Genomic DNA, 144179 nt, shown 5'->3' with positions numbered 1-144179 from the left:
ATCAATTTCATGTCTCCCACTTGGTATTTATGTGATCTTAGTGCAGACAGCATTAATAATGCCTATGAGACAGTTGTGAGAAGTTCATGAGAGGAGTGATACACAAAGATACTCCGAAACTAATCAAGACACCTGCCTGGAGTCAGCCCCCTGGACACAGGCCTCAGATGTGGCCGGGCACCAGGGTATGTGGTGGTCCCAACCAGCCAGTTAGACATGTGGCCTGCAGTCGTCATGATCTGCTCTAAAACGTGTGGCCAGGGGTGACCCATTTTCCTTTGGACTGGAATGGATTGGTGGAATGGGGCTGAGTCCTGATGTTCTGGTTAAAATAACAGGAAGGTTTGGATTTGTAAGCCTCTCTGCTTACTTTGGCTGGCCCAGCGACTGTTTCTACATCTGTCCTCAGGTCAGAGTAAGCAAAACACGTGGATGTGGATAATGTTAATGGTGGTTCTTGCACATCAGCACTTCAGGAACTCACATTCAGCCCTGCAGAGCTGTAGGGCTAAGCACACATGTGGGGACGGGCAGCCTGCCTGAGCAGACCAGAGAATGGAAACGGCTGAGGAAAGAAAGGCCAGTTTGGAATGGCTCCTGCTCTCCCTCATCCACCTGCTACGGTGCCCTCGGTCACTCGACCAGTCAAGTATCCTCTCTCCACACCAACTCTTCTGTCGCATGCTACCCTCCCTGCCACCCCTTTCCTCTGTTCCCCCTGGAGTCCTCATTTCTCAGCAAACCCCTCTCTCACGAGGCCACTGCTTTACCACCAGTGATCTCTTCCTGCCCTTCAGAGACCTAGCTCTTTGCTGAGGTGACCGCTTCTACAGCCCTCGACTCTACATACCACAGGGCAGGACTGGAGGCTCCAAACAGCCCCCACCACTCCCACCCCTCCAGTCCTCTTCAAGGATGTCATCAACCAACTTGTGAGCACAGCCCTATAAATACCGATGCTAAGGTGTCTTAGTTTGCCAGGGCTGCTATGACAAAAATCACCCAATGGGTTAGCTTAAACAACAGGAATTTATTGTTTCATGGTTTTGGAGGCTAGAAATCCAACATCAAGTACTGGCAGGGCTTGCTTTCCCCCAGAGCCAATAGTGTCCTGGCAATCCTCTGTCACAAGGCAAGCTCTGTCCCCTTGTCTCTGCTTCTCTGGTTTCCACTCACTTCTGGCTCCTGTGGACTGACTGCATCCAAATTTTCCCTGCTTATAAGAACTCCAGTTGTACGATTTAAGGCCCACCCTGATTCAATTTGGCTTCATCTAAATAGGGGCCTATTCACAAATGAGCCCACACCTTAGCTGATAATAATAGCTTCAAAGGCTGTGTTTACAAATGGGTCCACATCTGCAAGAATGTGGATTAAGACTTGAGCATGTCTTGTGAGGGCACGATTCAATCCCCAACACCAGGGCTCTTCATTTGCTTTCTTGTCATACCACAAATTCCCCTCATATCCACTCCCATGATTCCAATTTTCCTTATGATTCAGTGACTCCCAAATCTATACTTAGAACCCGGAGGTCTCTCTTCCTTTCCAGACCCATCTTTTCAATGTCTCTTGGCCATCACCACCTGGCTATTGTACAGTCACCTCACTCTCGCTGTGTTCAACCTTGACTCATGATCATTCTCTCCCCTCTCCCTTCTACCCAAGCATGCTCATCTTGTACTCCCAAATACAGCAAACAAACCACTAGTGATCTGGCCACCCAGGGCTGACCCCACCTTTTCCTCACTCCTACGTCTGGTCAAGGACCAAGTGCTGTCAATTCTGCCTCAGAAACAAGTCTCATAATGCCTTCTCCATTGCAGCTCCACTGGTCCTACCTTCAGGACCAGTCATCTACTGTCTGATATATATTACAATTGACCCCTAACGTGCTCTCTGGCTGCTTGACGCTGGTCTAACATCCATTCAAATGGTGGCTCCAGAGTTACACCTTTAAAACACAGCACTGATAACACCACTCCTCTTCCTTAAAGCATGCTTGCAGGAACAAGCTCAAATTCCTTAGTGAAACCCTTGATCATCCAACCCCTGAACAAAAGGAATGGACTCTGGAGCCAGAATATCAGGGATCAAATCCTAGCTCCACTCACTTAGTAACTGAGGGAACTTGAGGTCATGTAAGTCTGTGCCTCAGTTTCCTCAACTGTAAAGGTAAATAGTAATTGTACATGAGACATGTTATCTGTAATTATTAGCTTTTCAGTCTCATCTCTCACCATTCCTCCACAAGCAGCATGCGCTCTTTTGAGTTTTATGAAAATTACTGAATGTTCCCTGAAAGCACCAAGTTCTGTGTTCCAGTTTGCTAAAATTGCCTTTATGCAAAATACCAGAAATGGACTGGCTTTTATAAAGGGGATGTATTAGGTGTTATAGTTTGCTAATGTCGCATTTTTGCAAAACACCAGAAATGGATCAGCTTTTATAAAGGGGGTTTATTTGGTTATAAAGTTACAGTCTTAAGGCCATAAAGTGTCCAAGGTAAGTCATCAACAATCAGGTACCTTCACTGGAGGATGGCCAATGGTGTCCAAAAAATCTCTGTTAGCTCAGAAGGCACATGGCTGGCATCTGCTCCAGAGTTCTGGTTTCAAAATGGCTTTCTCCCAGGATGTTCCTCTCTAGGCTTCAGTTCCTCAAAAATGTCACTCTTAGTTGTTCTTGGGGCGTTTTTCCTCTCTTGGCTTCTCTGGAGCAAAAGTCTGCTTTCAACAGCCACCTTCAAACTGTCTCTCATATGCAGCTCCCCTCTCAGCTCCTGTGCATTCTTCAAAGTGTCTCTTGGCTGTAGCAAGCTTGCTCCTTCTGTCTGAGCTTATATAGTGCTCCTGTAAACTAATCAAGGCCCATGCTGAATGGGTAGGGCCATACCTCCATGGAAATTATCCAGAGTTACCACCTACAGTTGGGTGGGTTGCATCTCCATGGAAACACTCAATCAAAACTTACAATCTAATCAGCACTAATACGTCTGCCCACACAAGATTGCATCAAAGATAATGGCATTCGGGAAGACATTATACATCCAAACTGGCACATTAGACTATAAAGTTACAGTTCTAAGGCCATAGAAGTGTCCAGACTAAGACATCAACAAGATGATACCTTCACTGAAAAACAGTCAATGGTGTCTGGAACACCTCTGTCAGCTGGGAAGACACGTGGCCGGTGTCTGCTGGTCCTTTGCTCCCAGGTTGCATTTCAAAATGGCTTTCTCCAAAATGTCTCTGGCCTTCTGTCTCTCTTAGCTTCTCTCAGCTCTCTGCTTGGTTCTTCTGGGGCATTTCTCTCCAAGTATCTGGGAGTCCTCTCTTAGCTTCTCTGGAGCAAACTCTGGCCTTCATCTCCTAGGTTAGCATCTCTAAACATCTTTCTGTCTGCCTCTCCAAGCATCAGCAGTTGTGTTGGCTCTTGAGCTCTCTTAAATACTCCAGTGAACTAATCAAGACCCACCCTGAATGAGCAGGGCCACACCTCCATGGAAATAATCTAATCAAAAGATCTAGCCCACACTTGGGTGAGTCACATCTCCATGGAAACACTCAATCAAAAGTTTCCACCCTAATAAAAAGACTAATAAGTCTGCCCCCACAAGACTGCATTAAAGAACATGGCTTTTCTGGGGCATATAATACATCCAAACTGACACACTCTGTCATGACTCACATTTAAGTACGTGCTAGTGCCTCTATCTGGAATGCCTTCCCTTTTCTGAGCAATCTGGAGAATTCTTAAACTTAAATATCACCTGCTCTATGAAACTTTCCCTGATTTCACCCTCCTCCATGGTCATACATCTCTTGTTACATATCTCTATTGTAGCGCTAACCATAACATCTTATTCATTGGTCTCTACCTAACCCCACTCCATCTACCTGACAAGGAAGGACTGTGATTTATTCATCTTCATTTCTCCAGCACTTAGCACAAAGCCATGTCCATGGTAGATGCTACTGAACACATGAATGACTTAAAAATGAGGAAACTGGTCCTCAAAAAGATGAATTATTGAGACCATTCCTTTTGATGCTTCTCCAGGCTTCCACATAATAGCAATACCACAGCTAGAAAGGATGAAGGAGCACAAAAATACACTGAATTATATAACTTGAACCCAGATCAATGAACCCAAGATCTTCCGACTGCAACCACTGAAATTCACCCAGAGTTTCTAATTCAAGATGTCAACTACTGATCATCACTCTCTTGCAAGGCCCATTAAAATGACAATCAAATATGAATAAGCCATCACAATAGAGTGGGAGTAGCTATCAGTGGACAATAGATTCCAATAAATTTCTGAAAGACAGAATACAACACACAAGGAGTTGGCAAAGGATGAAACAAGGTGGAAGATGCTGTAATTTAGAAAACTCAAGGAGGGGGCTGCAGCCAAAGAGGGAGATCTCTGTCCTGAAAAGTCCCTGAGAGGCTTCCAACACAGAAGTGCCAGGTATTAGAGTGTGGGAGTAAGAAGAAGGATGGAAAACAAGGAGATTAAATGAAAACCTGCATATAAAGCAATTGTCCCTCAACTCACCTCCCTGTTTCCACCACATGCAGTACTCTTATCCTGGTATTCTCTGAAAAACCATCTCTGCTCCAAAGAAGCCTAGCAGAAGATTCTTCCCTTTTAAAAATGGCCAAACTGGAAATAACTAAGGCAGCTAATGTGGGGCATTTAGAGTCTCCTTGATAAAGTGCAACATCCTATCCATTCTCTTTAAAGCAAAGCCTGTTAGATGATAGTCTGCCCCTTCATGTAGACCTCTCAATCACCTTTTTGTATGGTTTCATTGTTAAACATAACAAAACAACTAAAAACTTGTTAGACTTTTAAGGGAAGTATTTTAGTTTCCTAGGCTGCTTAAAGCACATACTACAAAGTGTTTCAGCTTGACAATGGAAATTTATTAGCTTACAGTTTTAAGGCTGAGAAAATGTCCAAATCAAGACATCATCAGGGCAATGCTTTCTTCCCAAAGACCAGCTGCCGGTGATCCTTAGCTCCTCTACCACATGACAAGGCACACGGTAGCATCTACTGGGCTCTTCCCTTGGTTTCAGCTTCTTACTTCCATGGCTTTCTCCTCTTTGTCTTAATTTACATTCTCTTATAAAGGACTCCAGTTGTAGGCTCAACACTTATCATGATTGAGGTGGGTCACACCTTAACTGAAGTAACCTCATCAAAAGGACCTACTTGCAATGAATTCACACCCACAGGGAGGGATTAACTTTAAGAACATGTTTTTCTGGTGTACATTCAGCTCCAAACCACCATAGAAAGCCTACAATGTGAAAGAAAAATACCAATGCAAACAATAAGAAATGAGTTCATTCAGAGACAGGAAGAAAAAGTCTCCATAAAACATGATTTACACTACAGACATCTCAAAAGACTTAGGAATTGGTCATATCAAGTACCCTGGAAGTGGGAGTAAAGGAGAGGAAAATATTGGAGGTTGACCAAGTGACCATCAACTGATGAATGCATAAACAATGTGGTGTATACATACTATGGAATATTATTCAACCGTAAAAAGGAATGAAGTGCTGATGCATGTGACAACAAAGATGAGCCTTGACGACGCCACGTTGAGTAAAATAGGCCAGGTACAAGAAGAAAATACTGTATTATCTCACTGATATGAAAGAATTAGAATATTCAAATTCATAGAGATAGAAAGTAGATTAGAGGCTACCAGGGCCTGGGGGAAGGGAGGATAAGCAAAGAGTTTCTGTTTGGGGTGATGAAAAGTTTTTGTAATGGAAGGTGATGATGGTTACATAATATTGCTAATGTAATTAATGCCACTGAATTGTACACTTAAAAATTGTTAAATTGGCCATTTTTATGTAATGTATATATATGTCATCACAATAAAAAAATTGTTTAAAGATAAGAGGTTGACAAATTAAGAATCAATTAAACCCTCAGATGCCCTTTCCATGGCATGTAACTGGGCAGCTGCCAATGGTGTGTTTTTTTCCTGAAAGTACTGTAAACTGTAAACACAGAATACTGATCTAACCAAGATATTAACAACACTATACTGGAAGGATGGGGGATGGAAAGTGTTTTAGTTTCCTGGCTGCTAAAACAAATCCCCATACCATGGGTTGGCCTAAATCACCCACACACACACACACAGAGTTTCAGAGGCTTGAAACGCTTGCTTCCTCCCTCGAGTCTGTCACCTTCTCGCTGGCTGGCAATCTTTGGGGTTCTTTGACTCTTCCTTCACATGGCAACACACATGGCGGCTTCTTCTCCTTTCTCTTCCACGTTCTGTGCTTCCTGTGGCTTCTCTCTGTCTGACTTTCACTCTGCTTATCAAGGACTCCAATAATCCCAGATTAAAGCCCAATATGATTCAATGGGACCACACCTTAAGTGAAGTAGCATCTTGAAGAGCTCTTATTTACAATGCATCCACACCCACCAGAATACAGACAAAAACCAAGAACGTGTCCAACCTGGGGTACACAATTCAATACACCACAGGAAGTGTGCACACAGTATGTTGGGAGGGGGGCAAGTGACATGAAAGTTAAAGCCTCATTTTTTCTTACTTGAAAATCAATAGTGAAGGCCTAAAACTGAATAATCAAGAAGTAGCATTGTAAGCATATTACTTAGAGGTATGGAGGAAAATATCACACTAATTGAAAGTTGTTGCCTCTGAGAAATAAGAAAGTGGCAGGGGGTGGTGGCCAAGAGACTGCTTTTAATTGCAGATATTTATTACCTCCTCACTTTTTATGACAGTTTTAATATAATTTTCATACCATAAAGTTCATTTAAATTGTACATTTTCATCCTCCCAAAAAGAAACTTTCTACTGCTGTTTTAATAATGAGCCTTGTCGAACTATTTCATTCTTTAAACTATTATCAAATAAAACTATATTTAAAAAGGAAAGAAATAAATAATAAGGAGGTTCTCTCTAGGAAGCAGAAGTTGGGGTGGGTGGCAGTAGCATGAGAGATGGTAGCTTTTCATTGTCAATTTTCTGTGAACTTTTTGCTTTTTATTTTTAATCATGTACATGCATTGTACATGAACCTAAAGAAATGTGAAAGATTAAATTGGAGACAATGTTCGTTTAGCCCTTTGGAACTTTAAAGCACCCTGCAGATTTGAGGAACTACTATTATTTCAGCATCACAGCAGACCTGGCCAAGAAGGGACAGTACAAAGCGAACAGTTTGCAGGCTGTGCTGTATCAGTGTGACACCTGCTGGAGGTGTGGCTGCCAATGGGAAGATAGAGCTGTCCCCTCAACAAAAGCAGTTTTAGGAAATCACTCAGGACACAGGGGCTGGTCAGTCTTGGGTGGCCAAGGACAAGAATGTGACCCTCAAAACACTAGTGCAAGCGCATCCACGATCAGAGAGCAAGAACAGGGCATGGGGGGCAGGGAGGTGAGTGTCAGAGACACAGGAGGAAGGAGAAACGTGGCATCCGTCATCTTGGCCAGAATCTTCTCTCCCCAACAGCAGTTTTCACTCATCTTGGAACTAGGTCCTTTTTAAAGTTTTGCATTTTCCTTCACTTTTCAGAAAAGTGACCCTAAATTGGCCTGACTTTTTAAAATGCCAAGGCACAGCTCTCGCCACATACGCACAGCACTCACCTCTGCCTCCAGCTCTGTTTGTCTTCTGGCTGCCAAGAGAAGTGGCCCTTACTCTGCCAGCAAATTGTCTCTGGGAAGAGGCGAATGGAAAATGTGAGGAAATTTCCTTCCAAAATCCCAAAGAATCTTCTTCTCAGTATAGCTGGTGAGAATTAGCTACGTGCGGAGCCACACTGGAAAAAAAAAAGAAAAAGAAAAATGGTTACAATTCCTCAGAACTTAATGGCATCCAAATGTACAACAAGATCCCTCTTCATGGTCCCCAAAGATGTTGTCACGTGTGGAGAGGGCTTCCCCAGTGGACTGAAGGGAATCTCATGGACGAGGACCCCTGTGGGTGAACCTGTGGAGAGATGGGACTAGCCACGCTGGAACCTGTGAGGGTTGTGAAGAGTGGGGGAGAGGGGGAGAACATGTCCTCAGCCTCCAAACCCTAACCAAGCCTGCTCGGTCTTGACCATCTCTGAATTTCTTTTAACCAGGCAATTGAGTGAGAGTAGTGTTACGAGAACGGGACATAGGACAGGTAAGTTTTGATAGGCAGAAAGGGAAAACAGACAGTAGGAAACCTTAGTAGGAGGGCATCCCTGGTAAGGAGATACGGGTCTTGGCTTTGGGCAATACTAAGTGGAGAAAATAGCAAGAAGGGAAATGAAACATAACTGATATGATGCAATAAATAAGTGGTAGGAAAGCCAAGAGATTAAATAAAACAGTGCAATGATTTGTCACTTCTTTTTCCTCTGATCTATTTCATTTCATTCATTGATGCCCATTTTTATCTTAAAGTAATTATGTTACCTGGAGATAAGAAAATTTATATGCAATGCATGACTGCAATTGAAGTATTAGAGACAACTGTCAAACCATTCTTTGAACAAAATGATGCCAAGGTGAGCTTTTTCTTCTGAATGAAGCTTTGAAATATGAATTTCTCTTTTTTGGCCTCTTTATGAAGAGGAATCAATCACATCTCGGTTGAAGTCCTGGCTCTGCCACTCATTGGCTGTGCAACCTTAGGAAAACCACTCCACCTCTCTGAGCTTCAATTTCTCCATCTGACTCATAGTAGTAGTAATAAGAACTAACATTTTACTGCTGCCCACTTGCTCTGTGCTAATATTCTAAGCCCTCTTTCTATACATCAGCTCAATCTTCAGAACAAATTTTTCATGTATATACTATCATTATAATTTTTCAGATGAGAAAATAGAAACACAGAAGCTTAGGGTGACACAGTAAGTAGATGAGCTGGGATTTGAACCCAACCAACACCTTTACCTTAATCCTGCATGAGCACAGTTAACTTCATGGGATTGTCATAAGGACGAAGTGAGATCATCCATGTGAAATATTAGCTCTGAGAAGAACTCTACAAATTTGGCTGGCATCATTTATTATGATTGCTCTGTGAACAGAATAATACATTCAATACTCATCACAAAGTCTTCAGTTTTGGGATCATTATCTTCATTTTCTAGATAAGGAAACTACAGCTCAAAACGAGTATTTGGACTGGGATGTCAAATCCAGTTCTGTCTTGCTCTAAAATCCATACTAAACCACCCCTATTTTGTAGTCATTATTCTCCAACTAGCTCTATTGCAGAAAAGAATTCCAATTAGTCTGTTGGAAAAATTCCAGCCATGCACTAGATCAGGATAATTCTTTCAGAGAATTAAGATGAGAGACAGGTCAGGGTGGCTCCGCTCCTAAGATGAAATGAGTCTGGCAGGCCTGAAGTTACTCAGGTCTCCACAGGCCCAAGTCGTAGTTTTCATGGATTAGAATAGAGCCAAGTCTGGTTAGGATTCTTCTAGATGATGGAAACTGAAACCAATTGTGCCACTAAAAATAAATCGCTGGAATTTAGTCAGAGATAAATCCCTCCATTCAACAGGACTTGAGAGTTCTCAACAGACCCAAAGGGAACAAACAATAAAGGAAAAGATTAATAAAATTGACTCAATTCAAATTTTAAAAATTATGTTAAGCAGAGGAAACTATAATAAAGCGAAAAGACTAAACCGAGCCAGAGCGCTGCATTTGCGCCAAGTATAACCAACAAAGAGCTGGTATCCGGAAAACATTTTTAAAATTACAAGTCAATAAAAATTCAAGATAAACTACCCAGCAGAGAAAGCAGGCCCATCTCTAAGGCTGCGGCCAAAACTGTAAGACAACGGGAAGGTTTACCTTTCACATTCTGTTATCCAGCAAATGTTGCGAGTGCACCTACTTTTCAGAAGGAACACACTGAAAGCCTCCCACAGTGTTTGTCCCTGAGCTGCAAGCTTCTTGGAGTCATCTGAGTTCCTGACCCCACTCCCCCCATATTGTTATTTAATTTTTTTTTAATTTTTGTTTATTTTTAATTGTGAAGTATCTTAAACATGGAAAAATACAAATAATACTATAACATACACCCTTGCCCATGCTAGGCTTAACAAATGTTAACGTTATTTGTAATTTTTTGCAGATATGTTTGGTAATATATCAACACAGATAGAGCTAAAACCTCACACTCTGACCCCATGCCCTCCTCTTCTCTCCTGCTATCCTAAATCTGGTATTTATCATTCCCAGACATACTTTAGGATCTATAAACATCATAAAATATTAAATTGCATTTTTAATTTATGCAAAACACACGTTTTCAAACTTTTCTACCATACACAAAGAAATACATTTTACATTTTAACCCAGTTCACACATGTACACACACACACTTATGTATATGTATATGTAGGTACATATATACACACATATATGTAATCTGAAACAAAAAATTCATGAAATCTTACTATTTGAAGCACATTCTGATGTTTTCTTTCTATTCTAGTTTTATTTTACAATGCTGGCAGTGACCCAATAAATTTATTTTACAACCTACAGATGGATCATAACCAACAGTCTGGAAAAAGTAGTAAATGATATCTCATTGTAAAATCATTGTAAAGCTTATTTTTTCGCTCCTAATGTTTTGAGAGTTATCCAGTGTGACACCTGAAGATTTAATCCATTTCTCGTAACTTATGCATGTTATTTGATAGTTTATTCTCTTCTTTGTGGGCAGTTTGATTCCACATTTCCACTATTCCAAAGGATTCTGTGATGGATGATCTTCCTTGCACATAAATACAAAAGTTTCTCTAGAATACAGACCTGGAGAGAAAATTGCTTGAGTCAGGGCTGACCTCTTCAACAGTATTAGATATTGTTAAATTTTTCTAAAAATTGGTGTGTGAATTTACATTGCGCTGTTAAAAGAGTTCCTATTTCCCCACATCCTAACCACCATTTGGTGCAATCAAACTTCAAATGTTTGTGAATCTGATGGTATAAAATGGTTTCTTGTTTTATTTTGACTTCCCCTCATTACTAATGAAGCTAAGCTTCTTTTATGTGGTCATTGCCTATTTAATCTTCTTTTCTATGAATTGTCAGATCATAGCTTGTTCCCATTTTTCTATTGCATTGCCTGTATCCTAATTATTAATTTTCAAGAGTTTTTATATATTGCACACTCTAATACTTTATAAGCTACATATGTTGTAAATATTTTCTCCTAATGTGTAGCTTGTCTTTTAACTTTGTTTTTGGTGTTTTTTGTTGAATATGTTTTTCATTTTCCTGTAGTCAAATTTATCAAAATTTCCTCTTTATCGTTTTGCCTATTTTGTTTTCATTGAAAGCGCTTTCCCTACTCTGACATTATATCTTTCTGTATTTTCTTCCAACATTTTGAAGTTTTACGTTCTTCACTTAGATTTTAATCCAGCTGGAATTGTGTGTGTGTGAGTCTCTGTGTGTGTACACAGTAAGGTAGGGATCCTATTACACCTTTTTTCATAGATTTCTTTGTCTCAGATCAATTTACTAATAGCTCATCTTTCTCTATTTCTTGGTAAATGTTACCTCTGTCATAAACCAAATTCCACATATACATAAGTCTGTTTCTAGGCTCTCTATTCTGTTCCATTGGTAGGTTTCTCTATCCCCATACTAACATAACATTGTTTAAATTACTAAGCCTTATATTATTTTTTGAAATATTGGTAGGGCAGATCTCTCATCATCATCATTATTTTTAGTATTTTTTATATTTTTGGCCCTTTCCTTTTTCATATGAATTTTTGGATCCATTTTGTCAAGTTCTGTAAAAAACACTTTCTTGGGAATTATTATTGAAAATGAATTATCTTTAATTTAATTTGGACAAAAATGGACATCTTTTATGATATCAAGTCATTCTATTCATGAACATATTATTTTGTCTCTAATTATTCAGGTCTTGATTTATGTCTTTTGATAAATTGCTTTGATTTTTTCTGTAAATGTCTTGCACTCTTTAATTATATTTATTTCTGGGTGGTTCATAATTTTTGTTGTTGCTGTTGTTATTGTAAATAGCATTTTCCCAGTTTGTTACTAATGATTTTGTATACTGATCTTGTTTCTGGCAACCTTGCTAAACTCTCTTGTTATTTCTAATATTTTGTCCGTCTATTCCCATTTGGCCATTATTTATTCTCAAATAATAACAGCTTTCTTTTTCCTCCTTTCCAATCTTTTTCTTCCTTTTCTACAAACACAACAATCCCAACTAGCAAGAGGGTGTACTCCACTGTCTCTGCAGCAGGAGCTGGGTGGAGGGCAGGCAGGTGAAAGAGGTAAAGCCAACAATGATTCATTATATCGATGATGGTTGATCCTCAGGCATGTCTAGTACCCAAGAAGTTCTCCAACATTGCAATTAAATTTACACACTTCTAAAAAATTTTTTAAATTCCTTTTTCCCTCTCATGACTCCACCCAGATCCCCTACTCAATTCTTAATTGATTTCCCACTGTATGGTCTTATGAGGCTGTTTAATCAAGAAATCCTACTGGTCCAGAATTTCCAGTTCCTTCCATTATCATGTCATTATGATAGAAAGATTATTTTGGTGCCCTAGCCAACCTAATTTGATGTCTGCCTTGTCTTTTAGTAGGGTGTAAGGCATCCTAAGCTTCAGTGGGCAGAAAATATGAGGGACAAGATGTGGGCCTCACATTTTCTTTTCCTAAGGCCTGGCTTTGGGGACTTTTTGTACTTTGAGGAGGCTTCGGGGGTAAGGAGAATTGTTACAATTCTTTTGTTAAATCTGTTTCTTTCTAAAATACTATCTGAATATGAACACAAGCATGTTTTATTGTCAGTTTTACGCTCATTCTTTTTTATAATGTATTATTCTTTCATTACAGTTTCTATTTTTTCTTTTTACCACTTTAATCATTTAAACATCCTTATTTTTTATGGTCTCTTTCAGATTATTTTTCTATGATCTCAAGTTTGGGGCTGCTGACTCTCCTGCTTGTTGCGTCTCTAACCCTATTGATCACAAATCTTTCTATCAGTTGTGATGGTTAGGTTCATGAATCAACTTGGCCAGGTGATGGTGCCCATTTGTTTGGTCAAGCAAGCACTAGCCTAACCGTTACTGCAAGGACATGTCATGGCTGGTTAATAAACCAGAAGGCTGGTTTATTAAATCATCAGCCAATTGATTGCATCTGTGTCTTTTTACATCAATGATCAACTAAGGGAGTGTCCTCCACAATGAGAGAATCTAATTGGTTGGAGACTTTTAAGAGAGAAGAGAAAACTTTCACTTCGTCTTCAGCCAGCCAGCCTCTTGGGGAGTTCATCAGACCTTCATCAGAGTTGCCAGCTCAAAGCCTGCCCTGCGGAATTTGGACTCATGCATCCCCACAGTTGTGTGAGACACTTTTATAAAATCTCATATGTACATGTATCTCCTATTGATTCTGTTTCCCTAGAGAACCCTGACTAACATACAGGTATATCGTAATTTTTTATGAAGAGCTTATCTTCCATCGACCTTGACTTTTAACAGAAATCTCTTATGACCTAGGGTGTGGGAGTATCCCTCCAGAATGATTTTCCATCTGCTTCTGGATGTGTCCTAGCAGTAACAACAACCAGGACCACTCTTTATGTGACCTTCTTAATTCAGGATGTCCAAAACTCACGGACAGTATAAATTCAGTCTCCAAAACCTCTTGAAGTATATAGCCTTGGCATGTTCACATTCTCACAAAAGACTTTTATTTTTCCACCCAGAGTCAAAGCACAGGCAATTTCCTTGGCATCTCCCTGATTCAATGGGTGGAATTTTTTTCCTAGTCCTCCCCAGGAGCCCTGCATTCTCCCCAGCTTTTTACTATCTTGTTTAGGCCCCTGCATGGCACTGGTCCAAGGCCTCAATTCTCATCTCAGCGTGGGCCCAACCCCAACAGACACCCCCACACCCCAGGCTCGCTGCGGCGCCCACTGGCTGCTTTTAGCTCTGTTTTTCCATTCCCTCTTCAGTTCCAGCAACAGGACTAAATTGCTTTCGTTTTATCTGGCATTTCAGTGTGTTTGTGGAGGAGGGGTTCCACATTAGTCTGCTCTTTTAGAACCAACCAAGCTGAAGATCTCTGATAGCTAGTATCAGATGCCTGTGGGGTCTAGGGCAAACGCTGCCCATAGACAGCATCTCCAAGAACTTGGCCAGAATCTTTCTGGGAAAAAGGGACTGAGCTTGTCTGAAATTTGTCAGCCAATTTTTGCTCACCAACCACCTTTCTGTCCTTGTGCTGGAATGGAACCGGAATGCTGCTTGTCTGCCAATTTCGGGGGATGAGATCATCTTTGCAAGATCCTTGAGGAGCCATTTCATCAGGGCTCTTTTACAAAAGAAATGCATGTGGCATGTGAGACTTGCAGAAACTCAGCAAGGGATCCTCTCCTTGAGAAACAGACAGGATGGGGTTTTGCTATTGTGTTGTGGCTGCTATTGACGCTTTGGAGAGGAGGCTTCCCGGGTTTCTGTTTCTGTTTTTTAAGGAAAAATGGGGGAGCTTGGCCCTTTATGGAGGAAACACATACATTCATCAGCCAGCAGGCTGAAATGTCACGGCTGAAAACTCTGACAATATTTGAAAATGTCTCTTTCAAACAGGATCCGTCTGGGGAGTCAAGAGGGAAGTCAGCAAATATCTAAGGAAAAAGAGCGTCATAGAGGGCAGAGCCCAGGTCTTTGAAGTCCAGGAGAGAGGCAAACACCATAAAAAACATTCCAAGTGATGGCTTTCTTCTACATAGACAGCCCAAGGGGCAGCACGCTTGTGTAACCAGGCTTGAAAATAATAAGCCCAAGCCCAGTGTGTAGAAAACTCCTTAGTAGACTTCCTCACCTTTGACTTCAAAGTATATGGTGCAGAGTGAGGACTCAAGAAAGACCCTCCAACTAACTCCAAATCCCAAGCTTTTTCCAATCCTCACCACTGCGCCTTCGGAAGGGTGAGACGGAGCGTCTCTGGACCAGGTCTGCATCCTCAGGCTTTCTCTGCCTTTGGGTACAGCAGGCATTGGTAATAAATGTGCCCAGGTTTTATTTCTGCCACCTCAGCCTCTGAACTCACTTCTCCCACCAGTCGTATCTGTCTACTGGGGTCACAAAGAAACTCAGAACCATGCAGAAACTCACTTCTTTGCTCGTGGAGAGTTCTGCCTCATGGTGAAGCATCTTGGGGGAGTCATTAGCAAATTCCTTATTGCCCCTTCAGGAGCTTTCCGCATAGCAAAAAATAACCGAAGGAATTTTCCTGAAACAATTTCATTCATGTCAGTCCAAAGCCTAATGTACGTAACACATTGTGGATGCTAATCTCATGAATATACTCTTCTAAAAGTTGCTTGGATACTTGCTTTTAATGAGAAATGAGAGATAGTGTTTTGTTGTCCCTTTCTTTTCATTGGGTTAAAATATGGGTAAATAACGCTAGTTTATCTTCCAAAGGCTGCTAATTGAGTTGGTTCAAGCAAAATAAGACAATTCAACTTTGTGGTTTGTAGAACTCAGAACAATCAAATATAATTCTTAATTGGCTCTTTTGGCCTTGTGCAACCACAACTTCAACCTGCTCACTGGTTTTTGTCAAAATATTCACACAAGCAAACAAACAAAAAAAGTTGCTTGGATACCATCCACAATTTCAGCTGAAGGATGGGTCTATCTGCCCATATTTGTACAATATCCCCTCAACTAACAAACGTGGCCCAGGAGAGAAACCATCCATAGGATGGGCTGAGCCAACCAGGCTCTCTCGCTCCAAAGAGAGGAACATTGGATAAGATGGAGTTAGGACTGGATCTGTAATTCCAGGCCCGGCCAGAGTTGTGCCGTGGTGCCCTGAACCAAATGCATGATGCAGACAGATGCCCAGAGGCCTGATCAGGGGGGCTGCACCCTCGGCCCAAGGTCAGCTGCACCCTGCATGCAAACCACGTGAGGACTCCTGGGCTTCACCCTGCACCCAGGTACCGTGTTGGGTCAAAGGAAGGAGAAGAAATCTCAGAAGACAAGCAGTTACCCCACAAAGGCAAGAGGCTGCACAATTACAACCCACTTTGTGTGGAAGGCCTCAGCAGAAGTGTGCACAAGGGGAGAGCTTTCGGACAAAGCACCAAGGGTGGCCTCCTGGAGGGAGGGATTGGGAGCCATGCAACACAGGCAAGGCCTCCTGGCTCCCACCTTGCCTTTCATTTCCCGAGATGTTTCTGATTTCCTTCCTCATAACAGCCTTAGCTAGACTTCTCACCCCACCCCTAAGAAGTTTCTGTGACCTGCCTCTTCTGTCCTTGAGAAGATCAAAGCACCCAAGGGGAGATCTGTGAATGGTCCTCAGTCCTCTGCAATCTCCGTTTCATCACCCAGCCCTTCCTTCCTTCTCATCTGTCACCAAGGAAACATGCCTTCTCCTTCTCTAAGCTGGCTGGGTCTTTCATCTTGGACCTCTGGGATCACTCCACCCATCACCCACTCCCTCTTGTGCATGTTCAATCTCTCCCACTGTGACGGCGCCTTCCTCCCTGCCTGTAAACATTCCAGGGTCTCTGTTCCAATTTGCTAATGCTGCCCTTATGCAAAATTCCAGAAATGGATTGGCTTTTATAAAGGGGGTTTATTTGGTTACAAAGTTACAGTCTTAAGACCATAGTGTCCAAGATAAGGCATTGACAACAGGTTACCTTCACTGGAGGATGGCCATTGGCGTCCGGAAAGTCTCTGTTAGCTGGGAAGGCACGTGGCTGGCATCTGCTTGCTCCCAGGTTGCATTTCAAAATGGCGTTCTCCCAGGACGTTCCTCTCTAGGCTGCAGCAGCAAGCTCCTTCTGTCTGAGCTCTTATATAGAGCTCTAGTAAGCTAATCAAGGCCCACGCTGAATGGGCGAGGCCACACCTCCATGGAAACATTCATTCGGAGGTCACACCTTAATTAAAGGTGTCACTCACAGTTGGGTGGCTCACATCTCCATAGAAACAACCTAATCCAAAGGTTCCAACCTAATCAACACTAATATGTCTGCCCCCACAAGACTGCATCAAAGAACATGGTGTTTTGAGGGACATAATACATCCAAACTGGCACAGTCTCCTATCCTAACTTCCCTTCCTCAACCCCAGTCTGGCTACAGCCCCCCTTCCCTCATTCTCATATTCTCATAGCCAAACTTTTTGAAGGAGTAGTCCACACTTTCTCACAGGTCATTCATCCCTCAACTCAATATACCCATCATATTTTGGAAATTTCTCTATGGAAACAAGGAAAGCTCTCCATTGCAAAATCCAGTGTTCTGTTTCCCGGCCTCCTCTTATAACATTGAGCATTGCTGACCATTCCCTCTCTGCCAATCATGGTCCAAACCCAATACAAGCTGGGTCATTGAGAGGAGTTTAATAAAGGGACTATTTACAGGGATGGGGATTGGTTTGGGAAAAGCAGCAAGGAATGGTGCTGTATATTTGGGGCCAGTAAAAGAGACAGGAACCACCAGAGCCAGAGGGAGGGCTCTGTGGAGAAGGTCACCCTGGGGAGCTGTGGGCTTCTGTGGAGGGTGAAAGCCAGGAAAATGCACATCCCAACTCACCCCTCCTCCCTCCCTCCCACCTCCTGCGGGTGCTCCCCATCGGCCTGATCCAACCAGAATCCTGAAGGCAAGAGAGCCCATTGCCACCATCACTACATGTTCTCCCTCCAGGGCACAGAGCTCAGGGAGGAGAGCGGGGAGTGGAGGACATGGGGGCAAAGGGAGCACTCACTGCTCCTCCAGACCAGTCTCTCTTCTTACTTGCCTCTTTAGTTTGCTGGGCCACTGCTGCAAATACTGCACAATGGGTCGGCTTAAATAGCAGGAATTTATTGGCTCACAGTTTTGAGGCTAGAAGTCCAAAATCAAGACATTGGCAAGACTTGCTTTCTCTCCAAAATGGGTAGTGCTCTGGTGCTGGCTGCTGGCAATCCTTGGGGTCCCTTGGATTGGATCTCTGCCTCCCAACACAGAGCCAGGTCCTCTCTGCGCTTCTGCGACTTCCGGGTTCTCTATAAGGCCTCCAGTGAGCAGATGAAAGTGACGTCTTCAGAAAGGTCTCCTTACAAAGGGTTGAGCCCCACAGGGACACAGATTGAGGTTGAGAACGCTTGTGCTTGTCATCTGAGGCTCTCACCAGGCCTGGTCAGTCCCTTCACTGGTCTCCTTCCACCAGCATCTTAAATGTCATGTCCTAGACACTCTTCTCTTTTCTCTTCACACACATGCGCGCACACATACACACAGATGCTCCTCTAGCTTTTCATTTCCCCCAAGGCTCCCACTGCAGCCTCCCAGGTGCTGATGACCAGGTCTGCAGCTTGACCTCTGGCCTCTCCTAGAGCTGTCTCCCCACTGGCCATTGCCATGTTTTCCCACAGGATAAATGTGTGTACCCCAAGCTCAACGCATCCCAAACAGCACTCATTCCCTTCCCAGCCCCCAGACCCTCGCCTGTGTTCCCAGTCTCTAGAGCAGCAGTCGCCTGGGACTTCCTCATGTCCTTTACAGTCTCCCTCTTTTCAAGTGGCCCCGAACCTGCAGGATGGACATTCCAAGGGCTTGTGAGAAATGCAGAGTCTCGGGCCCTGCCCAGACCTCCCCAATCAGAATCTGCATTTTCACAAGACCCCCAGGTGGTCCCTTTACATGGTAAAATTTAGAAGTGATAGATTATAGCATATTTCAATAACCATTCCTCCTTTCTGTTTAACATTGTAAGCATTAACATGCACCAAACTTAGAGGCTTAATATTAAAACAGAAAGAAGTGAACTCTGCAGCAAACCAGAATCCTATAGAATTCTCCACTCCCCATTCACTCCTTGGATTTGTCCTAGAGGAAGTTGCCTTGTGGAGGACAGAGAACGGTGTGCTTGTAGATTTCTTATTGTTCTAAAAAAGTACCTATTAGCACCCTCTGTCCTTCTTGTCTATATCCATGCAGGACCTGAAAGGCACCTAGATTATTCTATCTGTGTAAAAAAAAGAAAGAGAGCGAGAGGGTGAGACAATTTGGGATATTCAAATAAGCAGCCTATCTGTCAAAAAGTGTCCACATTGATGTTTGCCACCAACACCACCCAGTTCAATCTTGTCAGGATCTTAGCTCTCAGAGCCTCAGTTCCCTCATCTATAAAAAAGGGAGATAATACTAACTCCTTTGTAATTCTTATGTAAGCATTAAATGAGGCAAAATATGTTAATTAGGCCTTCCAAAATCAACAGCCCTCAAATATTCAAAGATTGAGGAAAAGGGATTTTTTTTAACATGTCTGAGCTTCAGTTTGCACAAATGTAAAATGTAAAATGAAGGAAATACCAAATTCAGTAGACGTTGGTTCCTCCACTCCTCTCCACCATACCCTCCCACAGCCCCACAGCACACACACACACACACACACACACTCACACACATGCACACAAACACATGCACATCATACATGCCCACATGTGTACACAAACATGCACGCATGTGCACACATGCACACACAAAAACAGTCAGCAGGAGCTATAGCCGCTCTCCCTGGGTGTCTCCTGGCCGGCCTCCTGCTCTCTATTGCCTCTCACCTGGATGACTGCAGAGCCATCTACCTGGCCTGTCCACCTGATCCCAGCCCCCTCCAGCCCTCCTGCCATGGCAGTCAGAGTGAGCCTTCGAAAATACAAGTCTGATTGTTCCAATCCTGCTTGAAACCCTCAGATTCTCACCTGCGCTCCTTCAGGGGCTCCCGCCTGCCCTTACCATGGGGCTGTTAGCCTCCTCTGCAACGGCCAAACTCAAGCTGCACCCCGGAGACCACTGTGCAGTTTCATTCCTCTGGCCTCCGTACTCACCACGCCTCCTCTAACAAAAACCCTCCTCTCCAAGGAACTCATTCCTCCTCGTCTGTCAGGTCTCAGCTGCAGCATCACCTCCTCCAGCTTTCCTTGGCGCCTCCACCCACAGTGGACCCTTGTCCTCTGCAGCCTCCGACATCACACTCGTCACAACGTCCGTCTCCCGCACACTGTGACGGCACCTGCAGGGCGGGACTTGCCATTTTGACTTTGCACATTCAGTGTCTCTGGCCCCAAATCCTGGAGCACAGTGGGGGCTCAGGAAGCGCTGCTTACAGGAGAACTCGGGGAATGCTGCTCCCTCACCCCCCACAGAACCAACCGCATCACAGGAACCACAAGCTCTGCTAGCAACATCACACGCCCTCCTGTTCCCGGTGCATATACCAAGGCACGGGGACATTTCATGCCCTATTCTCTGACCACGGAGCTGCAGAGCTGAGCGGCAAATCCACAATGCAATTCCTGCAAGACACCAATCCTCTGTCCTCGGAATACACCCCCACACACACACCATGACCTGAGCCCCCCTTGCCCGGAACTCAGCTGTGCCTGCAGAGGGAAGCTCCTGAGCAAGGCCCAAGCTCCTTCTTGCTGTCCGCACACACACTTGCCTTCTACTTTCTTTAAAGCAGAAAAACAACTGCCCTCTCCAACAGTCAGGAATGTTGGGGGAGGGGGCTACCTGCCCAGAAATGAAGATCCAGAGTCCCTTCCCAGTCTGGGAGACTTCTCCAGTCTCTGCATCACATGCTGCCAGCACCCCCAGGGCAGCCCAGGGGGCCTGGGGCCAGGAGAGCTCCCAGAGCACATGTGCCCCATAGGGGGCAAGTCTGAACAGGATTTCCCGGAAAGTGCCAGCATCTCAGTGAACTGAGAGTGACGTCTGTCCACACCATTCCTGCCTGCAGGAAGAGGGAAAGCCCTCCATACACATCAGCCTCCTCCATGGCAGGTTCCATAGACGCAGATGCCGTAGGCACCAACATCAAACATACATTTATTGAGGGAAAGCCTGCCATGGATCAGGCACTGTGCAAGGGACTTGGGGGGTTAACAGCTGGTGAGAATCAAAATATAAGACCTGACTGGGCCTCTGCCCTCAAATATCTACGAGCTCTACCTTGGATTGGGTAGCAAGGTGGTTCCGAAGGAACTAGACAACAGTTCTTTCCCGGGTAAGCTTACAGCTTATTGGAGGCAGGGCGTGAAATCCACACACAGAAAATAAAGACGCACACGAGGCAGGCTGTGCCCAGGGGTTAAACTGGGTGGCACCGACATTACCTGCACTACAACGTCAGAAGAGAAAGGGAGAGCTCTGTATGGGCAGGAAGAGCCCGGAAGGCTCCCAAAGGGCCCTGGAAGGATGACAGCCTTTCAGACAAATAGCACCAGCAGAGGTTAGCTTTGTTACCGTGTGTCTGTGGGAAAGACAGACTATCCCCACCGACATGGACTTCTGCGCATTCCACTGGTTATGGCTTATTTTGACTGATGATTCACTTTGAAATCAGCCCTGCCAGGGCTCCATGTGGCTTAGAAGCCTGGATGAGTTAAGTCATCTTCCCTGCCCAGTGGTGTAAACAAACCATGGAGCAAGGCCAAACCACAGTGAGCTAGTCAGATGGAGGAAAGGAAAGGCAAGCCTGGAGAACCTCCACTCTTTCCTTCTTAAAAGTCAAAGGGGAACCCATCCACAGCTTCACCCTCTGATCTTAAAAGCACTGAAGTAGTCACCAGTGGAAAACATAGTTACAGGAAATGGAGGGACATCAGCTCAGATCTGCCAGCCAAGTTTTCTGTCTCCTAACCTTTGACAGATTAACTGGTTGATCCAAGTTTGTTATACAATGAAGCAGCCTGAGCCTCGGCTTCCTCATCTGTTAAGAACAAAAACAAAACGAAACTCTGTGGTTATTCTAAAAGCTGTGGCAGGCAGCTTCTACCACGGCCCCCAAGGATCCTGCTGCCTGACGTTCAGGCCTTAGACCTGGTGACGTGCTTCTAATTAAAAGAAGACAGTAACAGCAATGGGACGTCACTTCCCAAGATTAGGCTATAAAAGTGACTTCCGTCTGGCTGCGCCCTCTCGCCCTGGCTCTTCTCACCTGGTCACTCTGATGACGCCAGCTGCCATGTTCTGAGATGTCCCCCAGGGAGGCCCACCTGGCAAGGAGCTGAGGGTGTCCTCTGGCCAACAGCCCGCAAGGAACTGAATCCTGCCAACAGCCACTGGGCAAGTTGGGAAGCGGATGCCACCCAGCTGAGCCCAAAGATGACCCCAGCCCAGCTGACACCTTGAACACTATGTGTGAGAAACTCTGAGCCAGAGGCCCCATTTGAGCCATGCCCAGATTCCTGACCCCCCTGCAGTAGTAAATATTGTGGCCTTAAGCCACTTGGTTTGGGGGTAATTTGTTACACAGCACTAGATAACAAATACACTCTCTAAACAGGCTTTCAGGTATTGGAGGTGATGCTCACCCTAATACAACCAGAAATGCCCCCTGCATCTAAATCTCCTCCCCCATCCTCACTATTAATTAGCATGTCTCCAGTGAGTTTAGTCCAAGGTTTTCAGATTGTCTACTTAATAATTACTTGAATTTTTTGTGTGTAGAAGTGTTGGGTGAAGGACACTTTTTACATTGTGCCAAACTCTTTTTCGTACATAGGCAGAAATGACCGGTCGCTTTGGAGTGAATCTCTCTTTTCAGTGGAGTCAGTGGACCTCCTGTTTGCAAATGGGCAGAGGGTGGGCACCCATGGTCCCAGGCTGGGGCAACACTCAACATTTTTAACAACAGGTTTGGGCCTGAGAACTGCCTAGACAGATGCTGGCTGATCCATCACACCCCAGGTAAGCTCCTGGTCTGGAGGAGGGGGCTGTCAGAAGTCTAGGAGGCTTGACAAGAGGCTTTCCTCTCAACTGACATCCTGTTCTGGTTTGCTAATGCTCGCCCTTCTGCAAAACACTAGAAATGGATTGGCTTTTATAAAGGGGGTTTGTTTGATTACTGTGCCAGTTTGAATGTATCATGTCCCCCAAAACACCATTATCTTTGATGTAATCTTGTGTGGGCAGATGTATCAGTGTTGATTAGATTGTAATTCTTTGAGTGTTTCCATGGAGATGCACCCCACCCAACTGTGGGTGATGACTCTGATTGGATAATTTCCATGGAGGTGTTGGCCCACCCATTCAGAGTGGGTCTAAATTAAATCACTGGAGCCATATAAATGAGCTGGCAAACAGCAGGAACTCAGTGCAGCTGAGAGTGACATTTTGAAGAGGAGCTACAGCCAAGAGGGACACTTTGAAGACTGTACAGAAGCTGAGAGAGTAGCTGCAGATGAGAGACAGTTTGAAGATGGCTGTTGGAAGCAGACTCTTGCTCAGGAGAAGCTAAGAGAGGACAAACATCCTAAGAGCAACTAAGAGTGGCATTTTTGAGAAGCTGAAGCCTAGGGAGGACCATCCTGAGAGAAAGCCGTTTTGAAACCAGAACTCCGGAGCAGATGCGAGCCACATGCCTTCCCAGCTAACAGAGGTTTTCTGGACGCCATCAGCCATCCTCTAGTGAAGGTAGTCGATTGTTGATGCCCTACCTTGGACACTTTATGGCCTTAAGACTTAAGGCGGAAGGCCCACCCTTGACCTCTGGGGCAAACTCACCCTTTCCGTGCATGTGGGCCACTCCAGTCTCCCAGCCCAAGGCCTCTTGACTCCAGACCTCAACCTCCATGGCTCTGCCTTTGAAGAAATTTTTCCTTCGACTTGTTCCTTGTCTTTCTCCACCAGACCTGACCAGCGACGGCTATGTCTATAAAGATCTCGCAAAAATTCTATTGGCTTCGCCTGAAGCACACAGGAGTCAAAGCCGTCAGACAATAGAATTTTCCACAAATCCTTTCTTAACTCCTTCTTCTATCTTGGCTTGTACTGAAATGGTGGCTGGGTTCCATGTTTGGTTACATCCTCACATTGGGCTGTAGTTTCTGGGGTTTCACCCCCTGGAAGCCCAGTTTTTCAGGCCATCAATTTCTGGTTTCTTTGAAACCAAGAGTTCATTTCTCAGCTTATCTCTGTCCTCCCCCATTTTACTATAAGCTGCAAGTAAAAGCCAGGCTACTTCTTCAATATTTTGCTTGGAGATCTCATCAGCTAAATATTCCAGGTCACTGCTTTCAAATTCTGCCTTCCATCCAACAACAGGACTCAATTTTGCCAACAAGGATCACCTTCCTTCCAGTTTGCAACAACACATTCATCATTTCTGCTCAAGGCCTCATCAGAAGTACCTTTAGAGTCCATATTGCCACAAACAGTCTCTTCAAAGCAGTTTAGGCCTTCTCTATCAACCTCCTCACAATTCTTCCAGAATCTTCCCCTTATCCTTTTAAAAAGCCATTCCACCATGTTTGGTATTTGCAAACTCAGCAGCACCAGCACCCCACTTCTCTGGTACCAAAATCTGTTCTAGTTTGCTAATGCTGCTGGAATGCAAAGTACCAGAAATGGATCGGCTTTTATAAAGGGGGTTTATTTATAGATAAAATAAAGGGGGTTTATTCTCAATGCTTCAGAAGAGTTTTGCCACCCCATGCCCCAAAGAGTGTGGAGCACATTCCCAGGGAATTAGGGAGAGCCCGGCTGCCACCCCACTGTTCTGAAGGGGTTGAGCATGTGCCCCAGAGATGGAAGGGAATCCGGGTGCTGCCCCAATGTTTGAGGAGGGTGGGGCCGAGAAGGTGGTCTCCCCAATGTGTGGGTATGTTGGAGCACTCACCCCAGTGAGGCCCTTAGGAAGGGTTAGACTCCCTCTCAAGCCCCAAGGATGCAACATCGTTCTGTAAATGACTCTCAGACTTTGAAATCTAATGGAGTTTGCCCTGCAAGTTTTAGGAACTGTTTTGGTCCTGTGAACCCTGTTTTCCTTTCAGTTTCTCCTTATGGCAATGGGAATGTTTATCCTATGAATGTCCCTCCTTTGTATATTGGAAGCACATAACTTGTTCTAAGTTTACAGTTCCACAGTCAGAGGGGAATTTTGCTTTTGGACAGACCACACCTGTAACTGATTTAATGGGATCTTGTACTTAACTATTGTTACTGAAATGATTTAAGTTTTTGTGATATTGTGATGGGATGAATGTATTTTGGGGTCCAGGAGGTGGAATGTGCCGGTTTGGATGGGTTATGTCCATCTTGGGGCATTTTGTCTTCTCTTAGCTGCAGCTCCTCTTCAAAATGTCACTCTCAGTTGCTCTCCAAAATGTTACTCACAGCAGCACTGCATTCCTTCTGTTTGTCAGCTCATTTATATGGCACCAGTGATAATTCAGACCCACCCTAAATGGGTGGGGTAACACCCCCATGGAAATTATCCAATCAAAGTCATCACCCACAGTTGGGTGGGTCATACCTCCATGGAAACATCCAATCAAAAGGTCACACACTAATCAAAAAGATTAATTAATCTGCCCCAAAAGATTGCATCAAAGATAATGGTGTTTGGGGGGCCATAATACATCCAAACTGGCACAGATCCCTTGACAGGCAGCCTGGAAAAGGGTGGAGACGTGCAAAAGAAGATCCCGACCCCTGGTCCCAAGCTTGGCGACATGGACAGGAGGCCTCCTCCAAAGATCAAAGCAGGAAAGGGCACCAAGACTCCAAAGAGGAACTCATCACGAGAGAAGAAGGGGGAGTTGTTGGGGTTTTTGTTCTTGTTTGTTTTTTGTTTTGGAGGAGGAGGGGGTGATCTGGGCTCAAAGTAGAGGCCAAGGGTTGTGGAGGAGGTGGGTTCCCATGGGCCTGTGGCTGCGTCTAGGATCTGTCCAGACCCTCCCATTGCGGTGTGGCGTGAAGCTTTGCAGGACAGTGACTAACCCTGCAAATGTGACCACAGAGAGCTCAAACTTAGAGCCCACTATGGGACTCCATGAGCTCAGCTTTAAGCATATAGTGTTGGGAGTGAGATATCCAAATTAAGATGCCCAGTAGGTACTTGAATAAATGAGTCTTAAAATCAGGAGAGAACTCAAACCGAAGTTGCAGATTGTTGAATCGTCAAAAATTAAAGTCATGCATGGCACACACTACTGCTTTACCACCCAGTGTTTATCTTCTCCTCTTTTCTTTTTTAACACTCACAGCTTTGTTCAGGTCTGCATTGTGCCCAGCTAAAATACTCCTTCCCATGTCACCACTGTAGCTAGGGGTGGCTGTGGGGCTGGCTCTAAAATGAGAGTGGAAGATGCTGGAGGGGTACTCCTGAGATAGCTTTTATTAAATAGAACAGACTCAGTCAGCATCTGCCTTTTTGCCTTTTGCCCTTTGCCCTTCCCCTTCTTTCTGCCTGGAAGGTAGATATGATGCCTGAAGATGTAGCAGCCATTTTGCACCATGGGGAAAAGAGCCACATGCTAAGGGTGGCAAATACACCTATAGAAAGAACTCACCCATCCTGGGGCTGGCTGCTTGTCCCCAGCTTCCTGTTACACGAGAAAAAAATTAACCTCTTACTTGTTTTGGCCACTCTTTTTCAGGTTCTTGTTACATGCAGCTAAACACAATCTTAACTGATTTACAGAAGTGGATCTGCTCAGGGCAAATGGGTAGAGTGGAAGGAGAGTGGAATAAAAGATACTACTCTGGGAAATATTGAGAGATCATTGAAGGCAGCAGAGCAGTCATTCAATACTTAGTGACTCAGGAGAGTGTAGAAAACATGAGATTTATCATGTGAAAAAAGGAAGGAAAGAGAGCATTCAAGGGGAGAGAGCCATCCAGTAAGGATGACATCAGTAATCCAGTAAGACATCCAGTAAGGATGACATCAGAGACATCAGATGACATCAGAGACATCCAGTAAGGGAAGCACTGGGAGGCATTCATGGACGCCATCAAAAATAGGCTGTTGGTCCCAGACTGGTGTTGGGGGAGAACTGTACTGACATGAAGCAAAGAGAAAGAGGCATAAGGAAGTGGGAAGAGAGTGGGAAGAAGGGGGATGAGATGGGGTGCTAACAAGGAGAATGCAGCAAGTGGAGTCAAAGGAGATGTTTTTTAAGATGAGAAATACTTGAAATGCTGAATGGCAGGAACCAGGAGAGACACAGAGACTGACAGTTTAGAACAGAGGGCATACTGTCTCCTTTCTGTCAGTAATAGAATCCCATAGCTTTGAACTTGAGATTTGGTCATCAAGCTATGCAGACTGTTTCCCAGCATCCTACATAGTTAGGTTTGGCCATATGACTTCTTCTGAGCCAATGAAATGTCAACAGAAGTTAGGAGGGCAATTTCTGGGTAATTTCCTTATGAACTCTTGCTGCGGAGAACCTCTCCCCTTTCCCACTGGCTGGGAAATTGCAGGAGCTGCTTTAGACCCAGAGAGGGATGTTACCTCAGTGGCCTAGGTTCCCGGCTAACCTGTAGAGTGGAGCCCTCTACTGCCCACCTACCTTTGTACCAGGATATGAGAGCGTAGAAACTCTTCTATCTTATTTAAGCCACCATAGTAGGGGTTCTTTGTCATAGCAGCCTAGCCTACCTCATACAGATGGAAGTCAGAACAGTAGTGCCTAAAACTACAGTCTATGATTAAATAAAGTATGTAAGAAACAGTGAATTTTGTTTATAAGTTTAAATGTATTCAGTTTCAAGGTTGCCTTTTGAGATTGCATTTTTTCCTGAGTTTTAAATTAAAAGGCTCTTTCTTTTAAGCAGATCAATGGTTGTATGAGGCCCAGGTTGGGGAGAAGGGGTTGACTGCAAAAGGATGGGAGGAAATTTTTAAGGATGAGGGATCCATTCTACATCTGGAGTTTGGAGGTTGTTGTGCAGTTGTGTACAATTACCAAAATTCCTTAAACCTAAAACGGATGAATTGTATTAGATGTAAATAATACCTCAATAAAAAAAAAATTAAAGTGTTCTTTCCTTCATAAAAATAATGACACCAAAGAATGGTTGTCATTTTCAAGACCTATTTTGCATATAATATGATATAACCTTATGTGAATCCCCACATTTCCCAAAACTTTCAGGGCTGAGAAACTGACAAGTCAGAGAGTCATTGTATTAGTTATCTATGGCAATGTCGTAAATTACTCCAAAACTTAGCGGCTTACCAAAACAAACATGTATCATTTCACAGGTTCTGTGAGCCGGGAATCTGGGTCCAACTCAGCTGGGTCCTCTGGCTCGGTCTCCCACGAGGCTGCAGTCATGGTGTCTGCTGGGCTGCAGTCTCATCCGAAGGCTCAACGGAGGGAAGATTCAGGGCCAAGCTCGCTGACATGGTTGTTGGCAGGATTCGGTTCCTCGTGGCTGTTAGCGGGAGGCACCCTCCATTCCTCATCATTGGGCCTCTCCACAGGCCAGCTCAGGACGAGGCAGCTGGCTTCCCTCAGAACGAGCAAGTGAGAGATCAAGCAGGGCAGGCCAGAACCTTCTTAGAGGCTGCCTCCCACCCACCAGTCCAGAATACAACAGACAGGGCCAGGCTGGGCAGGGCGGTGAGTGTGACAAGAGGAAAGGAGGACAGGCTGGGCTCCACCACTCTTACTGTGTTGGTATGCTGAGGGGAAACTGAGGGAGTAGGGGGACTTCTGCCTTCTATTTTTCTCCTCAAAGTAGGTCAGCTGCCAAATATGAGGGGCAGGTGATGGGGTTTGAGGGAATGGAGAGCTTTAAAACCACTTGTGTGAAGAACAGCAGACAGACATGAATAAAGAAACTCACATAAAGGGATATTCTAGCTGGGGCCAGAGCCTGGAGAATTCTTCAAGTCTGAATAAACTACGCTTCAAAGCTCCCAGCAATTTCCATTCATAAAAAAAAGTTGATACTTAAGGCTACCCCAACGTCAGGCTTGCCTTTTTCTGGGAAAACTATCTTGAGTGAAGCAAATGTGCACGTTATCCCTGAGGGGAGCTGGGTTATCCCACAGGGGAACAAGGAAGCCTGGATGCTGGGTTCCGGGCAGACATGAGCTCCACCTGAGCAGAAATGGAGGCAAGGAACTGTGTGGACGCTCAACATCCCACACGCATGGGTCACCCCCAGTGTGCTGACAGCACACTGCTGCTCTGGGAGGGCAAGTGTGGCTCCCGCAGGGCCAGAGGGCAGGGCTGACCCCGGGCTGGGGCTGCTGTCCCTCTCCTGAATTTGATGAACAACCCCACTGTCAAATGTCCTCAGCAAAGGCAGATCCTGGTACAGGAAACAGGAGAGAGGATCCGAGTCATGGGTTGTGGTAAAAAGGCATTTCCTCTTCTGTCTGGAGCCTGGGGACAAAGTAAAGTCTGTCCCAGTGAGGAATTCAAGTCTCTACCTTCTCTCCCATTTGGGGGCCTGAGTACAGGGAGGGTAGGTTGAGTCCTCTCTTTGAGGGAGAGAGATGCCAGTCAGAACTCGGCAGAGATGCCCCCATGCTCCCTGAGGATGGCCTCTGGCCTACCCTTTTGGGTGGAATCACAGAAAGGAGAGCAGGATCCCTTTTCTAGGGCCAGCAGCAGCCATGTGCTGACAGGATGCCAGAGCCCAGAACCACACCTGGAGTGTTGAGCAAGGCTGAGAGAGTTGAAGAATAAGGGCAGGGGCCTGCATGGGCAGTGGGCAGGTAAAGTTGATTGAAATGTGGGTTTTTAACACGTGACTGCTGAGGGTCACACATATTGGCCAAACAATCGCAAGCCAGTCCACCATTTGGAGGGTCCAGGTAAGGCTGAGACCTTATCAACCCCCATGTACCTGCAGTTCGGGGTGTCTGGCACTGTCCCCTCTCCTGTCCCAGGTCCTTGCAGATCAGCTCCCAGGCCCAGACCTCAGAGAAGCTGCTGCCTCCAAGCCCCTCCCTACAAGCCAATGCTAAAGATTAGCCACGGCTCGGGAAGCAAGAACCAGACATTAAGGAGGACCTAGAGTTCCAAAGCTACCTCGGCACAAAGGGATTCAGAATTGTTTTGAATAACCAGATCTAAATTCCAAATCTTGGAAAATTCCCCTTACCTTGGCTCTGGCTTAAGACCCTCATCTTAGTTGCAGCCTGAGACAAAGACGCCCTCCTCAGACCCCAGTCCAGGATCCACAGACGTTGGGGACAGAAACATTCTTTTCTTGTCCCTAATGTGCCATGGCCTGGGAAATATCCCAGCCTCGCTGACCCCAGCTGTATTTCTGTGCCAAAAAGGGGTAGGAGCCAAAACGAAAAAAAAAGGGGCGGGAGAGAACAAATTTTAAGGAGAAAGATATTTACAGCCAGGCTAACTTTCTTGCTTTTAACACCTGAGCTATCAGGCCTTGGAAAGTCACAATTTGCAATCAAATGCTAGATACTCAGCCTTCTGTTGGGGGCTGCAGTCACATTAGCTTCCGAAGATCTCTTCTCCTAACAGTCTCCAGGGGAATTTTAAATGGTGGGCACAGAATGGGCCTTATCTACCAAAAAATAGGAATGACAGAAGGCAGGAACCTTTGCATAACAGTAGGAGGGTGTTTTGCATGTAAATTCAGCGTGTAATTTAACCCACCCACCAAGGGTAGTAATTCATCAACCAGGAACCCTGCTTCCCAGCTGCTGCTTGAGCTGCTGCACACAAGAAACCACGACTCTGGGCCCAATTCTCCCAGAAAACAGCCATTTCCTAGAAGTCAGTTAAGGAGGCAAAATTAGGAGCCTGAAAGACGGGAAAGGAAGCAGAGCTGAGGCCGGGTGCGGGACGTGCGTTTCATCCTGCCCTCCACCCTGGGTGAGAGGCGGGTGGTCCCCATCCGGCAGGTGAACGCTTTTCCCTGTGTGAGCAGTATGCCTGGCCATTTTCTGAGCAAATAGGGGGGACGAGGCTGGTCCAAAGAAACGCTGTGCTTGCCCTGTCCTTGTGACCTTACAGCTTTTGTCCTTGTTTTCGCCGCCCCCTTTGTCTCTAACTGCCCCCTTGTGGTCGCCGCGCACCACTGCGCAGCTTCTGTCCCTCGGTCCCACCTTTCCGGCTGATCTCGCCCTCGCCCGCGGATGCGAGAGACCGAAAGATGTTGCAATGCTGAAGATCCTCCACCTCTCACCCCTCCTTCCCCGGGCACATCCGGCCGCCTGCAGCATGCTCCGCAAGCTGCTTGGCCGCGTGGGTCTGGGGTCCCAGGCACAGGTCGAGGGTGGGGCCGGGGAGCAGGAGCTGCGGGGAGCCCACTGCCCACGCCGGGGTGTGCCCCTCGCCTCCCGCCCAGGATGGAAGCTCCAGGATGGCTGGTGGCCCCGGAGCCTGGAAAAATGCCCGAAACCCGGGGACTGCTCACTGAATATCTGTGGAAGGAGGAGGGCGGGGATGAGAGCAGGGAGCAGGCCTCTGCCGCAGGACCCGGCGGGGTCCCCAGGGGTGCAGCCCTGGGCTGCGGGCGGAAGATGCCCCCTGGTGTTCATGCGGTTCGGCACTGGGTGGATTCTGGGCACATCACACCCCTAGCCTCCCAGGGCAAGGCCACGCCCCATCACTCCAGGCGTGGTGCGCCGGGCAGAGAAAGAAAGAAAAATAAAGGAGAGAAGCTACATCTCACTTCTCGCCCTCGCCTGGCTCTTGCTGCGACTCCCGCGGGATCTTGCGGGTCGGGAGAGGGACAGCCTGGGGAGGCACTGCCCCCTTGCGGCCGCCACCCACCACAGCAACTGCCGAAACAAACCTGCGGGCCCTTAGGTTTTTCTGCAATGGGTTTTTAGTCTGTAACAAGTTCGCTGCTCTGTCCATTTACGTGCGTACAGGATGGCCACTGTAACAGCGCAAAATAGTATCTTTCCGGTTGAGCCTCACCTGCAGAATTGTGGGCAGCGTAGACCCTCACAAGTTTCACCCTGTCAGCTCAGCAAGTACCGTGGGAACGCAGTCTGGGCTACTCTTTGACATGCAACCTTTTCTCCTTTTCTCTTACTGAAGTGACCCCTTCTGTGCCCAGAACTCTCAGTTCCAAACTATAACATGGCCTGGTCAGAGGCCCTCACCTAATGGACAGAGTATTGCAACTCTACAGCTCCACCATCCTCACAGCTGCCCTTCCTCTCCCACACCCGGCAACTGTCTTTAGAAAAAGCTGGTGCTTGTCAACAGACTTCCTCTTCCTTAGGGCGAGTCCCTTCCCACCAGCCTCCTCATACCCTCATGCAAATCGCCCCTTCTCAGAATTACTCCCCAAGGTTCTCAACTTAGACTCTCAACCTAAAATCCCTGCTCTATTTACAAGGTGTTTTGTTGTTTGTTTTTAACATTTTGACCAACCAGTTCTCTCCTATATTACTATTGACAGAGAAAGTGTTAATTGAGTAAAAAGGAAGAAAGTAGAGAGCGAGGACATCCGGATGCCAGCCCCAGTGGTCACCAACCAGCTCTGTGTCCCTGGAGGTCTCTGTGTGCCTCTGTGGTCACCTGTTAACATGGCAAGTGGTGAGCACAGAAGCCTGGAAGGGTGAGACCTGTCCTGTGACGTCCATGGAGGAAGGAGCTTGAAAAGGAGCCAGTGGAGCAAAGGACATGCGAGTGGAAATCATGACGTGTGGTCCCAGCCCCACCAGCTCCATGCACTGGGCCCTGAGACACCTCAAGGATCTGCAGCTTCGGGGTGCGCCAGGCAAGAGCCCATGGAGCCAGGCATGGGCCTGAGGAGAGGGTGCACGGGTGATATCCAGCCCAGTCCTGGTAGGGGGCATATGAATGGATTTGTTCCCAAACACATGGGACTTTCAGAAATGTCTGTCATTCGGGGCAGTGGAGGAGGAGGGCCCTGAGATCCTGCAGTTGTGAGGGACACTGAAGTTGGGGTAATGAAACTAACGTGGCCTCATACAGACTTAGAGAGTGGTCGGCTCCTGGGGATACCCAGGGGACATAATCAGGGTCTGTCTGGGACCACCAGGGTCCCGTGCCACGGACATGTACAACACGCACTTTTAAAAAAATTGTCGTAATGTATGTATAACATAGAAGTTACCATTTCCCATTTAGCCATTTTTAAGTGTACAATTCAGTGGCATTAATTACTTTTACAATGGTATGCAACTATCCCCACCATCCATTACTAAAACTTCTCTATCACCCAAAATAGAAACTCTATCCATTAAGCAATAACTTCCCACTCTCCCTCCCTGGAGCCGCTGGTAACCTCTAATATGCTTTGCATCTCTAGGAATTTGCTTATTCTAGATATTTCATGTAAGTGGAATCATACCACATTTGTCCTTTCGTGCATCACACACTTTTGGTACCCTTGGAATAGAACCAGATTATTCATTAGGGACCCCATGGGAGTGGTGCTTGTGGTTGGACATGGACCCTCAGTGCTCCCTGCAGGTTCTAGAGCCCCGAGAGGGCAGTGGTGAAGAAACCCTCGTGGGCTGCTCTGAGCCTCAGCACTGATCTAGCAAGTGTGGCCAGAGTTCATGGGGGAGGGGGAGGGGGAAGGACAGGGAGTAGGGAGAAAACTGCGAACAGCTTTGGCCAATCTTGCTGAGATTCCTGGTGACTTGTGTTCCTGGGGAAGGAATGCCTGGAAAGTGCTCTTTAAGTTCCTTACCTCAGGCCCTGAATTTCTAAACGACTGAGTCTTCCTAAAAACTAGGGGACAGACAATGTCGGATGTGTCAGGATCTGGGACCCTCTGGAGCCATGGGCGCGTGCAGTGGATGGGCAGGATGGTGGAGTGTCTGCTTCCCTTTGACCTCCTGGGCTGGGTTGGGGCCCTTATGGTTAGGAAATATACGAATGTAAATATAAGAGCATTAATATGAGAGGACATAAATATAAAAGGAAGTCTGTCAGACTCTGGGTACAAAGCACAGCTGCTTTGGAGGCCCAGGTGCACACTGGGGCACTGAATAGGCGAGGAGGCCATTTGCCTGACCTCCGGGCAGAACCCAGCAAGCTTGGCTCCCATCATCCCACCCACCATTAACACTTTGTGAGCCTTTAGTGACCGCAACACCCCCATTCCTGCCATGCTGACTTCTTGGCTTCTCCATTATTCCCCAAGCTGGGATGGTCCACCCCAAGGATGGCCTTCTGCTTCCGAGCTGCTGAAGGCCAGGGCTCCTTCCCGTCCACACCTGAGTTCCATGGGAGCTCCGGTTGCTTTAACCTGTCCAGTCCCGCCGTCTTCCTCCATCCGCCCCGACGCCCACCCAGAGACCCCAATAAGTCCCCATAAGCCACCTATAGGCCAACAAGGTGCTGCAAGTGCACCTGCTGGGTCCTCACTGCCTTTACCCAACCCACCTGATGGATGACTTCATCTCTTACAGGAAAGGCTTAAACCAGTGCTCATGAAACTCAGACACCTCTGGGATCTAATCAAGGAACCCAAAGAACAGTGGAACTGGGCATGAGCACTGAAGCACCTGGTTCTTTTTTTTTTCTTCACTACTCCATGGCAAACAGCAGCGCAGTCACCATCAAATAGTAACTAAGACCCAGCAGTCACTCCACAACTCCAGCTGACTCCTGTCATGCAGGAATGCGGGTCCAATATTTCCAGGGTTTCATATTTTAAAGAATTCAGAAATCTGGATTTTTCTTTAGACCAGATATTTATTTGGATCTATGTTGGCAACTAATCCAATTTTTTTTTTATTAACACAGTGAATATCAATAGTGTTCAGGCCAAAGAAAACACACCTGCATGCCACATCCAGCCCAATTTGCAACCTCTGGTCTAGAGATTAACAAGTAACTAGACCCCTCTCCCCCATCACCTCCCAGGCCCTGCCTCTGATGTGAAGATGCAGGGAGATTGTGGTAGTCCCCTGATTTCCATCTTTAAATTTGGAAAAAAATTTGCTAAACAAACAATACCATAAATGGAGGTGAGGGATCATTGAGACAAAACTTTGGGCACACTAAAAGTTAAGTCGATTTTTGTGGGCTGGCCTGGGAACCTAGTTGCCAATTATACTATGGTTTGTGAGGGGAAATAAGCTTTTAATTTCAAACAACTCACTTACCAAAAACTTTGGGAAGAAAGCTAAAAATTGAGGGGGGTAGTCTCTATGCAATTGAATTAATGCTTCTACCCACTTGTATATCTCATGACTACTGTTAAATTTGAGATAGGACATCCACGTAAGATCTGATGCAGAAACTTCATGTTTCTCAGAGACTCCAGTGTAAAAATTAAAAGCAGGAAAGAAGAGGCTAAACCTACTTATAATTGTGCCTTAGAGTCTCCCCCTGAGTACCTCTTTGTTGCTCAGATGTGGCCCTCTCTCTCTAGCTAAGCCAACTCCACAGGTAAACTCACTGCCCTGCCCCCTACGTGGGACCTGACTCCCAGGGGTGTAAATCTCCCTGGCAATGCAGGATGTGACTCCCGGGGATGAATCTGGACCCGGCATCATGGGATTCAGAACATCTTCTTGACCAAAAAGGGGATGTGAAATGAAATGAAATAAAGTTTCAGTGGCTGAGAGATTCCAAATGGAGTCGAGAGGTCACTCTGGCGGACACTCATGCACTATATAGAAAACCCTTTTTAGATTTTAATGCATTGGCATAGCAGAAGTAAATACCTAAAACTATCAAACTGCAACCCAGTAGCCTTGACTCTTGAAGGATGATTATATAGCAATGTAGCTTACAAGAGATGATAGTGTGATTGTGAAAGCCTTGTGGGTCACACTCCCTTTATCCAGTGTATGGATGGATGAGTAGAAAAATGGGGACAAAATGAAAAGTAGGGTGGGAAGGGGCTGTTTTGGGTGTTCTTTTTTACTTTTATTTTTTATTCTTATTTTCATTTTTTCTGGTACAAAGAAAATGTTCAAAAAATAGATTGGGGTGATGAATGCATAACTATATGATGGTACTGTGAACTACTGATTGTACACTTTGGATGACTGTATGGTATGTGAATATATCTCAATAAAATTGAATTAAAAAACTAAAAAAAAAATTAAAAGCAGGACTCAAATAAGTAAGGGAAAACAGTTAAGTCATCAAGGTCTCTTTCTTTTTGTGGTAGTTTTGGCAGCTCAGTCTGAAATCTGACCATTTAGTAGCCACCCTATACCTCCCATTTCACAAATGAGAAGACAGGCTTTCAGAATCAATGGGACTTATCCTTTTCATATAATTTGAATTTTTATAAATATATTATTTTAAATATCTGTAAAACTAGTGAAGATATTTTCATTTTGAAAAAAATAATAACTTTTTGGAGCAGGGCAGAGCTTGGCCTGGAGTTGATGCCTCACTTTTATGATTTATATTCACAAATTATTCATTAATAGAACTAGTGACACCTCTTACCTAAACTCCTTGGCCACAAAGGCAACCCTGATTATGAACACAATCCTAAAATCCACTTTGAGAAGATTTACTTTACAGTGGCTTTTCTGGAAATGAAAGGAAAGGAAAGGTAGAAAAGTGAAAAATGTTTCATCCACTAAAATACAAGCTCCTTAGGAACAGTGATTTTGGGGGGGGGTCTGTTTTATTTACCACTGTATCCTCAGACCCTGGAATAGTGTCTGGCACATAATAGGCATTCAAATATATTTGTTGGAAAAATAAAGAATATCCTGGTCTCTTGATGTAAAGTACCATTATCACATAATTGTAAATCCAAATGCCTTCATTTATCAAGGGTTTTAATTGGAAGCTTTCGGTTAAAATAGTTAATCTCAAAACAAGAAGGAAAAAAAACACATTAATTTTCTGGCTGTGTTTCTCTCATTTTGGACTTTAGCTATCCACCATGGCATGTTATTTGGCTGTTTTGTCACACACATCGATAGCACAGACAAATTTCATCTTTGTTATATTCACCCACTTCCCTCCTTCTAAGTATTCTATAGTAAAATTAATACTCTGAAATTTACCCTGTGTGGTGCTCGGTACCACACAAGGTACCAGGGTGGTCATTCGTGGTGTCAGCCACACACTAAGAGAATATGAAGGAGAAGAGTGGATTACAGCATTTTCTGGAAACTGGGGGCTGCTTCCTGGAATAGCCTTCACTGCAAGAGTTCAGAGGTCTGGGCGGGGCCCAGAGGTGCAAGGCTGCCCTGCAGCAGAGACCAGGCCAGGGTGAGAATCAGAGACAAACAGAAGGCTCCATCTCGGTGCTCGTAGGCTGAGCCCATCGTCCACCGTGAAACAGTGTTTCCAGGCTCCTGTCAGGAAAAGGAAGGGGGATGCCGAAGGCTCTTTTTTCTGTGGGAATTACACGGGACCCTTAATCACCTCAAGGAAGGTGTTTAAGACCCACCTACCGACAGGAGGCAAACCCCACAGCTCACCAACTCAGGTAGGGTAAGCAGGCCCCTTCTGTCCAAGGAGAAGGAAGAGAAAGCTTCAGGAGGGTGAGAGGAATTCAGCCAGATGGGAAGTTCCCCAGACTCTCTGGGATCCCAGAGCTCCAAGGGGGCTAGAGGTGAGACTTCGCACCCACCATTGCTCCTGGCTGCTGCCGTGCCCCCTGCCAGGAATGGAGAACCAGCCTCCACCCAGGCAACACTCTCCTGGTGGGCAGCAGCCTGCCTCCCTTCTCCAGATCCCGCCCAAGCAGGCCCAACACACGCCACGCCACTAGGCCTGGGGTCTGATTCTAGCGTTTCATCCAAGGGTTGTTGGCTTTGGCTGGTTCTAAGGTGCCTATGAGTCACTTCTCACCATCATTTGACTTCGTAGTACCCATCGCTAACAAGGCTAGGGTTGCCCTCTTCCATGAGTTAGCCTTTAGGAATGAAAAGAGACCTGTACAGTAGAGGCTTGGATGATCACCCAGATGCCATTTCAGATGCAGCTGTGCCTTTCCAGTCATGAGAGCCAATAAATCCCCTTTTGTGCTTCAGTTCAATAGAGCAGGGTTTTTGGTCACTTACGACCATGAAAGACCTCTTACAACCCAGGAGCTTGTTAAGACTTCACGAGTGACTGGATATGGGCTGGCGGGAGGGCCACGTCTCGGGCAAGGGCAACGTGAAGCCGACTGGGAGGGCCGCAGTGCTGAGAGAGGCAGAGCCCCGGTTTTGTGCGGCAGGAGAAGGGAATTAAAAGCAGCAGTCTGAACTTCGGAAACTCGGCCCAGGCTGGACCAACACAATTTGGATCTGTGAAAAGCTCGCTTTACGTTTCGCCCTGTGGATTAATCGCGCTCAAATCTTTAGTCACGGAAGCCCCTCTTACCCTGCAGGTCAAGACATCAGTACTTAACACTTAATTTTTAAGTATTTCGGTGCCTGAAAACAACCACACGCAATCATAAAATCCTACCCGATTCTGAATGGCATGAATTAGCTACATACAAAGAGACAGAAGAGGCCCCTGTGGTTTGAGGATTATCAAATATGAAATATGTTTGTCAGGAAAAACCCTTTGTTTATATAAACAGTGGAAGCGTCGCCATGGTGACAGTGCTGAGTTTCTCAGCAGCTCATAAAGGCCTCACAGCCAAATCACCGCCTCCTTTCTCACTGCTTGCCTACATTTTTTAAAAAACATCTCCAGTCAAAATTCCATGACCTGCCTGCTGGGTTTCCAAGCTCAGAAAATATCATTTAAAAAGGGCTGGGGAACCAGTTGAAACCACTGCCAAAGTTTCTGAGTGAAAGCTCATTTCTCACACACACACTTTCACACAAAGACCTAGTCTGTTGGCCAAACTACAGTGTGCTTTTCTTTTTTTGTGTAACCCAAGTTTCCCTGGGCCTCGCAAGCCTGCAGGACCAATGAACATTAACATATGACCCACAGTAACACATGTCCCCTTTGAGCATTTTGGGGGGTGCACTTAGAGGAGCCCCTGAATAAACCCGCCCCCGGGGGCAGTGCTGCCACCGCCTCTGCATCCTCTGCACACGCCACTCGGGCACCGCTGGCCTGTGTCTCAGGCCCTGGAGAGGTGTGCGGGGAAGGCGGGGAGAACCCCTCACTTCCCTTTGTGGGCCACTCCATAAAGACATCCCGAACCGAGCTGCTTGTGCCCACTGTACTCAGACGCCCCTGCTCTCCAAAGAACCCGGCCGCATCTCCTAGGGGCCAGGCCAGAAGGTGAATCCAAGTGACAGCCCCTGGCTAGTCTCAGGCTCACCCTCCCCTCCGCGGGGAAGCAGGTCAGCTGCATGGGGGCCTCAGGAGGCTGCTCAGGCCTGCACTCAAGGAGGCTTCTGGGGGGCCCAGCCCCCCAGTTCAGACATGTCCAGACTTGTCTGATCCCACTTATACCCCAGGGAGGATTCCCGATTCGACCAACAAGTGACAGCTGAGGGGACGATCTGGAGTCTCGTCAGCACTGTCACAGGCAGGGGGCCTCGGCACTGGGGGAAAGGATTGCTCCACTCCAAGAGAAAAGAAAATTGACATCAGATTATTTTCCTACAGCTTTTCCCAAGTCTTAATATTTGCCATATTGTGTTACACTTTCCAATTGTCAAAAAGACCGGAGCATTAATAATCAATGAAAAAAGTGAAATGAACTGAGACAGAGAACTTGATGATTGTCAAGTGGATAAAGTATGAGGTTTATGGCTGAGAATCAAGCTGGCATTTACCTGAGATGCTGTCTTGGAGATATCAGTGGAAAAGTCTGACATTTAATCAAATCTGCAGAGATACAGCACTGTTGTAATAAATCAAGTTTAAGTTATTAAGTTCGGTCAGATTTTGAGTTTCTCTTTTTTCTTACTTGGCTTTCTATAGTTTTGCCTATTGTTTTAGAGACCCCAGAGGGCAGTTCTTGATTTAATAAAGACTTTTCTCTCAATTGTCTACTTCCCAATTTCCTAGGCACATTTCTGACAAGTTTTACTTTCCATGTGCATATGTGGGACAGCATTAAAGGCCCTTTTATAGACATCCTCTCAGGTAGTGAGTGTGTAAGAGCTCTCAGGCCCCAATTCTTTATCTATTTTTCAGTGCTGGCTGAGGCTTCAAGTCTCATTGTCCAACTCAAGCCAGGGTAGGTGGGATCTCAAAATGACTTTTAGAGAGGGGCAAATGGCTTACCTGGTGTTTCAATCCAAGCCCCAGTTCAAGAAAACAATGTCTCTAGTTAGTGCCAACACCAACTGAGAGGCAGGGAGAGATGCTAAACAACTTGCACATAAACCAGGCCTTTTACATCCTAACTTTCTTCAAAGTATTGTTAAGTGCAAGGTACTTTTGCTCTTATTACTTTACTCAGTTTGGAGCTACAGGAACTCACAGTGCTCTCTCCCTAACAAAGTTTCAAACTGTAGACTTGAGTAGGTCGGTTGTGTATCTATAAAGTGTTAACTGGTTAGTGAACATCTTAATGGACCTTTCCCCTCTAGGAAGACAGAGCCGTGGCTCCCACACACTCTTGCCTGAGGTTTCACAATGGATCCCATGAAGCTTTGAGGTCTAAAGACAGTGTTTCTTAAAATGTAGACCTCTGCCCACCCACACCCAGAACATCTTTGGTGATTGTTAAAACTGCAATTCCTGGGCCCCAACCCCACCAACCCGAATCATCATCTCTGCTGTTAACTGGGAAGCTGCACTTTTCAATCAATTCCTAAGGCACTTTAAAATTTGAGAGCTACTGCCCTAAGACCCAAAAGGAACTCTGCTGGGAGACAACGATGACCACTGTTTCAACTTGGTTAAGTTGGGTTTCAAATATGGGTCCGGGTGGAGGGCAAGTGTGACACAATGGGAAAGCATGGCCACAACGCATGAGAAAAGAGTTTGTTACTCACAGGTCCCAGAGAGGAGGGAGAGCCACGAGAGGGCAACGGGAAGCACAGTCTGCTTGGGATGGGGGTGCCTTTACTGTGGTCCTGGGGTGGAGCTTAGTAGATATCCCATGGGAGTCAAGAAGGGATTAGTTTAAAGCAAATTGGAGCGAAAAGGGAAAGGCACTGGAGGTCTAAGGGCATTGGGGATGATGAGCTTATCATTTGGGGCCAGCTGTGGGTTCTGGGTGAGGTGTGGGGGGGTGTCTGGGGGGTGTAGGCAGTGACACAAATGTGGGTTTGAACTCTGGGGAGTTTTGGACCCAGGGATGGAAAATTGTTTATGAACTAGGTCGGAGTTGAAGCAAGTGGCTTAACCAAAGTCAGATGGATGCCAAGTCAGCACACACAAAAAATGTGATATTATGACCACCATGACACCAAACAGGTCTTTTAGGTGTAACCCTGTGTGCAAGCGGCAAACAAGCCACTCACTTTTTCTCCCACTCCCGGCATCCAAGCATCCTTCTAAAACATGAACCCCAGCTAAGCTCCAGCCCAACTCGGGCCTACAGCAAGAATGCTTGTCAAGCACCGCAGCATCAGCCAAAGCCCCAGCAGTCTCCCAGGGCCTCAGCCCCTGCAATGGGGCAGGGTAAAGGGGCCTCCCACAGTTGGAAGTCGTGAGTGCTCCAGAAGGAGCCTAGGATGGGCTAAGAAGAGAACACTCTCCACCACTGATTCTGGCCTCTCGCCTCTGGACCCAACCTGAGGCCAGATGCTGCCTTCCTGCAGCCTTCTCATCAGGCTGGTCCTGACCATGCTAGGGAAAGACCAAGGCCACAGGGCAGGGATGGAAGCAAGAGGAAGCTGAAGTGAGAAAGGGGAAGATTTTATTCCTTTCTTCGAAGTTCTCTATATTTTCACTGCCTGCTCTCAATACCTGACCCTAATTTGATTTTATAGAAATCTGCTCTAGTTGCCAGGCTGCTGTGATGAGTACACATCACACACACAGTGGGTTGGCTTAAACAACAAGTATTAATGTCTGTTGGTTTCAGAGGCTAGAAGTCCAAAATCAAGACGTGGTGAGGCCATGTTTTCTCCCAGAGGCCTGTGTGTTCCAGTGCTGGCTTGCCTCAATCCTGAGGCTCCTTGGCTCCTGTCACATGGCCATCTCTCTCTCCTTGTGTCTGCTCTTCCCATTTCTACTGACATCTGCTTTTGGCTTCTCCAGCTTTATCTGAATTCCCTCTCTTAGCAAGGCCTCCAGTGGTGGGGATGAACGCCTGCTCTCATTCAGTTTGGCCATCCCTAAATAGGATTTTAGTAGATACTATTCACAAATGATTCCACGTCTTAACTGATAATACTAATTCAAAGGTCCTATTTACAGTGGATTCCCACCCATGGGAACAAGGACCAAGAACCTGTCTTTGTAGGGATACCTAATTCAACCTACCACAACACCTGAGTTTCTTTTGGTTTCATCTCCAAGCTTTTGTTTTGGGTTTTCTCTTTCACACACACACACTAAAATTATTTTCACAGAGCTTTATCAAGGGAGAAAAAAAATCAGACTTTTACTGTTCCCTCTGCTAACATCTGTGCCCACTTCTCTCTGCTGGGCACCTGGGCATAGCATCTTTCCTCTTCCTTCTGTGCCTAACATCCAGAACGCCACCCAAACTCACGGCCATCTCTCTAGGAGAGCCCCTCGGGGGGACGCAGGAGGGGACTCTACAGCCACCACGGCGTCTGACTCTTTGACCCAGGGGTCCAGCCCACCTGGACTCATCCAGTATCTGGGCGCTGCTCAGCGTCTCCACCTCAACCAGGCCACCCTCATCTCTCACCTGGACGGCTGTCCTGGCCAGCTCGCCGGTCTCACTGCTTCCATCTTGTTCCCCTACGGTCTATTCTCGACACGGGAGAGTGATTAGATCCTGTCGCTCCACCGCTCAAGGTTTCCCAAGTCCCTGCAATGGCCTCCAGGGCTCCGCTCAGTCTGTACCTCCCGCCCTCCTCACCCCTCTCCCCATCTGGCTCCCACCCCACCCTCCTTGCTCTTCCTCGAACATCCCATCCCGGGATGTTTGCATTTCCTATTCCCGCTGCCTGAAGCTCTCGTTGCCCCAGATAGCCACTGGGCTCAGCACCCTCCTCCTTCAAGTCTCCTCAGCGAGGCCTTTCTCAGACCACTGTATCTAAGGTAGCACCACCTCCCACCCGGTCCTCCCTGCCTCCCTTCCCCGTGCATTATTCTTGATGACTCGTGTCCCGGACTGACCTACCAAATACATTTCTTGTGGCCGCTTCATCTGTCTCCTCCCACAAAAATGCAAATTCCGTGGAGGCAGGGATTTTTGTCTGTTTGGTCACCTCTGACTCCCCAGTATCTGCACTTAGTAGACCCTCAGTAAACATCTATCTTAGAAGCATCACAATGTTACCATCATGTAGGCAATGAGAAGGCATAAAATTAAAGATTTTTAAGCAGGGCAATGACATAATTTCATTTACCTTTAAGAAAGATCGCTATGGATCCAATGAACAGGCTTGGCTGGATTATTGGGGGGTGGGGGGTGGGGGAGCCTTCAAGGGAGTTAGAAGAAAACCAAGCTGAAAAGTTAAAAACGTGGAGACTTGGGTTCAAATCCCAGCTCCACCCTTTATCAGCTCATCTTGGGCAAGTCATCTGATCATTTTCAGCCTTGGTTTCCCCATTTACAGAATGGAGATGTATTAATTTCTTGTTGCTGCTGTAACTAAGTTACCACAAATTTATTGGCTTAAAATAACATAAATGGGGACCTTATGCGTGCAGATGGCGTCACCTGGGGCTTGAGTGCTAGCTGCAGGAGGGTATCAGAGGACTGGTGAGAGAAAATGGCCAAGAACCAACTAAGAGGGCAGAAGTCTAAGAAAGTATTTCACATAGCCAGCCAAAAAAACTTTAAGACTAAAAATAAAGCAAAACCAGTTACCATGAATCTTAAGAAGATAAACATTGTGAATGATGAAAAAGTTAATAGAGTAAATAAAGCTTTTATAGATATACAAAAGGAACTTGCACACTTCTCAAAAGGCCTTTCCCTGGAAACTCTGCAGAAACAGCTAATTCCTTAGCAGCACGATGAAAACAAATAAGTTAATGTTAATGAGGCTACAAGATTAATGACTCAGTTGTAATATAGTGGTGATGCATCAAATTCCAAAAAAAGATCAATACAAAAAAAATTACATATATGTATTATCTTACAGTTCTGAATGTCAAGAGTCTAAATGGGTCTCACCGGGCTAAGATTAGCAAGTCCGGGTTCCTTTCTGGATAGTCTAGGAACAAATCCATTTCCTTGCCTGTTCCAGCTTTGGAGGCTGCCTGCATTCCTGTTTTTTGGTGGCTGGTCAAGTCCTTCTCGTGACACCATCTCTCTGGTCCGGACTGTTGGCAGGGTCACAGAGCCAAGAGTCTCTTGCCTACACCCTTGCGACAGTTATAGCATCATGAATGGTTTTCCATGGCATTTTACTTTTTGGGAAGTCTCCTGCAGTTGGGAAAACCACTCTCAAACTCCTAACAACCTGGACTAAAAGGGACATGGGCTTATCTATTTCTCTATCCTGTTGGTTGTACTGTTCAATGCAAGCGAAAATGCATTGTAGCAATACATCCCATAGTAACCTGGGCAGAGGATAAAGTATATTTGAAAAGCCCTGTCTTAGTTTGCTAATGCTGCAGAATGCAAAACACCAGAGATGGACAGGCTTTTATAAAACGGGGGTTTATTTCGCTACACAGTTACAGTCTTAAGGCCACAGAGCATCCAAGGTAACACATCAGCAATCGGGCACCTTCACCGGAGGATGGCCAATGGCGTCCAGAAAACCTCTGTTAGCTGGGAAGGCAGCTGGCGTCTGCTCCAAAGCTCCGGCCTCAAATCGGCTTTCTCCCAGGACGTTCCTTTCTAGCAAGCTTGCTTCTCTTCAAAACATCACTCCCAGCTGCACTCTCTTTTCTCTCTTTGAGTCAGCTCATTTATATAGCTCCACCAATCAAGGCCCACCGCGAATGGGTGGGGCCACACCTCCATGGGAACATCTCATCAAAATTATCTCCCACAGCTGGGTGGGGCACACTCCAAGCAAATCTAACCAGCACCAAAACTTCTGCCCCACACAAGACTACAAAGATAATGGCATTTGGGGGACACAATACACTCAAACCGGCACAAGCCCCCTTGAGGGAATGGGGGAAAATGTGGAAATATTAAATTTACCCACCTGGGGAATTCCTTATATTCTTGCAAGCATTGGAGATTACCAATTTAGAAGGCCAAGCCCCTGAACTTGGGGCTAACCCTATGAAGCTTGGGAGAGGCTAAGCTGCCTAAGAGTCACCCCCAGAGAACCTCTTTTGATGCTCAGATGTGGCCTCTCTCTCTAAGCCAACTTGGCAGGTGGGCTCGCTGCCCTCCCCACTACATGGGACATGACTCCCAGGGGTGTGAACCTCCCTGGCAATGAGGGACGTAACTCCCAGGGATGAGCATCACTGGATTGAGAAAGGCTTCTGGACCAAAAGGGGCAAGGGAAATGAAACAAAGTAAAGTTTCAGGGGCTGAGAGATTTCAAATGGAGTCAAGAGGTCATTCTGGAGGTTACTCTTATGCACTATATAGATATCCCTTTTTAGTTTTTAGTTTATTAGAATAGCTAAAAGAAATACATTGAAACTGTTCCAGTTTGCTAATGCTGCTGTTTTGCAAAACACCAGAAATGGATTGGCTTCTCAAAGGGGGTTTATTTGGTTACAAAGTTACAGTCTTAAGGCCATAAAGTGTCCAAGGTAAGGTACCAACAAAAGGGTACCTTCATAGAAGAATGGCCAATGGTGTCTGCAGCACCTCTGTTGTCTGGGAAGGCACATGGCTGGCATCTTTTTCCTTTGCTCCCAGGTTGCATTTCAAAATGGCTTTCTCCCAGGACGTTTCTCTCTAGCTGTCTGGGGGTATTCTCTTAGTTTCTCCCAAGCAAACACTGGAGTAGCAAAAGTCTACTTTCAATGGCTGTCTTTAAAATATCTCTCTTGGCTGCAGCTAACATCAGGGTCCAAGCATGCCTAAACATCAGCGTAAGCAAGCTAGCGTCTGGGTCTGTGCCAGAGTTTTTACAGGACTCCAATGATTAAACCTAGACCCATGCTGGATGGGCGGAGCCACACCTCCATGGAAATAGTTCAATCAGAGTTATCACCTACAGTTGGGTGGTTCACATCTCCATGGAAACAACTTAATCCAAAGATTCCAACCTAATCAACACTAATACATCTGCCCACACAAGACTGCAACAAAGAACATGGCATTTTGGGGGACATAAAACATCCAAACTGGCACACTGTTGAACTGCAACCCAGTAGCCTTGTTTCTTGAAGACGATTGTATAACTGTATAGCTCGTATAACTGTATAGCTTACATGACGTGACTGTGTGACTGTAGAAAACTTTGCAGCTCACACTCCCTTTATCCAGTGTATGGAGAGATGAGTATAAAAATGGGGACAAAAAGTAAATGAATAATAGGGGGGGTTGGGTTGTTTTGGGTGTTCTTTATTACTTGAATTTTTATTCTTTTTTTTATTCTTTTTTGGAGTAATGAAAATGTTCAAAAAATTGTGACAAATGCACGACTATATGATGATATTGTGAATGATTGTACACTTTGGATGATTGTATGGCATGTGACTGTATATCGATAAAATTGCAAGTTAAAAAAAGAAAGAAAATACACTGTGGCCGAGGGTCAGCAGTTAACCCTCCCAGACCGTGCTACTCGGTCCTAGACATCTGAGTCGGCAACACCCTCTCATTGCACTGACACCAGCCAAGCCACAGGACTCACCCCTGGCTTCTGCCCATATCTATCTTTTGACTTCTGTATTTCACTCTCTGAAAAAGACTTCAACAGTTTGGTTTTCAGCGGCGCCCTCGGTAGTTCTGCATTGAGTGAAAATAGGTCTACTCTGGAGCCCGTGCACAGCCCAGACTGGGTGGAGCTCCCTTCACAGGGCCCCCCGACTCTCCTCTGGAGTCCTCTATGCCCCCGGAGACACCGTGGGGGGCTGTGGGCGTGCAGGTGGCCAGGAGCCAGGGTAGTTTCCCTACTCTTCCTGGCACCCAGCTCCCTCATCTCCACCCTTATCCATGCACCAATTCATCCGGTTAACAGGGAGGCTGCTTACATCCCATGGGTCCCCCCGTGGCCAGGAAAATAATATGATCATCTCAATAGATGCAGAAAAAGCACATGCAGCAGCCACATAGGATTTAATAAACAAACAGAAAAGCAAAAATCTCTTAGCAAACCAGGAATAGGAAAAAAACAAAACAAAACAAAACTCCCTTAACCCAATAAGGAGTATCTACAAAAGTAGATACCTGAAAATATCAAACTCCAAGCCAGTATCCTTGACTCTTGAAGATGATTGTATAGCAATGTAGCTTACTTGGTGTGACAGTGTGATTGTGAAAGCCTTGTGGATCACACTCCCTTTATCCAGTGTATGGATAGATGAGTAGAAAAATGGGGACAAAAATGAAATGAAAAATAGGGTGAAATGGGGGAGATGATTTGGGTGTTTTTTTTTTTACTTTTATTTTTCACTTTTATTCTTTCTGGTGTAAGGAAAATGTTCAAAAATAGATTGGGGTGATGAATGCATAACTGTATGATGGTACTGTGAACAGTTGATTGTATGGGATGTGAACCTATCTCAATAAAACTGAATTTAATTAAAAAAAAAAACCTACAGCAAATAAAATAGTTAATGGATTAACACTGGAAGCATTCTCTGAGGCATCAGGAACAATACAAGGAAGTTAGCCATTCCCATTCCCATTCAAATGGAACTGATGTCCCAGCCAGCATCATAAGACAACTAAAGAAAATGTGTAAGGATCAGAAGGGAAGACAAAGCTGTTAATATTCACAGATAATATGATTGTGTACACACAAAAATCCATTAGAATAAATGAGTTTAGCAAACTTGCAACAAACAAAAATCAACATAAGAAATTTATATTTTCTATACCAGCAAAAATATTTTCTACATCAGCTAGGAGATGTATTTTTTAAAAAGATACCATTTATAAAAGCAATAAAAAAATTATCAAATACTTAGAAATAAATCTAACCAAAGATGTGTAAGACCTCTGTATTAGTTTCCTATGGTTGCTATAATATTAGCATAAACTAGGTGGCATAAAACAACAGATATTTACTCTCTCATAGTTCGGGAGGCCAGAAATCCAATGTCAATACCACTGAGCTGAAATTAAGGAATCTGCGGGGCCGCACTCCATATTGTAGCTCCAGGATCTGTTCCCAGTCTCTCCCAGCATCTGTTTGCTGCCGGCCTGCCTTGGCTTGTGACCACATTAATCTCTGCCTCCATGGTCACACTCATAGCATGACTTTTAAAACATGAATGGAAGGGAAGAGGATCTAAGATGGCAGCGTAGAGAGGAGTAGAAGCCAAGTAGTCCCCCTGGAACAACTGAAAAACAGAAACAACTAGTAAATAAGCTGGAATAACTGCGGGGGGAAGACGTGACCGTCCACTCATCATACACCAACCTGAATTGGGAGGAATGCCCGAGATCACAGCATAAAATCTGTAAGTAAAAACTGTGGATCCAGACCTCCAGAAGATGGTGGTTAGGAGAGACAGGGCAAAAAAAACACAATCTGTGAAAAATACTAGGTAAAAGCCAGAAAGTGACCCAGAACACCAGTTCCAGCGATGCACAAGCCGGACAAGGTCTGCTAAATCCACAGGGCCCATGCACTTGGTGAAACCGGGAGTCTGCATTCTGAAACGAGTGAGTAAGTCTGCTGAATATCTGGCAGGCACGTGTGCAGTGTGGGGAAACTGTGGGTTGGTGTTTGGTGTCAGACTAGTTCTTTCTAAAAACCCAAAAGCGGCTGTGGATACAGCAGCAAGAACCACACAGGGAAGTGCGGCAGAAAGGGTGTCTCCACAACCTGTGAGTATGCCTCGATATCTGGCGTGGACGATAGCCTTTCACGCACCTGCTGCTAATTGTCTCAGAGCGAGGCAGACAGAGGGTAGCCAAAAGGGGGAGAAAACCACACCCCTTGCAGCCATCTTCCCGGCAGGCTGGGAACGCTCCTGCCCAGCACCAGTGCCACAGCCCAGAGCTGTGCCAAAAAAACCCAGCGCGACGGGAAGTATTTCCAGCAATGCGCACACACACTACAATATCTGGTGTGGACAATAGCCTTTCGTGCACCCGCAGCTAATTGTCCCAGAGCTAGGAAGGCAGAGTGGTGCAAAAACAGAGAAATTAACATGCCCCATTCAGCCATCCTTTCAGCAGGCTGGGAACACCCCTACATGGCCCGGCAGCCCAGAACTTCCCTTGAGGGTTAGTGCGCACTTGTGACGTAGCAAAGCCTTCCCTCAGCAGGGGCCCTAGAAGAGCACGACTTGGAAGAGGGACCCACTTGGAAATCCCAGGGACCATAAGCCAATACCAAGGACTTGTGGGTCAGTGGCAGAGACAATCTGTGGCAAGACTGAACTGAAGTTTAGACTCTTGGAACAGCCTTAAATCTCCAGGAACACTGGAAGATTTGATTGTTAAAGCCGCCCTCACTCCCTAACCACTCAGACACACACACCACATTCAGGGCAGACACCGTCAACTACATACGCAAAACTGGTGCACCAATTGGACCCCACAAGAATCAGACCCCCACATACCACAAAGACAAAGCTGGGGAGAACTGGCTTGAGGGGAATAGGTGGCTCACAGGCACCACCTACTGGTTAGTTAAAGAAAGTTAACACCACCAAGCTGTAGATCTGACAAATTAGAGAGAAGTCTTTGAATTAGCATACATATCCTGAAAGAACCCTATCAAATTAAGCAAATGCCAAGAGGCCAAAAACAACAGAAAATTTTAAAGCATATGAAAAAACCAGACGATATGGATAACCCAAACCCAAACCCAAATCAAAAGATCAGAGCAGATGCTGTACTTGGAACAATTAATTAAAGAACTAAAGACAAACAGCAAGACCATGGCACAGGATATAAAGGACATGAAGAAGAGCATGGCACAGGATATAAAAGACATGAAGAAGAGCCTAGAAGAGCATAAAGAAATTTCAAGAGTAAATAAAAAAGAGATGATCTTACGGAAATAAAAGAAACTGTCGACCAATTTTAAAAGATTCTGGATACTCATAGTACAAGACTAGAGGAAGCTAAACAATGAATCAGTGACCTGGAGTATGACCAAATGGAAAATTAAAGAACAAAAGAAAGAAAGAGGAAAAAAATTGAAAAAATCAAAATGGACCTCAGGGATATGACAGATAAAACAAAACATCCAAATATAAGACTCATTGGTGTCCCAGAAAGGGAAGAAAAGGGTAAAGGTCTAGAAAGAGTTTTCAAAGAAATTGTTGGGGAAAATTTCCCAAACCTTGTACACAACATAAATACACAAAGCATAAATACCCAGAGAACTCCAAATAGAATAAATGCAGATAAACCCACTCCAAGACATATTCTGATCATACTGTCAAATACTGAAGAGAAGGAGCAAGTTCTGAAAGCAGCAAGAGAAAAGCAATTCACCACATACAAAGGAAAAAACATAAGACAAAGTAGTGACTACTCAGCAGCCACCATGGAGGCGAGAAGGCAGTGGCACAACATATTTAAAATTCTGAGAGAGAGAAAAACTGCCAACCAAGAATTCTTTATCCAGCAAAACTCTCCTTCGAATTTCAGGGACAGCTTAATTTTTTACAGACAAACAAATGCTGAGAGATTTTGCTAATAAAAGACCTGCCCTACTTGAGATACTAAAGGGAGCCCTACCGACAGAGAAACAAAGAAAGGAGAGAGAGATATGGAGAAAGGTTCCATAATATTAGATGAAGATGCATTTTTTAAGCCATATAGTGACCACTGAATATAAGTTTGGCTTTATTATCATCATAGTCATCATAAGACACAACCCAATATTAAATTATTTTTAATTCCATATTTCAGAGAGGAATAAACAGACATTGCAGAATGGTGACATTATGAAGGAAAAAAACATACTTGGTATCACATCCTATTCCATGCTACCATTTCTTTCACTCTATTTCTAATGGATAACTCAGGTTTATGGCATGACATTCTTTCTGAAACACTAGAAGTCAGAAGATGAAGATACTTGCCTCACTTTTCTGACTTGCTGATTGTAAATCCGGTCACCTCACTTAACTTGTAAGATGACTCTTAGTTTCCTAACTGATAAAACAGAAATTAGACTAAGAATAATTAAAAACTATTAAATTTAAGTCTGAAAATATAGCCTTCTTTTGAAAATCCAAAGGAATACTCTTATACTTTTTGAGATAATTGAAAAATGTGTATTCTCAATTATGTTTTATTGGTTGGTGTAGATTAGATGCCATTGTCTGGAGATAGGCATGGGATATATAGAACAAAGGCATATAGGGAGCAGTGTTGGTGAAAATGTCTATTTATATATGGAGAGACATCTGTTATTGTAGTCATTGAACCACTAAATTTAAGTGGCAATTATTAACTTCTATTTCATACACTGAAACAAAAGAACATTAATTGTGGATCCAAGATTTGCTATTTATTGCATAGTTAATGGAAAATACTGAACCATTTTAGCTTCTGAGTTCAGATAGAGGGTTTGGCAAAAAAAAAAAAAATCTACTCTCTGATTCCTAAGCTTGTATAGTTTACAGTGAGAATTCCTATAAATTAAACAAAATTATCACAATGCATTTAGTTCCTTGGTTCAGATAAAATTAATTTGAATAGCAAGGGTTATGTGTAGGCATGTTTGTAAATATACAAAGGAGGAAGAAGTTGAAGTATTGATCTCTATTCAGATTTATTCTGCAACCTATGTATGGTGAGAATAGTGCAACAATATCCTCATCTGTAAAATTTATAATACGGCCACGATTTTGTGATATCAAATAAGATGACTATAAATATCTGAAAATTAAATACTATTCTGAAACTTTAAAAAAATAATAGAGGGGCATATTGGGAAAAAATATACCTATTACAAACTAATTCCAGTTAGCAGTATTTTCACTTTCATCAGCAGTAACAAATGTACTATACCAATACTATGAGTCAACAATGGGGGGGATAGTTAGGGGTATGGGAGGGTTTGAGTTTCCTTTTTTTGTCTGCATTTCTTTTCTGGAGTAATGAAAATGTTCTAAAAATTGAAAAAAAAATTAATTCTGGTGAAGGATGCAAAGCTGTATGACGGTACTGGGGGCAATTGATTGTTTGATTGTACACTTTGGATCTTTGGACAATTGTATGGTATCTGAACAATCTCAATAAATAAAAAAAATTTTTTAATTAAAAAAAGAAAAAAAAAGAATGGAAGGGAGGAGCTAAGATGGCGGCATAGAGAGGAGTGGAAGACTGTTAGTCCCCCTGGAACAATTCATAAACGACCAAAAAACTAGTAAATAACCTGGAATAACTGCAGGGAGACAAATGTGACTGTCCTCTCATCACACACCAACCTGAAGTGGGAGGAATGCCTGAGATCGCAGCATAAAATCTGTAAGTAAAAACTGCATACCCATGCCGAGAGCCAAGAGCGGAGAGCCCCTCCCTCACGGAAGCCTCGCGGTGCTAGAGAGCAGCACTCTCCAAACAAGCTAGTATACCTCAGCCCAGCTCCAACTGGGGTTTTAATGTTAACTGCTCAATACAGACAGCGAATCCCCAACAAGCAGACAGAGGCTTTTGGAGACGACTGACCTTGGGAGAGTCAGGGGACATATCTGTCTCAGGATGGGGAGCCCAGAGGATCAGGTGCTATCTCTGGCTGAAGGGTGAATCTGTGAGCCTTCTGTCCCTAGCACTCTGTCAACCTGGGCAGCTCAGTGGAGAAAGCCTCAGTTGCTTTCAGCCCGAATGCTTTGCAGTAGAGAAAGCCACAGACATTTTAAAATTGCAGCACTCTGACCAACAGGGTCAGAGAAACAAAGAATCTATTTATATGCAAATAACCTCTCTGGAGGGGGCATAGCTTCCCAAGAGGAAAGGGAGGGGCCCAGCTCTTCTACTACTTGCCTTACATTCAGAACCAGACCCAAGAGCCTGGGGGAGGAGAGCCGTGGGCCACACCACCTTACACCAGCCCATGACAGGCTGACAGGTGCACCTTCTGGGCAGAAAAGCACAGGGTGTGTCAATCCTCTAAGAAAAACCATCAGGGAAACCGGACACTGAATATTTCCTCCTTCTGTGACCTGAGCCTGTTCTTGTCTGGGAAAACCTGATTGGGGTGGCCTAGGAGGTCAGATGCCTAGACAACAGAAAACTACAACCTATACTAAGAAAAATGAAATTATGGCCCAGTCAAAGGAACAAACTTACACTTCAACTGAGATACAGGAATTTAAATGACTAATGCTAAATCAATTCAAAAAGTTTAGAGAAGATATGGCAAAAGAGATAAAGGCAGTGTTTATGAAAACACTGGGCATACATAAGGCAGAAATCGAAAGTTCAAAACAATAACTAGCAGAATCTATGGAAATGAAAGGCACAACACAAGAGATGAAAGACACAATGGAAACATACAACAGCAGATCTCAAGAGGCAGAAGAAGACACTCAGGAGCTGGAGAACAAAACACCTGAAAGCCTACACACAAAGGAGCAGATGGAGAAAAGAATGAAAAAAATATGAACAATGTCTCCAGGAACTTAAGGATGAAACGAAATACAAGAATGTATGTATCACTGGTGTCCCAGAAGGAGAAGAGAAGGGAAAGGGGGCAGAAGCAATAACAGAGGAAATAATCAATGAAAATTTCCCATCTCTTATGAAAGACATAAAATTACAGATCCAAGAAGCACAGTGTACTCCAAACAGAATAGATCTGAATAGGTCTACACCAAGACACTTAATAATCAGATTGTCACACGCCAAAGACAGAATCCTGAAAGCAGCAAAAGAAAAGCGATCCATCACATACAAAGGAAGCTTAATAAGACTATGTGGATCTCTCAGCAGAAAACATGGAGGCAAGAAGGAAGTAGTGTGATATATCTAAGATACTGAAATAGAAAAACCACCAACCAAGAATCCTGTATCCAGCAAAACTTCCCTTCAAATATGAGGGAGAGCTTAAAATATTCTCTGACAAACAGACAATGAGAGAGCTTATGAACAAGATACCCACCCTACAGGAAATACTAAAGGGAGCACTACAGACTGATAGGAGAAGACAGAAGTGCATGGTTTGGAACACAATTTGGGGAGATGGTAGCACAGCAATGTAAGGACACTGAACAAAGATAACTATGAATATGGTTGAGAGAGGAAGGTTGGGAGCATGTGAGACACCACAAGAAAGGAGGAAAGATAAAGACTGGGTCTGTGTAACTTGGTGAAATCTAGAGTATTCAACAATTGTGATAAAATGTACAAATATGTTCTTTTACGAGGGAGAACAAGCAAATGTCAACCTGCAAGGTGTTAAAAATGGGGAGGCATTGGGGGAGGGATGCAATCAGCATAAACTAGAGACTGTAACTAACAGAATCATTGTATTATGCTTCCTTTAATGTAACAAAGGTGATATACCAAGGTAAATGCAGGTAAGAGGGGGATAGGGAAGGCGTGTGAGACACTTGATGGTGGTGGTGTTGTCTGACTATTCTACTTTGATTTAAGGTTATCTTTCCTTTTGCTGCTTCCTAGCTGTCATTTTCCCCCCTCTTTCTCTTTTTCTTTTGCCTCTCTACCTTCTTTGACTCTCCCTCCTGCCTTGTGGAAGAAATGTAGATGCCCTTATATAGATAGTAGTGAAGGTGGTGAACACATAAATGTATGACCATGCAGAGAACCATCGATTATTTACTTGGGATGGAATCTATGGTGAGTGAACAAAACCATATTAAAAAAACAATGGGTTGATGACAAAACCTCGAGGGCGATATACTGAGTGAAATAAGCCAGACACATAAGGACAATTATTGCAGGGTCTCACTGATAGGAACTAATTATAATATGTAAACTCACAGACATGAAATATAAGGTACCAAGATATAGGACGAGGCTAAAGAATGGGGGGCAGTTGCTTAGTATGAGCAGAATGTTCAACTAGGATGAACTTAAATGATTGGAAATGAACAGAGGTGTCGGTAGCAAGATGTGAGAATAACTAACAGTGCTGAATGGTGCGTGAATGAGGTGGAAAGGGGAAGCTCAGAGTCATATATGTCACAAGAAGGAAAGTTGGAGGTCAAAAGAGGGGAATGTATAGAACTGAATCCTATGGTGGGCAATGTCCATGATCAACTGTACAAATACTAGAAATCGCTTCCATGAACCAGAACAAATGTATGACAATACAACTAGAAGTTAATAATAGAGAGGCATATAGGGAAAAAATATATACCTATTGCAAACTATATACTACAGTTAGTAGTATTTCAACGTTCTTTCATCAACAGTAACAAATGTACTATACCAATACTACGAGTCAACAATGGAGGGGGGTTGGTTAGGGATATGGGAGGATTCAAGCTTCTTTTTTTTTGGCTTTTTTTTTTTTTTTTTTGGCTTTCTCTTTATTTCTTGTCTGGAGTAATGAAAACTTTCTAAAATTTGAACAAAAATTAAGTGTGGTGATGGATGCACAACTGTATGAGGGTACCAGGGGCAACTGATTGTACACTTTGGATCTTTGGATAATTGTATGGTATGTGAACAATCTCAAGAAAAATTACAAAAAAAAATGAATGGACACATATATATATCAATGTATAATTGAGAGTTCAAAACTCAACTCTCACATTTATGTCAATTGATTTTTGACAAAGGTACATGACAATTTAATGGGGAAAAGAATAGTCTTTCAACAAATGGTACTGGGAAAACTGGATATCCATATGCAAAGGAATGAAGTTTGACCTCTATTCACAGAATATACAAAAATTAACTCAAAATGGACTGAGACATAAATGTAAGAGCTAAAACTATAAAACACTTAGAAGAAAACATAGGTATAAATCTTCATGAACTTAAATTGGGTGACAGTTTCTTAGGTATGGCACAAAAAAGCACAAAGTAACAAAAGGAAAGATTGAAATATTAGACATTATCAAAATTTAAAACTTTCATGCTTCAAAGGACACCACGAAGAAAGTAAAATACAACCCAGCTGACAGGAGAAAAAATGTGCAAATCATATATCTGATAAGGAACTTGTAACTAGAAAATATGAAGAATCCCTACAACTCAATAATAAAAAGACAAACAACCCAATCTAGATTGATAGAAGATTTGAATAGATATTTCTTCAAAGAAGATTACAAATGACCAATAAGCACATGAAAAGATACTCAACATCATTAGTCATTAGGGAAATGCAAATCAAAACCACAATGACAAACCACTTCACACATACTAGGATGGCTTAAATAAAAAAACAAACAGAATGTAGAGAAATTGCAACCCTCATATATTGATGGTGGGAATGAAAAATGGTACAACCACTTTGGAAAACAGTCAGGTAGTGCCTCAAAAAGTTAAACATAGATTTATCATATGACCCAGTAACTCCACCCAAGAGAAATGAAAACATATGTCCACACAAAAACTTGTCCACAAACGTTCAAAGCAGCATCATTCATAATAGCCAAAAAGCATATACAACCGAAATCTCCACCAACTGATGGATAAATAAAATGTAATATATCCATTTAATGGTTTTTTACTCAGCCATAGAAAAGAAATACTGATACATGCTACAACATGGAAAAAATCTTGAAAACATTATGCAAGTAAAAGAAGCCAGTCACATGTGGCCTACAAAAGGTCACATATTGTATGAGCTCATTTATATGAAATGTTCAGAATAGGCAACTCTACAGAAACAAAAGTAGATTAGTAATCTAGAGTTGGCAGGGGGTGAAATGGGGGGACTGTGGGGTGATAGCCAAGGAGTATGTGATTTCTTTGGGGGGGGTGATGAAAATGTTCTAAAATTGATCTTTGTGAATATACTAAAAGTCACTGAATTGCACACTTTGGGTAAATCGTATGCTCTGTGAATTACATCTCAATAAAGCTACTGGAGAATCACTGAAAGAAAATTTTTAGGCTGAAGAGAAATGATACCAGATGGAAACTGGAAGGAAGGAATGAAGAACATAAAAAATGATAAATATCTGAGTAAAGACAAAAGATTATTTCTTAAAGTCAATGACTGTTAAAGAAAAACTATACTTTGTGCTGTAGGTTTACAATACATTTAGATGTAGAACAAGACAACTATAGCATAAAGGATGGCAAAGAGGGCTGTTAAGTGGACGTGTATGGTTGCAAGTTTTCTCCATTTTACAGGAAGTGGCATAATATTATCTCTAAGTGGATAGTGAAAAGTTAAGGAACAACAACTAAAAAAAAAAAAAAATTTTAGTGTAGCTAAAAAGCCAAGCAATGAAATTAAAGTGAAATTCTAAAAAAATATATTCAAATAGTCCAAAGGAGGCAGGAAAGGAAAAACAGAAGAAGAAGAAGAAAAAAAATAGGACAAACAGAAAATAATGAATAAAACGGTAGATCTAAATCCAACTATATCAATAATTACATATGTTACTTGGGTTAAGCACTCCAAGTAAAAACCAGATATTGTCCAGAAAAAATTTTAAAAAGCAAGACTCAACCATAAGCTGTCTCCAAGAGATGACTTTCAGTATAGAGGCATAAAAGAGCTTGAAAGTAAGTGAAGGAAAAGATACAATATGCAAAGAGTAAGCATAAGATGTCTGGAGTGGCACTATTAATAAGAGTACAATGAATAAATAAAGTATGGTATATTCATAGAACAAAATACTGCTCATCAATACAAACTAGCAGACTAAAAGCTAATGCAACAACATAGTCAACACTCATAAACATAATTAGGAGTTAAACATATAAAAATATCAAAGTACAATTCCACTTATACAAAATTCAAAAATCAGCACGCCTAAACTATATAACTGACAGATGAGTAAACAGGTGGTAAAACTAAAGAAAATCAAGGAAATGGTTAGTCACACGTTTAGTGGTAAAGACAGGGCATGTGACAGGGAGTGGCACTCAGAGGTTTCCGGGACGCTAGCCAGATTCTATTCCATGACCTAGTTACAAGTGATAATTATTCTTTAAACAGTTTTATGCACTCTTCTACAAGTATGATAGGACATAATAGAAGTTTAAAAATAAGAGGGAGGAGAGGGAAAAGGAAAGGATGGGAAGGAATGGAGGAAAAAGAGGAGGAGGAGAAAGAGGGAGGGAGGTAGAACAGGATGGACAGGGAGAAAATCTTCCAGACCCCACTTCCTGACATTTGCTCATGAAGTCTGAGGTGGGATGTGCAATTTTATCAGCTATGTTTGAAATCCAATGCAAGTAGGCAAATGGGAAATAATTATAACACAAATGCCCAATGTACCCTATCCAGTTTAAGAAACAAAATATTACCAATATCTTTTTCTTTTTCATCACTGTCATTTACTCAGGGAACTGTCAAGTGCCAGGAATTGACCCTTAAAATGAAGATTAGGCCAAACTTCTTATTAAAAAATGATGCCAACACTACTATTGTATTTTTTATTTGAAACTCCACCTTTTATTTCCTACAGGATCTAAAAGGCAAATGCATAAAATGTAGTGAATTTTGGATTCATAATGTATAAATGTAATTTGTGACATGAACTACATAAAGGTGGGGGACAGAGTGTAAGAACATAGTGTGTGTATACTATTGAAGTTACGCTGGTATCTAAGCAAACATGATTGTTATAGATTTAGGATGTTACATTTAAGCCCCATGGTAACCACAAAGAAAATAGCAGAAAATATGCAAGCTCATAGAGAGAAAAAGTAGAGTACAGGTTTCCAGGGATGGGGAGCAGGGGGAATGAGGAGTTAATGCAAAATGGATGTAGGGTTTCTGTTCAGGGAGATGGGAAAGTTTTAGTAACGGAAGGTGGTGAGGGTACCACAATATTGTGAATGTGATTAATATCCCTGGATGGTATGCTTAGGAGTGGTTGAGATGGGAACGTTTATGTTGTATATATGCTCCCACAATTTAAAAAAAAAGAAAATAGAGCAAGTAAAGAGACAATGACAAGTAAGTGTAATTCAAAATCCTGGATGAGATCTAGCAAGGCAGGAGAAAAAGCTCAAAGGGAAGTTATTGGGACATACAAAAACTGGGCTATAGACTGTCAGCTTTACATGGATATTAAATTTCTTGAACTTGGTAACTGCATTTAAGTGGTTACATAAGTGAATATCCTTGTTCTTAAGAAGTGTCCATGGCAGTATTAAGTGTTCAAGGCGCATGATGAATACAATCTACACTCAAATGTTCAGAAAATGGATGGATGGATGGAGGGGATGAAACAGCAAAGATAGCAAAATGTTAAAAATTGGTGGACCTGGGTATCTGGTGGTGACAGGGGTATGTTGGAGTTTTCTGTATGGGGTTTGTATTATTTTTGCAACTGTCCTGTAAGTTTGAAAATATTTCAAAATAAAAAGCTAAAAAAAATTTTTTTAAAGGCCTAAAAATACCTGCCACATTTTTTCTTCCCTCAAGACTGAAATAAATGACCATAGTTAAATCATTTGCCTCAATAATACATAGTGGAAATAACCCATGTAACTGAACCAGATAAAGCTAACTATTTTATCATCATTATTGTTTATAGACTGATTACAAGCTTAAGGACACTATGGGTCACTCCACGTATTCATTTCGGGTATACTATTAAGAGTTAGGGCAGGCTTGACATACTCAAGATTCCAAAGTTATATAGCTATGTACATGTATTTTTTTTTTCTGATAGTTTCCTTCAATTCGTCACTGCTTCTAAACTTACTGTGTGTAGAAACATACCAATATTTTTGAAGCTATACTTGCTCCTTGATTGCTTCCTCCTCCCTCACCTGTCCCCTCGTTTTCTTTTTAGTTTTATCACACATTGATGATTTGATAATGAATATAATTTAATTATGCATCTTTGGATAGTGTCTAATGAAATCATAATGCATCTATTCTTCCATAATTTTTTGCTCATTATTTTTGTGAACTTCATCTATATTGATGCATGTAGCTGTGGTTCATTCATTTTCAACTGTTTCATATTCCACTATATGAATATATGATGATATTCCAATTTTTTATTGAAAGATATTTGATTTACTTCACTTCTTGCTATTTCAAAATTTAAAAGCAGTCATGAATGTTGTTGACATGTCTCCCATTTTCCTATGCTAGAGTTTCTCTAGGTTATATAACTAGTAGTAAAATTGTGCAGTGAATTCTTGCCAGAAAATACCAAATCATTTCCCTGAAATGTCATGGCAATTTATATTCCCATTTACACAGAGTGTAAATATTTTAAAAGCTGCACATTTCTAACAACACAGGCTTCTTATTTTTGCAAATATGGGAGAATAAAATAATGTCTTGGGGTTTAATTTGCATTTTCCCTGATTACTAATAATGTTGAGAACTTTTCATAGGTTCATAGGCCACTCACACTTCCTCTTTTTGAAATACACATTCATGGCTTTTGCCAAGTTTTCTTTTTGTTGTTATATTATTAGGCATTCTTCATATATTCTGAATACTAATCTTTAATTAGCATATGTGTGGCAAATGCCTTCTCCTAATTTGTCTTTTTTTTTTCCCAGGGAGTGGGATATTCGAATTTTATTGCAAAGTTACAGAAGTTCAAAGCAAAATCTAAGTTCATGGTGTGACATAGATGAGGACACCCTGGAGGAGGAAAAAAACCTTATCCAGGACAGTTTAAAAACCTGAGAGGTCAGAAGCTAGGACGGCTCAGCCACATGAGTGCTGAGCTCTTTACAATAATCAGAGAGTCTACATGTGACTGACGAGAAAAATCCAACCAAATATTTCAAACACTGCCTCCTCTGGGACACAGGTGGATGCCATTCCTGTGAGAGTTCTGTACTAGGAGCACCCCATGCAGCTCTGTCATGCCCCTGTAACAGCGCTTATCACACTGAATGGTCAGTGCTTGTTTTACATGTGGGTAAAGCATTTTGAGGGCAAGGACCACATGGTATCTCTGGCTTTAGCTGAGGGGATGGTACATAGAAGTGCTCAATAAATATTTCTGAATGAATGAATGAATTCACCTATTGCAAGTAGGCTTGGTTTCAGGCGTGGCTTGATGAAGGAGTGCAACATTGCAAGATTTTATTTTGTTTTCCTCTCCATTTCCCAGCTCTGCTTCGCTTGGTTCAGTCCCATTCTTAGATATCTCTCTTCTTATGCTAGAAACATGGCACCAGACCTCATACTTGCTCAGGCCACTGTCTCCACAGTTAGATATTGTGTCGGTTTGGATGTATTATGTCCCCCCAAATGCCATGTTCTTTGGTGCAATCTTGTAGAGGCAGATGTAATACTGTTGATTAGGTTGGATTCTTTGAATGAGGTTTCTCCATGGACATGTGACCCACCCAACTGTGGATAATACCTTTGATTAGATTATTTCCATGGTGGTGTGGCTCTGCCCACTCAGAGTGGGTCTTGATTGATTTGCTGGAGTACTTGAAAAGAGCCACGCAGGTCCAGATGCTGCTGCAGCTTAGAGTCACTTTGAAGACAGCCGTTGAAAACTGATGTTGACATTTTGAAACGCAACCTGCCACATGCCTTCCCAGCTAACAGAGGTTTTCCAGATGCCATTGGCGTTTTTCAGTGAAGATACCCTATTGTTGATGCCTTACCTTGGACACTTTATGGCCTTAAGACTGTAACTTTGTAACCAAATAAACCCCCTTTATAAAAGCCAATCCATTTCTGGTATTTTGCATTTTGGCAGCATTAGGAAACCAGGACAGTTATGTGCACCCACAAGGTGCAAAATATTAATCAAATCATATAGGCTGAGAGTGTGGAAGGAATGGTTCTCTGGAGGGAAAACAAAGTGCTGCTGTGAAGAGAAGGGTGTGAATGGATTGTAGGCAACAATGATTATTTCTCTTATGAGACTAAGAGGTGCCAATAACAACTTCAAGAAGTGCAGGAATTGGATCTTGTTCTCTCTTCCAGCTCTGAGTGGAAACCCAGATGCTTGAATGGGGAAAAGCTGCCTTTGTTCCTGATAACTTCCTAGAATCTCAGGGTAGCTGAACTGCAGAATTTGGAGGTCACTGGCTCTGTGGAGGCAGCATCTCACTGGGAATCCCCTCAAGACCTCTGATGGGGACTTCACAGTGACTTCCAATTGAAAGTCTTCTAGCAAATAGCCTTACTGCTTAAAGCAACTTCTGTCTTGGAGAGAAAGGACAAAGGCATAGGGAGATGGGGGTGGTAGTGAGATGAAATGAAACTGAGTGTCTTTTTTATAGAAGGTCTTTTGATGAAGAAAGTTCTTAATTTTAATGTGATCAATGCCATCAATCAGTTTATGATACACACTCTGTGTCTTTTTTTAAAAAAAAATTACCTTTCCTACCTTGAGGTCATAATGATATTCTGCTATCATTTCTTCTTAGAAGTTTTAACTTTGACATTCACATATAAATACTTGCTTTATGGACTAATATGTTTCCTATATTTGAAAATAATGTTTGAAAATAGAGTATCTTCTCCAATTTCTGAGTGTAGTGTTTTAACATGTCCACTAGATCTAGCTAATGTGTTGTTCACATCTTTCATCTTTCTGATATTTTGCATGCTTCATCAATGCTAAAAGATGTTTCTTAGAATCTTCTCCTATAATGATTGTTTTGGTTACCCTAGACTGCTTAAAAGCAAATACAATGAAATGGGTCAGGTTACACAATGGGAAATGACCAGCCGCCCAGTGATCCCTGGCTCCTCTGCCACACTGCAAGGCATGTGGCAGCATCTGCTGTTATCTCCCTTTCCTTCCAGGTTTTGTTGCTTTTAGCTTCGTCCTTCTGCAGCTTTCTCTCTGTATTTGTCCCATTTATAAAGGACTCCAGTAATAGAATTAAGTCCCACCCTGAATGAGGTGGGTCACACCTTAACTGAAATGGCCTCATCAAAAGGTCCTACTGACAATGGGTTTACACCCACAAGAATGGATTAGATTTAAGAATATATTTTTGGGGGGTACACACAGCTCCAAACTATGACAATGATGAATTTGTCCATTTCTCCTCTTAGTTTTATCAATTTTTCATTTGTACATTTCAAATACATATTGTCAGTGTAAACAAGTTAAAATTGAGATATCTTCCTGTTGAAATGAACTTTTTATCATTCTAGGGCAACAACTTCTGTCTCTAGTCATGCTAGTTGACTTAAAGGCTATCTTGTTAATATAGTTCCTCCAGCTTCCTTTGGATTAGGATTTGCTTGGTGAACCTTTCTCCGTCTCTTTACATTCAACTTTTCTATGACCCTGCTGTGGATGTGTTACCTGCATTTATTGTGACTACTATCAATGTATTTGGATTTCCCAAATTCCATGATTTTCCTTCTGTCATTTGGGAAACTATATGTTCTATCTTTCAGCTGTTACATAAAACATGCATATTTGACTTTACAAAGTCTAGTTATTCCCACATAATAAAAAGGGCCTTTTAATGTTTTAACTCTGGTCAACCACCTGAGTGGTATTACTGTCTAACATTTTAGTTTATTATGGATTTTTTTTAGCTATCAAATAAAAAATTACTATTTTGCATAGTCAATGCTTGTTTAGATTTACACTCATTTATAATTTTCTTTGCTCAGCACTCCTGTTTTGCATCTCAAGCCTTCTTTCTGGGAGTATTTTCTATCATCTTAGTTTATCTTTAGAAGATCCTTTAGTGAAAGTCCCAGTTTTTGTTCATCAGATACTATATTTTTCCATCATATTTGAAAAACAATTTCACGAGTTATCTTCTCAGCACTGTGAAATTATCCCATTTTCTTCTGGTTTCCATTATTGCAGTCAGGAAGCCAGCTGTCAGAACAATTGTTGATTCTTTGACAGTGGCTTTGTCTTTCTGGCTGCTTTTAAGATGTTTGTCTTTTGTGGTGTACAGCTTCAAGATGATGTATCTATAAATGGAATTTCTTTTAATCTGCTTGGGATTTATTGAGCAATCTAAATTCTAGGATTTCCCTTTAATCTGGTCTAGAAAATCCTCTGCATAGTCAATAAATCTTGACTTTTTAACTTCTCATTATTTTCTACGGTTCTCTATTACAGTGCTACATTATGGATTATTTCTTCATATCTACTTTCAGTCACTAATTCTCTCTTCAACTGGATCTAATCTGTTTATCTATCTGTAGAGATCCTAATTTTAATTCTATCCATTTTTAGTTCAGAAATTTGTCTTATTCATTGCTCATACATTTGATTCTCCCTTTGGCTTCTGATACAGTATTTCTAATTTTGCAATCTTTGCTAATTTGATTAAATCATTTTCTTTCTCTCATGGTGGTATGTTTAAGATTTTGGATTTTGAGTTTATGCTCCTTAGCAACTTGTGGGGATTCTTTAAGGCTTATGTTTAAAATACATTCCTCCAGAAAGGATTTGGATTTGCTTCTGCCAACTGCCTGGGGGTACTGTCAACTCAGGGTCACTGTAAAATAAACTCTCAGATTGAAACTTTTCAGGACATACAGATAGGGCAAACTCTTATAATACATAACCTGTATAGGACTAGCTGTGGTAAGGAATTCTCACCGGAGCCTTCCCCCCACACCACTCCAAGCCAAGGCTGGGGCACCTGTCCACCTTTCTCTAGCCCATGTTCCTCACTCATATGCAGTCAATTAAATCTGAAAAGTTCTTGCCTACAAGAAACTAGCAGATGCCCCCTCCCAGTGTTGCTATCACCTTCAGTACTTTTTTTTTTTTTTTCTTTTTTTTTTTTTTTTTAATCATCATTTTATTGAGATATATTCACATACCACGCAGTCATACAAAACAAACTGTACTTTCGATTGTTTACAGTACCATTACATAGTTGTACATTCATCACCTAAATCAATCCCTGACACCTTCATTAGCACACACACAAAAATAACAAGAATAATAATTAGAGTGAAAAAGAGCAATTGAAGTAAAAAAGAACACTAGGTACCTTTGTCTGTTTGTTTGCTTCCCCTACTTTTCTACACATCGAATCCATAAACTAGACAAAGTGGAGTTTGGTCCTTATGGCATTCCCAATCCCACTGTCACCCCTCATAAGCTACATTTTTATACAACTGTCTTCGAGATTCATGGGTTCTGGGTTGTAGTTTAATAGTTTCAGGTATCCACCACCAGCTACCCCAATTCTTTAGAACCTAAAAAAGGTTGTCTAAAGTGTGCGTAAGAGTGCCCACCAGAGTGATCTCTCGGCTCGTTTTGGAATCTCTCTGCCACTGAAGCTTATTTCATTTCCTTTCACATCCCCCTTTTGGTCAAGAAGATGTTCTCCATCCCACGATGCCGGGTCTACATTCCTCCCCGGGAGTCATATTCCACGTTGCCAGGGAGATTCACTTCCCTGGGTGTCTGATCCCACGTAGGGGGGAGGGCAGTGATTTCACCTTTCAAGTTGGCTTAGCCAGAGAGAGAGGGCCACATCTGAGCAACAAAGAGGCATTCAGGAGGAGACTCTTAGGCACAAATACAGGGAGGCCTAGCCTCTCCTTTGCCGCAACCGTCTTCCCAAGGGTAAAACTTATGGTAGAGGGCTCAACCCATCAAACCACCAGTCCCCTATGTCTGTGGTCATGTTAGCAACCATGGAGGTGGGGTAGGCGAATACCCCTGCATTCTCCACAGGCTCCTCAAGGGGGCACTACATCGTTTTTTTTTTTTTTTTTTTTTCCTTGTTTGTCTTTTTTCTTTTTTTTTTTTTAACTTTCCCTTCTTTTTTCAAATCAACTGTATGAAAAAAAAAGTTAAAAAGAAAACAAACATACAATAAAAGAACATTTCAAAGAGACCATAGCAAGGGAGTAAGAAAAAGACAACTAACCTAAGATAACTGCTTAACTTCCAACATGTTCCTACTTTACCCCAAGAAAGTTACATACTATAGCAACATTTCAGTGAACTTGTTCCTACTACATCCATCAGAAATTAACAGACCATAGTCATTTCTGGGCATCCCCAGAACGTTAAATAGCTTATCTGTTCTTCTTGGATTATTGTTCCCCCTTCCTTAATTGCTCTCTACTACTAGTTCCCCTACATTCTACATTATAAACCATTTGTTTTACATTTTTCAAAGTTCACATTAGTGGTAGCATATAATATTTCTCTTTTTGTGCCTGGCTTATTCGCTCAGCATTATGTCTTCAAGGTTCATCCATGTTGTCATATGTTTCACCAGATCGTTCCTTCTTACTGCCGCGTAGTATTCCATCGTGTGTATATACCACATTTTATTTATCCACTCATCTGTTGATGGACATTTGGGTTGTTTCCATCTCTTGGCAATTGTGAATAATGCTGCTATGAACATTGGCGTGCAGATATCTGTTCGTGTCACTGCTTTCCGATCTTCCGGGTATATACCGAGAAGTGCAATCGCTGGATCGAATGGTAGCTCTATCTCTAGTTTTCTAAGGAACTGCCAGACTGACTTCCAGAGTGGCTGAACCATTATACAGTCCCACCAACAATGAATAAGAGTTCCAATTTCTCCACATCCCCTCCAGCATTTGTAGTTTCCTGTTTGTTTAATGGCAGCCATTCTAACCGGTGTTAGATGGTATCTCATTGTGGTCTTAATTTGCATCTCTCTAATAGCTAGTGAAGCTGAACATTTTTTCATGTGTTTCTTGGCCATTTGTATTTCCTCTTCAGAGAACTGTCTTTTCATATCTTTTGCCCATTTTATAATTGGGCTGTCTGTACTATTGTCATTGAGTTGTAGGATTTCTTTATATATGCAAGATATCAGTCTTTTGTCAGATACATGGTTTCCAAAAATTTTTTCCCATTGAGTTGGCTGCCTCTTTACCTTTTTGAGAAATTCCTTTGAGGTGCAGAAACTTCTAAGCTTGAGGAGTTCCCATTTATCTATTTTCTCTTTTGTTGCTTGTGCTTTGGGTGTAAAGTCTAGGAAGTGGCCTCCTAATACAAGGTCTTGAAGATGTTTTCCTACATTATCTTCTAGGAGTTTAATGGTACTTTCTTTATATTGAGATCTTTGGTCCATTTTGAGTTAATTTTTGTGTAGGGGGTGAGGTAGGGGTCCTCTTTCATTCTTTTGGATATGGATATCCAACTCTCCCAGCCCCATTTGTTGAAAAGACCATTATGGCTCAGTTCGGTGACTTTGGGGGCCTTATCAAAGATCAGTCGGCCATAGATCTGAGGGTCTATCTCTGAATTCTCAATTCGATTCCATTGATCTATATGTCTATCTTTGTGCCAGTACCATGCTGTTTTGGCAACTGTGGCTTTATAATAAGCTTCAAAGTCAGGGAGTGTAAGTCCTCCCACTTCGTTTTTCTTTTTTAAAGTGTCTTTAGCAATTCGAGGCATCTTCCCTTTCCAAATAAATTTGATAACTAGCTTTTCCAAGTCTGCAAAGTAGGTTGTTGGAATTTTGATTGGGATTGCATTGAATCTGTAGATGAGTTTGGGTAGAATTGACATCTTAATGACATTTAGCCTTCCTATCCATGAACATGGAATATTTTTCCATCTTTTAAGGTCCCCTTCTATTTCTTTTAGTAGAGTTATGTAGTTTTCTTTGTATAGGTCTTTTACATCTTTGGTTAAGTTTATTCCTAGGTACTTGATTTTTTTAGTTGCTATTGAAAATGGTATCTTTTTCTTGAGTGTCTCTTCAGTTTGTTCATTTCTAGCATATAGGAACATTACTGACTTATGTGCATTAATCTTGTATCCCGCTACTTTGCTAAATTTGTTTATTAGCTCTAGTAGGTGTATCGTTGATTTCTCAGGGTTTTCTAGATATAAGATCATATCATCTGCAAACAATGACAGTTTTACTTCTTCTTTTCCAATTTGGATGCCTTTTATTTCTTTGTCTTGCCGGATTGCCCTGGCTAGCACTTCCAGCACAATGTTGAATAACAGTGGTGACAGCGGGCATCCTTGTCTTGTTCCTGATCTTAGAGGGAAGGCTTTCAGTCTCTCACCATTGAGTACTATGCTGGCTGTGGGTTTTTCATATATGCTCTTTATCATGTTGAGGAAGTTTCCTTCAATTCCTACCTTATGAAGTGTTTTTATCAAAAACGGATGTTGGATTTTGTCAAATGCTTTTTCAGCATCTATTGAGATGATCAATTGATTTTTCCCTTTCGAGTTTTTAATGTGTTGTAATACATTGATTGTTTTTCTTATGTTGAACCATCCTTGCATGCCTGGAATGAACCCCACTTGGTCATGGTGTATGATTTTTTTAATGTGTCTTTGGATTCGATTTGCAAGTATTTTGTTGAGGATTTTTGCATCTATATTCATTAGGGAGATTGGCCGGTAGTTTTCCTTTTTTGTAGCATCTTTGCCTGGTTTTGGTATTAGATTGATGTTAGCTTCATAAAATGAATTAGGTAGTGTTCCATTTTTTTCAATGTTTTGAAAGAGTTTGAGTAAGATTGGTGTCAGTTCTTTCTGGAAAGTTTGGTAGAATTCCCCTGTGAAGCCATCTGGCCCTGGGCATTTATTTGTGGGAAGATTTTTGATGACTGATTGGATCTCTTTGCTTGTGATGGGTTGGTTGAGGTCTTCTATTTCTTCTCTGGTCAGTCTAGGTTGTTCATATGTTTCCAGGAAATTGTCCATTTCTTCTACATTATCCAGTTTGTTGCCATACAGTTGTTCATAATATCCTCTTATAATTTTTTTAATTTCTTCAGGATCTGCAGTTATGTCACCTTTTTCATTCATTATTTTGTTTATATGGGTCTTCTCTCTTTTTGATTTTGTCAGTCTAGCTAGGGGCTTGTCAATCTTGTTGATCTTCTCAAAGAACCAACTTTTGGTGATATTTATCCTTTCTATTGTTTTTTTGTTCTCTATGTCATTTATTTCTGCTTTAATCCTTGTTATTTCTTTTCTTGTACTTGGTTTAGGATTGGTTTGCTGTTCATTTTCTAGCTTCTTCAGTTGATCCATTAGTTCTTTGATTTTGGCTCTTTCTTCCTTTTTAATATATGCGTTTAGTGCTATAAATTTTCCCCTTAGCACTGCTTTTGCTGCATCCCATAGGTTTGGTATGTTGTGTTCTCATTTTCATTCGTCTCTATATATTTAGCAATTTCTCTTGCTATTTCTTCTTTAACCCACTGATTGTTTAGGAGTGTGTTGTTTAACCTCCAGGTATTTGTGAATTTTCTAAGTCTCTGATGGTTATTGACTTCTAATTGTATTCCATTGTGGTCAGAGAATGTGCTTTGAATAATTTCAATCTTTTTAAATTTATTGAGGCTTGTTTTATGTCCCAGCATATGATCTATTCTGGAGAAAGTTCCGTGAGCACTAGAAAAGTATGTGTATCCTGTTGATTTGGGATGTAATGTCCTGTAGATGTCTGTTAAATCTAATTCATTTATCAGATTGTTTAGGTTTTCAATTTCCTTATTGGTCTTCTGTCTGGTTGATCTATCTATAGGAGAGAGTGATGTGTTGAAGTCTCCCACAATTATTGTGGAAACATCAATTGCTTCCTTTAGTTTTGCCAATGTTTCTCTCATGTATTTTGTGGCACCTTGATTGGGTGCATAGACATTTACGATTGTTATTTCTTCTTGCTGAATTGCCCCTTTTATTAGTATGTAGTGGCCTTCTTTGTCTCTCAAAACATCCCTGCATTTGAAGTCTATTTTATCTGAGATTAATATTGCTACACCTGCTTTCTTTTGGCTGTAGCTTGCATGAAATATTTTTTTCCATCCTTTCACTTTCAGTTTCTTTGTGTCCCTGTGTCTAAGATGAGTCTCTTGTATGCAACATATTGATGGTTCATTTTTTTTGATCCATTCTGCGAATCTATATCTTTTAATTGGGGAGTTTAATCCATTTACATTCAACGTTAAAACCGTGAAGGCATTTCTTGAATCGGCCATCTTATCCTTTGGATTATGTTTGCCATATTTTTCCCTCTCTCTATTAATATCCTTTATTGTACCCATACCGAATCTCTTTGGTACTGAACGTTTCTCCAAGTCTCTCTGTCCTGTCTTTGTTTCTCTGTCTGTAGGGCTCCCTTTAGTATCTCCAGTAGGGCAGGTCTCTTGTTAGCAAATTCTCTCAGCATTTCTTTGTCTGTGAAAAATTTAAGCTCTCCCTCAAATTTGAAGGAGAGCTTTGCTGGATAAAGTATTCTTGGCTGGAAATTCCTCTCACTCAGAATTTTAAATATATCGTGCCACTGCCTTCTCGCCTCCATGGTGGCTGCTGAGTAGTCACTACTTAGTCTTATGCTGTTTCCTTTGTATGTGGTGAATTGCTTTTCTCTTGCTGCTTTCAGAACTTGCTCCTTCTCTTCTATGTTTGACAGTGTGATCAGTATATGTCTCGGAGTGGGTTTTTTTGGATTTATTCTATTTGGAGTTCGCTGAGCATTTATGATTTGTGTATTTATGTTGTTTAGAAGATTTGGGAAGTTTTCCCCAACAATTTCTTTGAATACTCTTCCTAGACCTTTACCCTTTTCTTCCCCTTCTGGGACACCAATGAGTCTTATATTCGGACGTTTCATATTATCTATCATATCCCTGAGGTCCATTTCGAGTTTTTCAATTTTTTTCCCCATTCTTTCTTTTATGTTTTCATTTTCCATTCTGTCATCTTCCAGGTCACTGATTCGTTGTTCAACTTCCTCTAGTCTTGTACTATGAGTGTCCAGAATCTTTTTAATTTGGTCAACAGTTTCTTTAATTTCCATAAGATCATCCATTTTTTTATTTAGTCTTGCAATGTCTTCTTTATGCTCTTCTAGGGTCTTCTTGATTTCCTTCATATCCCGTACTAGGGTCTCATTGTTCATCTTTAGTTCTTTGAGTAGCTGCTCTAGGTGTGTCTCTTCTGGTCTTTTGATTTGGGTGCTTGGGCTTGGGTTATCCATATCGTCTGGTTTTTTCATATGCTTTATAATTTTCTGTTGTTTTTGGCCTCGTGGCATTTGCTGACCTTGATAGGGTTCTTTTAGGGTTTGTAGACCAGTTGAAGTCCTTATCTCTAATTTATCAGATCTACAGCTTCGTGGAGTACACTTTCTCTAACTAACCAGCAGGTGGCGTCCACGAGCCACCTGTTCTCCACAAGCCAGATCTCCCCTGCTTAGCCTTTTTGGTGAGTGGGGGAGTGAGTCTTGTGGGGCCCAAGTGGTGTCCCAAGCTTGCGTGTGTAGTTGGTGTTGCCTGCCCTGTATGTGGGGCGTGTTTCTGGGCAGTCGGGGAGGGGGGGTGGCCCTAACAATCAAATCTCCCTGATGATCCTAGAGTTTTAAAGGTACTGCAATAGTCTAATCCTTCAGTTCAGTCCTGCCACAGTTTGTCTCTGCCACTGACCCACAAGTCTTTGGTATTGGCGTATGGCTCCTGAGACTTGCAAGTGGGCCCCTCTTCCAGGCTGTGCACCCCGGGTCCTCTGTTGAGGGATGACTGTGCTATGTCGCAGGTGAGTGCCGTCCCCCCAGGGCAGTTCTGGGCTGCTGGGCTGTGTTGGGAGGCTCCCAGTCTGCTCAAATGATGGCTGAATGGGGCTCTGTTAATTCACACTGCTCCCCCTTCCCAGCTCTGGGACATTCAGCTGAGGTTGCAGGGAAGGCTAATGTCCACGCCCAGTTTTGTGGTGTGTGCCTGTTATTTGAAGCACTTCCGTCACACTGGGTTGTCTGGGGCAGCTCTGGGCTATGGGGCTGGCGATGGGCAGGAGTGTTTCCTGTCCACCAGGATGGTGGCTGTGAGCGGACACCCCCCTTTTCTTGGGAAGTTGTGTTGTTTAGTGAATTTTCTCAGCCACTGGATTATTGCCTTTTGTCTCAGAGCTCTCTTAGTTCTGCTCTTGACTTGACGTGCCCAAATTTCAATTCTTTGAAGCTTTCTGTATTGAGCTTCTTAGAGTAATTGTTTTAGAAAAAGCAAAAAGGATTTAAAAAAAAAAAAAAAAACGGCCCTCCTCAGAGATCTAATGGGTTATTGAAATGCTAATAGACAAAGCAACCAGGGCCATTAAGGAAAAGTGCCCAGGGCAGAGAGATCAGCCTTGCTTCGGGATTTGCATATGCGCCTCAAGGCCTGATCTCCGCCCTTCCCCTTTCTGTGTTCACCAGAACTCCAAAAATCCTCTGCTTTTATTTTGGAGTTTTTCGTGTTGTTTTTTTTCTATGCCTGTCTCCTCTCTGCTGGGCTGGCTGCTCTCAGAGTCTCTGGTGTCTGGCCTCAGTCTATCTATGGTTGGAGTTTGAATCAGTAGAATGAGTTTCCGGTAAGAGCAGCCACTGCAATTCTCCCTTCTCCTTCCTGGAGCTGACAGCCCCTCCTCCCCCGGGACTGAGCCTGGCAGGGAGGGGCGCGGGTCCCCTGGCCGCAAACACTTACAGATTTCGCTGATCTCAGCAGTTCCACGTTTTCATGAGTGTTGTATGAAGTATGCCCAAAGACAGATTGCTCTGTGGTGTCCAGTCCACGCAGTTCCTGGCTTTTTACCTACTTTCCTGGAGGAGTAACTAAAACATACAGCTCACCAGTCTGCCATCTTGCCCCGCCTCCACCTTCAGTACTTTTTATTTCTCTAACTAGTGCATTCTTATTTTCTGCTTCTGAGGATCCTTTTTAGTTTCTTGACAACGCACCTATTATATTAAAAAAAATTTTTTTTTTTTTTACTTAGCATTTTTCTGTCCTAGTCAAGTTCCTTGTGTTAATTAGTCCTGCTGCCACTTTCTTCATACATATGGGCCCACAGTTTATGTACGGGGATGAAGTAGGCAAGGAGGCGTCACAACTTTGCTAAAAGGGAGAGTAAAAGCAAACAGTAGCCTTAACCCAAGACCACATCATGTGGATGACACAGATTAAGAGAAAATAAATGGGGAAACAGCCAACCCAACCTGTTGAAAAGAAACTTTGGCTGGTTTCTTGCGTAGGGACCGTGGGGGCGGCGGCTAGGAGTTCAGAGTGGGCCTTCCTGGGTGGAAAGCTGTTATCTCTGAAGGTAACAATAGTACCAGATCAGCAGAACACAGAAGGAAGTATCCTTACTATGCCTCCTCCCACCTACTAAAAAGAAAGTAGTTAGGCTAATGAATGGAATGGGCTTCTCCTTGGGAGCCAGCTTAAGCACTAGGAACAGTGGCTGTTAATCATATATGAGCCCTGGTGTGACGAGCAACTGTATTACTAGTAAAGCACAATGTCTATGAACTTTATTATTTATAATAAAATCTTATATTGGTTCTAAAAAAAAAATGTCTTCAAAATGCAAACACTGCAAAGCACATAAAAATAGTGAGGAAGACTCCATCAGGGGATATAATAATGGTTCTACAAAACTGGAATCTAAGACTGCTACTTGGTCACTTTGGGCTTCTCATGTCACTGAATCAATGGGCAAAAGAGGGTGACAGTACCAAACAGGGTGACTGAACCTGTTACCAACTGAAAAATAAGGTTGCTGCTACACAATGAGGGCAGAAAGTATGTCTGGAACCTAGCATCTCATGTCTAATGGTAAATGTTAATATAAGTTATATAAAGTTAAAAAAACAGCAAAACTAATCTGTTAGAAGTTGGGGTAGTTGTTAGCTTTGATGAAGGGGGCCTTCTGTCAAGATGCAGATGCTAACTTCATGGATGTGTCCACTCTGAAAATTCAAGTTTTTAACTTGATTTGTGCACCTTTTTGTATGTTTGATATAATTCAATCAAAGTTCTAGAAATCAGAGGAGTTAAAGGAAAGCAAGGAAAGAAAAAATACAGAAGTTTCCTTTTATCTAAAAAAACAAAAAGCTGAAAAAGAGCCCAGACTTCAATTAGAGACATGAATGAAGCAGATCTGGTTAAGACTAGGGCAAATGGGGCCAAAGGGTAAAGGTTAAAACTGTGTTAAAACTTCAACTTCCATGTGAGACCAAGGGAAGAAATGTTTATTTGGTGTAGGATCTATATTTTCTAAACAATATAACTTCTACAGTCAGTTTGTTCGAACACCACAATTACACAGAACTTTGAATAGGAAGTGAGATATGATACGTCTGTATAGGTTAGAGTGAAATAGCAACACATCCCAAAGTAATTTGGGCAGAGAATAAAAATATATATTCTGGGTCCCCCTGAGGCTGCGGGAGGATGGGAGGTGTTGGACTTCCTCACCTGCATTGTGCTGGTATTCTCACAAACACTGAGAACTGACATTTTGGTATGCTGAGCCCTCTGTCTTGGGGCTTGTTACTGCAAAGGAGACGCTAAACCTGCTTATAATTGTGCCTGAGTTTCCCCAAGTGCCTCTTTGTTGCTCAGATGTGGCCCTCTCTCTCTCTAACTAAGCCACCTTGGCAGGTGATCTCACTGCCCTCCTCCCTACGTGGGACCCGACTCCCAGGGGTGCAAATCTCCTTGGCAATGCAGGATATGACTCCCGGGAATGAATCTGGACCCAGCATTGTGGGATTGAGAACATCTTCTTGACCAAAAGGGGGATGCGAAATGAAACGAAAAAAAGCTTCAGTGGCTGAGAGATTTCAAATGGAGTCGAGCAGTCACTCTGGTGGACATTCTTATGCACTATATAGATAACACTTTTTAGGTTTTAATATAGTGGAATAGCTAGAAATACCTGAAACGACCAAACTCCAACCCAGTAGTCTTGACTCTTTAATACGATTGTGTTAACAATGGAGCTTACAAGGGGTGACAGTGTAATTGTGAAAGCCTTGTGGATCACACTCCCTCTATCCAGTGTATGGATGGATGAGTAGAAAAATGGGGACAAAAGCGAAATGAAAAATACAGTGGGATGGGGGGTATGATTTGGGTGTTCTTTTTTATTTTTTATTCTTATTCTGATTCTTTCTGGTATAAGGAAAATGTTCAAAAATAGATTGTGGTGATGAATGTACAACTATATGATAGTACTATGAACAGCTGATTGTACACCATGGATGACTGCAAGGTATGTGAATATCTCTCAATAAAACTGAATAAAAAAAAAAAGTTCCTGGACTACTATAGCAATTCAAAATAGACAGGATCACTGATGGCTCAGATTTTTCAGGAATGAAGGTTTACATCAACCCATCTGACAAAGAACCACAACTACCTACGTGCTGAGGGCAAAAGGAATACAAAATGGGTAACAGAAAACAAAATGCATATGTTTATATGTATATGTACATATCATAATATATTTATATATTTTAAAAATATTTATTTTTAACTATGGACTCATGACTAATTGTACAAATGAGGGCCTTAGTAGCAATGCATATACTCTTCCTTGCTTTGATATGTACACACTTATATGTACAAAAATAGATGTACATTAATCAACTTTTGCCCTCCCCTCTTCCAATTACTCTACCCAAAATCACATAAGGTGTTAGTGGTAACCCTACAATCTAGGTAAGATTGTGATTAAGCAAGAAAAGGACCAAACATTACACAGCGATACACAGTAACTTAATGGAACTTCTTATTCCCTCCTCTTGATAAGAAGGTGAGTAAATCTTCATTTTCACAGGGACAGTTGCAGCAGGTTAAGCAGAAACATTACATTCTTTTTGTTCTTCTATGGAAATTTAATTATGGGTATAAGATGAGGATGGGTACTGTGTATTCAAAAGTGCAAAATGTGCTGGACAATGTCTATTGAATACTCCATACTATCCCCACCTTTCTAAGTTCTCCCTTTTACTGGATACAAATCTACAGAAATCCAATCAAGATTTCAAACATAAGAGCCATTTGTACATTATTTGGGAGGAAAAAAGGTAGAAGTCAGTATCCTCCACTGACATTTGTAAACAGGCTAATGTAGGATTTGCCCACAGCTTCCATCCATCTTTCTGAACATCACCCACCCAGGTGCTGCAGGCAGTTGATCACCAGCAGTAATTCCTACATTTGCAGATTTCAGCAGTCTCCCTGATCTGCATTTCCTCGGACCTTCCAATGACTGTGTAAGTTCAATTTCACATATTAAATCCTTTCCTCCTGGAAATACCAGTATTAATGTCTGATTTCCTGGCTGAGCCCTGGCTGAGCAAGTAAAGGCACTGGAAGAAAAATAAGGAAAAAAAATGCTATTTACAGTATATTACAATTTATGTCAGCAGATACTTTATTAAGCAACTACCTTGGCAAAGTCATTGTGCTTAGGCACCAAGAAGTATATATGTTGTTTAAAGCAGTTCATTTGTCCACAGGTACTTCTCATATGATCTGTATACCTAGAGTACCCAGGACACTGGACAGCACAAGGTAAGACAGTGGGAAAAGCAAAAATTGGCTGTTAACATTTGTGAATTGATTGCCCACTTAAATAATGAGTCAAGTCTTCAGGGATCTTATTTGGGCCCAAGCTAAACCATGGTTAGTGTCTTTAATTTTTAAAATAATAATAAAGTTAAAAATCAGTCCTGTCTTCTGATAGGGTGACTGTCAACATTTCCAGAGTTGCCCTTAATTTCCACACATTAAACTAAAAGGAGTTGAGAATCATTAGCTTGGGAACATCACTCTGTTGGGAAGGTCAAGTTGTAGAGACAAAGTGTCTACAAGTCAACTAGCTTTTCTCTGGGGAATCCAGTCACTCTCTTTCATTTCTGTGTCTTCTGTCACAAGAAAAAGCAGGAGTGTGCAAACAAATATGTACAAATTCATCTCTACTGAGAAAATAACTCATGTACAAATTCATCTCTACTGAGAAAATAACTCAAAGCAAGTAAGTTACTAATACTGTGTCAGTAAAGTCAATTCTGTATTCAGAGGCTAGTGTATATTCCCATTTCACTTAAAGCACCAACAAAAAAAAGACTACATAAATGAAATTTCAAAGTAATCTGTTACTTTTAAACAAATAAATGCTTTAAACTTGAGTAACAACACATGGGTCCAAGTTAATAACCAGAAAAAAACAAGAGAAAGATTTCTCCAGTTCCTAGATTTATCCACAGCAGCAGTGAAAGTAAATAATAATATCAATACTGGGTTTATATTTTATTCAAAGGCTAAATACAAAATTAAGAAAGTAAAAAATAAAATTCAGAGCAAATATGCTTTGATATTTCAAAACAACTCTACATACAAAGTACAAGAGGGGAAAAAAAAAAGCACAAAGCCCCCATAAATCACACTGGACAGACATATTCAAGTCTAACAGAGAGAAACTAGAATTTAATGCAATGTTACTTCTCTTGCCTAGAAATTAAGCCTTTATTGTCTCAGATTTTTTCCCTCCCATTAGGGCCATTATTCCAAGACAACGTATCAACCTGTCTCATGAGGCCATCTCACATTGAACTTGTCATAGTAAAACACCAATGACTGATGCCAACCTGGCCTTCCTAATGAGGACAGTGTCATCAGAAAGGGGGCTGCTGGCAGAAACAAACTGCAGTGATCACGATACATTCAGGCCTCGGAAGCCTAGATGTTGTATGACAATCTAAAGTTAACAGATATCAACCTTGGGTTCTCACAAATGAAGAAAGTATTATTAAGTACCAGGGAGCTATACCCAGTTCACAATAGTGTTTCCCTTATTCGCCCTTTAGGTACAATGTACCTAGAATTCTTTCTCATTGAGTATTTCCTTGTATTATATGCTTTGGGAATTCTGGCAATTTTTCTTCTAAGACCTCACCATATTTTTCTTCATTTCAAAACACACAAAGCTGAGTAACAGAGGCAAAAATTAATTCCTAATCACCAGGGTATACAAAAGCCATCGAAAATTTTTTGATTATCTGTGAGTTCCATGATATACTTTATTTGGTGGTTCTGGTTTTTGAATTATCAGATGCTTCTAAATCACTCAGTATGCTACGGAAATCGAAAGCATATGAAAAAATGCCAACGACTTTCATCCTAATAAGTATAAACACTCTAATTTTTATACCCACATACAGAAAGGCAGAACAATATATATGAATGGGAAGAATTGCAATTCTATCAGAAGAGCATTTCTAAAATTGTTTACAAGCTCCATTCTTTAATTCCATATTTTCACTGACCTGAAGACGGGCTTTTAAAGACATGTTTCTTAAAGCAAATATTTCAGTTTCTTTTACTTTGCGCAGAAGGAAAACCAAGTCAGAGAGATCTTAACAAGGAGCTAAAAAGGCTCCTTTCCTCCCATCCTCAGAATTAATTATACTCAAAATCTCTTGAAATATAAAAAGTCAAATATGGCCTTTTACCAGATATCCTATGAGAAAAAGCATAATTGAAGCTTGGAATTGGAGTCAATGTGTCATGCTTATGTGAAGTCCACAAATGTGCCTTTTCAACCTTGGCAGTCATCTCTTGCAAACACGTTAACCTAAACAGAATCATGAACTTATCCTTACTACATATACACTTCCTGGGAAGGGTCAGTTGTTTAAATGAACTATAACTTGGTACCTTTTCTGTACATTATTACAAGATTAGTTTATAGCTCCTAGGTGCTTGTTAAGTTAATAAAGCTCCTCCATCATCTTAAAAATAAGGGAAAACGATTCACCTTCAGATTGAGAAAAAATGAACCTTTACTTCTTTCCCTCATCCAAAATAAGTTAAAGAATTAATTTTTGCCCAAATGCCACTACAATGTAAAATGTCCTCTTAATTTCCCAAGAAATTATTTCTTGGCCTTTAGAACACATTCAGTAAATTCTTACTGACAGCCAATTTGAGGGAATTTAGAGAAATTATTTACTAGAAGTAAAGCTGAATTTTATGTTAAAAAAGTGGCCTGTGGGGAAAATGATCAATGCTGATGTGGCAGCCCTAGGCTTTGCTGCAGAGCAACGTGCAGGGAGGGAGGCCAGAGGGGGTGCTCAATGTTAAAGGTAGGAAAAACAGCAAATCTATTCATTCAAACCACCCTGGCATAACTCTGTCTCCTGCAAAACACAGCAAGTGCTGTAAGCGCTAGGGATGGAGATTCTAGCTTGCTGTTCATGAAAGGATTCTGTAAAGGGAATCTTTGTTCTAAAACTAATAGATTGCCAGATACTACAGAAACTTTAGATTTGAAATGCATGCTCACCCACCTTAAATATCCTTCTTTTGCAAATATCACTTCATTCAAACCAAGTGTTTGAACACTGTATACCTTGGAAATTTGCAACAAATGACATATTATTGTCAAAAAAAATTTTTTTTAAGACTTGAAAAAATGAAGTATCTGTGGAGTATGATATCAGAAAGTACTCTGTTTTATCTAACATGCCTTTCTAAAACAACTGAGAAGTTGGGTGGAGAGATACAGCTTTTCATACCTATTTATGCAATCATTTCTTCTTTTAAAAAGCAATGGTAGTGAATAAACTTTTAGTGTCAGAAATGTTTATCATAACTAAACTAAACATGGGCTACATTCTTAGTACCATACAATATCACAACTGCAAAAATGTGAACACTTCAAATACTGGCAAATTGCTATAAAATGTAATTCTTGGCAAGTTTTTTGTAATTTATTCACAGTTCAGGCTTTGAGTTGCTGGACTTACAAGATATGAGGAAGAAATGATCAATTGGCTCAGAAAGCTAAACATTCATTCCAAAGAACAGAAAACTGAAACAAAGCAAGGAGATTCTAAAATTGCCAGCTCACAAGAAGTATAACTTAAGCAAAAACCAAAAGTTTTATTTAAGCAAAAATGTGTTCAACTACAGAACATTAAAATTCAATAGGATCATTTCTATATTCATTCTGAAAACAGTATAGTAAGATAAGTAATTAGAGAATGTCCTAAGCTGCTCTCATTAGCCATTATTTATGGTATATTCCATTAACATTTTGATACTAAGCTATTACAGACTTAGAAGTTAATATGGCATGACTTTACAGTCTTGCTAGTTAACTACGATTTTAATTTTAATCTTGGATATTACTGGTAGGAAGCTAACATTATCGGTCTTGCTGGTTGTCATTGTCACAGATCTGAAGATACGGTTAAATTCATAAAGCTAGGGAGATATTAAAATATTAACAATCTTCAAATATTGTGGATAAAAACCCAACTTAAGTGTTAAAACTTCTAATCTAGAGACTCTTAACAGTGAAAACAAAGTAAAGTAATCTAATATCTGTTTCCATGGGTAAAACACTCTATCTGGTATTCTTATATACAAAATCTACTAAATATGTAGATTATCATAAGAGTAAAATATTTCTTTACCATTCCCTTTGATTTCTTTGGCCTTCACAAATTCAATGTGAGTTATGAATTACTTTTCAATGACACTGTGCTTTTTAGACAAATCAATTCAGTTGAAGCACACAATAAATAATCAGTATTAGTCTCTCTTTTATTACTAGAGTATAGCCTAATCTTTAAAAAGAGAAAAAAACATTACCTAAAAGGCTTTTAATAATGTTTGCTAAAGTAAGTATTTCAGTTGGTTTTCCTTCTTTAAAGAGTAAAAGAAATAAATCTCAGAGGAATCTTAACAAGGAGTCAAAGAAGGTCTGTTTCCTCCCATCCTAGCAACTAACCAGCGACAACAGACCTGCTTTCAGAAGACAGTATCATCTCAGGAACAACCTTCCAAGAAATCGAAGAGAAAACCTGTGTTAGTTCTCTTAACCAATAACCTCAGCCGCACAGCACCGAATGTCAGTTCCCTTTGAGTAGTCCTGATGATTGATTGTTTTTCATCTTTGCATATTAATCATAGCTGTTCCTTAGAGTACCATAGATATATGGATCGTTAACAGCCTGTGACACTAGCTTTCTTCACAAAGTGCATTTTCACCTCTTATGAACAGGTACACCCCAAGACTTGTACAGTTATTTAAGTAAACATATCCACTCACAACATTTAACAACCCAGCTCAACTCAACACTTCCATGCTATCACTCTGTGCCTTCCAACGAACCTTGTCTTCACCAATGATGAGACATCCTGGGGACAACTCGACTCTGCTCATATTTATCAATTCCTAGAACAGTGACTTGTCCATAATAGGTATTAGTAAATACTTGTCGACACAGTTGTAACAAACTAAAAAGTTAACATTAATTTTTCTCTTTTATTACTATAGCATGGTGATTTTAAAAAGTTAGAAAACCTTACTCCAAAGTAATAATCATTTCCTGAGCCATGAGCTAGGTGCTACACAGATATAATCTCCTGCCTAAAAAAGCTCTAACTTATATATGAGTGAATTTAAACTTTAAATGTACTATAAGAAAGAGGACTCCTTTTTTCCTATTGAGTCTTTTTATAGAATATCTTTCTTGAAAAGTCAGATTTTCTTATCCTAAATCATACTGGTTTTAGTATGTGTGCTGCTGAAGTGAGCACATAACATTGGTTTTAACTGAGCTCATATTACAGTAATTTTTTGTGTTCAGAATTAATTTATAAAAGCATTTAAAAATCATAACATTAAATGAGGTAGGGAGCAAGAAGGAAGAGGGAGGACAAACCACATTGGTTTGGAAAATACCACTTCTTTGTTCTAAATGTCAGCTTTTGATATTCAGTTAAGGACTTACCATAGCTTGGAATATGTGTGTGTGTGTGTATATTTTACAGATAGAGAGGCACAGAGAGATAGAAAGACAAATGATCTAAATTCAAGCTAATGACTGCTTTCACATACTAGTTATAACTCAGAATTCTGAATCAAATGCTACAAAATCTATACAAATGGTGTGTGTAAAAAGCTAACGTACCCAACATAAGAAATAATGGCATTCATATGTATACTAAAACTAGTGGGCTTACAGAAAATTGTCTTAGAAACAATAATGGAAGTTAAATATAGCTATAGTAGCTAAATATATGATGTAAATAGTGACACTACTTTATTTTTAAAAACAATTAGGTTTCTATTCTCCATCTATGACAGTCCTGCCAGATTACCTCAAAATATGCCAATTCTTTCTCTAACCCTAATACACAGCAGAATTCTATGCTTCTCTTGCAGAAACAATAGCTAATAAAAACTCAACTTCATTAAGAAATTCAAAAAAAGAAAGGCAAAGACTGACTTTACTTAAATAACTGTGCTAAATATCGCACCTTCACAATTTTAAAGCGAAAACACATGAAAGGACTTAACAAAAACAAATGCAAACAAATCCAAATCAGCCCCCAAGATTTGGCAAAAAAAAAAAAAAAAACAACAACACACACACACAAAAAAAAACACAAAAAAACTCCATTAAAGAAATTATTACAACTTTTTGGGTGTCAAACTAATATTTCTACCCTAAATATTTTAGGCTGTCAACTTCCATTTCTGACACTAATCAGCTGAAGGTACCTCAATATCTTTTCATTTGTATCACCTTCATTCTTACCTATATTCTAGGAGAACACAGAAAATACAAATAGAAAAATGACAACGAAATAATACTAAATTTGATGCAATCCTTCACCATTATCAGTATAAAGCAAATAGCTTTTCTGAGGCTAGCTCACCATGCAATTTAGAGGCAAATGATTAGTCAAAAGACTTGCAAATCTTCCAAACAATTGCAAAGAGCTTCCAAACTGGCACTAAGGTAGTAGTTTTATGTAAGGAAGCAATGAAGGAAAGTTAAAATTAACTACATGAAATTCTTCCTTGGGACAAAATTGAAGAGGTATAACATCGATTTATCAGTATTGATTTAATTTGAGACATCTGATAGCAGCTCTCTGTTGCAGTTTCAAAGAACAAGATAAAATATGTCATTCAGCAGTCATTTAAAAAATGATCGATAACCTGTAGATAGAATGAAATATAAATAACCACTTTTAGTTGATGAGAAAATAAGGAGTATGACATCCAATACCTACACAACCTATCTTTAAATTCATATTCAAATTGTTGGTTGTCCAAAGCAGCTCAAATTTAAACTTGTGCTATAAAATTGTGCAAATACGTTCTATTAAGGGTCAGAAAAAACCAATGCAGTACCATAATATATTGCTTCCTAAATTACTTCGACCTACAGATTATAAGAGGCAAAAAAGTCTGAGAAACTAAGGTTAACCTAATTTAGATAGAAATCCCACCAGAAAGTTTTCAGTTTTTAAGTTTTACAGTTTGATTTAAAAACAAACAGAAACATGTTTCAAATAAATCACAGCATCTTCTCTTTATATATAGCTTAGCAAAATCTTAATTCACTTGTCCAAGAGTTAGCATACTTTGCTGCTGGCTTTCGATATCCCAGTTAAATGCACTACTCTTTCACTGGTCTGACTGAATAGATGCATAGTAAAACAAATGCCAATTATTTTAAAAACGTGCAATCCTCTCAGATTGAAGTGGAGGGCCCAGAAATTCAACACCCAGTATTCTTAAAAGAAAATGATAGCTAAAATCTCTTTCTGATATAGAGTTCATTATTCAAACTCCCCCACAAATCACTGGAAAAATATAAGAGGTAATTTTCACAAAAACCACTAATTAAGTGGAATAATTGTAACTAATATATAAATTAGAATTTACTAAAAAAGGTGTAAAGGAGTGATATTTTAAATCAAGATTTTAAATACAAAAGGTGTCATCTGTTGCTTAACTGCCCCGAGTTTCAGGTGCTCTTTACTCTACAGTTACAGATTTGGCAAGATTCCGCGGGAAATCAACCTGCAAAAAAAAAAAAAAAAAAAAGAGCAGGATATGAGATTATACAACTTGGAGGACGGACAGGGGGGTTGCTAGAAGCAAATCATTTTTGTTTCTAAAAACAGAAAACCATATGCTCATTAACCATCTTTAACATACACTACAAAGAATTAGATTAGAAAATATCATCATAATGTATCTTGAAAAAAACTGAAACCAGGAAAAAAAATTCTAAAGGAGCCAGTTTAGCACAGAAACAGCTAATATGGTTCTCTGCGGAGGTGGTGGCCCTCTCAGGGGACACTGGAGATATTAAAAAAACGGATGTTTTGGTTGTCACTTTGATTGGGAGACCAGGAATACTGAAAAGTCCTGCAACCTGCAGAACAGTCCCAAACAACAACGGCTTTTCTGTTAAGAAAACACATGGCCATTCCCCAAGGAGAATAACAATCTTGGAGGTGACTTACGGTAATAGGACGATGTTATGATGTAACCTACAAATTAGGGCAGGCAAATATATCAGGTGACAGATACATATCTGATGCACCTCTCAAATGCTATTATTAAAAATTGGAGAGGAAGACTATCAGGATGCACCCAGGGTAAAAGGAATCCCGATCCCCAGCATTTCAGCAGCAGTCCATCACTCACATCATAGCCTCTCAGCACAGCAAGGTGGAAAGCCAGCAACTGCAAGGGGATCACACTGAGAATGCCCTGCAGGCAGTCCACAGAGTGGGGCACCTTGATCGTTCTTTTCGTGTTCTTAATGGTCTCAGTATCTTCCTTATCACAAATCACCACAGGGCGCCCCTGGGAAAGAAAATGCCCAACCCCCCAAAAAACACACATTAAAAAAACTGGCAACTACTCCCCCTATGTGGGACATGACTCCCAGGGGTGTGGATCTCCCTGGCAACCTGGGACATGACTCCCAGGGATAAGCCGGGAACTGGCATCATAGGATTGAGAAAGCCTTCTGGACCAAAAGGGGGAAGAGAAATGAAACCAAATAAAGTTTCAGTGGCTGAGAGATTTCAAATAGAGCACAGAGGTCATTCTGGAGGTTATTCTTATGCATTACATAGATAATCCTTTTTTAGTTTTTAGTGTATTAGAATAGCTAGAAGGAAATGCCTGAAGCTGTTGAACCCAGTATCCTTGATTCTTGAAGAGGATCATATGACTATACAGCTTAATGCACTGTGACCATGTGATTGTGAAAACCTTGTGGCTCACACTCCCTACGTCCAGTGTATGGACAGATGAGTGGAAAAATGGAGACAATAAGTAAATGAATAATAGGGAGGAGGAAGGGTATGAGATGTTTTGGGTGTTCTTTTTTGCTTCTATTTTTGTTTTTATTCTTTTTATTTTTGTTCTTCGGAGTAATGAATATGTTCAAAAATTGACTGTGGAGATGAATGCACAACTATATGATGATACTGTGGTCACCTGATTGTCCACTTCGGATGACTGCATGGTATATGAATATATCTCAATAAAACTGCATTAGAAAAATTAAAAAAAAACAAAACAAAACTGGCAAACAAAAGCAGGACTACAGCATGTGGATGTGCAAATTCTGTACTGCACAATCCATATGTGGCCTCAGTGACAGAGACTTATTTAAACTTACAGTCCTGTGAGGCAAGTCTGATGATCTCACTTACAGTTGAGGAAATGGAGGTGTAGTCAGATTCAGTAATTTTTTAAACTCATGAACTAAGAAATTTCAGTATTCTAGGTCTGCCTGTCTTCAGAACTCATGTTTGTAACCACTATGTTGTGCCTTCCTAACAAAATCTTGTACCAGGGAATAGTATTTTGGGGAGATTTATAATATAAAGCCAAAGGATCTGAAGAGTACTCACCTGTAAATATTAATGTAAAGTCTAAACTGTAAGTTTCTCCTGGAATATGCATTTAAGAACACTAGATTAAAAGGGAGCAGCATGTTCTGATTGCAAAAGGACAGGATTTGGAGACCAAGACCTCAGCACTGAATTAACAACACTGAATTATGTATTTGAATGTGGATGAAAGGGAAAATTTTAGGTTGTATATATGTTACTAAAATAAAAATTTAAAAAACAAACCAATCATAGAACTACACAGCACAGTGAACCCTAATGTAAACCATGGACTATAGTTAATAATACATTTGTAACTTAACACACTCTTAAACAACCAGTGGGTCGAAGAAGAAATCACAAGGGAAATTAGGAAATATCCTGAGGCAAAAGAACAAGAAAGCACAACGTACTGAAATTTATGGGATACAACTAAGGTAGTGCTGAAAGGGAAATTTATAGTTCTAAATGTTTACATTTAAAAAGAAGAAAGATCTCAAATCAGAGGCATAACCTCATAACAGGAGGAACCAAAAAAAAAGGGCAAACTATATCCATAGTGAGCAAAAGGAAGGAAATAACAAAGATTACAGCAGAGATAAATAAAATAGAGAATAGAAAAACAATAGAGGAAATCAACAAAACCAAAAGTTGGCTCTTTGAACAAAGCAGTAAAATCAACAAACCTTTAGCTACACTGACAAAGAAACAAGGAGAGGACACAATTAAAATCAGAAATGAAAGGGGGGGTGGGGGAGGGACATTACTACTGACCACACAGAAATGAAAAGGATTGTTAAGTGGATACTACAAACTACTTTACGGCAACAAATTAGAAATTTTGGTTGAAATGGACAAATTCCTATATACACAAAAACTATGCAGACTGACTCAGAAAGAAACAGAAGGAAGGAACACATCCCAACTCAATCTATGAGGCAACATCACTCTAATACCAGGCCAGATAAAGATAACACAAAGAAAGAAAATTACAGACCAATCTTTCTAATAAATATAGATGCAAAAATCTTCAACAAAATACTAGTAAATGAATCCCAACAGCACAATAAAAGAATTATACACCATGATCAAATGAGATTTATCCCAGGTTTGCAAGGGTGGTTTAGCATAAGAAAATAAATTAATCTAATATATCATATTAATAGAATGAAGGAAAAAAGCACATGATCATCTCAATTGAGGAAGAAACAGCATTGAAAAAAATCCAGCACTCCTTCCTGACAAACACTCAGAAAATTAGGAATAGAAGGAAACTTCTTCATCATGATAAAGGGCATATATAAAAAACCCACACCTAACATCATACTCAATGGTGAAGAACTGAAAGCTTTCCCTATAAGATCAGGAACAAGATAAGGATGCCCACTGTCATCACTGTTATTCAACTGTACTCAAAGTTCTAGCCAGAACAATTAGGCAAGAAAAAGAAATAAAAGGCATCCAAATTGGAAAGAAGAAGAAAAACTTTCCCTATTTGCAGATGACATGATCCTATATACAGAAAATCCTGAAAAATCCACAACAGAGCTGCCAGAGCTAATTAATGAATGTTATTAGAATCAACTTAAAAAGAAAAAAAAAAAAAAGGACTATACAACACACACAGTGAACCCTAATGTAAACTATGGATTACAGTTAATAATACAATTATAATAATATTGTTTCATCAACTATAACAAAAGTACCACATTGGGATAGAGTGTGAATATGTTTTATAAGCCACCTAACTGACACTGGCCTATAACTTCACATTTCATAAAATTCTAATAAGCTTCAGCAACACAATTCTTGGATCCCCAAGGTGTGCCTTACCTGCCGAGCAACCACCTGCTGAAGAGCATTCTGACACTTGGCATAAGTGTGATCTCTCATGATGATCATGATGACAGGCATCAGCTTATCCACCAAAGCCAGAGGCCCATGTTTCAACTCACCAGCGAGGATGCCCTCAGAGTGCATGTAGGTGATTTCTTTAATTTTCTAATAGGAAAGAACTAGATTATCTTCAGTCCATTTACCAAAATTCCATCCTTAAGTAAGTATTAAACAAAGCATTTGCTGTCTTAAGTAACTATTTAACCAAAAGTATTACAGGACTGCTAAGCTGTAATTACAGTTGACAGGTTGCTAGATCATTATTTCTATAACACCAACAAATTACGTAATTAGATATTTCAAAAACCCACAAGGACTTTTCGAAGACTTAAAATTATTACGGATTTATTCATATTTCTTTGTAACTTCTATTTGCTTCATGTTTAACCTCAACTGAATTTCACATCTAGAGAACTTAAACTATCTATATTTTATTCATATTTGGGCTACAAATTAACCCAAGTTACCTCCAAGTATTCATGCTAAAAACATACTCCCTCCTTCATTTTCACTTTTGAATTCAGTATTCTGTTACATTTTCTCAAGGTACACAAACCAGAATACATAAATACAAAAACACTTTTAAAAGTTCCTCTTATGTCATTCATTCAACTTAAAAGTATTACTATGTGCCAGGTCCACAGTAGACTGAAATTAATTATACATGAGAAAACTTACAAGTGCCCCTTCAAGACAAGTAGCATAATGATAGCCACGCCCCATTATCAAGACTGACTTTTGATGATAAAGTTCTGTTGCCAGTTTTTGAATTTCATCATCCATGCTCAGTACTTCCTTAATCAAATCTGTTAAGAAATAGTTTTTGTAAAATCTATGAAAAAGGACCATAAACTGAACAAAAACAAAAATAATAATAATAATATATTGGTAGCAAGCAACAAAGACCAGTATTTCTACTCTTCTCTGATATCAAAGTGGGATTTTTTTTAATACAAAGGGACAAAAGTAGAAAGACACTATCAACTAAATAGCTACAAGCCAGAGCATCAAGGGGTAAGAAGAGCATTTCATCCATTACCCACTCCCTTAGACAACAAAAGTATAACATATGAATATCTTTGTACCAGGCAGCCGTTTCAATCCAAGCATGATCTCTTTGCGTCTTTCTTGCATGGAGATCCTGTCATCGCACATCATAAGGGCAAACATCACAAGGGATACAAACTGGCTGGTGTAAGCCTGAAACACCACAAAAAAGCAGGAAAACTGCAGTTAAAGAACTTGGAATTTTAAATTCAAAAAAAGATAAAAACAAAAAATCCCCATTAGTTTTATAGTATGTACTACCGATCTTCTAGGATGAGCATTAATTGTGAACTGAACCAGCACTTGGGATATCTACCACTGTTCTCTATTTCTGAATCTTGAACAAATGACTTAGACTTTATTCAACCAGATACAACATAAAAATTTATCTTATAATGCATTGGATGCTTATGAAATCCCTCATACCTCCCAGAAAAAGCATACCAAAGGAAGGTGAGTAGAAAATAAATCTGCATGTACCTAAACAAATTAGGTTTTAAATATAAGCCAAAAAGCAAGGGCTTGTCAACTGTTAACCAGTAATCTAATGACAAATGGTGGGTAGAGTTTGGATACTGCTGAATAGCTAAGGAATGACACATTCTAGCGCCAAAGATCACTCATTGCTCATTTTATTTTGAACAGTTAATATAAAACTTTATGGTGGAAACAGCTTCTATGCTCAGGGCCTTGTCTCTAGGAAGATTCTGTCAGTTCTAAATACAACATAGAAGATTTAAAAAAAAAAAAAAGCAAAGGCTTGAAAGACTCTCCTTGGGGTACTTGTTCCTTGGGGTAGTTGTACTGGTTTTGTTAGATTTTTTTTTTTTTAATTGTTCTTTGATTTTTTCACCTTTGCATATTGCCAATTCCTCACCACCACTATTTTTTTCCTTAAAGTTTTGTAGAAAATATAGTTTACTGTAGAAATGTAAACATAAAGAATAATAACCCTCAATGCTATTAATTAACATTTGTGAAACTTCCTCACAGTCTTTACTATGTTTTTCTTTTTTTCTCTCTTTACATCATTAACAAAATTAATTATCAGCAGGTAAAATTTTATAACTTGCTTTTACTCCTAGTTAACATTATAAGCACTTTCTCAAAACTCTCTCTCTTGTTTAATCAAACTCTAAAAAACTAAAGACAAAATCTTGAAAAGATTTTAAAAAGATTTTAAAAACAAGGTTTTTGAAAAAGAGAAATAGCAGTTTATACACAGAGGAAAAACAATTCAAACGACAACAGATTTCTCAGCAGAAACCACAGAGGTCAGAAAGTGACACATTTATTCAAGTAATAAAAGAAAAGAACTGTCAACCCAAATTCTATCTCAGATGAAATTAGCCTTCACAAATGAAAGGGAAATAAAGACATTCTCAGTAAAAGGAACCCTAAGAGAATCATTACCAGCAAATACACCCTAAAAGAATGGTTTGAGGAAGTCCTTGAAACAGAAAAGAATGATAAAGGAAGGAACCTTAAAGAACCAGGAAAGAAGAAAGAACAGAAAGAACAAAAATATGTGTAAGTACCTTCCTTCTCTTCTTGAGTTTTCCAAAATTATGTTTGAGGGCCAAAGCAAAAAGTATAACACTGTCTGATGTGGATCTCAATGTACACAGAGGAAATATTTATGACAAATACAGTATATTATAAATGGGGAAAGGTAAAGGGAGGTGAGGTTTCTACACTTCACTCTAACTAGATATTCGTGGTGACAGAATAGCCCTGTTATCTTCCTTGTAGTGGTACTTACAGGAATCTACATGTGACAAAATGACAGAGAACTTACACACATGCATTGTGCCAATGTTAACTTCCTGGTTTTGATGATGTACTACAGTTATGCAAGATGTAACCACTGGGGGTACTGGATGAAGAGGACATGAGACTTCTCTGTATTATCTGTGCAAAACTTCCCATAAATCTGTAGTTATCTCAAAATGAAAAGGTTAAAAAAAAAAAGGACTGAAAAACAGGAAAGAACAACTGATACAACTAACAACATGCATGAATCCCACAAATTTCATGTTAAGTTAAAGAAGCCATGCACCAAAGACTTCACATTATAACTCCATTTATAAGAAATTTCTAGAATAGACAAAATATGTGAAAGAAAGCAGTAGTTGCCTGAGCTGGGTGTTGTGGTGGGGACTGACTATAAAGGACACAAAGGAACTTTATCAGGTGACTGAAGTTCTAAAACCAAAATTATCACCAAATTGTGGTGATAGTTGCATGACCAAATAAATTTACTGAAACTGAACAGTTAAAATTGGTGAATATTATGGCATGAAAATGATACATCAATAAAGCTGTTTTTTTTAAAAAAAAAAAAGCTAATAACAGAATCTAGGAAGTATATATATGAGTGCTGATATAAAATTCTTTTACCTTTGCTACATGTTTGAAAATCATCATAATAAAATGGGAAAATGTTAAGTGAACAAAAGAATTAGAAAACAAACAAACAAAAACCCCACTATGTCCCTTGGCAGCTCACCATTCAAGAAAGATTTTATAAAAAGCTAAGTCAATGGCACCCACTCAGTGGTATGATCCCATATACCACGTTTCCATATTGACGTGTATTACTAGTATTAAATTTATGTATATCTCAATTACAAAAAGCAAAGAAATCTCACTAACTAGGCCTTTAAAAAAAAAGAAAAAAAGATGGTACTTTCAAACCTCCATAGATGTACTGTCTAAAGAGAAACAGATATAATCATATAATACTTTTTTTTTAAATTTCCAAATTGTTTACCAATGAAAACACCCTTACAAACTTTGAAAGATAGTATGTATGTACATTTTGGCATAACTATTAGAAACCATAAATACCTAAATAAAAACATGCCCAAAATTAGAATTAAACTGGACCCTTTAACTTTGCTACTTTTCTAATTCTCTTACTACTCAGTGAAAGAAGGGGACGTTGGACTTACCACGCATCCCCACTACACCTGGAAAGAGGAATACAAGCGATGAATGGGGACAGCCAGCAGAGACCTTTTCAAAGTAGACTTATTTTATATACATTTGTCTGTTTTAAATGCTAAGATCCAGGGGTGGGAGGACAAGTTTTTGTCTATTATTGACCATTAAAGTCTTATAATAATTACAATAATTAATAAAATGTATGCGTTCTATAACTGCTAACAAATGAAACATAAGACACAGGTTTGTGTGTTTCACCAACACTATGGTTAAATAATGTGAAAAATAAGTCAAGAATTTACCTTTGTACTGGCCACCCCAATCTCAGGACCAGCGTTAATGTGAACTCCACAATCTGTCTCTCTTGATATAGAGCTGCCAACTGTATTTGTGATTCCCACGGTTAAAGCTCCTCTCTCCTTACAGTACCTCAGACCCATCAGGGTATCTGCTGTCTCACCTGTGCAGAAGAGGAACTCACTGTAACACACAGAGCAGTTTCACCATATGCTGTTTCTTAGATGCAAAAACTGACTACACTTTCAACAATATCACTTATTTTAAGTAAAATGTAAAATGTGCACTTAACAAATTTATAAATTTTTGATAAGATTTTTAGCATCTCTTTTCCTTCCCTGACTGAAAATTCAGCTCCTCGAGGGTAAACAGTACTAATTTTACTAATTCATGAAGAATTATATAATATCAAAATTAACTGGTATTTGTCAAGTAATCTGCAAGACCAGTCTTTATTTTTTTTATTTTTTTTAGTGTTTTTTTTTTTAATTTTTTTTATCTTCATTTTATTGAGATATATTCACATACTACGCAGTCATACAAAACAAATCGTACTTTCGATTGTTCACAGTACCATTACATAGTTGTACATTCATCACCTAAATCAATCCCTGACACCTTCATTAGCACACACACAAAAATAACAAGAATAATAATTAGCGTGAAAAAGAGCAATTGAAGTAAAAAAGAACACTGGGTACCTTTGTCTGTTTGTTTCCTTCCCCTATTTTTCTACTCATCCATCCATAAACTACACAAAGTGGAGTGTGGTCCTTATAAGACCAGTCTTTAAACATCGATTTTTGCCAAGGCATGCTACAATTAATAGAGTTCCCTTCCCTTCATGTCTTTCGAGCTAGCTTACCTGACTGACTAATGAAAAAGCAAACATCATCTCGAAAAACTGGAGTGTTTCTATCCAGGAAGTCACTAGCTAGTTCCACCATCACAGGTAACTCAGTCAGCTCCTCTAGCACTTGACGTGTCTATAGAGAAAAGATGACCGGTCACGTTTCTTTATCTCAAATTCTCTTCTTTTTCACTGGACTCAATGTGTAGTTTTTACTTTTATGATTATAAAAATGACATTTGAGAAAACACAAACAATACAAATTAAAGAATAAAAAATAAAATTAAAATTATCAAAACACCACCACCCAAGAGATAACCACTGTTAACATTTTAGTGCAAGTCTCTTTAGACATCTAGGCATATGTGCACAGAAGCAAATACATCACACATATGAAATAGTTAGAGAACTTAGGTGGAAAAGCACTGTTGTGAATCCAGCTTATAAGTGTTATAGCTAACTTCCCAATTTTTAATCTTTAAGATGGAAATTCATAATACCTGAGTCACCAAGAGATTTCAAATGAGGAAGTAACAAATGAACAAACAGTGAAAAAGTAAACATTTTAAAAATGTAATGTATTCATAAATAGTACCATTTCCCAAAAAAGGTCAACACATTTAGAAATCTTGTTTAAGAGGCTCATATCTTCCAACTTTGTAGAACGGGGTGAGGGATAGTATGCTTCTGTTGAAAAGGCAGCTTAACCTTCTATTTTACCTATTTCAGCACTCCTCATTTCACAGCAGTGAAGAACCGTAAAAGTTCCCTTATTGCACATCCCTTTAAATTTTGCTTGCCCAAAGGATACTAAATACCATTGGTTCAGCACTTTTTAACAGTTGTAACATCATGTACAGAAAGTCTGTAAACACAAAATATTCTTATTTTTGATTATCCTTTTCCATTGATGTATCTTATATATTATACGTAAATAAGTTACATTAGAAGGCTAAATGTTTCCCTCAAACAAATCAAACATTTTCCCCTAGTTTACAGTATAAATGTCACTTTGGAATCACATTCTTCAAAAGAGAAAAAGATAAATACAAATCTGGAAACTTACTAGACATTTTTAAATAATATACCCCAAAAAAGTAATCTCAAGATCTGTGTCTGTCCATATCTGTGCCTGACATATTTTTATCATGAGATTAACTTAAGGCTATAAATTCCATTGCATGCCCCTAGAAAAACCCAGAGACAACATTTTGGAAAACATGCTATATTTGGAATGATTGCATCTAGTTGGTTGTTACTATTCAGGATACAGAGTAAACACTGAAGAGGCTGTTCTGTAAATGTCATTGACATTTGACCCCACCAAAAAAACAAAAATCCAAAATAGAATTAATGGAATGAATGGCACTATTTTGTATGATAAACCACAAAAGGAATTTCTAATGTTTGTTAACTAGAGTAGTCATGGCATCCACAAAAAAAAACAAAAACAAAAACAAAAATGTTTCACACCTTTTCAAATCTCAGAATTAAATTCTAACACGGCATATCATTTCTGCCTCAAAATTCAGGTTTTGTTTTAGAAGCAGCATTTAATCAAATAGCATGATCAATTACTTTTTATTTCTGAAGAGGGCTCATTCAGTACAAGATCTAAGCCACCACTGAACTGGTCAATCACTTCTTCATTTTACACTGTCTTTAATTTATTCTTCTTCTCCATACTCAAAACCATCTCTTTATTAGACCTCTTCTATTCAATATGGCATAGACTTTCTTTTCAGGACCATCTCCACAAGGCAAAAAAAGCTTTAGAGAATAACAAAGACTTGCTGAGATGCAAGCGCTGAGTAAACAGCTAGTTTCACTCACTAGTTAAACAACTAATTTAAGATAATTCATATTTATGCCACAGCAAATGAAAAATTACTATGTCACGAACATCAGGAATTAATCCTAAATTATAGAAACTGAGTATATAGGTCTTCTGTACTTTACTTATGAGAGATGACATCAACAAATATAAACTGTCTCTTTATAAAAAAAACTATGTGGATCTGATTTATTGGACTGAAGACCCTTATATTTCCATGCTTCTACAGTGGCAATTAACAAATGTCTCTGGTACAGAATTTCAGCTTCCAAAATAACAGTAGAAGGAGTCTGACAAAAAGGAGGCTTCATCTCTTTGCAGAAATGTGCCTACCAAGTAAACTCCTGTTGAGGTCTATACATGTTACCAACCATCTGTCTGGGGCAAGTGGACAATAATAAGGAAAACCCAATGACTACTCTACAGAAGCAGACATCCCCTCTAGTCCACAGGTTTAGAACCCTGCAAAAACTCTGCCACTCTTCACCTTTCATGAAGTCAGTTGCAGGTGGTCTACCTGTATATCTAAGCAACTTTCTAAAGCAGATCATCCATTGACAAACAATCCCACGCAGCTATTAAAATCTCTCTTCCCACCTTCTTCAGTTTTGTCATCACAAACATGAAAAATAACATGCTGTTTTAACAAAGGCTGGCTTTAACATGGTGTGTTACTAGAGGTACTATTTGTCTGCAGATATCACCACATAACAGTTAAAATTTTAAGAAGCCACTTACTGCTACACCAGCATGATAACTTGTTCCACAAGCAATAAGAATCAAACGCCGGCACCTCTGAATCTCCTTAATGTGATCCTTCAAACCACCCAAATTCACTGGAATAAAAATTTGTGCACATAATTATTTTAAAAAGAACCACATGAAATAGGCAATCACTTTTCATGACTCTTCACTGCCAATCTGGGAAACAACACTGCCATTTTAAAGAACTGATATTCCTCTTAGGAAGACGATCTCTATAGTTTTGAAAAGTAAATTAAATATGGCACATGTTAACTGATACCTGCCCCAAAACTTGTAGTTAACCTACTCATCCTTCTACGTGCCCACACAATCATGGCATTTATCACTTTCTACCTTGTTTAATCATCTTTACATTTCCCTAACTAGATTAAAAGTTATTTTAAAGGCTAAAGGGACAAATGACATATTAGTAGATGTCAATGGCTGGGATAGGGGAGGGGTTGACTACAAAGGGGAACAAGGAATGTTTGGGTTGATGGAATTGTTCTACATCTTGACTGTTGTGGAGGTTAGGATTATGGTTATGTTGTGGAGTTTTGTCAAAACTTCAAAAAGAGTAAACTTTACTAAATCAAAATTATTTCTCAATAAAAATTCCCTAGGAAACAATTATCTTAGTTATCTTCAGTTCCCTTATGGTGCCCAGAACAGTGCTTTGTGCCTGGTAGAAACCCACAGTCCTCTCTGTGTTTCCCTTCTCAGTACACATCATCACCGTTTACCCAACTGCTTAAGTCAAAAGCCTAGGGGCATCTTTGATTGCTCCTATCAACCCTCTGCATCCACTCCTCCATGAGCAAGTCCTGAGAGCTCCACCTTCAGAAGGGACCTCTAAGTTTATCACCTTAGTCCGATGTCTCTCCCTTGGAGGACAGCAACACTCTCCTAACAATTCTCTCTTCTATTCCAGTCCCCTTCGAGTCTGTTCTCCAAACACAGCCAGAATGATCTTTTAGAAAAAATCTGATCAAAACCCTCCAGTGAAGTTTGTCTCTACAGCTATGTATGTGTTCTTGTAAATGTCCTGTCCAGGTATCCTGCTAAGCAAGGCTAGTTTTCCACCTGTGAGAAATTTTCTCTCAACATCCATTCAATTACTCAACTAATATTTACTGAGCACCCATCAAGGCACTGAGTCGGTACCACAATTTAATATTCAAACAGTGTAGAGTCCAGTTAAGGAGAAAGATGCAAGTAATCAGAAGCATCCTCCTGCTTTCCAACCCCTAATTCATCTGCCTGCTTTGTTCCTCTTCATCTCCCCAACCCTTGTTTCCTACATTAATTAGTTACAATATAAAACCAAGTATATGTTTCATCTTTTTGAGTAATTTTATGTTCTCCTTCTTTAATTTCAATATATATAGAGAGAGAACAGTATTTCTCTGTTTTAAAAAATCAGCCAAGTGGAAAATAAAATGAAACAACACAGCAACAAAAAGTTTCACTGGCTTCCCAAATAACTTAGAATAAAACCCAAACTCTCTATCCTGCAAAAGAAGGTACTTATGCCCACCCACCTGTGAGCATATGCAACACCTCTGCAGCATCTCCTCCCCATTCTTGCCTAGACTTATTCCTCTTTACCCCTCTTCAAGTGCTGCATGCAGCAAACTGGACGAGATATTATTCCACAAATAGATTTCTCATGATTGTTCCACAAACTCCTCTTATCTAACTTTATTCCATCTGATCAAAATACCTCCATCTTGTCCTCACCTATTATCTTCCAAATCCTTTAACACCCACATTTACCTGCTTCAGGAGGCCTGCCCTGACCCTAAGTCCATGTCCATAAAGAGATTCATTCTCTATTTTCTCTGAATTCAATATTAAACTTTCAACATCAAACATTACAGCATTAAAGTGTTTCTAAAGCCACTTATCATATTTTACCTTTTAAACCGATATTTATATCTTTATTTTCCCCTTCTGGGGTCTAAAAATCCTGAGAATAAGGCTTTATCAGAGGTCACTTTCCTATCATCCCTCATATGTCCAGCTCTCTGCTGCTCTGCACACAGTAGTGGTCAATTCCTAATTTAGCTTTCTACAAAGCTCTCCTACTAAAAAAGAATCTGATGCCGCTGAGAAAAGAGAAAGATACAAAATCAGCTTTTATTTAGAGAAACGGTTTTCTATCAATTATTGAGCTGTGAGAGGAAGGAAAAGACACTTAATATAGTACATATGTCCCAGAGATTCAAGAATGAAAGATTCTTGTATACCAGCTATTGTTTTTCAAAACTTAATTCCTACCCTGAGAAGCTTAGTCTAAAACTTGCTTGTTAAACTAAATAAACTGGCTATATTATAAGAGCAGTTTTGTGAAAAACTGATTCAGCAATAAATAGTTTATGGACATATTATGATCATAGACTGTCAATCTCAAACTCATCTCAGCAAGATGTGCAAACTCCATGACACAATCTAGACATAATTTCCAGAAACAAGAATAGTCCTGCATGCTCACCTCTACTTTAAAAATGTAGGAAGGTATAGCCTATCCCATAACGCACTGAATAAACATCTGAAGGGCCTCTGTGGAAGTTCATACCTTCACTCGTTTATCAACTAAGAGAGAAACTTATGCTGAGCAAATACTCAAAAGCTTCCCAACATGAGGACCACATCCCATTCTTCTTAGAATTCACAACACACAGCACGGTTTCTGGTACACATCAGATGCCCACTAAATGTCTGCTGAGCTGAAAAGGAGTTAATGTTTTTAATGGTACACTGAAGGACTTAAAAAAGATGACTGGGCACCACTGATGGAAGACACCAATAGTTTTCCACAGGCTATAAAGGACAATGAACGTTCAGGCTGTCAATATGAAACTTCACAGGAGACGTTGGAATAACCCAATAATTCATATGTAATTACCAGTGTAGTCATCAAAGTTGACCCTTCCTCTCATTGTGTTCACAACTGATTCCGGCTGCTCGAAAATTTCCTTCTGCATAAATGAACTGAAGTTACCTAAAGTAACAAACATTATTAAAATAAAAAGTCATCAGTAATTTTAAAAAGGTCATGCAATGGTGAACGTAATTATATAAGTCTGCATAAAGGATTCAATCAATAACTTTTATCCTATGTTAAGAAAAAAGAACAAACAAGGAAGAAAAATCAATTTCATTAACTTTATATCTAAAAGATGCAACTACAGCAAAACAGGGGAGTGGACAAGCTTAAGTTTTAGAGTTAGACCTAGGTTCAAATAATGGTTCTACCCTTTACTAGTTAAGTTACTCTGAGGAAATTCCTTAATCTGGAAAATAAGAACGGCATGGCTACCTCATAGGATTGTTGTATGGATTAAAATAAATAACCTAACATATATATTTGTTCTGTAATATGTGTTGGCTTTTATTACCACCAAAACCACATCAAAAAGGAGAATAATAACCATAATCAGAATAATCAAATAGTTATTAGCAGCAAATATGCAGGGCTTCCTCAGTGTGTCAGTACTGTTCCACGTGCTTTAAATATATTAGCTTTCTTAATCCTCAAAACAATCTGAATTAGGTAGGTCCTATTACCACCACTTTACACATGAGAAAACTGAAGCACGGGCAGATAAGAGAGGAACAAGGAACAGGATATAGACTGTATTCATATTTATAAAGTATCTTAAAAATATCAAATACTATTTTAAATAAGCACTCTCTTTTTTAATGTTAGAAACAACAAACCATGATTTAATTTGACGGAGACCTACTATAAGACCATGAGATAATTGGTCTGAAGAATCACCCTTTCCTCAGGGTTATTCCTTCACTAAACACATGGAAGACTTTGCTTAGCACTGCGTTGTCGTATTCATAAGCTAGGATAGGAAATAGAGTGTCCTTTCCATTGAGAACACCAAGCTATAACATGACAAAAACTGTCACCCTTCATGATCTGCTGTAGTTCCATCTGGAGGGTTTGCACAGCTCGACCAGGGTGATCTCCTGCAGTTCGTTTAATTCGATGGATAGAAAGGCGGCCATCCACCACTGCTGCGACATCGTCATCTTCAAGAAAGATGACGCGATTGGTGTGTTCTATGACAGCACTGTAAAATGTTCAAGTAGATATTACAGTCAATAACCATGGATAATTATTACAAATGAAACTATCATTAGGTCACAAGGACAAAGTTAAATACAAACATTATCAACCTGCAATATCTCCAAAGGTAGTCTATGAATTCATTCATTCATCTCTTAAATATAAACTAATGTATTAAACATTAAAATGAAGTGATAGCATCTATTAAAATTCCAATGTAAACTTTTATTTTCAATCTCAAAAAAAAAACCTTTATTGATTAACTTGGTGGCAGGGTGGGGGAGGCACAATGATGAACATTTCTATGTGCTACAAGGAAAGCATTGCAGGGGATGTATACAACAGAAACATTAATACCTATGAGGATAAATACGAAATTAATTACGCAAGTTTAGAAAAGGAAACAACCATGTTGTGGGATAAGGATGGACTTCCTGAAAGACATAATGCTTGAAATAACCCCTGAGGGAAAATGCTGTATTTCAGAAAATCAAGATTATTTTGACTGGAACAAGTTGCACTTTCATAATTAGGAGGAAGAACTCTTAGTTAGTGAAATATCACATGTTTAGTTTAGGTATGTCCACAGGAAACCTAGATGTGACTTCCAGGAAAATGGAAACATGAGAAGAGAGATCCAAAGAGAGTTTAGGATAAAGGGATACATCTGGGAATCAACTATGACACAGATAAAGTGGCTGAAAATGTAGAAAAGAAAAACAGAAGAGAGGGAGAGAGAGAAAGACAGAGAGAAGAAGAGGGTCAAACTACATCTAGGAGCACTACAGAACCAAATAAAAGTCCAAAAAGGAGCAGAAAAAGATAAGACGTAGGAGGCCATCCAAGCAGTGTTGTCTCATGGAAATCTGGGAAAAGACTCACGGAAAGGGAGACCAATAGTGTCCAATGCTGCCAAGATACAAAAAAAATGGGGTCACTGGTTTAGAGGACATTAGCTATCCAGAAAATAAGACATGAATATAATCTACTCTTCCAAAATATTCAGTAATGATAGAAAGAAGTGAGAAGTGGCCAGACCAGGTAATACAGAGAAGACTCTGGGTTTCGTTTCTTAAAATAGCAGAGAAATTATTTTGCTTAGAGACAAAAAGATTTAAAAAAAAAAAGGGTGGGGGGGAGCTTGGATGACTGACAGTAAAAAGCATCAGAGAAGAGTTAGCTTTGACAGTGAGAAGGAATTTTTTTTTCTCTGAAGGAACAATAAAGAAAGAAAAGGTGGAAACACAGAATGATTTCTGAGGTGACCAGCAATGCTAAAAGAGACAGTCTTGATGAAAGAACAGTTTTCTGAAAAACTGATTGAGCAATAAACAGTTTATGGACATTTTATGACCTCAAACTATTTGAATCCATGTCAACTAGATGGACTAATGTTTGTGACACAATCTAGAAAGAATTTCCACAAACAAGAATAGTCCTGCACACTCACCTCTACCTTAAAAACATAGGAAGGTACAGGCTATCCCATAAAGCATTGGGTAAACATCTGAAGGACTTCTGTGGAAGTTCACACTTTCACTCATTTATCAATTAAGAGAGAATCCTATCCTGAGCAAATACACATAAGCTTCCCAACATGAGGACCACGTCCCATTCTTAGAATTCACAATGCACAGCACGGTTTCTGGTACAAAGCAGATGCCCACTAAATGTCTGCTGAGCTGAAAAGAAATTAATGTTTTTAATAGTACACTGAAGGACTTCAAAAAGATGACCGGGCACCACTGACAGGCGATACCTATAATCGTTCCACAGGCTATAAAGGACAATGAACTTTCAGGTTGCCAATGTCAACTTCTACAGGGGAGTTAGAGGTAAGGTGTGGGGGTGGAGGACTGTCACTGTGGACAACGAATAAAAGAATCTCTGTTGCAACAGACTAACCAAATTAGATTAGATGAGATTTAACAAATCCATTGCCAGTCTGTTCAATATAGCTCTTAAGTATTTCTCAAAGCTTCTCTCTAGGACCCCCATCACAAACCAGTTCAAGCCACCATCAGCTCTCAGCTGGAATATGGTGGCAACCTCCTAACTTATCCACCCACATGGCCTTTCATCTCCCTTCATCCATCCTCCTTTATTGCCAAATGGATTTTATCAAAAGGAAATTCTTATCATGATTTCTCCCTCCCTCAACAAACCACTTGATGGCTTCCCTTTGGCTCTTAGGAAAATAATAAAAGCCCCTAACATGACCCCTACCTCCCTCTCCAGTCTCATCTTCCACTAAACTTCCTGTTGCTCTATTCCAGCCACAGTCACACCTGTCCCAAGCTCTCATAAGTTTTTCCATTTTATTAGAATGAAGGCTCTTCTCTCCTCCTCTTCACCTAATTAACTCCTAATCGCTCTTTAATTCTCAGTTTAAGAATCCTTCCCTTATAGAAGTTTACCTACAAGAGGATAAATCACCGTTATAGGAATTCTATATTATTTGTGATTATTGTCTCCTCAATAGACCTTGAGCTCCTTAAGAGCATGTAATATTTTTATTTTTACTCACCATTATCTCCTGAGCCCAGCACATGGCTAGGCTCATAGTGAACAGGAATGCATAATGAATGAAAAAACGGCTGATAAGACTCATGTTTCTGTAATTTCCAGTTGATTTGAGCCCATAACTGTCAACTCAGATACAAACCTACTTAATGATAGCAATGACACATTATAGCACTGACTACACTTACACATCTGCAAAAATTAGAAAACAGTGAAGCTTTTTTCTTTACTGAGATAATATATTACTTGAATTCTTAAGCTGCATCCTTTGTTCATTCTTAGTTCCCCTTATTTTCAGGCATAATGAAATACTCAAAATAATTGCTGGCAATTAGAGTGATTCCATTTTATCCTCATTATTATTACTATTTCATTTATAAATGCATCTAAGTATCCCAATGCATTTCTCTCAAAATGTCCACACCAATATTACTCACTTTATAAAAGGTGATTATGCTTCAAACTGCTTCTGAATTAAAAAGGTAAGTCTTCACATTAGACTAAAACCACAATTGGTTTGGCAACTATTCTGTAATTGGTAGAATGCTAAGTCAGAGGCCCTTTCTACGTCCAACCTAAAATCTCTCCTCCCCACAAACTTGAGTAAGCCTCCTAAAAGAAGATTGAAAAAATACAAAGCTCACAGGTAAATACACTGGGTTAAATCTCAAGGAACATATCCATTCTTGGTAAACTGACATGTATTTTAAATAGAGAGAAAAGGTGTTCTTAAAATTCCATTCCCAAAAAGGTTACGTGCATTTCCTCTTTTAAAAAATTCTCCTATACAGCATGACTAGAATTACACAGAATGACTTCTTGGTTTCCTGTAGCATGAGAATTTTTACTAAAAATTCTCTATGAACCAGCTAAGGAAGCTCACCTTGCATCAGAAGCAAAGTAATACTCAACCGCTTTTTCTTCAACAGGGAAAAGACAAGTTGTGCTGTCCACACGAGAAAGATTGCAACTTCCTTTCTTGTCTTTGCCTAGAGCATGAAATTAGCATCAATCAGTAAACATGTAGAAAATCATTGCCAATATATAAATGTACATAATTTTCTACCAAATCAACAAGAAATCATGGCAACACAAAATTATTTCAGCAATTTTTAAATGCCAGGTAAATCATCTTATTACCATGCAATGAGCAATAAGAACAGACAAAAGGTGTAGAGTGAAATAGCAGGTACCAACGAACGCATGATAAATAACAGTCACATTAAATTTTTTAATGTAATATTTCTTTTCCAGGTTAAAGTTAAATAATTCATTAACATCACTAACTTTTCTTTAACCAAAAGTACGTATAGTATAATCTTGTTTATATAAAATTATATGGAGTTCATATTTATACGTTTATGTACTTATACTTATCAAAAAATAACATTAAGATATCAAATTCATGAAATGAAAAATAAAATTAAAACCAATGGCATATTCATTTTATTATCACATAATAAAAATTCTCTAGATTTTAACAGCAAGTCAGCATAAGAAGTCAAGTTGTAGTCTATACTTAATGGTTTAAAAACAAAAAAAACATATCACTCTCTAACTATGGTGTATCATATGTGGCACCTACTGCTAGAAACTGGAATAATAATAAACCCAGAGCCTCTCCTTTCTTATAATTGGGGTATTTGTGTGCTTCTTTTAGGTCAGGATAAAGCATGGTCCTTTTGCAATGATAATTTCCTTTAATTCTGGCACTTCTATTTAATTTGTCAAGTCATTAATGAAGAATGTTTTTTTCCTCTTTGCTCACCCACAACTAAAGCCAAATCAGAAGAAAAACTGGAAAACATACTAAAGTTTGACAAATTAGCCAAATACAGGAAAAATTTAGAAGTTGAAGACTATAAATGTCCCAGGAAGGAAGTACCTTCCTCAAAGATCAAGACATAGTTAATTTTGGAACCTATGGACACAATGATCACAGAACAGTACAAATATACCTATAAAAACTCATATTGTACCAATCCTCTAAAATGCATGGTAATAATTATTCTTAGAAATGTACAAAGTTCTTTACAGTCTGTGATTATTTGGTGTTTTGAGCACAAAAAAACAAAATAGCTCTTCTCATCTAAATTTAACACCAGAGAAGATACCACACTTGAAAAAACAAGTATAAGATGACATCCTAGAAAAGGCAACACTGTACAAAGAGAAAACAGATCAGTGTTTGCTAGGGGCTGGGAATGGAGTCAAGAGTTGGCTATAGAGAAAGGGATAACTCGAGGGAACTTCTGGGGAATGGGGGTAGACTTAATCTGTATCTTGATTATGGTGGTAGTTATATAATTATTTGCATTTGACAAAACTTATGAAACTGTACATCAAAAAGAGTGAATCTTCCTGTATGCAAGAAAAGTGACTTAAAAAATAGGTAAAAGGATAGCTCAGCACTTACATTTTTTAATAAATACAACTAGCTTCAGTTATAAAATGTCCTAATGGGGATGAATTTCACTATGCTCTTTTTTCCAAATTTTGATGATCTCATTTTTCAAGCAATCAAGTATAATGAATTAAAATACTTAAAAGAAGTTGTGGTATCACTGCACATTTAAATAAAAAGAACATTTATTACTTGACATCTATATGATTTTTACAATCTACAAAATGTTTTCCCATATATTGATTCTCTCATCTACTCTGATTTAAATGGAACACTATTATTATCACTCCTCTCCTATAGGTAGAAAGATGGCTTTATTTGGTCAGAGGTCAATACCTGGAGAAAACAGCAAAAGCTGGAAAGTCAGTCTAGTATTTTCCCCTTTTGCACAGCTTCTTCAACAAGTATGTGGGCCTATTCTTTTTTCAACTACACTTTACTGAGCCACAAACTACCTAGACCTAAAGAAATAAGAGGTACTAAAACACAGTCCATGATCTCAAAAGTTCTGTCTTGTGATAAATTTTTCTTCCAACTTCTTAAGACATTAACCAATTTTTCATTATTTCTGAAAGCAGCCCAAGACAATGAACATTTCATATAGATAATATATACAAAGGCAAAATTATTAGCAGAATCTGGAACTCTGGATCCAAATTCTGTACTGTTAAGTGGTAGACTAGATTTTCTCTAAGAAGAGGGGAAAAAAAAAAAATAAATTCTAACATCTCAGGATTAAAGGCTTTTTAAAGAAATAACTTTCTGCTCTAGATAAAATAATGAAAGCACCCACCATCTAAAGATTAATGTGTTTAGAGTACTCTGCTAATTTTTTTTCAAGAAGCCAGCATGTATACACTAATAATATGGATTTCAATTTCCTGCATTAACACTCCCTTGTCTTTTACATGGGAAGTTTTTGTAACAATAAATAAATGTAAAGGGTACACCATTTTTTTTTTCTAATTATATCTTTAATAAAATGAAACTGTATAGCTGAAAGTCATAGAAAAATAAACTTCAAACATGAGCAATAAAAGAATAATGAATCCAATTCAAACAAAGCCAATCAACATAGATGTAAATTTAAAAGTAAAATGTCATGCAGAAAATAAAGACCATTTAAACATAACTAAAAGTTAAAAGTTAAGCTAAATTATTCAAATAATACAACTTTGTCCAATTTATAATAGCTATAATAGCCTAGCACACAGTGCTCTTTTCCTAATCTAAGCATCTTATTTATAATAATTTATCCTACATAATTTAACACAGATTTTAAAAAATGCTTTATAATTTCACCTAATTTCTCTCAAATCTTAGAATTTCCTTTTAAAGAAACAAATTCTTGAAAGCAGTTTTCTAAATGCCAAAAGCAAACAAACAAAATATACTCTGCAAATTAGAAAAATTAGAAAAATAACATCAAAATGTTTCCCATACAATAAGCACATTTTTAGAGGCCCAGCACATTCATTCACTCCAAGAACAAGGAATTAGTAAAGAACAAACAAAAGATGGTGAGACTCCTCCCCATCCATGCAGAGTGCATTTCCCACCTCTTTCTCCCTGGGATCCCCACCGTGTGAATTTTGATCCAATCTGAGTCCTAGCTAAGGATATACAACAGAAAAAAATTCTACTCGTCAGAGAAATGACAAAAGCGAATCCTTTTCAAGTCTATACGGAACTACATATACATGTGTATCTGACCAAAGGAGCATTTATTCACATTTAAGAAAAACAATTCTTTATATCTACTGCATTCAATTTATAAACTTTCACCATGGCATGATATAGGAATACCTTTTACCTGTTCTATAGAGAATTGGAATGTGATCAGTAGAGAGTTTATGTTCACTTCGTACACCAATCAACAGTGGGCTACCTCGCCTGCAAGTACAAAATTAGTCCAAATTAAACCATTTTTACAAACAACACACTAGTGACATAAAATTTAAATTTAAAGAGCCGACACCCCTCAAATAATGTTTAAATTCTCCCTCCAAGCTCAACTCCAGAAACAACGAAAGAACTACACAAAACTATAAGAAAAGAACTATACCAAGGGTCAGCAAACTATATCCCATGTGCCAGATTTGCCTATTTTTGAAAGTAAAGTATTGTTAGAACACAGTCATGCCCATTAGTTTACATATTCTCTATGGCTACCCTTAAAAAAAGTTTAGTAAATGCTACAGAGATCATACAACCAGCAAAGCCTAAAATAGTTACTTTCTGGCCCTCTAGAGAAAAAGTTTGCCAAACCCTGCTCTATAACAATGTATTTAAAATTTTTTCTCCTTTTTAAAGAGAACTTTCTTTTAACTTCGAAGAACTCCAATAAATGAAAGTTTAGCTCCTTCTCCTTTGTCACCCTGTCAGTAGACTCAAGATACCTCCTTCTCACCAGTTCTTAGGGCTCCTCATTGTTCTAAAATGGTCTACATAATCTAGCAGAAGTAGTGATGGTACAGTTGTCTAGGAATGTGTATAGAATGTATGTCTCCAAAAAAAATTGGAGAAACTTAATACTTTTGGCTGGACATTAGAGAGAATTCAATAACTAAATTCACAAAGTAACCACAATGCTCCACTACAGGGAAGAGGCCAATTGTAAATGCCAACATGTCTTTGCTTCATTAAGAGATTCTGTGGTAAAATAGGTAAGAAGAATATGAAAATAAATATGACACTCACATGATTATCTCTAAGAAAAGATAATGTCTTTATGGTGAAATGGTCACATTAAAGTGAGTAGAGAATAAACTTATAACCCAAAAGCTTCAAATTATTAGTTATTATTAAATTTATACGTACTGTGCCGGTTTGAATGTATTATGTCCCCCAGAAAAAGCCATATTCTTTGATGCAATCTTGTGGGGCAGACATAATAGTGGGGATTAAGTTGGAACATTTGGATTAGGTTGTTTGCATGGAGATGCACCCCACCCAACTGTAGATGATAACTGATGGGATATTTCCATGGAGGCGTGGCCCCACCCATTCAGGGTGGGCCTTGATCAGTGGAGCCTTATAAAACATACTGACTCAAAGGGACTGAACGGAGTGCAGCTGGGAGTGATGTTTTGAAGAGGAGCAAGCTTGCTAGAGAGGAACGTCCTGGGAGAAAGCCGTTTTGAGGCCGGAGCTTTGGAGCAGACGCCAGCTGCCTTCCCAGCTAACAGAGGTTTTCCGGACGCCATTGGCCATCCTCCGGTGAAGGTACCTGATTGCTGAGGTGTTACCTTGGACGCTTTGTGGCCTTAAGACTGTAACTGTGTAGTGAAATAAACCCCCGTTTTATAAAAGCCTCTCCATCTCTGGTGTTTTGCATTCTGCAGCATTAGCAAACTAGAACACGTACCTTGTGCCAACTGCTTGCCCAGGAAAATGAACACTTTTAAATACAAGTGCAAAAGCACCTTCCTATGGAGGGGGAAAAAATGTATTAGCCATATTTATTATAATCAATTTTCAAAAGTGAAATGCCTAAATATACCGGTTTCAGCATAGAAATTCAACATTTATTTTCAAAGAAACATTCTGTTCACGTAACTGTTTTTTTGCGCTAGTTATTAACAAATCTAAATTTTAGGTAGATGAGCTTTTGTGTATCTAAACCCCACACTTTTAGCCAACCTCCTCTCAAAATATGCTCAATAGATAATAAACTCCAAAAACAAACCATTTAAAAAGTTATCTTCATTCATGCTACCAACTTTTCCCAATAAAAATATCAATTCTCTCACATTATGAACTACTAAGGGGAGGCAGAAGTAAAAAGGATAAAATCCCAAACTCAATAACCAAAACCCATTAATCTGGCCTAGTAATTGGACACCACATTTAATGTCCATTCTCTTGACCTTGACTGGGGATATAAATATTCACAATCACATATAGTACATATATACCATACCATTCCCTCAACCCCCTCATCAGCCCATTTCCCTCCTCAGGGAAGGTCGTATAGTAATCAAGAATGGATAAAGCAGGATTGTGAGGTAGGAGAACTAAGGAAACACCATAGATCACCAAATTGGGTTATACAATGAATAGAAAGGAAAACCTATTAGAAACGAGAAAGGCAGGGCAGACACTCTATTCTGCCTGGAATAAAGAGAAAGAACAGGTCTCTATTTTCTTCACCTTCCCTGATTCCTCCTTTAGCTACAGACATACAAAATTTGAGTAAAAGGAGGAGGAAAGAGTTGCATCTTTCTAGGGGAAGTAAAGGGTTTTAAAGGGGTAAGCTCGAGCTATGAGTGGGGTGGAAGCTGTGCACATCACCATGGACTTGGACTTTTGTGGATCTTTGATCTCTTTAATCTTTAATTAGGGCAATAGGAATGGAATTTTTTTTAAATGCTGCTTTTCTTCTGGGCTGGGAATTACTTTTCTGGAGAGATACAGGGCCAAGGAAAAGTTCAAGTGAGGAAATAGAAGGAGGTGACTACACTGGCTCAGAGACAAGTAGACACTATCCCAGAATGAAGACTGTACATGTGACTGAAGCTGCCCCCAGGCCACGTTATCACTTGGGAAGAACACCCAGGTGAGCAAGAAGCAAGAGGGATGAATCCCTGATTGTGCATATTGTGTACATGTTTGTGTGTATAAGCACAGACAACCTGTTTGCTCTGGGATTATTTTCAATTCCCGTGACATTAAACTATAATGAGATAAGTAGAATAGTTAAGTGGGGACAGCAATAAGTCAAACAACAATCTCTTAATATTAGTCAAGTTGTATACATGTATATAGATGGAAAATAAAAGCCAAAAATACTCAAGATATTAGCATAGTTCCTGCTTATCAAACTTAATTTAAAGAAAGTTTACTATAATTAATGTTTGCAATCATTTTCTTTAAAAGTAGTGTTTAATACCAATTGTTGGATAACTCTCTCCACCAAAGTAGTAAAACTGGTATCTTGACTTTCCCGATTGTCGTACATATACTTAACAAGCTTGGCAATTGTTTCTGTGTCTGTTTCAGATTCAAAATCATAGCCTTTGCTTTCCTGTAATTTGAAAAGACAAAAATTAACACATTTAAGGAAATATTCATAATATCCAAATCTTTCTACAGAATTTTTCCTAAAAGCTCTCACCAACCAATTTCTAATATTTTTCTGACCACCATACTCTATTACTCATTGTTCAAAATTAAGGTCACCATCTGATTATAACAAACCCAAAATAGTGAGGTATTCTGGGTACTTGAATAAACAGTTAACTTATAATTATATATATTTAGGCTATACATAATTTAATTAACACTTAAATAATTAAAATTTAATGAAATATAAAACCACCAATGCCCAAATAAATATAATGCATTCATTCTTTGAAGATAATAGTGCACTGTCCAATACAATAGCACTAGCTACACAAGGCTATTTAAATTTAAATTAATTAAAATTAAATGAAATTAAAAAGTCATTTCCTCAGTCACAGTAGCCACATTTCAAATACTTAACAGCTGCATGTGGATAATATTGGACAGGAGATACACAACATTTCCATCACTGCAGACAGTTCTATAGGACAGCCCTGAGAACGCACCTTGACCAACTACTACAACACATCATACAGCTGCAAAAGGTACACAACTTTCATTTAATCTGGACTGATTCTCCTTACATATCCTAGAAACTGTTTTAAAAATGACAAATAAGGTCTTCTCTCACAAAGCAAAAGATGTCCCTCCAAAATTCCAGTTTTATTTGAGCTTTTTGGGTCATTTATAGTAAAGCCAAATAATTATTTCCTTCATATGTAAGGAACAGAATTGTTCCACTGTCAACAAAGCAAAGTTCAATAAACATCCATACACTTGTAACTGTCTTAGGAATTGTTTCATCATACCTAAACAGTGTTGTACATTCCAACAAATCATCTCACTGTTCTCTTAAGGAGTATACTCCCACACTACTGTCTTTTTAGGTCAATAGGCTTACCAAAAACTTTTTCAAATCTTTGTAGTTGGTGATGATCCCATTGTGAATAACAATAAATTCTACAAGAGATAAAAAGCATTGATAACAAAAAATTATAGGTTTGATAAACACCATAAATAGCTATTCCTCAACTCAAAAAATTTCAGTCACATGCTATAACTTCAAAATACAATCAACTATTATCTACTTTTCATTATCAGATTATTCTCAACACCATTTCTGTGGCTTAGCTGAAACACAATGGCGAAGGAGGTGGGTAAAGGGCAGAAAATGCAATAAATTAGCAGTCTGGAGACATCAATTTCAATTGTGGATATACAACTAACCCAGTGTCCCCATGTGAAAGTAGCAGGTTCATTTGGCCTGTTTCCTCATTTGCAAAACTAAACTAAATAAGAAAATTATTTCCATTTTTCTATTCACCCATTGCTGCGTAAAAAACACTGTGGAGTGTAAGTTTAATGAAGAAGTCTTTCAATTATCTGATTTACACCAAGTGATTTTAAGAAATAAAGTTAAATAACTTAATGAGAAAAGTCAGGCCATTTATTCAGAGCTATAATTCAGTTCCTAAAATGTCAGACAAATAATGTTAAATTACATTCCAAGATCAAATACATATGACCTTGGGATAATTCTCATCTTTTCTGACAAAATGATAACTTTGTAAAATGTAAGGATAATCAAGAGTTCCCAATATTATTATCTGTAGCCACTGGAGTGTACACAAAAACTACCACTGTGGATTTATTATTTAAAGTTTTTCTAAATCAGAAGAAAATTACTATTAAATTCAATTGTATATTAAATTATTACAATGCTCCTAATATACTTAAAGATGTGACATTTTGGTTTGACATCAAATCAACCTAAATTGCACTGCAAATCAAATAATAAAAGAAACATTTTCACTAAATTTGTAAAAGAGAGATGATAGCAACTACAAAAATAAACTTAGAGAAAAAAATTAATTTTAGAACACAGAAAATGATAAATGGCTGATATAAAGTCTTAAATCAGAGTAAATTCTCAAAATAAAATCTAGATACAGATTTTCAGAACTCTTTTTATAAAGGCCTGTCAGTGTTGAAAGTCTGAGTGGTTGCTAACATTCTAATCCAATTCAATATCAAGTATGTGAGGCATAAGGAATCTAAAAAGGAAGCTTCTGAATTAAATCATAGAATCTTATCTCAAAAGGGATATATAAATACAGACACATAGAAATATATATATGCATGTATTTGCTTATTTACATAAATGTAAGGACTATAAACATTTGCTAAATAGTTGTCTATAAGACAAGATGGAATAAGGTATACAGGTAATAGAATTAAAATTAAGACTTCTTTTAGTATACTTTGCTTTGTAAGTGTAACTTCAGAACTATGCAAACAGTTTAAATAATTACAGTTGATGTTTTTAATCAATCCCTAAAAAATCAAAATAAAATGGAACATATTAATATAATCCTGTATCCAGCTGGTAGCATGACCACATAGAGAAGGATTATTCCAAGTGACTCTAAAACACAATACTATAATTTTATTATACATCCCTAGAGGGATATATCCTAAGGACAAACCAACAAACAAAAATCTTCAAACTGTTTTCAGTAAACATACTGTTAGTGGCAGTTTGGTATTATTATTCTGTTGGGTATTTATCAAGGGATAAATCACATTAAGTATGCTGCTGGTGTTTACAACTGAGTTTTCAGATATGGGTGAAAAGAGATAACAGATTTATAATCAATGAGGTTAAGTAAAAATTGGCAACCTCTTTTCAACGAATGTTACAGGAAAAACCAATGTTTACATGAAAAAGAATGAAGATGAACCTCTATCTCAGATCACACAAAAAATTAACTCAAAATAGATAAGGGACATAAATATAGGAGCTAAAACCATAAAACTCACAGGAAAAACACATAAGGGAAAATCCTCATGACCTTGGATTTGACTTGGCAATGATTTCTTAGATATGACACCAAAAGCATAAGCAACAACAAAAAATAGATGAGACTTCACCAAAATTAAAGACTTTATGCATCAAAGGGAATTTTCAACAAAGTGAAAAGACAATCTACAGAATGGGAGGAAATAGCTGCAAATTATTTATCTAATGATGTAATATCCATAAGTTATTAAGAACTTCTACAGTTCAACAATAAAGAACTCATTTAAAAACAACTTATTTAAAAAAATGGGCAACTCGCTCTCTAGCTAAGCCAACTAACTCTGCAGGTGAACTCACTGCCCTCCCCACTATGTGGGACCTGACTCCCAGGGGTGTAAATCTCCCTGGCAACACAGGATGTGACTCCCGGGAATGAATCTGGACCCAGCATTGTGGGATTGAGAAAATCCTCTTGACCAAAAGAGAGAAGTGGAATGAAACAAAATAAAGTTTCAATGGCTAAGAGATTTCAAATGGAATGGAGAGGTCACTCTGTTGGACACGCTTACACACTGTATAGCTATCCCTTTTTAGGTTTTAATTTACTGGAATAGCCAGAAGTAAATACCTGAAACTATCAAACTCCAATCCAGTAGCCTTGACTCTTGAAGACGATTGTATAACAATGTAGCTCACAAGGGGTGACAGTGTGATTGTGAAAATCTTGTGGATCATACTCCCTTTATCCAGTTTATGGATGGATGAGTAGAAAAATGGGGAAAAAAACTAAATGAAAAATAGGGTGGGATGGGGGAGATGATTTGGGTGTTCTTTTTTACTTATATTTCTTTTTCTTACTGTTTCTGGTGTAAGGAAAATGTTCAAAACTGGATTGGGGTGAGAAATGCATAACTATATGATGGTACTATGAACAGTTGATTGTACACCATGGGTGACTGTATGGTATGTGAATATATCTCAATAAAAGTGAATTTAACAAAAACTTTTTAAAAATTAAAAAAAAAACTAAATACACACACACACACACACACACACACACACACACACACATATGCAGGGCCACCCTCAGGAACTGGGGGAAAATGAGGAGGTGTTGGGACTCCTCACCTGGATTGTTGCTGATGTCCTCACAAACATCAAGGACTGGCGGTTTGGTGTGCCAAGCCCTCTATCTCGGGACTTGCCCTTGTGAAGCTCATTACTGCAAAAGAGAGGCTAAACCTGCTTATAATTGTGCCTTAGAGTCTCCCCCTGAGTACCTCCTTCTTGATCAAACATAGCCGTCTCTCTCTAGGTTACCCAACTCTCTCTCTAGCTAACTCAACTCAGCAGGTGAACTCACCGCCCTCTCTCTCTACGTGGGCTCTGACTCCCAAGGGTGTAAATCTCCCTGGCAACGCAGAATATGACTCCCAAGAATGAATCTGGACCCAACATTGTGGGACTGAGAACATCTTCTTGACCAAAAGGGGGATGCGAAATGAGGCAAGATAAAGTTTCAGTGGCTGTGAGATTCCAAATAGAGTCGAGAGGTCACTGGTGGGCATTCTTACACACTATATAGATAACCCCTTTTAGGTTTCAATGCACTGGAATAGCTAGAATTAAATACATGGAACTATCAAACTGCCTTGACTCTTGAAGACGATTGTATAACAATGTAACTTACAAGGGGCGACAGTGTGATTGTGAAAGTCTTGTGGATCACACTCCTTTTATCCAGTGTATGGATGGATGAGTAGAAAAATGAATAGTTTTTGGATGGGACAAAAACTAAATGAAAAATAGGGTGGGGGGGGATGATTTGGGTGTTCTTTTTCACTCTTATTTTTTATTCTTATTTTTACTTTTTCTGGTATAAAGAAAATGTTCAAAAAATAGACTAGGGTGATGAATGCACAACTATATGATGGTACTGTAAACAGGTGATTGTACACCATGGATGATTGTAAGATATGTGAATATATCTCAATAAAACTGAATTAAAAAAAAAAGTTGATGGATCTGTCTGCACACCAATGTTCATAGTGGCATTATCCCCAGCAGCGAAAAGGTGAAAGCAACCTAAGTGTCCATCAAGAGATGAAGGGATAAACAAAATGCGGTATATAGAGTATTATTCAGATGTAAAAAGGAATGAAATTCTGATACAAGTGGCAACACAGATGAACCTTGAAAACAGCATGTTGAGTGAAATAAGCCAGATAGAAAAGACAAACGTAGTCGCCTTAGAATATGCAAATTTATAGTCAGAAACTAGAATACAAGTTACCAGGAACGGGTGGGGGTAGGGAACGTGGAGTTATTACTCAAGTGTTATTACTTAAGTGGGTTCAGACTTTCTGTTTCGGGTAATAGGAAAATTTTAGTAATGGAGGGTGGAGACGGTAGCACAGCACTCTGAATGGAATTAACGCCACTGAATTGTATATTAGAAAGTAGTTAAAATGAGAAATTTTAGGTTATATATACATATGACAATACAAATTAAAAAAAAAACAGGACTGTATAACACAAACAATGAACTATAATGTAAACTATGGACTATAGTTAACAGTACAATTACAATAGTATTATTTCATCAATGTAAAAAAAGGTACCACACTAACGCAAAATATTAATAATAGGGAAAGATGAGGGGAGAAGGAGATAAGGGGCTAGTATATGGGAACCCTGTCCTTATGTTTTTCCTGTAAATCTACAACTGCTCTAATAAAAAAAATTTTTTTTAAAGTAAGTTGATGGATCTGAGTATCTGGGGGTGGGGATATATTAGAGTTTTCTGCATGATTTTGTATTATTTTTGCAACTATTTTATAAGTTTGAAATTATTCCAAAGTAAAAACTTAAAAAATACACAAGGAAATGGCAAGTAATGAGTTACAGGGACATATATGTCAGAATAATCAGGTAATGGTACTGCTAAAACTCATAGACGCTTGGGAAGAATTTGTGTGACTGGAACTGCTCTTGAAGCTCAGACTGCCTGGCACAACCGGTCAGCAGGGTGGAGGGGGAAGGGAGAAGAGCTGGAGGGAGAGGAGAGGCCATGCGGCCATGTATGAAGGCCACACGTGGGTCCTCTCCTCCATTAAACTTGAGCTCCTCCTAGTTGGAATTAACGTTTGTCCCGTTTTTAGCAAAGTGCTTGACACACAAGAGTCATTCAACAAATACTTTTTAAATGGAAAAAAAAATTCAATTTCCACTAAAAGGGACTAGGGTTCCTTGGAGAAAAGGATGATTCCAGGTCTATGGTAGGCTTTGATGAACCTAGAGCATCTTGGCTTACTAACAAAATAACAGGCACTACTGTGTCTTTTGGAGTCATGTCAAAAGCCTGGAACCAATCTGAATAAGCTCCCAGTGGCCAAAGATGGGAAAATTTGTGCATCAATGTGTGTAAAACTACTTCAATGTTTTGAAACAAATCAAATGTATTTAAATCTATAACTTTATAATAATAGTAAAAAAAAAAAAAAAAAAAAACCCTCACTGCTCACCTTAAGTGAACATCAAAACCACTTCATTTTTTCAAAAATGGTAAAGAAAGGGAAAGAATCAAGCATTTATCCTGCCCTTCCTATACAATCTGTTCCTCAGAGTAACCAAGCAGTTGATATGGAGGTTTCTTTAAAGAAGTATTCCAGATTATAAATAAAGAATGATGGCATTAAACTATCACCCTTTTATGATCTCTAGAGAATTATTTAATCTTGGCATTGATCACTGATGGCTAATAACAACCCAAAAAGAAAAACATCCAGACATTATGTACCCCGATATAAATAAACTTCATACCAATTTATAAGAAAAACAAGGGACAGAAGAGTAAATGATACCACAGGGATACACTTAGCAAAATCTTGACTATACGAAACTCTACAAGACAAACCCAGCAAACTGGAGAGAAAGAGAGCGAACCTTCAGATTAAGAGATTTGCCTTTTAGAGATACACTCTTAAATATTTACAAATGAAATTCTGTGATATCTAGTTAACTTCATTATGACATCTATGATACCTATTGGCTTCCAAAATAACCTGGGCAGGAGAAAGAGAGAAACATTACTGATCACGTACTGATAAATGTTGAAGCTGGGCAAGAGACACATTGGGTTCTGTATACTCTCTACTTCTGAATATGTCAGAAAATTTCTAGATTAAAAAAGTTAAACAACAAAAATATAAATGCCATTATTCTTCTCCCATTACCAACCCTCTACAATTACCCCAAGGCAGAGAATGTGTCCATACCATTATTTTTATCAGAGCGCTGGGGATGGCTATTGACTGGATTGGGTTCTCCATGTGTTGCCCAACGGGTGTGAGCTATTCCAAGATGCACATCAAATTCTATATCCAAGTCCATATCCTGTTGTTCTGAAGAAGATAAAATGAAAATTCTGATATTAAATCATGCTATAGAGGTAATGCTATAAGCTATATTTAAATATAATTATTACAAGTCTGTTCATCCGGAATACACTATTATTCAAACATAAGATCAGACATTCAAATACCAATTACAAAATGTAAGGGTTGATGCAGCTTAGATATTTAGGCAAATGGTTCCAATAACAACAAAAAAGGCGTATAGAGAATGGTAAAGCAAATGTGACAAAATGTTAACTGGTACAGCTAGGTGAAATGTATACGAATGTTTAATGTACTATTCTTTCAACTTTCCTGAAGGATTGAAAGTATTCTCACTTAAGAGTTAAGAATAAATGAGTTAATATAATTTTAAAAATCTGTATTTAATCCTTGCCTTGGAAAAAATAGCTATCATTTTAATTAGACATGTAAAGATAAATTCGTCTTCTCAATGCCACACAACCGTATATTTGTGATTTCTTTGGTCCCTACAACATAACCTGGAACTATGGAGAGCTTCAAAAACCAAAGAATAGGTCCTTAAGAACAAAGCAATGCTATGAAAGTATGGGGCTACTGGGAAATCTTCAAAGGCTGGTGTTCCCTTTATCTTAAAAAGAAGAACTGAAAGCAGATATTCTAATTACTTTTCTCTATAAGCTATCTCTTTTTGCTTCCTCCAGAAAATAATGGACAGCCATAGTGATTAACCAGTGATGCCCACCTTCTGATTTCCTAAATATAAAATTGTTTTGATTGAACCAGATGGCACTTATTGGAATTAAGTATAAATTAAGAGCAAACTGCTCAAGAGTCTGAATAGGAAAGTCCATGAACTTCAACACAGAGTCTTTGTGGTTTGTATACTGACTAATCAGAGGTCACCGAAAAACAAATCTGGTCAGCGAACAACGCTTAAAATCCTTGAATAAACTTCCAGTGCTTACAAAAGTGTTTTGCAACCCTAGCTGCACATCTGAATCATTCTAAACCTGAGCACAGGGGTTTGTTAAAAAGTTTCTCACAATTCTAACATACAATCAGAGAACCATTTCCTTTTCTAACAAGATAAAGCTCCAACACCATTTCATGGCATACAAGTCCCTTTGCCATCTGGACCCTACCTGCCTTTCCATCCTCATCTCTCCCTCCTCTTCAATGACTCCTCAAAGCTCTCAACGCACCTTTTACAAATAAACGCTAACATTTACTAAGAACTTACTGTGGACTTCTCTCCCCTGTCCCTATCACTGTGGTCCAAGCCACCATCATCTTTCACCTCAATTACTTCAACAATCTCTTAACTGGTCTCCCTGTGTCCAATCTTCCCTCCCTACAAGATAGTCTTTGCATACTAACCAGAGTGATCCTTTCAAAACATAAGTTAGATCTCACTCTCCTATAAAATCTTCCAGGGGTATCCCATCACATTCAGAGCAAATCCATTGTCCTTATACCTTACATGATCTAACACAGCCACCTCTCTAGCCCTCAATCTCCTGCCATAATCCCTCACTTGCTATGCTCCAGCCCATGGACTTTCAGCTGCAAGCATGCTAAGCTTGCACTTGCTATTTCCTCTGCTTAGAATTGTACCCTTCTGATGTGGTCTCTGCTCAAATATCACCTCTGCCATACTACTACTTCACAGCACTAGTCACTACCTAACATTATATTACGTACTTATTTATTGTGTGGCCCTTAGACTAGACAGTAAACTCCATCATTGCAGGGAATTGGCCTATCTTGTTCTCTGTTGTGTCCCCAGGCACCTAGAACAGTGCCTGGTATATAACAGGCATTCAATAAACATTCATCTTACTATTGAATCCTCACAGCAGTCTATGCAGTGGGTACTACTGTCTACATATTACAGATAAAGAAACTGAGGCTCAAAAAGCTCATGTGCCAAAGGTCATAACTAGTAAAAAGTAGAGATAAGATCTGAACCCAAATCTGGCTGACTCCACAGAGCCTGAGATTAAATTCACAACCGTATACTCTGTTGTACTGTTACAGCACTTACTATATTATACTGCCAATCTGGCTTCCCTAAGAATTTGAGTTCTACAAAAGCAACCTATATTATCTTTGAATCCTAAGTCTAAGAGCTGTACAGGGCAGAGCAGATAACTCCAATTTTTGTTAGATGACACAACCAATCATTGGATAAAACAGACATGTATTCTTTCCTGGCTTAACTTGTCTTCTAAATAATTAAGGTGTCCTGATAAATGACCTTTGGAAAAGTAAAGAATTACCATTTAACAGGCTAATGCAATCAGTAAAAACATTTCTTTGGATTTTTAAGACAAATACAATTAAAGCAATACCTCCCCCCACAAACTGTAAAGCAACATTTTAACAAGTCACAAAATTCTTTAAACTGAGGCCATTTTAAATTCATGGTAATTACCATGACTATTTACTGTTGACAAAAGAGCATTATCTGATGTTTGATAAGAACAAACTGCTGCTATGACAATAAGCACATTCCTCCCAACAAACATTTCAGGTATCATATAAATTAATCATGACTTCCAAGTCTCGACTCTTCCTTATTCCGTCTGTATCTGTTACCCCTTTGCTGAACCTTATGTCTAGATAATCCCCATATTCAGTATTCTTCCCCCAAAGCTGTCAAGCAACATAGGAGAAAGTCGAAATATTCTGTAATTGAGAACCGAACCCAGTTTAAAGTCATCATAATTACCATAATGATTTCACTGTTGCCAAAGGAACATTATCCATGTTCCTTATTCATTAAGCAGATAGCTCATTTACCTCCCTAACAGCTCTTTATATCTTTTATAGCTCCTTAATCCTACCTTACAGTCCCTCAACTTCTACTTTCTCCCCATCATCTCATATTTCTCTGTTCTACTGATCTCTCCTTTACTTTTGATCTCTAAAGTGTATTCTTTCCCTTTAAGGCTAACTCCCTACCTTTGCCTCGACCTTTCTGAACTGTACTCATTCAATGATTTCCCCGTTTGCATCTTCTATCTTATCCTCCCTGTCCCTGTGACTCCTTGACCTCTTTGTGCAAATGTTTGGGTTAGGCATTTTCTCAGATGTCATTCTTCCCTTTTTAAAATAGTTCAAACATTGAAATTTGCTAGAAATAATAAAAACAAGCACACAGAGAGCCACTCAGAGTTAACAAATGTTAGCATTTAGCCATTTGTGCAGTATACATAGTATACAGAGTAATTTATACTACAGTTTTTGATGTGTAGTTAGTTAGTTGTCTGCTGTGTCCCTAGCTAATCTTACCCACATTATATGTAAAACATTAATTTAATTTGGCAAACAAGTGCAATGTAGCTAACTGTGTGGCTTATGTGACATTTTTTTTAAAGACTAAATCCATCATTTCCTCTTCTACTTTTCTCCTTTACAATATGATGGCATCCATTTTGAGTAGGTATATACAACATTTGCTGTTTCCTGGTTTTTGTGGAGAATTTTAAAAATATTTTTTCAATCAATCTACTTCAAAGTTTTTGTTTTGGTTTCAAGTCTCTTAAGAAAAAGTAAAATGTAAAAGCCTAATGTCATGAACTAACTACTGAGAAGTTTATCCTCTTTAATGGAGCACGTTTCTCTTGGCAACTACTTTGTGCCAGGGAAGTTAAGAATATAGTGAGAGAGGAACAGGATTACTTACCTGATTACATCAGACCTGCTAAAAGGTGCAACATTCAGATGGACTGTACATCCAAGCTAGGCGTTTAATCCAAAGTGAAGGCAACCATAAGTGCAGACATGTGAATAAGGGCAGCACTAAAAATATCTTTTGTCCTATGAAAGGCCCTTCCTCAAAACAGTGGTTCTGAAGCTACTTCATGTGAGGATACTGAGCTTGCTCTAAACACAATACCTAATTTCCTTCCCTAGATGCTATGATCATTTTTGAAGCCAGAGATAATTTTTTTTAAAGGTGAAATGTTCTTTTACTTTAACTTTAGTAGGCTCTTTTCTTTTTCATTGTTAAGAAAACCCTTTGTTTTGATAGTTTCAAAGCAAAAGTTTTTAATAGAGCCTAGATAACTAAAAGAGACAAGTTTTACAACTACTCCAGACAGTAAGCAACAAAATTTCTTTTCTTCCCCCTCTTTCAACTTTAACACTCACTTTTCTTAAAATGGGTCCCCCAGTTTATGGGGAAGGTAGTTTGGTAGGGAGGGGAGAAAAAGGAAGAGAGAGAGATGACAAAAATCAAACTGAATACATTACTGTGAACTTCTTCATCCAGTGCCTTAACTTTCCCTTTCTTCTTAATAAGCTGGATTTTGCAAGCATTGGCTTCCCAATCTTTGTCATTGCCTCCATCAACTCCCACACCTAAATCATCAAAAGGTATTAAAGCAAAATTTAGAAACTGGCCATTGCTGAGATTATCACTGTGAGGCAAAATTTTTAATTAAAAAATTACACTTCAACTAATTCATTCATTTATTAATTCAACATTTATTAAACATCTATTACTTGTCAAGAACCATGATAACTGCTAGAGACAAAAGTGAAGTGTCCTCACAAAAGTATCCTCAAATTTCTAATAGTCTATTGAGAAGACAGACATGGAAAAATAATCATAGTACAGCATAATTATAGGTTATAATAAAAATACTACTGGTTGCAACTGGAATACAGTGGAGAAACACAAAAGATGGGCACCTACCTCAGAAGGATGATAAGAGGGGAATGTCAGGGAATTTATCTCCTGAGCTCATACTTAACTTCCTAAGGAATTTGAAAAAGTTGCCTTGAAGGTACTAGAAAAGTACTGAAGAGTTCAACCAGAGAAATGGCATGTCAAAATATTTTCTAGAAAGTTCTCTTTGAAAATAGGGTAGATGATGGACTGGAGGTGAAGAAAGGGAGGAAGGAACCAGCTGTCAAAGATTATAGCCAGAGCAAAGCAAAAATGAAGAGGGTCGGATTTAAATAGTGGTTAATGAGAACAGAGTTGAGTGGTATTTCAAAGCAGAACTGAATGGATGTAAAGTGAAAAAGAGAGAGACCTTTGGAATACTGTGAGGCCCAAGGGACTTGTTGAATGGTCACAGATAAAAGGAGCACAGAAAAACAGACTAGGAAATGGAGCAAGTTTATTTCTGAACATGCAAATTTTAAGAAATTGTGGTCTAACGTTGAAGAAAATTCTAGGAAACAACTGGAAATACAGGTCTGCAGTTTGGAAAATACATGTGGATTGGAGGTATAGATTACAAATCACCAACATATAGGAGAGGCTGATGAAATAAGAGCTCACCCAAGAAGATACAAAGTAAGAAAAGTAAGCCTAAGAAAGAATCTTGAGGAATATTACCATTTCAGCAATAAGTCGTAGTAGAAGAGCAGCCCCAAAGCAGAAAGCAAAGAATCACCATCTTAGGAAGAAAATGAGAAGATGTGTAGTCAGAGAAGCTAAGGAAGGAGAGAATTTCAGAACAAAGGAGTGGTCAATAGAATTCATTACTGAGGAAAGTCAGAGAAAATAAATGCCTGTTAAATCTGTCAGTGTTAAGCATGCAGAAATAAGTTAACATAGCAGGCCTGAGACTGCTAGCCTCAGAAAAGCTGGCTCGCAAGGCTGGCCTTCGGCGGGCCTCTGGTAACATGGATTTCAGAACGGTTCCCACACCCTGCTTAGAGTGCTCATTGTCCTAAACTGTTTGCGCAAACAACATGGTTTATGTGAATACCTTCTTTCCTTCTAAGACTCTGGAATTTTAGTATTTGCTAGACAGAGAATGCCTACATGACCAGCCCCCAGTTAAAATCCTTGGGCACTGAGAACATAATTAATGGCACTGAATTATATATTTGAATGTGGTTAAATGGGAAAATTTTAAGCTGTATGTATTTTACTAGAGTAGGAGTTTTTTTTTTTAATCCATAGAATTGTACAACACAGTCAATCCTAAACTAAACTATGGACTATAGTTAAATAGCACAATTACAAAAATATGCTTTTATCAATTGTAACAAATTTACCACATACCAATACAAGGTGCTACTAATAGGGTGGCATATGGGAATTCTGTATTTTCATGGTTGTTTTATAAACTCACAATTCCTCTAATTTAAAAAATAAATATTAATTAAAACAAAACAAAACAAAGCAAAACTTTGGGCAGCACATCTCTAAATGAGCTCCTCCAGGACAGCACATTTCACACAGGTTGTCCCAACTTATTGCTGGGTAAGCACATCCTGTGTAACTCCACCAGAGGAACTCTGGACGCGTGTACCTGGTTTCCCCAGTCTTTGCCCCAAACACTTTTACCCTTTGCTGATTTTGCTTTGTATCTTTCTGCTGTAATAAATCACAGCTGTGATTAAGCTGGATGTTGAGTCCTCTGAGTCTTCCTAGCAAACCATCGAAAATGGGGGTGGATCTGGAGATCCTTGACACAGTTAAGGGACGGAGTTAAAGTAGACCAGAAAGTTGATAAAGAGTTATTTTTCTGTCATGTGTTTAAGAGAGAAGAGTCTTAGACAAGTTTCTGTGCTAAAAAAAAAGCATGGGATCCATGGAGAAAAAGAAATGAAAGATACGGGAAAGAAAAAAGATAATTTATAGAGTAAGGCTCTCAAAAATTTTATTCTACCATGAAAATGCCATAGATGATTTGTTTTATATAGTAACATTCTTAATAAAAGAAGAATATGATCCTCATAAGAAGCAATTTATGAATACCAAACAGTTGAAATTACAAAAACAAACCCTTTAAGGATGATAAAAGATAAAAAAAAATTCTTCAGATTTTAGATTTATCCAAAACAAGACAAGTAATACTAAATAACAGTCACCTAAAAAAAAAAAAAACCTGCCAACTTAGAAACCATGGTGAAACCCATAAACTTTGAAAAAGAAAATACCAGCAGAATCATATCCTCTGTACTCCAGTCTCTGAAGGCCTTTAATTAGGGTCTCCAAGATTTCTCGTCTTGTCCGAGGAACATGGTAGTTTAAGTAAGCAAATATACCTGCAAGTAAATAAATAGTTAATGGAAAATTCTGGTTAATGTATCAAAATCCAAATTTTCATTGAGAAAATTATGTCCAGGATATGCCAAAAAAAAAAAAAAAAAAAAAAACTGAGACTGGGTACCATCTTTAACAAAAGAAAGAAATCTTAAACCATTTAAAGGCAGTAAGGTTTTCCTTCAAAGACTAATTTCTTAGAAGTATAAAAAAAGTGAGGCAAATATATCAAAATAAATGTTTAGTTTTTTCAAAAAAACTTATAAGGCTAACAATTTACCATCCAACACTGCCATTTAGTTAAGTCTTTTTTAACAAAAAACTATTCAATCAACAAATTTAAAGTTTATGTCCCAAATACTCAGTACTATGTTTAAAGGAAAAAGTTTTCATAAGTAGATATTTAAAGCAACATCAGAGCAACTGTATGGGTTTCTATACAGGTGGAATAATTTTTATTTCCAATGACCATGCTATCAATAAACTTAGAAATAAATAACTTATAAACATCAATGATGTGCATAATACTCAAAACCTAAAGAACAGGAAAAAAGGAAAAAATTGACTAAGAAGATATAAAACCATTCTATAAGAAAATGTCTTGAACTACTTGTTCACTAGACACCAGCAAAAGAAAAATAACTGTAAGACATGTTAACACCTCTTGAGGACTGATGGAAAAGGAGCAATCATTTAGATAAGCAAAACTAGAAATAAAAGAACTAGTATAATGTGAACTGAACCAGAAAAGTAAAGAAGCAGTTGAACACAAGTGAAGGAAATTCACATTTAGGAATGGCAGCATGGAAATTATCTCATGTCTTCCATGTTAGTGCTTTGGACAGGGCAGTCATAGCTAAAATGTATAAAAAGTAAAGATTAAAATGTAAGGAAACCTAAGTTTGAGCTGTTTATTCATGAAAGAACTTTCATTATTCTTATCTACATCACACTAAATGTCAGTGATTCATAAGGGGATTAAATTAATTCTGAAGGTCAGAACTCCAAGAAAGACTAGTGTACCTTTCTATTTCAAAAGATATCTTTATTTCTAACAGCTTGGTTCTACTGAAGCATTTCCGCATACAAAAATAGTACCTTGTTCATAGTCAAGAGACTAGCCATCATTACATGTATGCTCATCACCATGCCCAGCAGAGTACAATTTTTTCATATAAACTACCATACCCTTCAAAAAAAAGGAAAGTTGCATTTCAAAACTAAACTAAAATCCAAAACTATTGTTTGCACTTTCCCAAAAAGGTAGTACCAGGCGGCCAAAGACTTATAAAAATCCTGTGTTTCATCCAGACTAAAAACAAAAACCTTACATTTGTAAAGATGCAAGGTTTTCATGTTTTATCCAAACATCTTATTTTTACAGCATAATCCTGTAAGGAAGGTAGGACATCTATTTTATAGATACAAAAATAGAAATTAAGTGAAATAGCCAATATTCCAGAGATAGCTAAAAATAGATTCCCAACCTCAAAGCCCAGCAATGAAGACAAGGAAGCAAACACAAGGTTGTTAATGGGATGTACCGCTGCAGAAGTGGGGGAGCAGCAGCAGTGAGCAGTTGTCAAAATGCCAAAGGTTCTTCATGATATAACCACTAGAGGGCAGCAGAGCTCTGAGACCAAGTGCAGGCACGTTTAATTCAGAGGCAGGCGGTGTGTGGGGTTTTTCTTGTTACTGTTGTTCCTTCAAAGAGCAACTGCTGTTGCATTTGTAAAAATAATTGTGGTATGAACAAACCAAACCAATAACGTAATTGCAAATCACATTTTTATGTGTTTCAAATTTTTTCTCCCTTATGTGTAACTGACTTTTGATAAAGATAAAACACATAAAGAAACTATCAGTGAAGCTCAAATAAGTATTTTATAAGATCATTATGAGACAAGACACAGATTGCAAATCTTTTCCAAAAAAAATATATATATATACTATAAATGTGCTAAAGCACCCTGACCCTCAAGTGGTACACCCCACCACCTCTGTGATTAGTATCAACTAAATAATCTACTAAAGGAGGATACACTCTGGCTCATTTGAAAACCATTAACTAATAAAATACACAGTTCACAGGTAGTCTGTTTGCAGTCTGAAGTGCTCCAGGAGGTCGTGAAGAGGAAATCCAGAGCTGCCAAATCCCAATAATGCAGCACATACAGAAAAGTTCAATACCAAACCATCTCTCTTTTAAGAAAAGTAATTCTGCAGGTAAAAGTAATACCTTACGGGCTACTCAGCAGAGTCCAGCCTGGCTCACGTGCTCTATTTTGGAGGAGTTCAGGGGTGCTTGGACAGGACTAGTCTAAGCTAAAACATCTAATGACACTATGATGGCTGCAAGTCAACAGTCCCCACTGAGGAAAACGATCTTGGTGCAGAAACAGTCTGGGCAACCAGGACACTCCAGGGTGACATTCACCAACGGCATCTTTGAAAAACTAAAAAACACTGGCAGAGCCATCTTCCTCCAAACTGTGGAAAACAGTTAAAGGGTTTTGGTAACTGGGCAAGGACTGAATCAAGAAAATATAGCTTTAAAAATTGTAGAAGCGATTCAAGAGAGGCGGGGCAAGATGGCAGACTGGTGAGCTGTATGTTTTAGTTACTCCTCCAGGAAAGTAGGTAAAAAGCCAGGAACTGCGTGGACTGGACACCACAGAGCAATCTGTCTTTGGGCATACTTCATACAACACTCATGAAAACGTGGAACTGCTGAGATCAGCGAAATCTGTAAGTTTTTGCGGCCAGGGGACCCGCGCCCCTCCCTGCCAGGCTCAGTCCCGGGGGAGGAGGGGCTGTCAGCTCCAGGAAGGAGAAGGGAGAATTGCAGTGGCTGCTCTTACCGGAAACTCATTCTACTGATTCAAACTCCAACCATAGATAGACTGAGGCCAGACACCAGAGACTCTGAGAGCAGCCAGCCCAGCAGAGAGGAGACAGGCATAGAAAAAAAACAACACGAAAAACTCCAAAATAAAAGCAGAGGATTTTTGGAGTTCTGGTGAACACAGAAAGGGGAAGGGCGGAGATCAGGCCTTGAGGCGCATATGCAAATCCCGAAGCAAGGCTGATCTCTCTGCCCTGGGCACTTTTCCTTAATGGCCCTGGTTGCTTTGTCTATTAGCATTTCAATAACCCATTAGATCTCTGAGGAGGGCCGTTTTTTTTTTTTTTTTTTTTTTTTTTTTAAATCCTTTTTGCTTTTTCTAAAACAATTACTCTAAGAAGCTCAATACAGAAAGCTTCAAAGAATTGAAATTTGGGCACGTCAAGTCAAGAGCAGAACTAAGAGAGCTCTGAGACAAAAGGCAATAATCCAGTGGCTGAGAAAATTCACTAAACAACACAACTTCCCAAGAAAAGGGGGGTGTCCGCTCACAGCCACCATCCTGGTGGACAGGAAACACTCCTGCCCATCGCCAGCCCCATAGCCCAGAGCTGCCCCAGACAACCCAGTGTGACGGAAGTGCTTCAAATAACAGGCACACACCACAAAACTGGGCGTGGACATTAGCCTTCCCTGCAACCTCAGCTGAATGTCCCAGAGCTGGGAAGGGGGAGCAGTGTGAATTAACAGAGCCCCATTCAGCCATCATTTGAGCAGACTGGGAGCCTCCCAACACAGCCCAGCAGCCCAGAACTGCCCTGGGGGGACGGCACTCACCTGCGACATAGCACAGTCATCCCTCAACAGAGGACCCGGGGTGCACAGCCTGGAAGAGGGGCCCACTTGCAAGTCTCAGGAGCCATACGCCAATACCAAAGACTTGTGGGTCAGTGGCAGAGACAAACTGTGGCAGGACTGAACTGAAGGATTAGACTATTGCAGTAGCTTTAAAACTCTAGGATCATCAGGGAGATTTGATTGTTACGGCCACCCCCCCTCCCCGACTGCCCAGAAACACGCCCCACATACAGGGCAGGCAACACCAACTACACACGCAAGCTTGGGACACCAATTGGGCCCCACAAGACTCACTCCCCCACTCACCAAAAAGGCTAAGCAGGGGAGATCTGGCTTGTGGAGAACAGGTGGCTCGTGGACGCCACCTGCTGGTTAGTTAGAGAAAGTGTACTCCACGAAGCTGTAGATCTGATAAATTAGAGATAAGGACTTCAACTGGTCTACAAACCCTAAAAGAACCCTATCAAGGTCAGCAAATGCCACGAGGCCAAAAACAACAGAAAATTATAAAGCATATGAAAAAACCAGACGATATGGATAACCCAAGCCCAAGCACCCAAATCAAAAGACCAGAAGAGACACACCTAGAGCAGCTACTCAAAGAACTAAAGATGAACAATGAGACCCTAGTACGGGATATGAAGGAAATCAAGAAGACCCTAGAAGAGCATAAAGAAGACATTGCAAGACTAAATAAAAAAATGGATGATCTTATGGAAATTAAAGAAACTGTTGACCAAATTAAAAAGATTCTGGACACTCATAGTACAAGACTAGAGGAAGTTGAACAACGAATCAGTGACCTGGAAGATGACAGAATGGAAAATGAAAACATAAAAGAAAGAATGGGGAAAAAAATTGAAAAACTCGAAATGGACCTCAGGGATATGATAGATAATATGAAACGTCCGAATATAAGACTCATTGGTGTCCCAGAAGGGGAAGAAAAGGGTAAAGGTCTAGGAAGAGTATTCAAAGAAATTGTTGGGGAAAACTTCCCAAATCTTCTAAACAACATAAATACACAAATCATAAATGCTCAGCGAACTCCAAATAGAATAAATCCAAAAAAACCCACTCCGAGACATATACTGATCACACTGTCAAACATAGAAGAGAAGGAGCAAGTTCTGAAAGCAGCAAGAGAAAAGCAATTCACCACATACAAAGGAAACAGCATAAGACTAAGTAGTGACTACTCAGCAGCCACCATGGAGGCGAGAAGGCAGTGGCACGATATATTTAAAATTCTGAGTGAGAGGAATTTCCAGCCAAGAATACTTTATCCAGCAAAGCTCTCCTTCAAATTTGAGGGAGAGCTTAAATTTTTCACAGACAAAGAAATGCTGAGAGAATTTGCTAACAAGAGACCTGCCCTACTGGAGATACTAAAGGGAGCCCTACAGACAGAGAAACAAAGACAGGACAGAGAGACCTGGAGAAAGGTTCAGTACTAAAGAGATTCGGTATGGGTACAATAAAGGATATTAATAGAGAGAGGGAAAAATATGGCAAACATAATCCAAAGGATAAGATGGCCGATTCAAGAAATGCCTTCACGGTTTTAACGTTGAATGTAAATGGATTAAACTCCCCAATTAAAAGATATAGATTCGCAGAATGGATCAAAAAAAATGAACCATCAATATGTTGCATACAAGAGACTCATCTTAGACACAGGGACACAAAGAAACTGAAAGTGAAAGGATGGAAAAAAATATTTCATGCAAGCTACAGCCAAAAGAAAGCAGGTGTAGCAATATTAATCTCAGATAAAATAGACTTCAAATGCAGGGATGTTTTGAGAGACAAAGAAGGCCACTACATACTAATAAAAGGGGCAATTCAGCAAGAAGAAATAACAATCGTAAATGTCTATGCACCCAATCAAGGTGCCACAAAATACATGAGAGAAACATTGGCAAAACTAAAGGAAGCAATTGATGTTTCCACAATAATTGTGGGAGACTTCAACACATCACTCTCTCCTATAGATAGATCAACCAGACAGAAGACCAATAAGGAAATTGAAAACCTAAACAATCTGATAAATGAATTAGATTTAACAGACATCTACAGGACATTACATCCCAAATCAACAGGATACACATACTTTTCTAGTGCTCACGGAACCTTCTCCAGAATAGATCATATGCTGGGACATAAAACAAGCCTCAATAAATTTAAAAAGATTGAAATTATTCAAAGCACATTCTCTGACCACAATGGAATACAATTAGAAGTCAATAACCATCAGAGACTTAGAAAATTCACAAATACCTGGAGGTTAAACAACACACTCCTAAACAATCAGTGGGTTAAAGAAGAAATAGCAAGAGAAATTGCTAAATATATAGAGACGAATGAAAATGAGAACACAACATACCAAAACCTATGGGATGCAGCAAAAGCAGTGCTAAGGGGGAAATTTATAGCACTAAACGCATATATTAAAAAGGAAGAAAGAGCCAAAATCAAAGAACTAATGGATCAACTGAAGAAGCTAGAAAATGAACAGCAAACCAATCCTAAACCAAGTACAAGAAAAGAAATAACAAGGATTAAAGCAGAAATAAATGACATAGAGAACAAAAAAACAATAGAAAGGATAAATATCACCAAAAGTTGGTTCTTTGAGAAGATCAACAAGATTGACAAGCCCCTAGCTAGACTGACAAAATCAAAAAGAGAGAAGACCCATATAAACAAAATAATGAATGAAAAAGGTGACATAACTGCAGATCCTGAAGAAATTAAAAAAATTATAAGAGGATATTATGAACAACTGTATGGCAACAAACTGGATAATGTAGAAGAAATGGACAATTTCCTGGAAACATATGAACAACCTAGACTGACCAGAGAAGAAATAGAAGACCTCAACCAACCCATCACAAGCAAAGAGATCCAATCAGTCATCAAAAATCTTCCCACAAATAAATGCCCAGGGCCAGATGGCTTCACAGGGGAATTCTACCAAACTTTCCAGAAAGAACTGACACCAATCTTACTCAAACTCTTTCAAAACATTGAAAAAAATGGAACACTACCTAATTCATTTTATGAAGCTAACATCAATCTAATACCAAAACCAGGCAAAGATGCTACAAAAAAGGAAAACTACCGGCCAATCTCCCTAATGAATATAGATGCAAAAATCCTCAACAAAATACTTGCAAATCGAATCCAAAGACACATTAAAAAAATCATACACCATGACCAAGTGGGGTTCATTCCAGGCATGCAAGGATGGTTCAACATAAGAAAAACAATCAATGTATTACAACACATTAAAAACTCGAAAGGGAAAATCAATTGATCATCTCAATAGATGCTGAAAAAGCATTTGACAAAATCCAACATCCGTTTTTGATAAAAACACTTCAAAAGGTAGGAATTGAAGGAAACTTCCTCAACATGATAAAGAGCATATATGAAAAACCCACAGCCAGCATAGTACTCAATGGTGAGAGACTGAAAGCCTTCCCTCTAAGATCAGGAACAAGACAAGGATGCCCGCTGTCACCACTGTTATTCAACATTGTGCTGGAAGTGCTAGCCAGGGCAATCCAGCAAGACAAAGAAATAAAAGGCATCCAAATTGGAAAAGAAGAAGTAAAACTGTCATTGTTTGCAGATGATATGATCTTATATCTAGAAAACCCTGAGAAATCAACGATACACCTACTAGAGCTAATAAACAAATTTAGCAAAGTAGCGGGATACAAGATTAATGCACATAAGTCAGTAATGTTTCTATATGCTAGAAATGAACAAACTGAAGAGACACTCAAGAAAAAGATACCATTTTCAATAGCAACTAAAAAAATCAAGTACCTAGGAATAAACTTAACCAAAGATGTAAAAGACCTATACAAAGAAAACTACATAACTCTACTAAAAGAAATAGAAGGGGACCTTAAAAGATGGAAAAATATTCCATGTTCATGGATAGGAAGGCTAAATGTCATTAAGATGTCAATTCTACCCAAACTCATCTACAGATTCAATGCAATCCCAATCAAAATTCCAACAACCTACTTTGCAGACTTGGAAAAGCTAGTTATCAAATTTATTTGGAAAGGGAAGATGCCTCGAATTGCTAAAGACACTTTAAAAAAGAAAAACGAAGTGGGAGGACTTACACTCCCTGACTTTGAAGCTTATTATAAAGCCACAGTTGCCAAAACAGCATGGTACTTCCACAAAGATAGACATATAGATCAATGGAATCGAATTGAGAATTCAGAGATAGACCCTCAGATCTATGGCCGACTGATCTTTGATAAGGCCCCCAAAGTCACCGAACTGAGCCATAATGGTCTTTTCAACAAATGGGGCTGGGAGAGTTGGATATCCATATCCAAAAGAATGAAAGAGGACCCCTACCTCACCCCCTACACAAAAATTAACTCAAAATGGACCAAAGATCTCAATATAAAAGAAAGTACCATTAAACTCCTAGAAGATAATGTAGGAAAACATCTTCAAGACCTTGTATTAGGAGGCCACTTCCTAGACTTTACACCCAAAGCACAAGCAACAAAAGAGAAAATAGATAAATGGGAACTCCTCAAGCTTAGAAGTTTCTGCACCTCAAAGGAATTTCTCAAAAAGGTAAAGAGGCAGCCAACTCAATGGGAAAAAATTTTTGGAAACCATGTATCTGACAAAAGACTGATATCTTGCATATACAAAGAAATCCTACAACTCAATGACAATAGTACAGACAGCCCAATTATAAAATGGGCAAAAGATATGAAAAGACAGTTCTCTGAAGAGGAAATACAAATGGCCAAGAAACACATGAAAAAATGTTCAGCTTCACTAGCTATTAGAGAGATGCAAATTAAGACCACAATGAGATACCATCTAACACCGGTTAGAATGGCTGCCATTAAACAAACAGGAAACTACAAATGCTGGAGGGGATGTGGAGAAATTGGAACTCTTATTCATTGTTGGTGGGACTGTATAATGGTTCAGCCACTCTGGAAGTCAGTCTGGCAGTTCCTTAGAAAACTAGAGATAGAGCTACCATTCGATCCAGCGATTGCACTTCTCGGGATATACCCGGAAGATCGGAAAGCAGTGACACGAACAGATATCTGCACGCCAATGTTCATAGCAGCATTATTCACAATTGCCAAGAGATGGAAACAACCCAAATGTCCATCAACAGATGAGTGGATAAATAAAATGTGGTATATACACACGATGGAATACTACGCGGCAGTAAGAAGGAATGATCTGGTGAAACATATGACAACATGCATGAACCTTGAAGACATAATGCTGAGCGAAATAAGCCAGGCACAAAAAGAGAAATATTATATGCTACCACTAATGTGAACTTTGAAAAATGTAAAACAAATGGTTTATAATGTAGAATGTAGGGGAACTAGCAGTAGAGAGCAATTAAGGAAGGGGGAACAATAATCCAAGAAGAACAGATAAGCTATTTAACGTTCTGGGGATGCCCAGAAATGACTATGGTCTGTTAATTTCTGATGGATGTAGTAGGAACAAGTTCACTGAAATGTTGCTATAGTATGTAACTTTCTTGGGGTAAAGTAGGAACATGTTGGAAGTTAAGCAGTTATCTTAGGTTAGTTGTCTTTTTCTTACTCCCTTGCTATAGTCTCTTTGAAATGTTCTTTTATTGTATGTTTGTTTTCTTTTTAACTTTTTTTTTCATACAGTTGATTTGAAAAAAGAAGGGAAAGTTAAAAAAAAAAAAAAAAGAAAAAAGACAAACAAGGAAAAAAAAAAAAAAAAAAAAAAAAAAAACGATGTAATGCCCCCTTGAGGAGCCTGTGGAGAATGCGGGGGTATTCGCCTGCCCCACCTCCATGGTTGCTGGCATGGCCGCAGACATGGGGGACTGGTGGTTTGATGGGTTGAGCCCTCTGCCATGGGTTTTGCCCTTGGGAAGACGGTTGCTGCAAAGGAGAGGCTAGGCCTCCCTGTATTTGTGCCTAAGAGTCTCCTCCTGAATGCCTCTTTGTTGCTCAGATGTGGCCCTCTCTCTCTGGCTAAGCCAACTTGAAAGGTGAAATCACTGCCCTCCCCCCTACGTGGGATCAGACACCCAGGGAAGTGAATCTCCCTGGCAACGTGGAATATGACTCCCGGGGAGGAATGTAGACCCGGCATCGTGGGATGGAGAACATCTTCTTGACCAAAAGGGGGATGTGAAAGGAAATGAAATAAGCTTCAGTGGCAGAGAGATTCCAAAACGAGCCGAGAGATCACTCTGGTGGGCACTCTTACGCACACTTTAGACAACCTTTTTTAGGTTCTAAAGAATTGGGGTAGCTGGTGGTGGAAACCTGAAACTATTAAACTACAACCCAGAACCCATGAATCTCGAAGACAGTTGTATAAAAATGTAGCTTATGAGGGGTGACAGTGGGATTGGGAATGCCATAAGGACCAAACTCCACTTTGTCTAGTTTATGGATCGATGTGTAGAAAAGTAGGGGAAGCAAACAATCAGACAAAGGTACCTAGTGTTCTTTTTTACTTCAATTGCTCTTTTTCACTCTAATTATTAATCTTGTTATTTTTGTGTGTGTGCTAATGAAGGTGTCAGGGATTGATTTAGGTGATGAATGTACAACTATGTAATGGTACTGTAAACAATCGAAAGTACAATTTGTTTTGTATGACTGCGTGGTATGTGAATATATCTCAATAAAATGATGATTAAAAAAAAAAATAAAAAAATAAAAATAAAAATTAAAAAAAAAAAAAAAAAAAAAAAAAAAATTGTAGAAGCTCCTGACACCTTGCTGGCCTCTGCCCCACCCCCTCCCAGGTATGGTGCAGAGCCAGCCTGCACTCCCAGTGTGGGTCCCTGGCCTTGTACCAGAGGCAACAGAGTAACCTCAGTGCATACTGGTGTGCCCATATACTGATGCCAGATGCCAATCTATCAGGCAGCAGCCATAAAGATTGTACCAGGAAAATTGTCTCAGGCTCACCCTCCCAAAGCATACCCTACAGACAGAAGAAGCTTGCAAAAAGCTAAAGCAGGTGTAAGAAACAATTAAGTCAAAGCAGGCCCAGGGCAAATGATTACCTGCTTTAAAGTCATACAGTAGAGCACCCCTGGAGGGTGCTATTTCTTAGGAAGTAGAAGGGGGCATTTTAAATTCTGTAATGGGGAGATTTCTTAAGGCCACAAGCAAGCAGCAGGCCAGGACAAAATCCAGGTTCAGAAAAGACAAAGAGGACCTTGCTCTTCACATCTGCCTTGGGCTGATCTTGGTAGGAGGGTTAAATCCTGAAGGAGAGCATCTGCCATAGCAGAACCAATTTGCAAAGACTGTGAAAGACGTTGTTTCCTCGCTTTTGTTAGCTCCTGACACACAAGAAAATCTGTTGTATCATCAGCTAGATACAAACTTAAGGAACAGACAGGCCAAGGACTATGGGCAGGATGCCCAGTATAAAGCCAACACTTTCAAATATCTAAAGTATCTTCTAACTTTTTCTAGGTGCCTGAAATTTACAGTCAAAATTTCCCAAACCACAGAAACAGAACACTGCTTCACAGGATCTATGTAGGGATGGGAAGAAAGAAAGATATCATAATTAAAGGCTTAAGAAACACTGATTAAACAAAGTTAACATTAACTTGTAGAACGTTTACCATTGCTAATTATGACCCTCCAAGAGCAGAATTTCTCAAAATTGTGTGTGACAAAACCCTTTCCCATTTTCTACCCCTCAATTCCATCAATGTAAGCACCTACTATCTTTTCCCTTTCCAGAGAACTCAACTGGGAAAATGCTTATTAAGCACTTAATTATTTCTCTTACAACTACATTTTTCAGTATGATTTCTAAGGATGTTAATAGTACTGATTTTATGACTAAGTCTAGCAGCCAGTCTCCATATCTCTCAATTATCCCCAAAGCCATTAGACAGTGTAATTCCAAAAACACTTTTAAAGATTCATTTCAGGATACTTTTAATTGGAAGTTCACTCACTGCTTTTAAATACGACCTTATTTACAAAACTTCCATATATATACACCACCAGATCAGAAGGGTATAATCTCACACTTATAAAAACAACAGCAAAATCTGTTCGAAGGGGTGGGTAGCTTATATGACTTGACACCCTCTCACCAAACCCAAAGAAAATACAAATAAAAAGGGCAAAGTCTATTCCAAAGAACCAAGTATAACACGTAAAAATAAGTTTGGAAAATAGACATATGTTATTTTCTCGGGGAGATTCACAATGTGTATTAGCATGTTAAAGGTTCCAAAAAGTCCTCCAATTTAAAAAAACAAAAACAAAAACAAAAAACAACTGTTCAACAATGTTTAATCTGTTCCTTCCCAAATTTCCTTGACCACAGAATCTTTTTTCTTCTGATTAACACTAACATTCCAACACTCTCTGATAAACAATGGAACAGTTCTATCAGTTATCTGATTGAAAAAAACAATCAAAGAATCTGAGACCTTCAACCCTCATTCTTATGCTTTAACATTTTAGAATACTAAAACAAAAACAATCTTGTAGAAAAACTTTAATAGACAACAGATAATCAGAAGGTAAACCGCTACAACATTTTCCCATATCTTCTCATCTTCTTTCCACTCAATTTCTCTGCCTAGAAATTTTATTTTCAATGATTAAGCTGTGGGAAGAAAATAAAGACAAATTCTGGTCTTCTTAACAGTTAATTTTCAGAATTTATATTAGGGAGTAGAAATAAATTCTGGACACTATTCCTGGAATCATACAAAACTCTGGTCTGGGCAAAAGCAAGACCTTAAAAATGCCTCAAATTCTGGTTCTTTTTTTTTTTTCTTTATAACCTTTTTCCTCAGCAGTAAAGCCGGGTCTGTGGAATTCACACTCTGTGGAATGGGGATTCCGGCTGTGTAAAAACTCTCAACATTTAGTCTCCACCCTACAAGCCTCACCCTTTTCTGAACCTTTTCTAACCCAGATCTGATTTTTTTTCTTTTATTCTACTTTTACTCCCTTTTTCCTGGAAGGAGACGAAGAAATGACCTGCAACCAGAATGAGAAGATACCTCATCATTCAGGAACAATTAATTACTAAATGAAGCACAGTGGGGATTAGCCAGCTTGCAAATTCACCACTTCACCACTCCAAAATTAATCATGTGTCTTGCAAAACGACTACACTAACTAGACATTACAGAATTATAACTGATTCTAAAGTCAGCTCTACTACAAAAATTTCAGCAAGTTATTTATAGCTGTTTATGTTTCTGTGTATTTTCTGATCTACTCTAAACCTTAACCTGCTCACTTTCAGAAGCTGAAATTAGCATAAGGTTAAATGCAGGAAAAACATATGCTGATAAGTACATACACCTCCTGCTCAGTTCCTTCTTGCTAAAGGCTGCAGAGTTAAATTTCCCAGAGAGTTTCAATTCTTATTAAAATCCTACTTCCCTTAAAAGTGTTCTATCTTCCAGGGATAAGGTCAGTTGTACATTTCAATAAGAAAGGTAAGAACACCATTCTTTTTACTGACAATGGCCAAACTATTACCAATTTTAAACTATACCAATCATGCCAGATATAAATCTAACAATCCCTTTTATTAACACTTTTAGGTAATAATAAACGACTAACTCTCAAAACAGATAGGGGTGGAATAATAAGGCCTAACATTTTTTTTAACTGTTCTAGGAAAAAGATTCGTTAAATGTAGTCAAATATTTGTCATAGCTAGTCTTTTAAATGAGTACACAAAGAAGTGATAAATGGTGTATGATGTATCGCACGGCCATTTCCGGGCCTCTTCCACCAGTTGGATCATATCTAGGACCATTCACCAAATTATTGATCAGCAGTGGTTTCTGTAGAGATGGTGTGGCAGGAAGTAAGATAATATGAAATACCACTGTCCTGGCGCTGGCCGTGGCTATTTTTTCTACTGGACCTCACCGAAAGAAACCAACTGAAAATAAATAAAATAAATTTGAAAACAAAAAAAGGTAAATCCCAGAAGAATGCAAGATAAGGCCAAGAGACCTCACCCGATGTCCCACAGGTTGTCCTATTCACCTGGTGGGTCCTTCTGAATGTTCCTCCCCTGTACACCCCAGTTCCCTCAGCCCTCTCCCCTTTTCCAATTCAGACATTTCTCTTCCTTCTTGGCTCCCTTCGCAAAGCCGCCCCCGTTGGTCCCCCAGGTCCCCTCTAGAGCGCCCACCTCAAGTGTCCTCCTCGGGGCCACCACCCCCCTCCTCCCGCATGCAGAGGTCGGTCCCCGGCACCCCGGCCGCCGCAGGACGTCCCCGGCCCATCACCCCGACTTCACTCCCTCCGCGCCCCGGCTCCCACCCTGCGCCTCGGGCCTCGGCAGCGCCCGCACCGTATCCCAGCACCGCCCCGCAACACGCCCCCTGGCCCGCTTACCGCACATGATGCAGGAGGCGCGGTCCGCAGGGTGAGGGGCGGGCGGCTGGCAACACTGAGAGCGCACAGGAGAGCCTCTGGGACGATCGGCGGGGTCCGGGAATGGGGTGGCGCCGACACCTTTTCCGTGGATGCGACCGCCGAGGCAACGACAACCTTCTCCGCCTCCAGGGCTCTGCCAGCAACCGCTGCCGGGCCCCGCCCCTCGGCGCGCGCCGCGCGGCCACCGTCGGCGTAACCCATTGGGCCACGTCCGCGCCGCTCACGAGCAAGGCCCGCCTCCCCGCGCCGCCCCGCCCCCGAGCCCACGCAAGCGCTGGCCTGCTGGCGGCGGAGACGTGGCACCGGTGGGTGGCCGCATCCGCTTGAGGTTCCTGGAGCAGCCCGGCCACAGGGCGAGCAGTGGAAGGACCCGGCCAGGTGCGGGAAAGATCAAGGAGGAGGATGTAACTGTTAGCCAAGCAATCAACCACGAGGCGCACGCCTGCTGCTCTCCGAAGTCCCAGCCCAAGCTCCGGCCCCCGCGAAGCGGGAAAGAGAAAGAAGAAAGGAGACCTGAAAAGAGAACCCTGGGGAACAAACAAGTCAAGATGGAAAAGGGATATAAGGCCGCTGAAGGAAAATTGGCTGTAAAGCGCCATTTAGGTTTGGCCAGTCTCTCAAGTGGCAGACAGTTCGATACCCGACTTCAGCTCTATGTAATAAATATGCTCAGCCTCTTAAAGCCTTTCGCACCTCAACCCCACCTTCGTCAATTGCCTTCCTAACCCCCAGTTTATTCCGGGGGGGGGGGGCTGGAGCTGGGCGCGGAAATGTGAAGCTCAACCATCAGCACTATGCCTGGGTTTAAGAAACTCTGATGACCCACCTGAGACGACTAGGGATCGCTTAGAGTTGACGGCCTTGTATCTCCTGAAAGATTAATTCTGTGAACTAATGCATCATTCTTACCAAGAGACACTAAATCAAAGGATGATATTCCTGAGAATGTATTAACTGGGCGTTTGCTTTAGGGAGATTTAAATGGTATTTTTAGCCAAAAGTGGATAGTTATAAATCCGTTAATGGCCCTAGAACTAAATCCTGTGTTTCGTGGCGCACAGGATTCTTGGCGCTCTGACCCGTTTCGGTGTCTGCTCTTACCTCCCATTACTGCTCACTTCCTGCCCCACCCTCCAGCCCTCTACACACCAGCAACAGCTGGCAACAAGCAGTTCTTCAACTGAGCCACCATCCTTAAGTCTTTTTAATTCCCACCTCCAACTCTTTTTAAATGCTGCCTCTACAGGAAAGCTTTTTCTATCTTCCATAAACAGACAGATGCACATTAATCTCTCATTCTTTGAGCTGCCCCCTTTAAAGGAATATACTTTGGTATTTTTCATGTGTCTCCCCACTAGGTTATGTTTCTTGAGGTTAGAATAAGTCTTTGCATATCCAGTAGCTAGTATAGATGGCAGCACAAAGTACAGGACAAGAAATGTTTATTGAATGAGTGAAAAAAAGCCATATGTTCTAATTTAATTAACCTTATATGGGTGGTTATGCGATCAAGTGAGCAAAGGGCTTTCAGTTTTCTTTAAAGGAAAAAATGCCTTTTTATCAATGGCCTCAAAGGAAGACCAGACAATGGCACATTAACCAATCAATTTATTTGTCATCTGAAAGCCCTTTAATATTTCAGGCCCCTAAACAGATCCCTAGATCACCCAGAGCAAAGTTAAAAATGAGTGAGCTCTCTGTTAATAGGCAATACACTTCTTAATTCAAGAAAGAAAAGGCTCTGTGGATATACATCTTACCCTCAAACCCTCATCTAAGAGATTCTGGTAACATCTCAGAGATATTGCTGAGTCAAGTTATGACTCCAATGCTTAAGAAATACCTTTGTGCGCTGCTAGCAAACTTGTGGATGCCACAAAGGATATGCCAGAAAGAATATGCCAGCAGTACCACCAAAGTTCTCATGCTCAAACTGTAATAAGCTATTGAACTCCTTGTTTCTTCTTCCTTTTACTCCATCACAATGACTCTCAATTTGTCTTGTCTGTCCATCTCCATTCTACAGCCATTTTAGAACGTGATTATGTACCAGTTGAAAGGGAAAAAGTTTGAAGGCCAACATTTTCCTAATCCAGCCTTGAACAACCTCATTAACTGACCACAACAAAGAGCCCTTTGTAACCACATGCTGGTCAAGATACTGAAGAATCTTATTTATCTGATCTCCCTCATTTAAATAGAGCTATTGTTACCGTTCTAAATAGTCAGGCCCACCTGATCCCACATCAAACAGAAAAACTAGTCTCTTTGCTTTGGTGAGAAGGTGAGTTTATTGAAGATGCATCAACAAGGAACTGGAGGGGAAAAAAAAAAGCTTTCCAAGACCAGTTCAGAGTGAGAAGCATTATTTGGGCTTTTATAACCCCAAACAGACAAAGAAATGGCCAGAAGCCAGAAGAAAGCAGAAAGGGAAAAAAAATAGAAGAGAGAAAGCTGTTTGGTCAGCATCTCCTTGTTATCTTCAGGTCCTCCCCTCATTCAAGCTTCTTTTTCAGGGTACGGATTATGAGACCTTATGATTACATCCCTCATATCTTACTGTAGGCAATGCTGGGAAGTTCCTGGGAGCAGAGAATAAGTTTTTGTTGTTAAGATTAGAGCAACAGCAAGTTATTTTAACAAGGGCTTTTCATGGTCACAATAACTCAAAGCTTCTTGAGTGAAGTGATCGTAATAAACAGTTTTTTTTTTCCTCTATTGGCTATTGAAGACTATAATAACCATTTTCCAGCTAAAGAATTATACTGAATATATTCTACTTATCCAGCTATCACTTTCCATTAGCTGGAACTTTGGGAATAAATGCTGAAGGAGAAGAACAGAAATGATCTATAAAGAAAAAGAAATGTCTGGATCTAATTCAAACATCTAAGAAAATGGAAAGGATTTTCTCTCCTGATCAAAAATTCTCAAGTAATTTAACTAAACAAACAAACAAACAAACAAAAAAGGCAATGTGGTAAGGGAGTGTCATTCATCATCTGTTTACATAAGTCCATTTCCCTGTTCACATATTGAGTCCCATCAGATCCAGTGACTCTCAGCATCCTCCTTGCCATATAGCTGAAGGCCAACAGGGCTTCCAGTTGCCATTTCGAAAGAAATGAAGAACCATAATTGAAGTAACCTTATAAAACTTTTTAACTTCCCCATATCTGTTATTTTCGTTATCCCTTATCTGAATCCTAATAATAATTAGAAATAAAATCATTAAATTTAAAAAGGCCTGTGTATGCTCAAGGATAACAATATGGGAACTGGTGCACGTATGTTCCACTTTACAGGAGTTTTGTGGAGAAATATACCCCAAGGGACAGAGAAGATGGTGGCAAGTACTGAAGGGAAAAAGAAACAGGCTGAGGCCTATGGAAAGCAAGAAATGAAGACAAGAACAAAAGGGACCAGTCAAGGCCTCAGAGCCTCCTTGAGTGAATCTCATTGGTTCCACATACCCCCAAATCATCCTACTCTGCTTCATTTCAGTGGATGCACTTCACCTGCAGGATAAAGTCCAAACTCCTATGTGTGCACACACAGTTATTTAGGATCTCACTCCTGCCAGTTTTAGCATTATCATCTCCCACCACTTTATTCCAGTATATCATGGCACACCTTTAAGGCATATTGTTTCAAACTTTTCATCTTTGCATTTGTCCTTTTCTTGAAAAGAAACATTAAAGGAGAACCAGGTGTTAAATGGTTGGGCTTAACTGGACAAACAGCCACTCACAAACTGGAATTAAAAGGGGACCAGATATTGGCATAAAAACAAACATACTGACCAATGGAATTGAATCAAGAGCTCAGAAACAGACTCTCACATCTATGGTCAACTGATTTTTGACAAGGTTGCCAAGTCCACCCAACTGGGACAGAGCAGTCTCTTCAACAAATGGTGTGTGGAGAACTGGATATGCAAATCCGAAAGAATGAAAGAGGATCCCTATCTTACACCTTATACAAAAATTAACTCAAAAGGGATCAAAGACCTAAACATAAAAGCCAGAACCATAAAACACCTAGAAGAGAATGGAGGGAAGCACCTTCAAGATCTTGGGTAGGAGGTGGCTTCTTAGACCTTACATCCAAAGCACAAGCAACAAAAGAAAAAATAGATAAATGGGAACTCCTCAAAGCTGAGTACTTTTGTGCTTCAAAGGACTTTGTCAAGAGAGTGAGAAGGCAGTCTACACAATGGGAGAAAATAGTTGGAAACCACATATCTACTAAGAGTTTGATATCCAGAATATACAAAGATACCCTACAACTGAACAATAAAAAGACAAATAATCCAATTTAAAAACAGGCAAAAGACATGAATAGACATTTTTCCAAAGAGTATATACAGATGCTAAAAAGCACAGGAAAAGATGCTCAGTATCACCTGCTATTAGGGAAATGCAAATTAAAACTATGAGATACCATTGCACACCTACTAAAACGGGCACTATTAAAAAAACTGAAAACTGCAAGTGTGGGAGAGGATGGGAGAAATAGGGACACTTATTCACTGTTGGTGGAAATGTAGATTGGTGCAGCCACTGTGGAAGATAGTTTGGTGGTTCCTCAGGAAGCTAAGTATAGAACTGCCATATGATTTGGCAATCCCAGTAGTAGGTATATACTCAGAAGAATTGAAAGCAGGGACACGAACAGACATTTGCACACTGACGTTTACAGCAGCCTTATTTGCAATTGCCAAAAGAGGAAATAACCCAGGTACCCATCAACCAATGAATGGATAAACAAAATGTAGCAGATACATAATGGAATATTATGCAGATGTAAGAAATGAAATCATGACATAGTGACTACATGGATGAATCCTGAGGACCTTATGTTGAGTGAAATAAGTCAGACACAAAAGGACAAATATTGTATGGCCTCACTAATATGAACTAAATATAACTAGCAAACTCAAGAAGTTAATATCTAGAACACAGGACACCATAAGATAGAATGAGGGTAGAGAATGGGGAGCTGATGCTTAATTTGTGCAGAATATGTAATAAGGTTGATTGTAAATGTTTGGAAATGGATGGAGGAGATGCAAGCACATTACAGTGAGTATAACTAACAGTGATGATATGTGGGTGTGATTGTGGTTGAAAGGGAAAGTTTAGGGTCGTGTATGTCACTAGAAGGAAAGACAAGAGGATGAAATATGGGACTGTGTAACACTGAACCCTCTTCATGGTGAAAATGTTTTGGAATTGATGGTGATGTATGAACAACTCTGTGAGTATACTAGAAGCCAATGATTGTACACTTTAGATGGGTTGTATGGTATGTGAATTTATCTCCAATAAAACTGCTTTTTAAAAAAAGGTAAATCCAACAGCCTGAAAACATCTGTATTTCAAAAGAAAAAAAAGGGGGGGGGTGACCAGAAGGTTCCAAAATTACCTCCATGCCTTACACATCTCATTGCCTAAACCCCACCTGTTCATATATATTTAATGCAGATCTCCCGAGGAGGTCTATATTATCAGCTAATATTTCAGAATGAAATTATTTATAGGATTACTTTTCATTTTAATATCAACTGTGAAAAGGTCACCGAAGAAACTGCAGTTATGATGGGGATGGAAGGAAAGATAATTCTGAAATCAGGAAGGCAGACTTACCTGAACAAACTACCTTGGTTGATGACACTGGGCAAGAAAGGGACAATATAAAGGCACGTGGAATTGAGTATGGTAATGGAGAGGGTACCAAGACATGAAAGAAGGAAATCAGAAATAAACTGGTAATGAAAACCCAACCAATGTTGATCTTATTGGCTTCCCCAATGCTGTATATAACTATTTGTTTTAAATTTCCAGAGAACAGAGCTTTCAAATAGCAACTAACAAAAAACCACTCAAACTAGCTAAAGAAGGGAATTTATTGCCAATGTAATTTATTCCAATGTAGTTGGAATGTAATTTATTGTCAATGTAGTTTATTCCATTGTAATTGGAAAGAAAGAACAGGAACACAAACAGCCTCAATCATGACTGTATCCAGGGACACAAAGAATGTGGTCCATTTCTGACCGTGATGGACCATGATAGACAGGGAAATGACCACCGAACAGCTCTGGAATCACATCTTTACAACTTGCAGTCCAAGGGGGAAGAGAAAGCTATTTCTCCATCCTCACTTTTTTATATTTTAGGCAAGGAATTCATTGGTCCCGAGTAGGTCATATGCCCCACTCCTTAGCAAAGGGGGCAGGACACTATGATTAACAGCTCCACCAGAACCATAAGGAGTTGGGGAAAGAGAGCAGTTCTTCAACAGAAAGGGAAAGATGACGCCAAAAGAATGAAGAAGGAACACCAAGAAGTCACAAGCAAAAGACGTCTACCACATCAGGTGAACGTGGCCTAGACTGCCCCATCCAGAAACTTCAGGCTTAAGGACAAAGGAGGCTGACTCCAGCTAGAAGTAGTAACCTCCTCAATATCCCTCTCTGGGGTAGCCCTGAATTTTCCCATAGGCAGAACCTGGGACCGAGTTTTCTAGCCAGCAAACTCATTCAACTGCAGAGTCAACAAACAAAAACGTGAGATTAACTGTTCCTACCTTTAACCTACTATTTTTGTCATGTAGGATGTGGTCAGAGCCCGAATAAAGGGTTACCATTCAGCAACCTGCCTAGAGAAAGATCACTAGAAATTTAAGGAGACAGAAAAAGCACTTTACAGTTTCTTTCAGGGGAAACAAAAGTTACTTCTAGATAGCTTGCAAGCCCCCTATGGAGTTATCAAAAACTAAATGATGTGGAGAAATAGAATGTAAGACTGGGGTTTCCCAAAAGGAATGGAGAG

At 40.0% G+C, this 144179-nt stretch overlaps 2 protein-coding genes and 1 pseudogene across 2 annotated transcripts; 1 reads left to right on the top strand and 2 right to left on the bottom strand.

Moving 5' to 3' along the window:
* Window positions 1-28767: 28767 nt before the first annotated feature.
* Window positions 28768-31679, bottom strand: LOC119512057. Its single transcript, XM_037806611.1, has 4 exons — window positions 31505-31679; window positions 30923-31346; window positions 29692-29795; window positions 28768-29225 (listed from the first exon to the last, which is right to left on the bottom strand). Exons 1-4 carry the CDS (start codon window positions 31677-31679, stop codon window positions 28768-28770), a joined length of 1161 nt encoding a protein of 386 aa, XP_037662539.1.
* An 11822-nt stretch (window positions 31680-43501) lies between these two features.
* LOC119512950 lies at window positions 43502-43804 on the top strand (annotated as a pseudogene).
* Window positions 43805-75974: 32170 nt separating this feature from the next.
* Window positions 75975-137475, bottom strand: GFPT1 (glutamine--fructose-6-phosphate transaminase 1). The gene is made up of 19 exons (XM_037806881.1): window positions 137302-137475; window positions 123069-123176; window positions 120417-120524; window positions 116058-116183; window positions 109882-109940; window positions 108808-108942; window positions 107284-107345; window positions 105730-105809; window positions 102396-102501; window positions 98830-98993; window positions 97814-97909; window positions 94900-94997; window positions 92343-92463; window positions 91483-91640; window positions 88273-88387; window positions 87866-87993; window positions 87125-87292; window positions 84090-84251; window positions 75975-83456 (listed from the first exon to the last, which is right to left on the bottom strand). The coding sequence occupies exons 1-19, from the start codon at window positions 137306-137308 to the stop codon at window positions 83412-83414; spliced, it is 2046 nt and encodes a 681-aa protein (XP_037662809.1). The 5' UTR covers window positions 137309-137475; the 3' UTR covers window positions 75975-83411.
* Window positions 137476-144179: the final 6704 nt, after the last annotated feature.

The sequence above is a fragment of the Choloepus didactylus genome, chromosome 17, assembly GCF_015220235.1.
Source record: "Choloepus didactylus isolate mChoDid1 chromosome 17, mChoDid1.pri, whole genome shotgun sequence".
Taxonomy (NCBI): Eukaryota; Metazoa; Chordata; class Mammalia; order Pilosa; family Megalonychidae; genus Choloepus; species Choloepus didactylus.
This window is presented reverse-complemented; position numbering and strand designations above follow the sequence as displayed.

Excerpts from the sequence above, each read along its gene's own strand:
- LOC119512057 (XM_037806611.1), bottom strand. The coding sequence starts at position 31,679 with ATGGACAGAGCAGCGAACTTGTTACAGACTAAAAACCCATTGCAGAAA. Across the intron at positions 29,796-30,922 it reads GGGCGAGATCAGCCGGAAAG|GGAGGGGCTTGGAGGCAGCA; the intron begins GTGGGACCGAGG and ends ATTGGCTTGTAG. Across the intron at positions 29,226-29,691 it reads CCAGACACCCCGAACTGCAG|GCTCCAGACAGAAGAGGAAA; the intron begins GTACATGGGGGT and ends CTTTGTCCCCAG.
- GFPT1 (XM_037806881.1), bottom strand. Across the intron at positions 91,641-92,342 it reads CTTTTTCATTAGTCAGTCAG|GTGAGACAGCAGATACCCTG; the intron begins GTAAGCTAGCTC and ends TCTTCTGCACAG. Across the intron at positions 88,388-91,482 it reads TTGGGGTGGCCAGTACAAAG|GCTTACACCAGCCAGTTTGT; the intron begins GTAAATTCTTGA and ends GTGGTGTTTCAG.